The sequence below is a fragment of the Phyllostomus discolor genome, chromosome 7, assembly GCF_004126475.2.
Source record: "Phyllostomus discolor isolate MPI-MPIP mPhyDis1 chromosome 7, mPhyDis1.pri.v3, whole genome shotgun sequence".
Taxonomy (NCBI): domain Eukaryota; kingdom Metazoa; phylum Chordata; class Mammalia; order Chiroptera; family Phyllostomidae; genus Phyllostomus; species Phyllostomus discolor.
Genome location: NC_040909.2, coordinates 134,013,763 through 134,119,888, shown reverse-complemented (window position 1 = coordinate 134,119,888; position 106,126 = coordinate 134,013,763). Strand labels below are relative to the sequence as shown.

At 46.4% G+C, this 106,126-nt stretch overlaps 2 protein-coding genes and 1 long non-coding RNA gene across 9 annotated transcripts; 2 read left to right on the top strand and 1 right to left on the bottom strand.

Annotated features, from left to right (window-relative positions):
* Positions 1-823: 823 nt before the first annotated feature.
* PHF20L1 (PHD finger protein 20 like 1) lies at positions 824-66,819 on the bottom strand. Of its 2 annotated transcripts, XM_028533634.2 has the most exons (21): positions 66,531-66,819; positions 64,349-64,468; positions 46,758-46,929; positions 46,531-46,615; positions 43,030-43,118; positions 42,728-42,805; positions 38,269-38,482; positions 37,577-37,702; positions 32,503-32,585; positions 28,779-29,031; positions 26,648-26,836; positions 26,173-26,379; positions 16,852-16,908; positions 15,613-15,720; positions 13,011-13,175; positions 10,517-10,698; positions 9,427-9,526; positions 7,806-8,001; positions 5,542-5,911; positions 4,128-4,290; positions 824-2,592 (listed from the first exon to the last, which is right to left on the bottom strand). In XM_028533634.2, the coding sequence occupies exons 2-21, from the start codon at positions 64,429-64,431 to the stop codon at positions 2,450-2,452; spliced, it is 3,063 nt and encodes a 1,020-aa protein (XP_028389435.1). In that variant the 5' UTR covers positions 64,432-64,468; positions 66,531-66,819; the 3' UTR covers positions 824-2,449. The 2 variants fall into 2 exon arrangements, with proteins under 2 accessions (XP_028389435.1, XP_035887332.1); XM_036031439.1 differs by lacking the exons at positions 824-2,592; positions 4,128-4,290; positions 5,542-5,911; ... (3 more) ...; positions 13,011-13,175; positions 42,728-42,805 and having other exon boundaries at positions 15,664-15,948.
* LOC118501800 lies at positions 20,938-26,121 on the top strand. Its single transcript, XR_004904456.1, has 3 exons — positions 20,938-20,948; positions 25,833-25,838; positions 25,957-26,121. It is a non-coding gene; the product is annotated as an uncharacterized LOC118501800 (long non-coding RNA).
* A 9,492-nt stretch (positions 66,820-76,311) lies between the features above and the next one.
* TMEM71 (transmembrane protein 71) lies at positions 76,312-98,662 on the top strand. 6 transcript variants are annotated; one of them, XM_036031436.1, is made up of 10 exons: positions 76,312-76,682; positions 77,083-77,171; positions 78,117-78,199; positions 79,443-79,503; positions 81,243-81,455; positions 82,924-83,096; positions 90,372-90,557; positions 94,332-94,407; positions 97,401-97,462; positions 97,553-98,662. In XM_036031436.1, exons 3-10 carry the CDS (start codon positions 78,154-78,156, stop codon positions 97,651-97,653), a joined length of 918 nt encoding a protein of 305 aa, XP_035887329.1. In that variant the 5' UTR covers positions 76,312-76,682; positions 77,083-77,171; positions 78,117-78,153; the 3' UTR covers positions 97,654-98,662. The 6 variants fall into 6 exon arrangements, with proteins under 6 accessions (XP_035887329.1, XP_035887327.1, XP_035887328.1 ...); XM_036031434.1 differs by having other exon boundaries at positions 76,312-76,743; XM_036031435.1 differs by lacking the exon at positions 77,083-77,171.
* The last annotated feature ends 7,464 nt before the right edge of the window (positions 98,663-106,126 follow it).

The window sequence follows — 106,126 nt, the reverse complement described above, 5'->3', positions numbered from 1 at the left end:
GTTACTTTGCAATAAAGGTCTTCAATTCAGGGTGGGGCAGTTTGTTTTTGTTTTTGTTTTTTTCTTTTAGCAAGAGCAAGACTCAAAGCCACCTAGGCACATTGCAGGCCTGATTCCCCACGGGAGAACCTATCCGTGGGTGTGGGTCCTGTGCATCTCTGAGTGGGAACTGGGCCCATGCCATGCAAAATGGTCTCCTACACATTCTGTATTAAATGGATACATACATACAAATCATTTGACTTCGATTTGTTTTTAAAATCGAAATTTAAGAACTCATAGACTTCCAATTCTTATACGTAGCAGAGTAAAATCCTCAGCGATCTAACCCTCTGGAACTCCCAGGGTGCTGCCTGCTACCAAACAGCGTGACCTCACCGGAAGAGCACACGGGCCCTCGCCCGACCTCAGTGGCCGGGGCCTGAGAGGGCGAGGGCTCCCAGGTACAGAGGGGCTTCCTCAGGTGTCCCCAAGAGGCTAGGCACCGCCACTGTCAGGCTATAAAGTCGATGTCTGGATTTAACTGCAAGAGGGAAAGTGTAGAGCTACTATTGTAACACGCGAAAGAGAGAGACAGCATCGACCTTGAAGAGACGTTAGCAAGTCTACGCCACACGCGGGGTACAGGCACTCTTTTTCCTTTAATGTGAAAACTGAAGCAGCCATCCCCAAGTATCACCTCGACTAGAGCTTTCCATCTCTCGGTGAGGTCTTTGGCAAAGGGAACGCGTCACAGGGAAACGCAGGGGACCGTGCTCTGTGTCCGCTGCTCTCTGGCACATCGGTCAGATGAAAGAATCGCAGAAGGCAAGAGAAACTTCTCATGACTAAGTTTTGCACATTCTTTTAATCATGTTTACATCAAAATATAAGGCCGCAAAAAGGCAAGCTGAAATTTCAAGATATGTGGAATAGTTTTAATAAAGAGTTTTACGTACAGTACCTTACATATAGAACAGTGTGTTTGCAAATTTAAATAACATCTGCATGTACAGTGGCATGTGTCCTTATCAAAGACAAATCCGTGTCTACTGCCTGTCAGCTCTCAGGCGCGCTCACACAGACCGCCAGAACCGACGCACAGGGCGAGGCGTGAAATACGCAAGTGGGATGTGCCATCCAACAGCCTCCTCGGAAGTCTCTTCCCCCCTTTTTAAAAGAGTTTCAAAACCTGTACACACGTTATTTTTAAAAACAGTCTGATAAAAGGTAACATTTCATGTTAACCACCAGTTCTCCTAGTCTACAGTAAGAAAACTAGATATGTGTGGATATAAATACGCAGAGGCCAAGCACGTGTGCACGCCGAGCGTGGGTCTCGGGCACGCGCCCGCACGTCCGCACCCCCGCCCCAGGAGGGAGGGCCTGGGCTCCGAGTCCAGCAAGAGCTAACGCAGCAACTTAGTTGCCTTTGGTTTCAGAAATGTGTCCATTTGTGATCAAAGCTAAAAGTTTTGAGTGCGCATGTATTTTTTAAAAATAAAATTCATCTTCAGAAATGAAGCTTTTCCAGTATTCCACCAACAGCAGTTTAGAAACCCACCGCCACGAACCCTTCTGCCGGTGCCGTCCCCCTCATCCCGGCGGGGGCTCTGGGCACTCGCTTCTGAAGGCAAACACTCAGCACACTCAGGGCCCAACGAGCGCCGTGGGCAGCCCCACGCGTCACGCGTGCACCCGTGTCAGAGGGACCGGCAGCACCGTGCGGGACCTGGGGGAGACTCCCCTCCCACCTAAAACCCTCATCCTGGCGCTGTCGTCCCTGTGTGGCACAGTGACCCTCTGCAGCCCATCTTGTTTGCCATGAGCTCAACGCCCGCCGCAAACTCCCATCGTTTGGTGCTTGTTTTTAGAATGTACTCGTGGTGAGGCGAGGACTCCAAGCAGTGCCCCCAGAAGCGAGACTGCCACGGTCAGTTTTCTGACTAAGGACATCGGTCACCTAGGAAACAGCTCATGACCCTGCGGGAGTCTCAGTCTCCTGGAGCAGCCGCAGAGAAGACAGTTCTTGCGCCACCTGTCGACCCCGCCACAATTCCGGTTTCCCCTACAACCGTGTGTCTGGCCACGTGCTGGTGTGTCAGCGAGGGTCTCCCTGCGAGAAACCGCGTAAATGCACCATCTGTCTTCCTGCAGGTGTCTCGAGCTTCACGGAATCACCTACTCAAACCCTGCCAATTCAACCCCCTTCACACAGATTATACTCTACTCTCACCCTGGGCATATAATACAGTAACATTTGTGGCTCGCTCATAAATTCTTTTTCCTATTCACTTCCTCGATAAAGTTGTCCTTCACTTTCTTTCCCAAGGTACCACCCCACTGCTGTCGCAAGTCAGGAAGCGACCGAACACCGCTATGCCCGTCAGCCACCCACCCAGCAGGCACATGGGTCGCAGGAGCGACGTGGCTGCCAAGAGCCAGCCCTCCCCGCGGGTGTCCGCAGCCGTCATACGGAGCAGAGGGTCGCGATCTGCTGCACTTTGCCCATGTCCATTAGAAGCTGCTTGATGTGGCGTTTCAGCTGGGGCAATCTCGTGAGAGGGTCAGGTGGCTCCAGCTCCCCCGTGAAATCCAGCCAGCTTTCCAGAACTGAAAAAGAGAACACACAGATTTAAGTGGACACTAGAAGAATAGTCACAAAATGGTATAATTAGAAGGCTGGGCCCTGGCCGGTGTGGCCCAGTGGACTGAGTGCCGGCCTGCGAACCAAAGGGTCCCTGGTTTGATTCCCGGTCAGGGCACAGGCCTGGGTTGCAGGCCAGGTCCCTGTTGCAGGGCGTGCGAGAGGCAACCACATACTGTTTCTCTCCCTCTCTTTCGTCCTCCCTTCCCCTCTGTAACAAAAATAAATAATTTTTTTTTAAACCTGGAAAAGTGATGGCGACAGAGTTTCCTTCCTATCTTCTAGAAAGCCAGCACGTGCAGCCCTGGAGCTCCCTGCACAGCTTATCCCACGAGGGCACCACTCCCTCTTGGTAACTGCCACCTGCTGTTACTCTAGGTGATTTTCCCCTGTGTAAATATTTGTAAATCAGCCTCATCTCGAATGTCCCCTTTTCCGCTCTTCCAGACTGGAAAGCCACAGCACCCTGAGCCGGCTCGCGCTTGCTGCTGATTTAGGCTTAAACCACCTCTACTGCGCTTTAAATGAACCTTAGCTACTCGAACTATTTTTACTTTAAATCCAGAAGTTCGTTTTAACAGAGGAAAGGAGGTGGCAATTTCTCAGTGTCCTTTTCAACTCTATGATTATCATTACTTTTTTAAAACATGCAAGCATATTAGAAGTCTGCAATGAATTTGCATTCTACACTTTTTATTAATAACAGAGGATGTCAAGTTGCATTTTTTTTCTTTACAAAGCAACTCAAAACATTAAACTAATTCTACGGTTAGCTTGTAACCAAACGGAAGATGCTTCTGAAACGAGTTTCCACTTCTCTTCTCCCAGGAAAAGCAAAGCGGTGGGAGCGCTAACTTCATCTGAGGTGAGGGTGTCACAGCCTCCTGCCAGTGGAAACAAGGGGCTGTGAGATCTGTGCGGTGCGGCGGGGGGAGGGCCGGCAGGCGGAGGGTCGGCAGGCAGCGGGAAAACAGGGCGTCAGGAACCGAGCCGCCGCGCTCCCGGTTACGGCGTGAGGACGCCGTCTTTCCTGTCCACTCCGCAGGCATCCGGGGCAGTGTACTTAAAGATACCGTGTTTTTAAAAAAACTACCTGAAAATCTGTTTGCAGACTTAGGTTGACCTACTCAACCTTGCAGGAATATTTTGTTGTTGTTAGTTTCACCTAACAAATGTAACCAGTGTGAGAACAAAACTTCAAAATGTTTACTCCCAGACTTCACACAGGCCTGAAGACCTTAGTCCAACTACAACAAAAATACCCCGAACGTGCTCTATGTTGAGCCTGGCAGATGGCCAATATTTAATAACTATCTACCTTAAACAACAACAACTAAGACTATCCAGCAGTACGGCCTCGAACTTCAAAGACCCCCACGCCCCGCCAGCCGCTGTGTGTCGAGCACTGGGTCCCCCATGGTCCCCACCCCGCGCCGCCTGAGAATGCATCCAGCGACTGTACACGGCAGAGCAGCCGTGTGCCAGCCCTCCCGTAGATTACCGTCGACTTCCTTCTCTATCAGGTCCATCCTGCTGGTCACTTCGTTCTGCACGTCCTCTATGTGTGTCAGGAGGTTGAGCTGCCACTGGAGGTGCGAGTCCCCCGGGTCTTCAGCGCCCTTGTTGTCATGACACCCGGACACAGCGCTCCTCTCGGCTGGGCTCTTCTCCAGGAGACCGTCGGAGAAAACAGAGCGGGATGAAACGCGCCATCATAAAGAGAAAGATACCCCGAAGTCTCATCACCCGTAAGGATCGGAGAAATCCAACCAAACTCCTAGGATCCTTTTAAAGGAGGTTGAGCCCAGAATCCAACTACATCCGATGGTTCGAGAGCAAACCTTTCCACTATGTCTCTCCACAATGCCAAGCAGCAGAGTGCTACACAGGGCCAAGTGCAATGGCTAAAACAAGGCGAGTACATGAAGTCACCAGCGATGCTCAATAATTAGGACGCCCAGCTAACGCAGACCGAGCCCTCCCTCAGCTCATCTAGACCAGTGACATGCGCAGATGAAAGGGAAAGACAATAATGCAAAAAAATCAGGACAGTTGGCAAAGACCAGTAACAAAGTCCAATCAACTGCAGACCGGCCCACGCTGATGCAGTTACATCAACGAGGCAAGAGGAAGATACAAATCTTTCAAAAACATAAAAAGTGCGAACTGCTTAATGCACACACACCAAATCTTAACTCAAAAATTACTCATTTCATAAAAAGGGTATTGACAACTTAATATGCCACAGTTTTATGAAATGCAAGCTTCCCAAATTCAAATACTTATTTACAGTGATTACTTGATAAAGGAAGCCAGACAAGTAAATAACTAATTTTAAAGTAGCATTGCTAATTGAAACTCGATTTTTAAAAATCGAAGGCACATCTCTAAGGCAAGCCCAGTGAACAGGAAATAAGCTCATACACATTCCTTGTACCCAGAGCTCCGAGAACTCCGCTTGCTGCACGATGATGGGATTGATGTGTGTACACAGACATGCTAACACTGTTTTAGAGGACTGGAGGGCCACCTTTCGTCTAAAGTACGTGGGAAAGGAAGACAGGCTGTATCACAACACAGACGCGCCCGCACGCACGTTCACGTTCTCAGACGTTTTCATCCGCAAGGAAGTGCGGCTCGTGTTTTTACGGGCATCTAGGTACGCTAAGAAAACTGAAACTTCTGTTAGGATCCAAGTTTACTGAGTTACCACAGTTCTGAATCAGGGAACAACTAAATGTCCAAACTGCCAGTGCTTTCTTGTAGAGAAAGCAAAACCCCTCCTTACCCTAACGAGATCCCCGTGAACTCGGACACAGAGGCGAGACCTGGAGACGCAGCAGGTGTTATTTTGCCAGCTTTTCCTCTGCTGGGCTGTCGTGTTTCCCACACACAGACAGACAGACGGGGCATACCTTGATAGGCACTCCGTCGTCTCTCCCCGGGTACTGGAAGCGGCTCTTCTTCCTCACGCAGAACTCGAGCTCCCCTTCAGAGCCACTACCCTCGTCATCGTCCGAGCTCCCGGGGTCCACCGGGGGCCGGCGGTCCAGGCCGCAGCCCTGCGGCTTCTGGTAGCTGTGCTCGCTGGTGATGTAGGTCCCCTCCGCCTTCGGGGGCGCGCGTGGTGCTTCACACTTGTGGTTCTGCACCTGGCACCTCCTCTCTTCCAGACTGACTGCGTCTTGCACAGAGGCTCTCTTCTCCGCCCCAGCAATGACCTCATCTTGTCTTTTCCGCTTCCCAGAACAGGCCCAGAGGTGAAGGTCAGGGTGGTGTTTATTCCTTAAAACAAAGTTGGAGAAACAGCAACTCAAAAAAAATAATAAATCTCGCAACACGTCTACACCGAGGTTCTCAGCGTACAGTTCTGCAGTTGGCCCTCAGCGCCGCCCGCCCTCTGTTCGCAGAGCGTGCCTGCCGCAGGCCCCGGCCCGGCTCCCCAGCGAGGACCTGGCCGGCCGGCCGCCGAGGGAAGCCAGGCCGGCAGGAGAGCGGAGACTCCAGACGAAAGGGAAGACAGCCCTTAGGTTAACGTGCCTCAGAATTCCACCCAAAATTTGAATTCTCACAATTTTATGGAAATAGTTCTCAAGGGAAGAGCAATAATAAATTCTGTTGATATTCTTCATTATTGAACACATGCACTTTTTCTACTGAATTTTCACTATATTTTTAAATTGTACAACGTGAAAACCTTTATGTGAGCAAAATGAGGGAAGCGATACTCAGGCATGACGCAAAGCCCCAACTACAACTCGTACGGAGGGAGAAGCTCCCTGCCGCGGCAACCCTAACGCCTGCGCACCTGAGACCTGAGACCTTCGAGGCTCTCCCACACACGCGGAACTCCCTTCACAACGGCAGGCACACGCTTTCCTCGGCACACAGACAGTGCTCACACGGTCTGCGTTCTCCCCGCGTGACGCGCGTGGGCGTCTCGCCGTGTCAGTGCACACAGCAACGGAAGATCTCCTTCGGGTGCCCCAGTCTGATCACCCTGCCAATCCCCACGGACGGACGTGCGCATCTCTGCACACAAGTGAGGATGAGTCAGACACGTCTCTAAGGTGGGACTGCGGAATCCTGTAGGCAGTTTTATTCTGATAGGTGCCGCCTACGTGACCCCCAGGAAGGCTACTCTGGGGGCGAATGAAGGCCTGGAGCCGCGGGGCTGTGCTCTGGCCGGGCCTTTGGGGCAGGAGAGGAGGGAAGCCGCGGCAGTGGCCTGGCAGATGGCACGGAGCCCTGTCCCGGGAGCCTCGGAAGGCTTGGCGGCATCTCCAGCTGTAGAGAGACAAGCTCCCAGTTGTCCTTTACTGAGACCACCACGGCCACCGTATGGGAACTGGACTGGAGAGGACAGGCCTGGCACTGCGGAGGCTGTGGGAGGAACGGCACCCGGCCCCAGGAGGCGGGCAGCCCGGGCTGAGATGGGGCTGGGGAGCGGGGCCAGGCGGGTACCGCACACACAGTGAGTCCGAGGGACGGGGCACCGCAGGCACCAAGTCCACACAGGGCCCCCGGCTGGCGACGGAAAACGGGACAGGCAAGTGGGCCCAAGTCAAGGAAATCCTGTGGAAGCCAGAGATGCATCCTGTTTTTATACAAATACGTGTTTTTCACTAGGTGCTGAAAGCTGGAAAGGACATGGAGAACATTCTGATATGCTGTTTACGGGGGCAAACGTGTTTTCATGGGAAAATTGTCTGGGACGACTGAAACACGCTTGGTGCACAGCAGTGGGACGGCTCACGTGGCCCATCAGCAACCTTCCAAGTGGACTGACCCTAAGGTGACTCGACAACACACTCCGGAGCCTGTTCACCGGGGCAGCGGCACCCCAGGGGGAGGACCGAGAACACGGGGCTCCCGGCAGCCGGCACTGTGACTCTGGGCCAGCGCGACGCACCACGCGCCCGCGGGGACGGGACTAGCGTCTGCTGAGACCCCAGACACTGCTCCTCCCCCTGGCCTCACGCACCCACTCTGGTGCAGCAGGCGCGAAGCAGCCAGCCGTCCAGAAAGTTATTAATCTTTCCTCTTCTTTAGTTAAAACTTATCCAAGAATGCTTCTGCCTCCCTAGCTGCCAGTCTGGGTCTTGGAAAGGCCAGGTGATCTAGCTCCCACGGGAATCTGGACAAGAGCGGCCGCCGCGCCCGGCCCGGCCCGACTTACTTGAGGATGCCGATCTTCAGCTGCAGGCCGTGCAGGACTTCGGTGACGCCACAGACGTCGGCGAGCAGGTGATGTGTGGAGACGATCTTTTTGGCATTTAAATGAGAATAATTCTCTTTTAAAAACGATAACCCACACATTCTCCCATTATTCAACCAGTCCTTATCATAGCGGTATTTTGCACTCCACCTCTGACCTGGGGAGGAAGTCGACATGAAAGTCACAAAGGAGCCCCTCATCCAGGGTGCCTGTCAGCCCCTCCTAACGTTCCTCGGGAAGCAAGGCGAGCCCCACGCGAAGCCGAACTGAACTCTACGGAAGGGCGGGAGCCGGCGCGGGGGAAGACTTCCTGCCCGCGGGGGACAGGCTCCGTGAAGGAGAGTCTGCTGCAGACGGCACCTGCGAAGGGAACCTCGGGTCGCTGCTCCCATTTTTCATGCAGCTGTCATCTGTCCTCCAAAAAGGCTGAAAGGGCTGGAAAGGAACTAGACAGGGACAGCTGCTTCTCTCACTGACCTCTGTTTTGACCTGGATGACACAGTTCTAGGGAAGTGACAAGGGCCCCTCCCCACGGCTGAGGCCTCTGAGCATCCTAGGTAGCCCTGGAGCTTCCAGGTCAGCAGGAATTACACCCCAGTACGAGGAGCTGTTCATGTGCCTGTGTCCCCTCCTGCACTCTGAGCCACTGGAGGTGTCATTAGATGAACCACCTCACCCGTTACCAGGTTCAGCAAACAGCGGCATCGGTGAATGCTGCTGCACGAACCAACGTCTCCGTGCACAGAGATCTGAGTAACGCCCCCTTCTTAACGTCCCTTCATTTCTTTAATCCTCACCCGAGGACATGCTCCCTGACTTTTTATTTTTATAGAAGAGAAGGGAGGGAGGGGGGAGAGAAACAGGGATCAGTTGCCTCCTGTTCACGACCTGACCAAGGATCAAGCCACAGCCCAGGTATGTGCCCTGACGAGGGATCAGGCCAGAGACCTTCCACTTTGGAGACAGGAGAACAGTTCATGAGCCTTCTAACAGACATCTAGCTGTTTTCTGCCTCCGGGGCTGAAAGTACGCACACCACGCAGAGCCCTGCTACCCCGGGAGCCGGCAGCGAGGGCGGCGCTACGTGCACAGAGCGGTGATGGGGGAGCCCGCCGGGTGGGTGTTCCTCCCACTCCTGCCACGCCCACCACCATCCTAGTCACCGGGTGTTCGGCCAGCTCTGTGCACCCCGGGTGCCTCATCAGTGAAACAAAGGAACCACCGGTGACAATCTGAGACCCCTGGGCTTTAAAATTCGTTGGACACACAGCACTATGAGAAACTTTGTCAGGCCATGCCAGGAACGTAAGTTCAAACCAGAGTTCCACTCGACCAGCTGTGCACGAACCTACTTAGAAATCAGTGTGCAGGAGCACACTAAGGGGCTAATTCGTCTTCAGCAAAAAGCCTGAACTCTGCCCTTCCAGTAAGGTGGTGACCCTGCTGATGGACTCACAGGAATGTTTTTGCCCAAGTTATTAGTAGGAAAAATAAAACTGTCCCAGTGGGAAATACTTGGAAGTTTCAAGGTGGAAGCAGGGCCTCCCCGGCAAGGGCACCATGGGACGTGGGGGAACCTTACCGGGAGGGTCTCGGCAGACGTAGCAGGTGTACTGCTCCGGGATGCTCTCCTCCAGCAGCCCCAGGCACACGCTGTGCTGCCAGCACAGGCACTCGTCACACTGCGGAGACACCAGCCCACGGTCACCATCCCACAGTCACCGTCGAGTCCCCGTGCGCGTGCGCCACCGCGACTCCCTGCACCCACGCCCGTGTGCACGCTCCCTCCCTCCACCTCCCTCCACACAACTAGAGCAAGTGCTGCGAGAGGATGAAGTCTATTTTGGGGAGCGTCCTCTTGTTGCACCTATTAAACTGTGCTCTGATAGGTTATTTGATCCATAAAGTCATGAAACTGCTTCTCTCATTTCCCACTGAGGTTTTTAGGCAATTACATATTTAAAACTTTAAGAAATAGCTTAGCAAAGTGTGCAGAAATTTTCTTTAAAAAGGCAAGTTTGTAGCAGTACCTATAATAACAATCTCTTAAATTTGTAGTTCCCTTATTTGAGAAAACTAGTAAAAAGGGGGAGGAAAAAGGAGATTACTATTTTCATTCCTGTAACACCTCCAAATCTTCCAAATGCCACCACAAAAGTACGTGTTGCACTTCCCCTTTTCTTAAACACACCCTCTCTACAGGAAGGGGCTGTTTGCAGTGAGTGGCTCACCCCTGCGACAAAGCGTCTCTGACCTTTGAGAGCAGTGGGGACTTGCACGTTTCCGCGGCTGCCTGTTGGAGGGGGGCTGCCTGTTGGAGGGGGCTGCACAGCGTGACTAATCACACGGGGACCCAGACCCGGAAGAGGAGGGCTGGGGCCTCCCTGTCAGGGTGGGCGCTGGCCCACCCTGGCGGCTCCTGAAGCGCGCTTCAGCCCGACGCCCTGGAATGGAACAGCCCAGCAGAGGCGGTGTGCCCAGGAACTAGGGAGCGTCTCCCTCTCTGATGCAGAGATGCCCAGCCACCACTGCTGTGCTGTGGGCCTTACGGCCAGTTAGAGGCCTCCACCCCCGACTGGACGACAGGACGGTGGGTGAGAGGAGCCAACGGAAGCCCGGGCGTGCTCGCCGGGGGCCTGCGACCCCGAGCCTGCCCCCGGGGAGGGGCGTACCTGGATCATGAAGCCGTTCTCCTCGTCCATCTCACAAACGCACCGCACGATTTCATTCAGCGCATCGTCCTCATCCTGAGATTCCTCCAAGTTGGTGGAGTCGAAGTCCTGATTGTACTCGTCCCCGCTGAGAAGCAAACTCTCAGTTGAAGAGTCGTCCAGGAACTCCACGTCGGTTAGGTCTGGAACACACATCACAGTCCACTCAGCGCATCTCCCCGCTTCACGGGGAGCGATTACATGCTATTGCATATCTAGCACCAAGGGCAAACAAATGGGAGTAGGCTGTTTATCTCTGGACAGAGAAACAAATGATTTTTAAAGTTTAGGTAATTGCAACTGTTTTACATCTTAATGCACACACTATTACAGGTAACTCAGAAAGCATCCCCTAGTCTTGGAGTTTAGAAGTTATAGCTAAGGTTGATATTGGGTTGGCCAAAAAGTCCATTTGACTTTTTCTGTAAGACGGCTGTAGTAGCACTTCATTAACTTCGTCTGAAACAACTCTGTTAGACTGAATTGTGACAGCTGTCGTATCAACGTGCATTGAAACAACTTGCAAAAATTAGTGAATTCTTGTGCAGCCATTTTAATATTGAATGAAAGAAAATATGCAACATTCCTGGCATATCATGCTTTATCATTTCAGAAAGGGTAAAAACGCAAGTGAAACGCAAAGAGAAGACGTGCGCGGCGTGTGGGGAAGGTGCTGTGACGGACCGAGCGCGTCAGAGGAGGCTTGCGGGCGGTCGTGCCGCAGCTCTCTGCTCGCTGGACGGTGCTCCGCGGCCGGGCCGGCCGGCTGGAGTTGGTGGCAATCAAACAGAGACACTGAGAACCACCAGTGTTCTGCCATGGGGCAGACAGCTGGCACACTCAAAATATGCAAGCAATAGAGTTATTGGTGAAAATGAAAAACGCGTATTTTATTTTACAGAAAAACCCTGTGGACTCACTGGCCAACCCAGCAACAGGAATTTAGATCGGCACAGGTCCCACGTGCACTCGCACGCCATCCCTTTGGCCCTCGTTGTAGAGAACGGGCTCGTTATCTGAGCGCGACAGCACTCGGGGGTGGAGGGGCTCGCCCGCCGGGGGTCTGACAGCAGTATCCTTCTCTCTAGCAGCATCAGCGCCACCCACTACAGCTGCACCTCATGAGCCGCAGGCACGGGGCTCCGCACGGTCAACAGGAGACACACCGCTGCTTGGTGATGGTGACATAGCCGGCTGGTGACGCAGCCAACTGAACGCCAGGCGGGCCTGACGAAAGCCTGAGTTCCTAATGGTCTCCCCAGTATTTCTTAAGCTGGGATCATGGGTTCCCTCAGGAATCTAAAATGTTCACTTTGACAATGATCTTTAAAAAGTGAATACGTATATTCCAGAAATCAGATTACATGGAGGACCACTACATACGACCTGATTTAAATGTCAGGTTTCTTTCAGGTTTGTATTTACAAATGGGAAAAGGGTGGGAAGGGGCATGACTTTTTCCTAATCCGCCTCCTTCCACTTTTTTTTAATTAAGAACCCCCAAAGTGCAGCGTGCTCACTCAGGGTAAAGAACACGCCTCTCCCCCGTGTGCGAGAGGAGCCGTCCTGGGCGGCGGTGGGCAGCGGAGGCAGCGCAGAGGAAGCCACGGCCGGTCTCTGCCCTGGGGCACCCGAAGGGAGAGGGCCGGGAAGCCGGCTCGCCAGGTGTCACGGGAGACGAAGGCCCCTCCCTTGCCCTGCGTCCCTGACTCCGGGTCCTGCTCTGCTGGGACTCTAGTCTCAAGCCGCTGCCTTCAAGGCCTGGACTTGGGGGGTCTCCGCTCCCGCACGGAGAACCTGAAAGGTCAGGGCGCAACAGCACCCACATGAGGACTTGCAGGAAAAGCTGCGAGTCCAACCGCGGGACTCGGTCACCCCCGAGGTGGCCTTTTGCCTACGTAAGGGTGCCCAGCACCCGACTGTGCTCCGGTCACTGCTCTGACCGCAGCCCCGGACCTTCGGTTATGATGGATCTGCGAGCACGAATTCAAAGTCTATCTTTAATACTAGATAAATATTTAGATAAAAAGCATGATCTTTGGAGTTAAGATCGACCTTGGTTTGAGTTTTGCCTCTAAGCAGCCCCCAAAGTTACTTAAATTATAATCCTCTGCTTGTTTATCTTGCACTGTGGAAAAGAACACCTATTGTATAAGCTGGTAGTGAAGAATATGAAACATATGTAAAAACACCTGTGGAAAACCGGAATGTGGTAGAAACCAATAGTGTCTTCCTACCATCTGTCCTATAACTAAGTATACAGCCATTTTACTTAATATAAATTAAAAAGTAACTCAAAGTTCTGATGACGACACTTCACAGTAGTTGATAAAATAACTTTTCAAATGTTTGCGTGCACTGTCGTCAGGCAGGCCCTCAATGAAGTACAATTTACACTCGGTTCTACCTTTAAGAACCTTAAGACTTGTCTTAAACGTTACACGGCCGCACGTACTTTCCCCACTGAGGTCCACCGACAGAATCGCCCGCGGGTACTGATAGGCCGTGTTCTTCTCTGGGAACATGCTCCGCAGGGCCAGCGAGCTCCCGGAGGCCCGCGTCAGGGGAGAGCAGCACCTCTCCAGAAACTCCAAGGAGCTGTCTTCGTAGTCTGAGTAGTCTGCAGTGTGAGACACACACAGGAATGTTAATAAAGCATCAGGGAACCTAGAAGAGTGACCATAAAAACAGTGGAAAAGTCGGTTTTAGGACTCATAAAATAAGCGTGCCACCACTTTCTCTTGCCACCCACGAACAGCTGGCTGACCGTGTATCTGAGCAACCGGGCTGGGCGAGGACAGGCGGGAGACACCGCCCAGACAGCACACAGGCAGCAGAGACCACGGTGCCCTAACGGTCGGTCCCATCGGGTTCTGGCTGAGTGGCCCGGAGCGAGCGATGCTGGCGTCAGCCTGCGCTGTGGCAAGGGGAGATTACCAGGGGTGTAGACGGGATTAAGATTGCTACTCGGCTGACCTTACAGCAGGGAGATGACCCTGGACTATCTGGGTGGGCCCAGTGCAGTCACAAGGGTCCCGAAGTTCAGGAGAGGAGTGTAAGAGTCAGTGCTGGAGTGATGTGAAGAGAGAAGGGCTTGCGGGGCCCCTGAGCTGGCTTGGAAGATGGCAGGGGACACATCCAAGACACGCAGCAGCCTTGGGAAGCCGGACAAGGCAAAATGGATGCCCCCTAGAGCCTCCAGAAAGACACGCTGTCTGACTGACGCCTTGGCTGTAGCCCAGCGAGACCTGTCTCAGGCTGCTGACCGGCACAACTCGAAGGTAACACACCCGTGCGGTCGCAGAAGGCTGGTGTGCAGCAACCTGCGACAGCAAGCAGCCACTGATACAGTGGTCGTCACCACAGAGACCACACGAGAGCCGCACTGCCTGGGCGTGCTGTGCGCCACGCACGGCTCCGAGTGCTTTAAGCGTAGCGACTAGGTGCAGTAACTCCCTCAATCCTCGCGACCAACCAAGAAGGGCGCTGCGACGGCCGGAGCTCTTACACATGAAAGAAGGGAGAAGGAAAGACTAAATAAATTGTCCCCAAATACACAGCTATCAACAGCAGAGCCAACATTCAAACCCAGACAGCCTGGCTACAGAAGCCTTATTCCTAACCAAAAAAGGTGACCGCTGGATTTCCACACTTAGAGCGCACACGAAGTGGAGGGCCTGTCCGAGAGGACTCCCGGGCCCCGCCCTCCTCCCCTGCAGGCCCACAGGTCGGGAATGGGGGTGCTCCCAGAGGATGCTGGTGCTGTCAGACCGCAGGGCAACCTTTGGGCGCCCCACACCAGCCCACCTCCCTCGGCCTCACGGCAACCGCTCAGGCCGCCCCATGCAGTGGGCTCAGGCACAGACTCCGGGAGGGCCCTCGCCGGCCAGGCACTGCGCTACCTAAGGACTTCACCCAGCCACCCTACTGAACGTCAGCGATAAACCTACGGAGTAGAAACTGTCACTCATCGCTTCAGAAGTGAGAAAACCGAGGTTGGCAGAGTTTAAGCATCATGTCCAAGGTCACCCAACTATTAAGTGCCGCAATAGGATCCGAACTCCCACACTGCACTTTCAACGCTGCCTTGGTTAGTTTCGCTCACCGGTTTCTACACTTTTATTTTCAACACTCCTCTGTCCTCTCTATCCTTATGTTTAGACTTGCCTCTTAAAAACAACATATAAGTGGGTTTTTAAAAAATAAAACTATTATGATAATGTCTCTCATACAGTTATAATCACTGATCTATTCAGATTATTTTCAAATATCATTTTGTAATTTCTATTTTTCTTTTCTGTTTTTCTCTTATTGTCTTCTTTTGGATTTTTTTCATTACATGCCCCCCTTGGATATTATACCCCATGTCTCTATTCTCTCGGTGCTCATGTCAGAAACTGTAAAATGCAGATTTAACTTATTTAACAATAAATTTCTTTTACTCTTCCAAAACAACCAAAACACTGGTATCTCCATTCATACACTGTTACTACGGTTACACAGTTGTTCTCCACCCTTTGTTCCTGTCTTCCCCACACAGGACGTGCGCACGTTAACTGACGTTTAGACGCATCCACAGACTCACGCTCTTTGCTCATGGCTTCTTCCGGCTTCCCAGCCCTCCTCTGTCACCGTGTTCCTTAGGCCTTTCAAGTCCATGCGCACAACATCCTTTAGGATACGCTACCCAACAGGCTATCGCTTCCTTTTCTCAAGTTTTTCTGAAAGGTGATTCAAGGCACTGCCAAATTCTAGACTAAGAACAATCCCTCAGTCCGCCGAAGGGTGCTGGGGCGGAGCATCTAGTCCACCATAAGGATGGAAAGGAAAGTCTCCAATTGTCACAAAGACTCATGTACGGACTGCTTGATTTATAGATCTAGTAAAACACAGCCCCGTCCTTTCAAAATTTGCAAGGTGAAGGAAAGCCACAGGAGCTGCTCAGTTCTCATCCACATGGGAACCTCGTCCTACCTCCATTTGCTACAAGATGAGAGGAAAGTTGAAAACATCTTACAATGTGTAATCATTGGGAATCCCCATTCTAACATGCTTACCATGCTGCTTAGATTTCTTTTTCTTCTTCTTCTTCTTCTTCTGTTTTGGTTTGTAGTGGTCTTTGTCTTTCTTCTCTTTTCTTTCCTTATCCTTTTCTTTTCTCTTACCTACACGACAAGAATAAGCCAGTCAGCCGTGTGGCTGACCCCGAGCCGCTCCTCTGTGGTCAACCTAAAAGCAGCATTTACGGTGTAATCAGCTGTTCCAGTCACCTGCCCAGAGCGGACGGATTCAGTTAAACTGTTTCTGTCCGGAGTCTGGAGCTCCTGCTTAGCTTACTGGGCTATAAGAGGGGATCTTCATTAGCAGTGCTGAGAAATCCCAACTCCTGACACCTTGAAGTTAACACAGACAGCAGTTAAAACCTTTACACGAGTAATGTAACTCCGCTTCCTGACATGGCAAGAACTAAGCTGCACAATTTAAGACCTGTCTGAGGAGGCTCAGTATTTCCACATTTAATTTAATAAAAAATATATGAGAAGATTTTGAAAAATCTTGATCTTGTTTCTTTGGAGAAATAAAAGAGATCAAACCAACACATAAATTCATTCAGTCTTTCAATACTTAACCCGTGTGTACAAGAATGAAGACTAAAAACACAAAGAAAAACCTTACTTCATTAAATGTATTCTCCCCCAAATTTTAGAATATTCCTTTTTCCAAATTATAATGCACTTTAAAAAAATAAATGGGTGTTAAAGGAGCACCCTGGAATATTTGACTTTAAGCTGACCCATCACCCACATTCACTGCTGCCCCAGCCCGGGGAGAGTGAGCCTACAACTCATCACCCGCATCTGATCGGCTCTCAGTGACCCAAGCTCCAGTTAGCTGGTCTGCAGAGCAAGACAGACTTGACTCCAAAAGGGTTGGGCATCATAGCACAGAAACTAGGAGACAATAGCAGAAAACTTAGCAACTTTTTTATACGGTAGGTTAAAGGAGATAGTCTGGAAAAAAACCTTTCCGTTTATCATCCCTTCTCGAAGCTTCAACAATATCAAATGGCAGCTTACTCTTAAATAGCTACAATTTTAAAGACGTTTAAAAACACACGGCTCTCAGAGAAAGCCCGAAACTCCACGACAAAAATGCAAACGGCACGCTAGGGTGCGCCTTCCAGGACCCACGGGCCTGCAGGGCGGCGCCGCCAGGGAAACAGGAAGGGGCAGACCACGTCCTCCCACTGCCAAGCCAGCCACCGTCCGTGCTTAAAGAGTACTTTCCGTTCATACCCAATGCCGTCGAGCTTTTGTCTTCCAATTTCACTTTTTTTTCTGTTTTCAAGATTCCTGCAGGTTTAGGGGGAAAATATGTAAGTTTAGTCAGAAGGGTTAAAAGTGCGGAACCACGTCTCACATTGCAATCGATCACGAAAGTCTATAGAAGACTCTCCCCGCCCCCCACGGCCTCCGTTGTTTTATCCCCTGAGCCGGTAACAAAGACGTGGGATTTCTGACTTCAAAAAAGTGGGACGTGAAGGGTGACTTTTGTTCCTTCGGGCCGCCAGCGTGAGACCCACCCCCTATTAGCCGTGCAGCCTCGAGTAATTCCTTCAGCCTCTGAGCGCTGGCTCCCTTGTCTGCCGCACAGGACTGAGACCACCTCCCTGCGTGATCACCACAACCCTGTGTCCCAGTCTGTACGTCTAAGTGCTTTTTGTCACTTCTCTCTGTGGGGGGGGGCAGTCATTTGAGACGACAGCATTTCTAGGATGAATACGGGTCTGAACGTAAGACGAAACATTAAGCTACACGCTCCTGCAGCCATCGAGGATCACCCCCCCCGCCAATTCTCCCTACCCCCGGCACTGCAGCAGCGGCCAGCCCCAAGACGCTGGCGTGCACTGGGCGCAGGCCTGGGCACCACCCCGGCTTCTGTGACGGTCCCCATGCAAAAGCTATTCGGGCCGCACACAGGAAGTACTGAGCCTCCCCTCACAGCACACTGGCCTTCCACCACCTGTACAAATTCCTGAGCCCTGGCTGGCGTAGCTCAGTGGATTGAGCGCGGGCTGCGAACCAAAGTGTCGCAGGTTCAATTCCCAGTCAGGGTACATGCCTGGGTTGCAGTCCATGACCCCCAGCAACCTCACATTGATGTTTCTCTCTCTCTCTCTCTCCCCCCCCAACTTCCCTCTCTAAAAAATAAATAAAATCTTAAAAAAAAAACAAAAAAAACCCACTTCTGAAGTGACATTTAGCCTCTGTTGCCTAAAACAAACGGGTACCTTTGAGGGCCATTATGAATGTGGTGTCATATGATAATGAGCGCCAAACGAGAAATATTTTACACACTTCTGGTCTTTATATAAATGTAAAATACAAAGGCTTATTTACACATGAAAATGTTAAACCTTAATGACATTTGGGTATTACTATCTAATTGTCCAAAACCCATTTTCAAACCAAGAGTGCCCCTCGAGAGCTGTGCAGCTGACCCAAACACATCTGATGAAGCTTCTCAGCTCGCACTCAAATTCTCCCAATGCTAGTGTCTTACTCGCGTCTAGGGTCAGTGTAAGAAAAATACTGTAACCCATTTAAAATACAATTTCAGTCCACTAAATTGTGCTTTAATATCACCATTTACAAGTTCTTTAATTTTTAGGTCATTTCAACACAGTACCAAAAAAGCTACCATTTTATCATCTGCAAATATTGTATCTAATTTTATATAATTTAACTTAAATACAATAAAAATATTAAAATGCAGTTCAACTTGAATGAAGTTATTACCTTCTAATAAGTAGGTTTTATATTAAGTAAGAATAACGAAAAAGGACATCAAAGAGAAACACAATGAAATTTGTTCATCAGGACTGCTGAAGAAACCTAGCACTTCCCTTTACTAGCGTTTACTGACTAGTAGTACGTGTACCATGAAAAGTCTACAACTCGGATGCCATTTTACAGTGCCAGCCATAAGAACTGGGCTTTCTTTTATTTTCTTTTAAGACTGTATATATGTATTTTTACAGAGGGAAAGGGAGAGAGCGTGTGCCTGCCTGGAACCCAGCATGCACCCTGAGTGGGAATTGAACCAGCCAACCCTTTGGTTCACAGACCCTGGCTCAGTCCACTCAGCCACACCAGCCAGGGCCGAACTGGGCTTTCTAAATCCCAAGTGATGTTTGGAAGCTGATCGTGGTGTGCTGGGTAGGCCTCCAATCCCTGAAGCTCTGCCGCTCCAGGAAGAAAGGTGGGGCAGGGCGGGGAAAGCCTGGGGCGATTCTGATGAGGGAGCGGCCTTAGTGGGCTGCCTCCAGAGACTGCGACCCTGGAGTCCCTGGGGTGCTTGGAAGACAAATACGGTGGCCGTGAACCACTGCGCCAACACAGCTCAGCACCGCAGAACAGATACAGCCACTCCCAGAGTGCTTTCACCCCCAGACCTGGTTTTCCCAGACCTTTTTATTTCTCGATAAAATTTCAGAAATAAAATTGGGGGGCTGACAGACAAAGGCTTGTCAACACTGTACACAAATAAGGACCTTAATAAATATTCACATACACAACAACGGCAGGACTTTATAAAACACTCATGCCCAAATACAAAAACAAAAGAGACCCATTCAAGAATTCAACAAAATAAACTTACTTTTATGAGAGTTTCACTACATTGTCCTCATTTCACCATGTGGCAGAATTGAGGAACCAAAGTACTACTTTATAGAAGAGTGATTTTTAAACTAAGTTGTACCAACAAAACATTTTCTTCAAAAGAACAGCACACGGCCCTGGCTGGTGTAGCTCAGTGCATTGAGCACGGGCTGGGAACCAAAGTGTCCCGGGTTCGATTCCCAGCCAGGGCACATGCCTGGGTTGCAGGCCATAACCCCCAGCAACTGCACATTGATGTTTCTCTCTCTTCCTCCCTTCCCTCTCTAAGAAAAATAAATAAATAAAATCTTTAAAAAAATTATCTGTTAAAAAAAAAAAAAAAAGAACAGCACACAACATCCAGTACGTAACACCCCCCCCCACCAAAAAAAACGAACAGACTGAAAAAACCCGAGCTGTTCAGATCAGTGCAGAGCCGCAGATCTCTGGAACGCGCCTGCGTGTACTCAGTTTAAAACCCAGTTACACAGTGAGTCCCACCCCCTTCCTGCTGCCAACACCTGATTCTTCTGGGGAAATGAGGCTATCCCTGAGACTCCAGGGAAACCCCAGGCTCTGCACAAGCCAGAACAGTTGGTGAGGGGGTGGAGGTAGATCACGGAGTCCCCGAGCGCGGTTTGGTTTGGTACGACTCTGGGGGGGGAACTGAGAAACACTCTGACACAAACAGGCTTTGAGAAGGCCGTGGGAAGCGGGGGGGGCTCCATCAGACCGCAAGCCGTGGGTCTGGGGTGCCGGCGCAGCACGGGGCACCCCGGCAGTTCACAGGTCAGAGCCTCTGGGGTTCCCCGCTCGCCCTGCATGCTTGGGCTTCCGTCTCTTTTAAACTCCTTCCAGAGCTTCGAGTAATTCCGTGTTTGTTACACAGACACTCAGCAGAAAACTAAGACGGGGTAGCAGTCCCATGCAGTAACAGGGTTCCTTCCGCGTTAACACTAACAGTAACAGCACGGAGACCGTCTCCTGACCTTAAAACTGGTTGGCTCTGCCAGATAAAGCATTGATAGTGAAATGAACATACAGTCCTCGGTTTTTATGAGGATACCAATGACGTCACGGTAATGCGGGCAGCAATCACATTCCCGGCCTTGGTTAGTCATCATGTGGTATGCAGTGCAAGGCCCTTGTCTCTACTGGAAAAACAACTGAAAGCAAACCTTACCCTCCTAAGAGGTGTGTGGAACTGGGTAATTTGCATAACCTCATCAATCCTTTACCATGACAGCTAAACTCAGCAGTGGGCTCATACCCCTCACATTAAAAAAATAATAATAATCCAACTCTGTTAAACTATTTCACAGGTAATTATAACATCCTCCTAGTTCTAAAACACGAGTTTCAATTTCACGAACAAAATCCACAAAATATCTCTGACACAAGTTCCAGTAAATAACAACTAATGTTTTGTACAGAAGTTTTAAAGCTCAACAGTAACAAAGTTCCCTTTTATCACGAAGGTGGAAAACCAAGGTACCACGCAAGCAAGCGCATTTAGAAAAACAGCAGCGGCAGACACAAACGCCTGGGGCTGTGAGTCGGGCGGAAGACCAGCTGGGAGCCAGGGAAGTGCGATAAGCCTGCAGACCAGCTTGGAGACGGCAAACAAACACGAGGGCGAGGGCAGTGGTGGGGCGAAAAGGGAAACAAAAGTACTTGAACGACAATCAACTAGGGGAAAAAGAACTTGGGGAGGATCTCACAGAGAGAGAGTTTAAGAAACCCACCTAGGCTGAACGCCTCGAGAGCAGAGGCAACTCAGCCCAGTGAAAAGGAAAGACGCGCAGGGACGCCCACTGCCCCAGGGACTCGGGCAGACCGCGCAGACCGGAGGAGTGGACACTGCGTGACAGGTTGAGGATGGAAAGAACTCCCCCCTTGTTCGGGCTGTGAAGGCCGTGGATTTGGTGGGGAGGAGAGGTGGGAAGACAGTCAGGGAGACTGGAGAGAGAGGACCACTAAACAGTGCTTCTGCTAACATGTTTAAAAGTCAAGACAGTTTCAGGACGAGTAAAATTGTGCCAAGTCACGGTGGTGGCGGGCCTATTCTCAGCCATCTCTCTGGCCCTGAGTGCCCCCATCAGGGCTAAATTCCACCCTGTTGCACTTGAAGGGCCAGGGAAGTGATAAGGAAGAGGAGGAGGGAGAGAGGACGGCGGGAAAGGAAAGGTGATAGTAATTACCAGGGGCACACTTTGGAGTCTGCTCAGGAGAGCAGCACGGCCTGGGGTTCCAGGTGCCAGCTCTGCGGTCGGCCCCACAGTCCCAGCGCCGTCTGCATACAGGCTGGGCAACCCTCCCTTTCCGGCTGCGGCTGTGGTGTCCTCTCTGGAATGGGAGCCCCATGAGGGCAGGGACTCAGCCTTATTCACTGTAATGCCCCTATGGCCTCACAGGGCACCTGGCAATACATATTTCCTTAAAACAAACAAACAAACAAACAAACAGAAAAAACCGCCAAAAGAGGAAAGCATGCAGATCATTGGGGTTTCAATGCAAGTCACAGAGGTTCACAAGGTTGTCAATCAAAAGGAGCCCAATCAGAATACAACCTGAATTCTAATACTTCCATCAAAAAATAAAAATGAAAAGAGTAACGGAAATAAATGACCGTTCTTCCCTCCCTGCACGCAAACATTGTGACTGTGCTCAACCCTCTAAAAAATGAACTTTCAATTAATTAACACTTAAAAGCACACATTTCCCTGATCTCAACAATTAAACCGCCAGCCCTCGCCATGCCTACATGACCCCGACTCTATAAATTCGTGTTACAAACCTACGCGCCGGTCGACCTTTCCCTTTTCTAGAAAACTGTCTTACTGCTGTGACTTTCTCAAATGGTCACTTATAATACTTACAAGGCGTTATCATGCCTTTCCTGTACCCTAGTACATTTTAACCATTACGGAAATAAGAACCACATTCCAATGGTAATTAGCCATTATTTCTGTAAATATGCAAGATTCTGGAAAAAAAAAAGACTTCAGTTAATACTCCAGTTGGAAGCAGAACCATCTAAACCAGGCATGTCCGTGCACAGTTGCTACTGTGACATTTTAGGACATAGAAGCTGGTTAACATCACTCTCCAGTTATGATACAGCTACTGATACGGGTATTTCAGTCTTGTCACTAGTATGTACATATATAAAGAAAATAAAAATATTTTCAAGTGCACATCTAAAAATAATCTACCCAATGGACACAGGACAGTTGATCTTTAACACCTTTTTCATATATTCAGTATGGCAACAAATTCCAGATTGGGAAAGACCACTAGGAGACCTTCAACAGGAAAGTATCTCAAAGGGTCAATGTGGTGACTCCAAAATCTCATGGTAAGAGGGGGAAGCAAAATGAACCACCGTAGCATAGGAGGGGCTTAGAGAAAGAGTCCAAAGACAGTGGGGTCAGACTTAGAAAGTGACAAGTAATGCTTCAAAACCTAGGAATCCTCAGATATGGGTACTGACTTTTTAAAAAATAAACTATAGTAACACTACCAATCATTATTAATAATACGGAATTGTAGAAAACTATATGTTTAATATTAATTAGTTTTTACTTTGAAAAAAGGAATAAGAATGTAAAGGCAGTAATTTAAAAAGTGTATGTTTATTTTAATATATACCACCACCAGAAAATAAGTGATTTCAGGGAAGATACTATTAAAGCAATTATCCTCAATATTCTTAGTTGCAAATCTTACTTTTTCTCCATTTCAATCTAGACTTCATTCATCCATCTAATATCAAGTTAGTAATTTACTGGAAAAACACTTGAAATCAGTGTTTACCTTCTTTTTATTATATATACTCTTTAGTTGAGGTTAAAATTCAATAAAATTTCTAAATAAAACAATGTAACCTTATGAAAGTATAAATTAATATTCTATTAGATTGAAATATCAACTTGATAAAACACCCCTGAATGGTTTATTACAATATCATAAAATCATTCCCAAAATGTGCTGGGCGTGGCTGACCTTACATATAAGACTCCCAAAATAACATTATAACAAATTACACTTAAATTTGAGAGACTCTGCCCCAAAACATGGGATTATATTTACGATACAGGTATACAGTTAAATTTAAGGTGTTTTTAAAGTATTAAATCCTATTAAAATCCTTAAACATAGTTGCTGACCCCATGAAGTACTTTCTGGCTCGAACACCAAAAACTTCCGTGACACATTTAGCTCTAATTCCTATTTTGTAAAAACAGGATGTGACAAACAAGCAGGGAGGGACTTCCGGTCGTGATGGCGGGCAGGTCGTGATGGCGGGCAGGAGAAATGCCCCGCTAACCTTCCTCCCAAACCCACAGCGACACTACGGCGGAGCTCCACAACCACCGGCTTCGAGGGCCACCTAGTAGCTGCACAGAGGCCTGCCGTGAGGCAGCAGCGGCCGCCACGCGGAGACCGGTAGGAGGGGCGGGACGCGGCCGCTGCTGGGCCCCACCGTGCGCCGCCGAGCGCGGGAGGAGGGCTATCTGGCCTGCGCAGGCCCCCGCGGGGGAGCCCGGGGTCCCGGGCCCACACCACGCTCCCCGGGCTGGGCAGTCCCCACTGATCGGGTGGTAAGGACCAGCGGGGGTCCCATCCAGCACGAGGCCGAGGGCTGCCGGAGCGCCAGGTGTTGCCCTCCAAGGACCCACGCCAGACTCACTGGCGGCGAAGCCGCACCCGGTGCGAGCCCCAGTGCCGGACAGCGGCCAGGAAAGTGTCCAGGGCTCAAGGGTAGGAACCGAACGTCCCGGCTTCGAGGCAGGGCGGGACGGGCGGCTCCGTCCGCTATTTTGTGCCTTGGCCCGGCCCTCCCCCCCGACTCGGCCGCCGCACCGGGAGCCAAACCTGAGTCTGCGTCGGACTCACCCGCCCACCCGCCTAGTGCAGATGCGGGTACCCCTCTCAGGGGCTGACACAGGCAAGCGGTGGCTTCGGCCCTTGCTGTGGGCTGCTGTTAACCCTCTTAAAGGCCCGCAGATACCAAACAAACGGCAGCGGGCCTCAGCGTACACGGTATTTCTTGCTAACCGGCCCCAAGCCGGACACTCGTAGCCGCTGGCCTCGGTTCACAGCGCAGCCTCTCCCAGGCACCTCCAAGCCCCGAACAGGCAGCTACTGACCTGCGATCGCGTGGCAGCTCCAGCGGGCAGCCTGGCCTGAGCCTGAGCGGCAGCTGATCTGGGCCTACACCGGAACCCCACCCTAGAACCTACACACGCCGTTTCCGGCTTCCGAACACCACCCATGCAGTTCCACAAAGGACACGCCCAAAGGGGAGACTCGGCAGGCACCGGAGGTCTGCTCGAGTGAATCTGCTTCATGGACTCGGCCCTTGCCGGCCCCCACCAGCTACAGTCAGGGATAGTTCTCACAGGCAGCCTGAGGGTCCAGCCCACTCACCGACGTGCCACTAGCAGTCAAGGCTCAATACAACAGGAGGGCACACAAAACCCACACCAGGAACACCCAGGAGCACCTGGCCCAGGTGACCAGGGCGTCTACACTACTGAACCCAAAGGGGCCCATACAAAATACATCACAATTGAAATGCTAAAGGCTAAAGACAAAGCCACAAGAGGAAAGCAGTTAGTTATATAGAAGGGAGTTCTCATAAGACTGTCAACTGATTTCTCAACAGAAACATCACAGGTAGAAGGGATTGGCAATAAATACTCAAAGTGATGAAAAACAAGGACCTACAACCAAAATTACTCTACTCAGCAAAGCTATGTTTTAGAACTTTAAGGGGAAAAAAGTTTCCCAGACAAGAAAAAGCTAATGAAGTTCATTACCACCGAACCAGTATTGTAGGATTTATTTAAGAAGAAAAAAATTAAAAATACTAAACTGAAAAAAAACTACATACCTATCAGTAATTACTTTAAAAGTAAATGTTCGAAATGCTCTAATCAAAACACACGGACTGGGTGGCTGAATGGGTAAGAAAACAAGACCCAAGCCCTGGCTGGCATACCTCAGTGGATTGAGCACAGGCTGGGAACCAAAGTGTCCCAGGTTCGATTCCTAGCCAGGGTACACTCCTGGGTTGCAGGCCACGGCCCCCAGCAACCGCATATTGATGTTTCTCTCTCTATCTCCCTCCCTTCCCTCTCTAAAAAAAAAAAAATAAAATAAAATAGATATAAATAAATAAAATCTTAAAAAAAAATAAAAAAAACAAGACCCAGCGTCCACTGACAACCAGCCATGTAAAGATACAGTGCACACCTAAAAAATAAACTCTTGCTATATGCAGCGACATGAGTAGACCTAATGGTATGCTAAGTAAAATAAATCAAAGATAAATACCATATGGTTTCACTTATATGTGGAAATCGAAAAAAAAAAAGCAAACCCAAAACAAACAAAACAGAAATAAACTCAGATACAGCAAACAAACTGATGGCTGCCCGGCGGCAGGGGGCTTGGCAGCGGGGTGGAAAAAGCGAAGGGATGAGAAGTACAGACGGGCAGCTCCAGGACAGTCCTGCGGCTGTGAGTACAGCGCGGGGAACACAGTCTAACGACACAGTGGTAAGTGTGCGCGGTGCCAGGTGAGTACTGGGCTTATCGGGGGGGAGGGGGGGGTCACTTCCTAAGTAACTACAAATGTCCAACCAGCATTCTGAACACCTGAAACTAATATAATATTGAATGTCAACTGTTACTAAAATTCTTTTCTAACCTAAAAAATGAGAGAGAGAGAAACAATCAGATTCAAGTGAAAAGAGGTATGTCCAGGGCATATGATAGCAAATAATGGCCCAACAGAGCATTACACAGAGAAACCCCATCTCCCACAGATGTCACATAAAAGTATTTCCGAAGAGCAAGCACATACTAAAATAATGTAGTTATACATCAAAATGCTTGAAGCCTATAAATGAAAGCCTAGCTACTTGTAAAATCGAGCTTGTTTACCTGGTGCTGCCGGAGCGCCCCTTCCATCAGCTACTGCTTTGGAAGAAGGGTTTGTAAGCGTCTGTGTATCTTCCTTTTCTGCCCTGGGACACTCATTATGGTAAGAGGGAGCTGGGGGTAGCGGTGCTGTAACTTCCAAACCACGACTTAAGTCAAGAGGGAGACAGGGTCTCAGCTTCTCAAGTGACAAATGTGCAACATCAGGCACTACACAAAATAAAGAATGTAATATAATATTAACATAGATAAACCGGCTCAGTTAATATCCACGTGGATTTAAATGTTGCATAAGCTCAACAGTGCCTGGCACAAAGCAGCAGTCAAGAACTATTTGTAGAACGAATGAGTGATTTTAAGTCTAAAAGATGTAAGATGGAAAAAGCAGAAATTTCTTAATATTTTAATAGTCTTTGTCTCTTAGTATTTTCTTTATCTTCTCTTATGTTTGGTTCTATAGGAAATCAGTATACATTACCCTCTGGTCCTGAAGACTCTTGCAGATTTTGAGAACTGATGGAGAACACTTTCCCATCAGTGGCTGCACAGGGAGGAGGAACCTTTTCTACAGAATCATCAGGCATAGGCAGGGTGGCTAAACGCTGAGATCTTCTTCTCCGCTCACTATGCTTGAAAGGTCTAGGGGGGTTCACAGGCTGTGGAGGACCTAGAAAAAGATCTCCAATGTTCACGAAGCAGACACATTCTGGGGTCATCTTATAATATTTAAGAAGATAAATGGGAAAAATGATTTAAATACTACCCTCTGAATTTGTAAGGTATCCACAAGGAATGGCATGTTCCAAAAGTAATCAAAGGCAAAAACAGTGCCCTCATTCACAAAAAGTTAATCAAAACTTCTAAAATCAAAGCCTACTAGCATCAAAGGAAAGTGTCAGGGAACATTCATTTCAGGTAGTTTCCCCATGTGACACTACAGTTCACTCTCTGACTGCAGCTGGTTGTGTTAGTTGCCATTTTTCCTTTGGGAAAATAGTCTCTGCGTAGCCAAAAATTAAAATATATATAAATATAGTTCCTTTTGCTAATTACAAATATAGAAATTCTAAGGGGGAAAAAGGCAGGGGCACAGGTGACAAAAGCCTGTGACATGCATTGTAGAGTTAGTGCTCTGCTTGCCGAGTTTTATCCCACCCTCATTCCCCAAAATGGACTTCTAGAAGCATATGTTTTGGGCCTGATTCATTAAAAAAAATTGAACACAACTTTAAGTACCTCTTATGGGCAAGTGATCGGGATTTTAGAAGAGAATGACACTGTTCTTGGTGAAGCATTTAAGCATCTTCTAGCTATGTAACACAAAGTTTGAAAATCCCTGTGTTTATTTTCTTTAGGTCATTGGTTTTCTTCTTTCTGCGTGGCATGTACATGTTTGATCATTTAGAACAGGCAGGATTACATGAGGCCAATATAGTCATATTAGCGTAGAAGGAGAGTATTGGTGGTCATTTTACAAAAATCAAAATTCAAAAACATGGTGATAATTTTAAATAATAAAAGAATAAAACTGCTCCAACACTGTGGTTATAATAACAAAATACAAAACAATTTCAAAATAATGTCATATTGACATTGTTGTAAGTCCTGACATCATTTCATGATAAATGCCATGAGGAAACATCCGAGTTTCTCTGTTCTCATCCTTCTATCCGTTTATTGAGAACCAAAACAAAAAAGCATCAAAACCTAATAAAAAATGGATAAATCCGGCTTAGTAGAAAATATGGCAAGTGAATGGAAGAGATTAATACATTTGACTGAAAAAGGCTTGTTGATGCCAACATTTTCGTTTTGTGGAAGGTGTGCTGCCGGCAGGTTCGTAAGGAAACATGTCGTATTTATGACTGATCAGGGTACTGACTCATGTATAAATAGCCAAAGAAAGGTAGCTTTTACCAAGTGATTTTACAGGCTCACTCTTTTTCGTATTTTTCTAATTGAAAAGCACTGAACTAGCATGAGTAACAGGCAATGAAAATCTTGTCATATATATCTAACCCCATGAGGAAAGGCTATTTTTAAAAAGGCTAAATTAACTCTGGAATAATTAGTGGTACTGAAACTAAAATCTTTAAAAACATATCAAGGAATCCTTCTTCTTCTTTCACTAATTAATAAGCTTAACTGAAGTCTGCGTTCTAAACCCTAGAATATGAACAAGTAAGAGGAACTGCAGGGAGGAATAAGAAAGTGGGAACAGTAAGAAGTGCATCTATCCAGAACAGCCTCAGGACCTGAGGGACAATATCCACCACAGGTCATGTATGTATATTTATCATTATTATTTTTTGTAATGAATCAGGCCCCGTGGTGTGCTTGGACCAACGTAGCAGAGAAGCACCCTGCAGCGGGACACGCGGCGCTCAGTAAGGCTTCTCACCAGCCGCCGTCTCTGCACAGTCCACCACCAGACAGGTATAGATAGGGTTTTCGCCCCTGGAGTAGTTGCAAGCCTTCCCTATCAGCACCAAGTACGTTTGAATTCTTAAAAAGCAACTTTATAAAAATACAATATAGCTACAATCAAACTGTTTTTCAAAAATGTATCTTATAGGATAAGTAACTATTTTTTAAAAATCTGTGCTCACTAGTTTTATTTATCACTGAAGAAGAAAGCTGGGACACAAGCGTCAAATCCTCGACTTGTATTAATTCTGGGGGAAGTGGTGATTTAGGGGGCTTTAGACACCCGGAAGAATCTCCAGATTCATGTTTGCATTTCTTGCTGCGAGCCTTCCCTGAAGACAAAGTTGAGGATAACAGTGCAGGTTTCTGAGTGTTGGCAGAACTGCTAATGTCAGCTTCATTTTTTTTCTGACTTTGAGGTTTAGGTGAAATCGCCTGAATAAATAATAAAAAATTGATATTTTTATTTTGGTTTCTTCATTTTTGTTCTTGTATTCTATTTTGACTGTTAAGCAACTTTAGTATCCAAAAACATTGTTAAGCAACATATAACATTTCTATTACAAATGAAAAACCAAAAAGAACCCCACAAATTATTAACTCAAAGTTGAAGAGGCTGTCTTTAAAGGGATGCTGCCAACCATGTCCCAGTTTGGCTTTTAAGAATGTATTATTCATAACATTCTCAGAATATAAAATGTTATCTCACTGAACAAATTTTAGTATTGAATTGAAGTACATTTCTTGTGAAGCCATAATTACCAATGACATTAATAATAATTAGGTAAATAAACAGCACTTTCATGTTTTTGAGCATTAGGGAAATATATTTAAACCTCTGATTTCAGATGTTTTCTCATAAAATAACCTCCTTTATCAAGTCGAATGGAGACGTCTAAGTAGACAGTTCCCCTTTAAAGAAAGATCTTAACAGGAAAACAATGATCAAATTAATGAAACATTATCTTTAACTCGTTTTAGTGCTGAAAGCTAGAGTTTCAGAAGCATAATGCATCATGAAATCAAGCCACCAGCAGTTCAGAGTTAAAAGACTAGAAAAACAATACAAAACAAGCAACAACAACAAAAAAAAAACCAAGGAGTAAAACCAAGTGTAAGTTAAAAACATTGGATTTAAAAACAAAATACGTCGCATTCGTAGATGAGAATTTTTACCTTCTTCTTGCCAACTGATACTTTTAAAAAAAAATTAGAACTTTGTCAGTTCTTCATTTGGCAATAAAATTTCCTACATGTGTAAAAATGTATGTGAACGTGTCCAAAGACAACAGAAAATAGCCACATTGGATGGATTTGTAATCTGTGGTGTTGGAATGCCTATACTGAATTTTTTCTGATATGAGAATATAAGATGCACTTTCTTGTTTTGTATCTACACTAGGTAGGCCTCTGTGAAGGAGCACAGTGCCGGCACTCTGCACGGCACACTCGTCCCTAGGAAACCTTTCAACTCCCGAGGCTTCTGTGAGGGGTGACAGTCGGGCCTGCCACCTGCAGCCCTCCAGAACATGAAGGTCATTGCTGGCGACCAAACAGCGTTCCTTTCCTGCTAACGCACAGGGCGTGCAAATTTGGATAGAAAATGCCGACAGTGTCTACTTGGTATGGACAGCAGGGCAGCTCTGAATGCTCCACAGCGGGCATGCTGGACATGCCACATAAAAGGGCCAGTGTCAGGTGTCCCATTTACTTGTCATCATTTCTACTCTTGAACTTACTCGCCACACACACGTGTTCAGGTGCAGATTAGTCATTTGAAAAAGTACTCCATAAATGGAAAGGACTCCTAAGCTTATCATAAAAGGTGTTGCCAGAAAAGTAATTAGAGCCATTACTTGTAAAGAAACAATTTTATTGTTCATCTTCACATATGTGAGAGACATCACTACAGCATCCATTACTCTCGAGTTACAAAGTTATAAAACAAGATTTTAAAACTTAAATTAATATCTTGATAAGGTGCTTAACTTCTAAACAAGGACAAATTAACATTTTTAAAAACTGAATTATGCATCTAATGCAGGTTTTATCCAAAAGTAAACATAACATAACAATTCCCTAATACATTTAAGTAACTTATAATTAATAATCTGAGGATCAGGGTTCAAGACCACAGAGTCTGAATGTTTTTAATGTAAATAAAATAAATCCATTATTAGCACAGTAAATTTTGGCTGTAGGCCTGTTAGAAGTCTATGTCACGAGTGGCATTATTTTACTCATTAGGACAACAGAGGTTAGTGACAATCAACACCTTTCCTTTGAGTCTACTGTTGATACCAATGAAGATGTTATTAAGAGTTTTATAACTCGGCTTTTTAACTCTGAAGCAGAGCAAACGGCATAAAAATTAAGAATTTGGTTTCAAACCATTTTCACATTGAAATCAACCTGAATGACAAAAAATGAGGAACAGCATAATGTTCCTTAAAAATCTTGAAACAATTTGCATTTTCATTAATGATTATTGGTCTCTTTGTTACAAAACTGGCAAGGACTCTCAAAAATTTCTTAAGTTATGCAAACAGAAACAGCCGAGTTACTCAATTTTTCTTTCTTTTCTTTTTAAACTCAGTTTCAAACTCGCTTCTGTTCGGCTCTCTGAAACGGGCGCTGCCCTCCGCACTAACCTCCACGCCTGACGTGTGAGTCTCACGTTCACCTCAGCGGGGTTGTGCGTAATGAGAGATTGACATTGTAATGAATTTTCCAGAAACATTTTATTACCCATGTCCCTGATTTATTGCATTCTGAGAATACCATAAACAGTGGTGAAAATACAAAATAATGTTATATCTGGGACTTTGAATATAGTAATACACAGTAAAAAAAGTCACTTAAAATTTGGTTGGTATGCTGACAATAACGGCAAAGACTTAACCGTTCGATGATCACAAGAAATCAGAAGGTATGATTTGCTGACATATGAATCAATTTAAAAGACCATTGATTTAATACAACATAATGGAGGCACCAAAGCAATGTACTGTTATCAAATCAGGCCTGAAATAACCCTGAAAAACTCAATACAATATCAATTAAATTTGGAGTATTTTTTAAACGCATATAGGTAAGAGCAAAAGATACTCATTTAGATTCTTCTTTATTAGGCTACTAATAAAGAAAATGAAAATAATACAAAAAGCATATATTAAAACTACATTAAGGCTCAGATTTTAAAACAGGAGAACCAAGGAAATCCAGTTATGGCTATCACTGTGTTCTTAAGAGTCTTACAGCGCCCGAGAAGTTAAGCCCTTAGAGTGTGAAAGCATGCACAGTTCACTATGTACAGGTGTTGTGGACATCTGAAGGCAGCCAAGGCAAAACCTAGCAACTGCAACCTTCACTTTTAAATTCCTCTAGTAGGTGGTTTCAAAGACAGACCCTTAATAGTTTTTTTAAAATTTTTTTGTAGTTATTAAAATATACATCCTAGCAAAAAATGTATGGCTCATTGATCAATTCATAAAACACATAGTCTACCAACACCAATTGTTACAATATAAAAGAAACTTCTTACAAAAGAAGCTTTATTAAGATGTCAAAAACCCTGTTTTAACTCACAAATGGAAAGTATCTGTGTGAGGGTCTTTTGTAAGCTAGTTAAAGGCGATCCAGCTGGAAGCTTATACCCTGGGAGGCCTGTGCGCAGGCCTTCAATGTGGGAGACAAAGGCGGTACTGCCAGTCTATTGAAAACAAACATGAACGAAGTCTGTAGTTCGGATGCCTTCGAGAAGGCAGAATTAAAAATATATCATCAATTACTTAGCTTCCTACCCCCATCTTGGACCAAAGGGCAATTTCAATTACGTGGGTACTACAGCTCCGTGATCGTTCCAGTTGGGAACCTTGGAAAATATCAAACGCTACCATTCCATACCTGCTCCAGCATTGGAGCCGTTTCACTGCGGTCTTCCTTTTTTTCAGCACCGTCCACCCCAACGGCTTTGGATGCCAACAAACCTTGAGAAAGATCGCACAGAAATTGCTTATTAGAAAAAATGTTGACTTTCACCTATGAACTTCACAAAAATTTTAGCAGCTGAAATCCCCCATACTTTTTAATATATAGAAGTAAATATTCTCAAAAGTTGACTTGTCAAAAATACAAACACCCTTAATAATGACTCAAAGAAATGAACCACAATTTGAAAGCTGCTTACATAACTAGTTTTAAATATTACTACTAAAGATACTCTTAAAACACTATACACATATACATTTAATCCGTAAAAATTTAAAATTCTATGGCTTAACATCCGAAACCTGATAGTACTTAGATTATTAATATTCTTAATTATGGGCTTTGTCTACACAACTGAAATAAAATATAAAATTAAGATATGAGAAATCATCCCAAATATCCAGAATGTGAAATTCTTTTGTTATTGTTCTATTATTAGCTACGAAAAACCTTCTGATTCTTACTTCCCCCGGACGCTTTAACCCACTCGTGCCAGGTGGCCCCTGTGCTCACTGTAGTTTGTCATCCCGCAAGGGTGCTGCAAACACCCACGGGCGCATTCTTCGCTGGTGTGAAAAAGGTGTGGCTGCTTCCTACGATGTTTGAAAACTTAATATTAGAGCCTCCACAAACGATGAAATCACTTGGGAGTTCCAGTTTGCTCCCAAGTATACCACTAATTCCCAATTTTAGAAGACAGAGTATTTTATCTGGAGTAAGTATAATTAACTTGACATTAAAACTGCTTTAATTTATAAATTAAAGGCACTTACTTGACAAGTACCTTCAATGAAGCCAAGTTTATAAGGCTTGTATAACAACAAGTATTTGTTTTTGCTTATAGCCATCGGATACACAAAAGGTCACCAAAAATCATTTTCGTGTCACTTCAAAGTTAGCCACATGAAACCTTTGCATCAAAGGATGCTTAACAGTCAAAAGCATAATAGTAACTTACTACAGCAATTATACCAGATGTTACAGAAGCTGCCTACAGCGTATTTAATAGGAGGAAAAAAGTGCCCCCCCAAATGCCACATAACTTGAAGAGCCACAAGGCAATCTCTCTTGACTTTTTCAGATCACTCTCTCTAAATGTTAAGCAATCTAAGCAGGAATTCAAATACTAAAATTGTATTCTTAATGTTTGCAGTCAAATGTTAAACTAAGCAAAAAGCACTCTTCCTTTATTAGAAAGTTGAGTCTGTACCACCTAGAACTGTAATTTAAAATAGAAACGATGAAATGTAAAAAAAAAAATGTCAACACATCAGTGATTGGTATTAAAGCTGACGTTCAATCCAGTTTGAGATAACAGTCTGTACATAGTTGTTCAAGTCTCACACGGTGTCAAGTGTAGATTTAAATGGGGAAAAAGGGAATATATAAATCGTTTAAAACTACATTCGCTAGGTTTTTCTTCTCTAGCTAATGTTTTATTGTTGAGAATCAATACTACTAAAATAAAAAGAATAATTAAAGAATTAAGTTCTTTTGTAGAGAACTGAGAAGGATTCTGCATCTAAGGACTAGTGAAATAGGAAAGATGTTTGCTACTCAATCTATTAAATACATCTTATATTTTGTTTCCTTTCATGTACGACATAGAAATACTTTTTAAAGTCTCATCAATAGATGGACTAGATCCCAAACTCCAAAATTAAAAATAAGGTACTATACATTAAAAAAATAATTTAGTTGTACTTTGTGAATTGAAGTTAAGATATTATAGACCCAATTAATTAGAAGTCATTTTCACTTAATGGTTTGTGAAGGAAAAATAAAGCTTATAATGTTCTCATAAAAAGCAATGGGGCATTTGATAAGAATGACCTAAAATTTAAAAATACAATACTTGGGGCCTAGGGAATTCAAAGGCTCAAATGAGATCAGAAAAAGCGTTCACATTTACATGCACGCCACCTGACAGAGAGCTGAAAACATAAACTGTGAAGAGGCGGTCCACAGTCTGTTCTCTTCACCTGCTGGTGTTCTGGGGAGAAAGGCAGTATACTCCGAAAATGAGAATTAATTAGAAGAAAACAGAGGCAAGTGAAAATAACTCCAGTTATTTGCAAATACACATTATCAGCGTATAACTAACAGGTCTTCCTGCAGAAGAATGTACCTATAGAGTACCTTAACGAAATGTGTCTGTAAGATATTAAATATCGAGTAGAAGCGGAATATCAAATATTCGTGAATCCCACCCACCGAGTTACAATTTCTCAGCGCTCCGCACTCCAGCTATGAAACGCACAGCTGGTCCCTGGGTGCCCCCGGGACCGAGCGGCGCAGAGACCGGAGCCCCGGGGGGACAGCAGAGGGAGGGGAGGCGAGCCCAGTGCCTGCCGACGTCCGTGACCCGCTTCCCATCCGAGGGTTCCCAAACCCAATATTCCTCCTGGGATTCGAGTCCTCTTCTTGATACTATTACCAATAACGTATTACTGGCCAATTCACACTTCTTGGTTTTTAGAAACTACTTTTAAAATTCCTTCAGCCTCACGAACAAACCTCAGCTGGCGGGTCCGGTAGGAACTCCTGGAACTATTAGAAACGAGCCCCGCACCAGCGGCTGCCGTTCCTTCTACTCCCCTGACAATGTGTGCTTCAAAGTTACTCAAATTCGCTTGCGGCTTGCTTGCAACTTTGTCCAAAATACGGACTCCTGATTCTCCCTGTGCAACTGTCTGTTCTAAATCATTATGTGTAAAGTCTCTACCTATCCACATAGTACATTCCATAATGAAAAATAAGGCTCTAGAAGAACATATATATATTGTGCTACTAAAACTTCAATGTCTACTCATTTGGAAACGAAAAAAGCCATCCTACACCACTCTCTATAAAAAAATCAGGTTTCAAATCTCTACGTGTATATGGGGAAGAACAAGAGTGAATACATGAATTTAATTTATCCAACTTATCCGGCGGTTGGTCCACCTAACTGTAGCTTGAACTATTTAAAAACAGAGTGCAGGGCAACCCGCAGAGCAGGCCGGGAAGCTGCTGCGGGCGCAGCCCCGCACCTCTCCGCAGCAAAGGGACGACAGGGCGCGTACAGGCGAGCCTGGTAAATTTCAAGCACACCATACTCCCATAGCAAAAATCCCTCCCTCTGACCTAGTTCTCATCTGTGTTTACGGACTACAAACAAAATTCACTGTGCAGAGGCAGGCTTGAGTTTTACTCATCAAAGACAATCTCATGTCTATTGTCTTCTTGCATGATATAATTGTAACATGAGAACTAGATGCAGAGAGATGAACTAGTAAAAGGATTACCATACATTTAAATCTTCTGAGTAAAGAAAGGGAATTACACTGGTTTCACATTCTAAAATCTTAGCTCTTCTACTGCTGCCAGACTATCCCGTCTTCATCTGGATTCCCAAAGGGAAACGGAGACCAAGTCCCCACAGAAGACGGGTGTGACTATGCAACCAGTATCAGCATTTCCTCGAGGCACACGGTAAACTCGCTCCTCCCCCGCCCCACTGTCTTTTCAAGGCCATGCAGAAATAATGTATCACTGTGGAATGAGCTGTTCTTTTTTCACGTCTTGAAATGTTGAGCTTGAGCTTCTCAGTAAGACACGTGTATGCGTATGCTGGCTGAAATTAACAGCAGGTTATCTCGAGTGCAGGAAACCCGGGTGCTGGCAGCCGGCAGCCACGTCAGGTCGGCGCCCCTTCCATCTTCCTTGACTTGGGCCCCTCCACCGGTGCTGCTTCAGCCTCAGCATCCCAGGAGCCGGGAGGGCCAGTCCGCTTCCGCCACGCTGCGCGCCACTGGCGTCCATCCTTCCAGGCAAAATGGAAGTCTCAAGTCCCCATCGTAACAGTTCCCTGGACAAATTTTGGCTTTCTCCAAAGCTAATAGTTTCTAAGGAAAAGGTGGAATGAATGAGTTGATTTTTAAATATTTCCTGTCCTGGGACCAAATATATCCTTTATCAGAGAAAGGCACAAAATCAATATTGACAAAGGGGAAGACGAAGAAGTCTCACCCGCTGAAACCATACAATCACTAAGTACTACAACAGAACGGTGGTTCTGAAGAACCCTCAGGTCCGGGGTCATCCTTTGGAGGCCTTCCACTCTTCAGGAAAGAAACAAAATGTTTCATTTACGTTTATTCTTGAGGCTGACAAGGAAACCAAGCTTCTTCAAATTACTTAAAAGAATGCCAACAAAGGTTTATATAGCTTTATTAAGCCAAAGGCACTAAAAACCATTCTGTCCTTAGAATAAGAACATACGACTGAGTAATTAAAGTGTTTCAACTGCCCTTTTAACACTGCTCACAAGATTATATACATTCACAACTTCTTTTAAAGACTAGAATCGTTATGTTGAATAGGCACAGGAAGCAATGGGCTTCCATTCTGATACTTGAATCCCTTCTTCCATGAACGCTAACCAGGACAGGATTGTCAGAATTGTTCATCATCCTAGCTTGGTACTTCTTAAAGCACAACAAAGCACAGGGAAATAAGACCCGATTCTAGAGATCAACCTGAAGGTAAGGACAGACATTTTAAAAACGTATAGAAGTACTTTTACATTGGGAATTAATAGCTTCACTGTTCACCTCTCCAACCATCCTTAATGAAATTGATCAGGAGTGATACGGATATACAGTATTCAGAACCTCAGCCATTATGTCACTGCAGGCTGCCAAAAGCAGGTAACTCCGTTGTTACGGAAACTTCCCACCACCATGTGATCTGAAGACTAGGGAACTCCATAACTGTCGATCCCATCAATCCTCACAACACCCCTGTGAGGTAGGTGAAACACGTGTGATACCTCCACATCGCACAGCACAAAACGCTGAGTTTCGAAAGATGTTGACCTTGAAGAACATAAAGAAACTGTCTTTCTGATTAACCAGTTATACAGCCCAAAAGACACTTGACTTTATTGAAGACAAACTACTCTAAAACCAAACCCTCCGTTCCCCCCAAAAGAATCATTGCAGTTTACCAGTAATCTTGTTAAGTCGAGCTCTCTTTGCCTGAAATGAGTTGCCTTGATTATTTTTCCTCTTGTGTGATAGCGTGCTCTCTGGCTGTGGAAAGACCATCTTTGGAACGTTCTCTACATGAAGTCCTACTTTTAATAGAACACACATATGAGAGTTTGTACAGACTCCAAGTTAAAACACATGATTTCTTTAAAACAGTAAGACAGCAACACTGCTTAGTCTAGGGTCTGACACAGAACCCGGAGCACAGGCAAACCCCTCCCGGCCGGGCACCGCAGCAGGGGTGAGAACTGCCGAGCGGCCGGCCCTCGGGACCGCAGAGCAGGAAGACACTGGCCTGCTGCATTCTCTGTGTTACACGTTACACACGGAAATGCGTGCAGGAGCATTTAAAAGGTTTTAGAAAACACAGAACAAAGAAAACCCAAAAACTTACTACCAGTAAGTTACAGATCAAAATCTCTCTCATTGCTATTAAAAAATATTGACAGCATCCATGACCAAGTACCCATATTAGACCGTTAACCTTCAGATCTGTAAAATGCTAAAGGTTAACCATTATTTATACTAGGGAAAAAGCCTAATGATTTAACTCTGTGTTCAAACTACAGGCAGCCAAGGGTTTCGACTTGCTCGCTATTCACTGGGAATTTACCGCCACCATAGGAATGAACGTAAGAACATTCTGTACCAAAGGCATCACTGGACGTGGGCAGATCTTCCTTCTTCTCGACTTCCGGTGTGCTTATAGAAGCTGAAGTTTCTTCCTTCTTTGAAGGTACTTTAAACCATTTCCTCTCATCTTTCTCTTTATCTTTATTGCTGTTAGCACTGGTTCGAGGTTTGCTCCCTGTTTTATTCTTGGCTGCAGCTGCAGCAGCTGCTTTGACTAAAGCTATCCAGTCCTCCAAAGGAAAAACACAAAACATGTGAAACATTAAAAATTAATCAAAATTGAACTACACTAATGAGTAAAAACATGAATCATATTTTCAAAGCTACTTCCACATGCACACAAATTTAAAAATCTAATTAATTATATTTACAAGGTAGATCATCAACATGGTAGATCACCAAATTTAATAATCTAATGGATTAGTTGGATGTATAACCTTACATAAAAGAGAAAAATATTCAGTAACAAATAAATGTTCCTTTGGTGTATTTTCTCAGAAATAACAGGAAACTATGACAAATATGGAGTACTACAGGACATTCTGCTGTAGTACTTTAGGGTTTAAATGCCGAATTGCAATTCTTTTCTGAATACAAAAGACCATAAAAGAAATGAGAGAAATGTTTATGTTGCAATTCTGCAAAGATGAAAAGAAATGTGCTTCAGTGAGTAAGTTACTCTTCCTTGTTTGGGAGAATGTACCACTCAAAGTATGGTCAATTTCATAGAAATCAAGGTGTGATTTTATTAAATTTTAAAGCTTTTAAAGCTCAGGTACCGATCTGTTACAACTGCTTTATATTAACATAGGGTAAAAAAAGAGCGCCTGGACCGCAGTAGGGTCCCACGTCAGGGTCCAGATCCATGTCCCTCCCCCCACAGCTTCCTGGGGCCTGTGGTGGCTGCTGTTCTCCTGTGGTGCAAATACTTATTTTTACTGTGGTATGTGTCTTTGTAGTTTTGCTAAATAATTTTGACTCTTTCATTTTTAACTAAAAATATGGAAAGATGTAAAGAAGTGGTGCCAACATTTAAATTTTCACAACTGAAGATTTAAAAGAAAAACAACTGTCTGTAATATCTCCGGAGAGTAACCCCTTCCTCTCAGGCCACTACGCCGTCAAACAGACCACCAATTTAGGTTCAACCAAAATGAGTGATCCATTAAATTCTCAGCCCGAGCAACTAAAAACAACTTCTCGGCATCAAATGCATTTGATTCATGGCTTACGCTAACAAAATGGGATAGCTGCTCAGTCTTGAAAATATATGGTGAGGACAACAAGCCACGAGAAACGATCTGTGTCCCTCACTCTCCCGCCTGACCGAAATGAACCGAAAACACAGTGCGACTGAACCTAACACCCCACTACGGTGTGCCAGGAAGCAGGCTTTGTGGCCAGCAGCTGGTAGAAGCTGCTTCCTGAGAGCCCCAGGGACACACCGGCCTTGGAGCAACCACATCCTTGCTCGTGCCTGGAAAACACCCAGCATGCATCTCGTTTTCCCAGTATTTTAAACTATGTCCGAATACATGTCTTATCAGAAAGTGAATTCTGACACAGTTGTGAAATAAAGGTTTATATTTCTAGTTTGTAAAGGAACACAAAGACAAATACAAGATGCACCAGTATTGCCCAACCTGTTTTATTTACAACCACCCGCTATTTCGGTCCTGCCCATAAGAAACTAAGAGGCAAAAAAACTAACTGTAAGACAACATGACAGGAAAGACAGTAGTGGGATAAACAAACTATCATGGGAGATCGAAAAAGAAAAGATTGATTTTGACTGAAGAGGAAGGCCAGTGGAAGGCTTCAGGAGAAGTGAGGGGCAAGTTCAACTGGAGGTGGAGCCTGCTGGGGGAGGGGGCACAGGAAGAACACGGGCACGCGGAGCAGAAGGAAAACTGCTAACAAGAGCACTGGCCGCAGCCCGAGTGCACTCGGACGGGAAAGGGGGCGCAGGTGAGCCTGGAGAGTGGAGGTTAAGTAGGAAAGGGAACGCCACCACCAGTGAAAAAGACTGAAAGAGCAATGAGTGCGGCAGAAAGAGAAGCGCAAGGACCATCGGACAAAGGGAACAAAAGTGCCAACCCAGCAGAGATACGTGTTCATAGACTTATTAAGAGCAGAACATTTCATTTTGGGCTGCATACTATGGGGAAAATTTTAAGTTGTTAGAAAAATGCCGAAAAATGCCAGGTATACATTCCGTTTCCAGTGGTTTCCCATCTCCAGTAAAGAGAAAACTAGGAGAAATCAAGATTCCAGCTGTACCTTTGAAAACTGAAAGCCGGTATGAAAAATAGTTTTTGATCACATGACTTGTTAACCATAGGATCACTGTGGTGGTGTGATTAAAGGGTTCTCCCACTATTCTGCTGTTCCACTTTTAAGCAGGAAAGATTCACTATCAAAAGTAACCGGCGTGCTCGCTGCACGAGTCAGAACTGGCGCGAGTTCCGCAGGTCCCTGCAGACGCCGCAGCGCTCTAGGACGGGCGCTGTCTGAAATCAGGCCGGGTCTGGAGCCGCCCCGCACACAACGGCTGAGTGGGGTTTTAAGTCCCTCATTCTCTGAATTCCGAACTGCTCAACTGTGAAATGGAAGTATCAGCCATGCCTGTGTCAAAGCATTTGCTGCAAAAATCCAGTAAAACAATGTATGCAAGATACGTTTTAAAAGTGGTGAAACGACCTTATGAGCCAATCCTTAACATGACTGAATTACAACATAAAGTTTTTTATTGGCACCCACTTAAGAAAAAAAGAGCAGGGGAGAAAAATCCATTGAGAGCTTAGAGGAGGGCATTTGTATAGTGCATTTATTTGCTAGTTTAGTGAAAGAAATTTTATTGTATGTCTTATTAAGAACTTCTCGCCCTGGCTGGCGTGGCTCAGTGGATTGAGCGCAGGCTGTGAACCAAAGTGTCGCAGGTTCGATTCCCAGTCAGGGCACAGGCCTGGGTTGCAGGCCACGGCCCCTAGCAACCGCACATTGATGTTTCTCTCTCTCTCTCTCTCTTTCTCCCTCCCTTCCCTCTCTAAAAATAAATAAATAAAATCTTTAAAAGATAATAAAAAAAGAACTTCTCAAAGCACTAAAGATGTGGAAGAGAACACGCAGAGCTGCACTCTCTCAGCACTGCCCAACCCACATCTGCTTCAGTGTGTTTCCGGATGAAAACAAGCCAACAACTTGTTGGAAAAGAGACTCATAAAATGAGATAATTTTATTAAACAATTCTACAAATGTTTTAATGTGCTTGCAATTTAAAATTATAAAGAAAAATGCAGAATTAAAGAAAATATACTGCCACTAATACTGTATTTCAGTAGTTTGTATTTTGGCATTGATTTTAATTTAACTTACATCATGATGTGACTGAAATACTTACTAAAACTGAAATATCCAATAAGTTAATTTTTACAACTTGTAATTTTACCGCAAACTAAATTGGCTCAATGTCTCAATTTGGAAATTAAATAGTTTTAGGGCTAGAGCCATCTCACAAACATTTGAATCACCAGAATAATAAAATAATAGTTTTAAAGCACCAAAGAGAGAAAGACAGAGATAGGGAGAGAAAGAGAATTTTGTTTAATTAAATGGGTATATTTCAAACCAAATTCACAATGTTTTACTCAATGTTTCTATGCAGTAACCAAGAAATCACACCACTGAGTGCTTAAAAGAACACTTTATTTATACATACAAGTAGAAGAGCACAGAGCAATTTACTGATCAAAAGCATTTCAAATTACATTTCTTATTAATTAGAGGGGAAAAACTCTGCTAGCTGATCATTTCAAAAGTAAATTTTTGAAAATCTGGTGATTTAAAACATTCATACTTCCCTCAAGATATCCAAAATTGGTTTGTTTTTTTTTTAATGAGATGGTCTACATTTCCAGATTTCTAAACATTTACCCTTTTCTGCAGCTGACCAGGTGATTTCAACACATTTCAGCATGATATTTTTAACTTCATGGTATGGAACAGATATGTAGCATATTTCCACACTAGACATTTTCACAGCCTACTTTCAATTTCTTAAAATTAATTGTAGGTCCAGGTGCTGAAAATCCCAAATAACAGCAGAACATAAAAGAAAATATTTTAAATTTCAACTGGCACCTTTCTTTCCAGTATTTCAGGAAGCAGAGTCAACCAATGGAATCAGGGTTCTAACTGCATCCCAGACTCTCTGCAAAGGCGTACCGCTCATTCTCGCTGTGAGCAGCGCCAAGCCACATGACACACTGCTCACGCCACACGGCTCCGAGAGCCCTGCCACACACAGCCTACAGAGTGTCAGGTAAGCGCCTTTTAAAGAAGATTAATGACTATTGATTTATAGAAGGAAAGAAGAGGATAAGCAACTCAATATAAAAGTTTATTATTAAAAATTAACTTTCTAAATGATACTATATACCAGGAATAACAAAACGAAGTTAAAAAAAGGCACTTACCTCACTTCCCATAGACTGGTTACACGATCCAGCTGGGTCGATAGGACAACACCAGCTTAGTGGATGCTGGGATTGCACCTGGAACAGAAACTAGTGACCTATAACTTTAGCAGGTCTAACACCAAAGGAGCAAAAATCAAGTGTATGATTTACATTCTAAGCTTCTGTGTCTTGCTGCTATTTGGGGCTATCAGCACATAATCCTACAATTAGTTCACTTTATGAATACACATGTACATTTTGATCGGTCACCATTCAAGAAGACATCCCTGCGGGGAGCTGGGAATGCTGCACACTCTTACCTGCCCCTTAGCATCCTCGGGCATGGCTTTAATGTGCATTCGTTTTAAACAACGAATGACTCCGTCGTAAAACTGAACTGTGAATGTTCCTGAAAGAGGAGCAAGTCAGAATCGTTAGAAAATAACATCCATCCTTATTACAGCAACACTTGAAATTTGACAAGCAATGCCCTGAGAGATGTAAGCATCTGTGATTACAGTAACTGCAAACATACGACCCTGTTCAGGACTCCATCAAATTTAGTAAGTTTGTTTTCTCTTTCCCTCTAAAAAGTACACAAATTAAGTCCTGATAAGTTAGTTGCATTTCTGATTTTTACTGAAGTATTTCAAAATTTACTTTGTAATAATTTAAGTATGTTTAAATAACATGTCAAGTATGTTATAATACACCTGGACAAAAAGTAAAATCATTATTTACAAAAAATGTGTAATATTTCTATAAAAGTGTACTCCCTTTCTAAGTCTCTCCCTAATTAACAGACAGAAAGATCTGATAAAGGAAAAAACCATCTCCTCAGGAAAGAATCATTTCTTTGACAACAGTGGACTGGCAAATAAGAATTACAGATTCGCAGGCCTTTAAGCCAGGCAATACTTCACGGGTCACCAGACGAAAGTCCCCCAGTGCAGACGACATGGCCAAACCTGGAGCTGTGAACGCTCCCCCGACGCCGGTCAGCCGGTCAGCGAGGCAGCAGCACAGCCGTCACTGACCCCCAACCCCTCGCCTCCCCCTCCCCACCACCACCCCATCCTTCTTCAACGACTGCAGACCCTGTCTGTGTGGCTCGTACAAAAGCATGATGTCTTTCTCGTAACAGGTCACATGCTAGCAGGGCACTACAAGTCAGCACTATTAGAAAATATAAATTATGTGAATTTTATACTTATGGAAATCCCAGTATTTTTCTATCACTTCTACAAATGAGAGCAGAGTGCCACTTTAAGTAAACATTAGACACCTGACCTTTACAAAAAACATATAAACAATAAATGTGATAATTGGCATCACTGGCTTTGAAGTTGGCACACAGGAAATGACATACATGTATAAAAGTTTTCTTTTTTTATAATCTGAATTTCATATTTTCCTATGATGTAATACATGATATGACAGATATAAAAATGTAAACCCAAGTTATGAAAAAACTGATTGGTTGAACAGCCGGGAGACAGAGACACCAGAGGTCTGCGAGCACACTGCGTGCACACCCTCCGCTGCCCTCGCCCCTGCAGCCGCCCCTTCCTTCTCCGACACAGCTCTGGCAGGAGAGAGGCTGCTCGCGGCGCCAACTGTGCGTCCCTGCCCCGCGCACTGGCTGCTCTGTTGTGATGCCTCCCTCCGTCCCTAATCCCGGCCAGCTCCTGCTCCTGCTCCTCACAGGTCCGTCTTCAAACCCCACACGTGGTCTGAAAACTGCCCTGACCGCTGCAGTGACACGCCTCTTCTTCTCAACCTAAGGCATAGTACAAATACCTAAAACGTTCACGTTTCTTTACTTCTGTCAGACTTTTGCAGTGACTAGAGGGCTTCTTTTGCCTTTTTTTCTCTTTGTCCTTTTCTGGGGGGTGAAGGGGCAGGCTCGCCCACCATGTGGGGCATACAGAAATTACAAAATGAGTACCTCTAAGAGGAGATTTTCAAAAAACAAATGTATCTGCTCATGTTCCTCTAAGGGCTCGCTTACCCTGCTCCCGAAATGGCAGCGGCTGCGATCAGTGTCATCCCTCTGCCACTAATGTGACCCTGATGTTCTGCACTGCGTGCCCACGGACATCGGCAGGGACAAAGGGTGCGGGCGGTTCTGTTTCCAAGCTGGACACGCACACTCCCGATGCACTTTAAGCGTGGAAGGAGAGTCGCAAAGCTCACTACACTTAAAGAAAATGCTCTTGATGAGAATGACATTGTTTGGTTTTACTGTGTTTTGTGTTGTTTGGGGTGGATACCATTATCCAACAACGTTGATTCATTACTCCTTCCTTTCCTTCTACAAATGGTTACTGCCGGCCTGCTTGTACTAGGCTCTGGACTTGACCCTGCGGAAGCCCAGGTAGAGGGAACACAGGAATGTGGGCGCCATAACGGAGCTCTCCAGAAGCCCCAGTGCAGCACAGTGAGATCAAGGCCCCCCAGAAAAGGAGAAGTAGCTCACAACACTGCGATGTCCCTCAGTGCTCCCTGCAGTGAAGTGACTCGTGGTGATAAAATCATAGCCATATCTGCTATTTCGATTCACTAAAACAGTAAATGGAATGAGACCTTTGTAAAGTTGTAATCATATTTCTAGCTAGATGACTATGATTTACTTTTTCATACCTAACATTAATATAACTCTTTTTTAAATGTTTTTCTATCTTCTTACCTATTTATCTCGTTTGTTGTTAAGTTTAAAACCTCAGCTTAAATCCCTTCCATGGTTCACCTCCAAATAAAATTCACCTCCAAATAAAATTCAAATTCTTTAGCAAGCTTATAAGACACTTACACCTATTCTTACTTCTCTATGAACCCTCTTCTCCGGCTGTTCTACTTCCTTTAAAGGACCCCTCGCTCCAGTCACATCGGCGACTGAAGTTCCTAACGAGCGGCGTGCCTCTCCTTCTGCACACACCATTTCTTCCACCAGACAGGCACTTTTACTCCCTCCGTAGCTACCTAGCTTGCTTGCCTTTCAGGATCAGTTTAAAGGAAGTGTCCCCTTACTTAAATTAAACGCCCTTCTTGCAAACAAGCTGTCATTCAGTGTGCTTCTTTAATATTACAAAAAATGAGTGGTCAAGTTTGAGAAATAATTTAATAGAAAAACTAATGTATTACCAACTTGAAAGATATTATTTATAATTATTTCACAATTGTTTTAAAGGCTATTTTAAGTAATAAATTTAAAAAAATTAGTGTTATTTTCAATAGTTCAGATATTCTCATACTTTTTCAAAGTAATTGTTCTACAAGTGTTTTGTAAGTTCATTACCTGTACAGTAGATTGACTGACCTTATGCCACACTGACACACCGGAGCTCTGGGTCATTTTCAACAGTTCTAATCAGAGCAGTATCAATATCAGATACCACCAAAGGTTACTAGAGAACAGTGAACCCTCAGTTATCTACAGAAATTAAGAAAAAGCGCCGGGGAAAGATGCAACAAAGGAAACCCTCACACTAACGAAGTTCCATACTCCGTCCTCAGGAAACAGTGCACAGTCCCTCGCTTCCAAGTCGAACTGGTCTGACTTGCCCTCTGCCTTGAACCTGGCCGGCCTCACACTGGCTGAGGCGAGCACCTAAAAGTAGCTCGGACAGCCAACTGGAAGTAGGGAAGTAGAAATAAAAAGCACACAACACAGAACTGTGAACTGAAAACTAAAACGAAATTAACCATCTACCCACCTCTACCAGCTGCAGCAGTGTATTTAGGCATTAATTAACATTAGAAATACATTAAGACTTTGCTGTTAACCCCATCTCAGACCTCCGAGCACCCCAGGCACGCACCTTCCTTGTTAACGGCCTCGATCTTGGCGGGGTAATAGCGGCAGTCCGTCCACCGAGCCAGGACCTCTTCTCCGGCTTTAAAGTCCTAGTTTAAACAACTTTTAACATCAATGCCGTGTACAGTAATAAGAGGTTCCTTAATAAAAACGAGCTTTTGTAAACTTCAACAGAATTCCCTTTAAAATACATCGCTACTATCTAGCAGGCGAGAAAAGCTGGCTACTTACAAAGAAATCGTCCTCGTCCTTCAGACCCTCTTTCCTCAGCGCCGGCCTCTCAAGCGGCCGCAGCCTGTTGCTGTCCCAGTAGATCCACTCGTCGTAGCGGTGACTCCAGCGCTCAAAGTGGACCAGCATCTTGCCTTCCTCATAGTCAATTTTTTCAATTCGTGATGGATACCTCAACAATAAAGAGGAGCTTCATATCAAGAGAAAATTCTTACATTTCTTTACACAGAGTATGAAAAAGTATGAACTATCATTTACAGTGAAAACCACAAACCAAACATGGGTCCATATTTTTAAACTACTCAGTCAACGGAGTTTGCTTTCTTATTTTTGTCTTTTTTTAATGATTATTCTCAATACCTGATAAAATCAACACTCTGATAAACTCCCAATGTAAATAATTATTGCACAAGAGTCCTGAACATTACCCGATTAATTCTAATCCTAGAACTACCTATAAAATACTAATAACAAAGAAAACAGAAACCATCTAAAATATGGTTAGAAAAACTGAAGACTATTTATGGCTATACGAACAACAGTATATCCACTGAATGGAGATTTTTCCTTTATTTTTTAAAATGATTTATGATATTTTTTCTTTTTTTATTGTTGACAATAGTACATACAAATGGCTCCCTTGTCCCTTCCATGAAAGGATTCTAGTATTTAAAAGTGGTGTTTACAAATCATTTTTTCTGTATTTTCCAATATTTTATAATGAGAATCAATGGTGGTAGAGGAAGCACAGTTTAACCTTAAATTTAAAAACATAAAAGTGACAAAAAATGACATGTTGTTCTGTCTTCATGTGTGATGATTCTCCTACAATTTGAAAATGTTAACTCTAAACTTTTAAAAAGGCAAATTGCTTCATCATTCCTTTTTTAAAATCTTATTTTATTGACTATGCTATTACAGTTGTCCCAATTTTTCCCCATCCCCCTCCACCGAGGCCACCCCCACTCCGTCAGGCAGTCCCCACGCTGCTGCCCCTGCCTATGGGTCATGCGTATGTTCTCTGGCCACTCTATGTCCCCCGCCGTGCTGTACAAGCCCGAGACTCCTCTGTAACTACCGATCCGTACTCCCCAATCCCTCCACCGTTTCTGCCCATCCCCCTCACTCCCTCTCATCTGACAGCCATCAGAACGTCCTCTGCATCTGTGATTGCTTGTTCTGCTTATTTCAGATTCGATCATTGATATGTATTTATGCCATTTTATTGTTCATATTTTTGATCTTCTTCTTCTTCAAATAGTTCCTTTAACACTTCATATAATACCAGTTTAGTGGTGATGAACTCCTTTAGCTTTTTCTTGTCTGGGAGCTCTTTATCTGCCCTTCAGTTCAAAAGGGTAGCTTTGCTGGGTAATCTCGGTTGTAGGTCCTTGCTTTTCATCACTTTGAATATTTCTTGTCAATCCCTTCTAACCTGCAAAGTTTGTTTTAAGAAATTAGCTGGCAGTCTTATAGGAACTCCCCTGTGGGTAGCTGCTTTTCTCTTGCGTTCCTTATGTACTATGTTAAATGTTCACAGCCGATTCAATTTTTTTTAAAGAATTAAATAAACTTAAGAATTCAATAGCAGCACATGGTAGATGATTGTGCCGTAATAGTTTATTTCATATTTTTGCTAGTTTTGGAGGAACCTGAAATTTTCGTTGCCTCTGGAAAAGTAGCTTTGAATACATAACATGATAGGCCTTACTTAACTGAAATTCAGAAAATGACTACTGCCTGCTTTACAGATCAGTCATGTGACTCAAGGCTCCTTCCACAGCCCAGGGCCCTGGCTCCTTCTCTGCTGTAGCAGAGCTGCCTCCCTACTTTCGTTCAATAACACTCAACTACGTGGAGTTGGGTCCCGAGACACACACACCATGCTGTCAAGCATTTGTGCTTCCATATATTGTTTTTTCTGCCTCGCCCTAAGCTGCCCTTCCCTTCCTTTGTACGCTCATCATTCCAAACTCGGTTTAACGTGTAATCACTTGTGCAAAGCCTTCGCCGACTCCCCTGCCCGCTGCCGACTACACCCATCTCCTCACAATCAGCTCAGTGCAGCTTCCCAAGCCTCGTGCTGCACAGCCCTTTCAGCCCTTGAGATGTTAATATGTGCACCACAAAAGAAGGGTTCTGTGGTCAATAAGCTCAGAAAATACTGGATTTGAAAAAGTTAAACCACTTTCTTTACTGAAAGACCTCCTGGTCCCATCACAAGATGGAGACAAAGCATCACTATCAAAGGTTACACAGATAAAGGACTGTGTAACCGTTTGCCACAGAGTATTTATTAACATTTCTTGGGATGGGGGAGCTCCAGGGAACACGAGGTAAGCACACTCGGGCCTGTGAGCTTTGGGCAATGAGCCGTGCCCATCCTTGCGTCCCCCAGCATCTAGCGCGGTGACAGACACACCGGCCATGCAGAAAACGCTGGACGCGAATAGGAAAAGATGATGTACACGCTTCTCCGGAACCAAGAAGTCTGTCCACCCACTTAGGTCTTTACGTTAGATCTAACTTTAAGTTAGGTCTTACCCTCAGTCTTTCAGGGAGTGGGAGAGGGTGAGGAAGACTCTGTCTAGAAAAGCATAAGGCCAAGAACACTGAGGTTACCACATCCCTCCGGTGGACACCCTGAGCGCGCCCACCCACTTAGAATCAACGCTGTAATGCTGGTCTTCGGCAGTGTGGCTCGGGTTGGTTTGTTTCTGCTGTTCTGGCTTTCCACAAGGCAGAAATGTCAATAGCATTAAGGGAAACCTAGGGATAAGGCTTTCATTTATTTTTCAACACTCACTAGCCACTTAACTACTGTGAAGAGATTTCGTCAGTTACAAAAATTGGTAAATTTCTCCCAAAACATAAAAGCCTCTAATTTCACACATTTACTTTCACATCTTTTAAATTTTGAATAAAAAATAAGGAGCTTACTCTCAGGTTCCTTCACACTCTAAATATACCCAATCCTATATACTTGAAACACTTCTCAAAGTGAGAACAGTCACGAAGAGAGAGTTAGACATTATCTTTACTGCCACATGATTCAATTCAGTAAGAAATTAGGATCTGCCCTGGCTGGTGTGGCTCGGTGGATTGAGTGCTGGCCTGCCTGCAAACCAAAGGGTCACTGGTTCAATTCCCAGACAGGGCCAGATCCCCAGTAGAGGGTGCGTAAGAGGCAACCACACATCGATGTTTCTCTCCCTCTCTTTCTCCTTCCCTTTCCCTCTCTCTAAAAATAAATAAATGAAATCTTTAAAAGTAATAATAAAACAGAATCTAAGTTCAAATAATTTAAATCTGGATCGAATTTTTAAGTAACTTATACTTTTCCTAAAATATTTCTAATCCTTTTAGCTGAAAGGATACCAGATATAACAAGGCTAAAAATTACATTCTGGGGAACTTCTTCAGGATAACTTACAGCATGTTATACTCTTTACATAAACATCCAGAGATGTGTTAACTTTGGATGATGGTCAAGAACTAACAGGAATACCTAAGATTATCTATTTTAATTTTTATAATGTTTACAAATCCAACTTTGAATCTTAAATAAAAGTGTCATAAATATTGTTATTAGCAAGAATGTCCAAGTTTCTGTTCATTCATTCATTCAACATATATTTGGGCATCTACTAAGATTAAGGCACTTGCTAGGTAGTGCCGGCAGGAAAAAGGAGACGTCATTAACGCCTACCTTCCAGGAGCTAAGCTTAGAGTCAGAGGAGCAGACAGAAGAGAAGGATCAGAGTCAGATGAGCATCCGGCCCTGTGTTCCTTCAGAGCGAGTGTCAACGGCTCTTTACAACCTTCTCTCACTGGATCCCAGTGACCACCCAAGGTATAGTACCACAGTCCCCACTTAACGGATGAAGATAAAGACTGAACCAAAGTATGTGTGAGTAGAGTATTCAAAGCCAAACTAACTGACACAAAAGCCTACAGAAGAAATGGGATAAGGCCTATACCAAAGTGGTTATATCATACACGGTACACTAGTATACACAAAAATTTTACATCAGATGCTATTATTAATAGTTCAGAGAAAATGGAGTTCACCAAAGGTCCTTGGGAGACACTGTTTGCGTGGGTCTCGGGGAGGGGGGACTTGTAGGATTTACACTTAGCGAACACTGCGCCAACAGAGGTAAGGTGTGTATACAGAGCATTCCTCATCTACTCACTCGGTGTTCATTTACCTTAAACCACCGTGTGACTCAAGGCTGGGCAATGAGCCAAGACAATGAGGATTCAGAGACAAGTCCAGACCTCCAGGGCCTCCTGATCAGAGAACGAAGGGCACTTCCAAAAACAGTAAGGTGAATGAAGGGGAACTGTGGGACGCAGACTAGTAACCAGTTAACTAGATTCCAACTAAAGGGCTCTGAAATAGCAAACTAATAAAATGATCCTTTATTCCACAAACAGGGAATTCCGTCAAGTTTATACTTCATTTGATTATTAATTATACCCTAGAAAAAAAAATCCCAACATCAAGATCTTTGCTATTCTCATTAAAATGCACAAAATGGCAGTTTAACATACAGTTTTACACAGTGAAAAGGTTTCTCTGTTCTAGCATATGGCCACAGTAATAATGCTTTGATATACAAAATGAATGAAAAATACTGTTGAAATATATTCACAAATGCCTCTCCATCTTGAATTACAACATTATTTTGATGCACTATTTATGCCTTATAATAATTTTAGTGTTGATGGGACACTGGATTTTTGGTACTGACTTTGGAAGATGTACTGATAATGTTTCCATCTTGTCACTGTTTAAAAGGCTGAATCATGGAAAGCTGTTCGATAACAGTGACTAGGCTGAGTCCAGGCATTTATGAAAGATGGTTCAGGGTTAAGACAATCAGCGATATGAAAAAAGAAAATATCATGGTTAGCATCGCTCGACAGCTCAAAAGAAAGAGATGGAGAGAAGGCAACGTTATTAGCAATATGACTGGCAACTAACATTGCCAAAATCTACATACAGCTCTCTTACCCCTTATCATCCGTTACTGCAGGATGCGCAAAATCCCGCTGCCTTCCCTATCACATGCATGTATCACTTAAATAGTATTCACTTGTGTAGAGGGAACTGCCTCCATTGCTCTGGGTCTACCTCATTCTCACATGCCCTCTGCACTTAATCCTAGAAAACAGAAATGACCCACCCTAAAACTGGGTCTTTCTAGTTTACTGGGCTTAATGGAAACATGGCACTCAGAAATCTGAGCAGCCTTTATAAAAATTCTTGCTGAATTTAATAAAATTTTCATACATGCAATTCTACTACTATAATCTCTCAATGGATTTCTTGAATCACTGCGGTCATTCTTCTCATGAGCGAGAAACACAACATGGAAATGACCATCACAGACGAATCCCGACACTGGCTCACACTGCTGTTTCCGTGGGCAGGTCCTGACTCACCCAACAGACCAGGAGACGGTCATCCCCTGAAGCTGTATGCAAGATGGGTGCCTGGCATGGATGTGCATGAGTGCTCTTTCGAGGTGGGGTTCCGAACTTGAATCAGACTTTCAAAGGGGTTCGTGACCAACAAACAAAAGCCTTCTAGAAGGCAAAATCATCTATTAACGCTCTACCTATGGTGTGCCATTGTTTTTGGCAGGAAGAAAGAAATGATGAGCATGCAGCTCTGCTAGAACTATAACCTGATAGGTTTCTTTGAATCCCTTTATATGCAGTGTAGTGACAGTAAAACAAACTGCCTTTGAATTTAGGGAACTCATCCTGATTTGTCATCTAGTTCGATATATCCAGATTTTTACCTTTATTGCTAAAGAAAATCAACCACGAGAAAATGACCAACAAAATCCTTGGTACACTTAACAACCTAGGTTACCAACCTAGGCTATCCTAGGCCTAAGCCAAAGGACAGAGTTGTGAACTACTCACTGATGGGTTACAATGCACTAGGCAAAGCCAGACAATACTGAATATGCATCATAATTCACTTGGAGATTTAGCTAACCATTTAAATAAACGCCATATTAATCAAAAAGGCAAAGTATTTTTCAAAATTGCCCCTAATTTCAATAAATTATTCATTGAAAATATATACTAAGGTCTGTCTGGAAAAAGTCCATCTACTGTTAATATAACAAGAACAGTTTGCACGACATTGATGTGACCTGGCAGCCAAGGAGAGTAGACTGGAATGCACATGCATGAACAATGATGCCCCCACTGTACTAGCCAGTGGGGGCGGCAGATGCCGCTGAGTGAGCATGTGCACTGTGTGGCCGTCACATTCAAAATGACCGAGCAAGTAGTGCAACGAACCTACATCAAATTTTGAGTTAAGCTGGGAACGTTCCTCCATGGAAACTATTCAGATGATTTAGAAGGCTTTCAAGGATGATGCAATGAGTGCAGTGCAAATAAAAGTGAGGCACAAACACTTCAAAAGATGCCTGAGGATCTGGTGAAACCGACCCACACTCCGGAAGGCCTGCAGCAAGCAGAGCACCTGGGAGTGCTGAACACGCACGGGCTGCAGTCGATGAAGATCGGTGACTGACAGTGCAAGAACTAGACGCTGACCTGGGAACTCCAAAAACTACTGTGTCCAAGATTTTGGCATGAAACGTGTTGTAGCAAATATGTTCTGTGACTTCTGTACCCAGAGCAGAAGCAACATCGTGCTACAGTTGCTAATGACTTGATTCAAACCACCACCAGTGAACCAGACTTCCTCACGGGAGATGAATGGTGGGTCTACGGCTGCCATCCGGAAATGAAGGCCCAGTTGTCCCAATGGAAACCACCAGGTTCTCCATGCCCGAAGAAGGTGCAGCAAAGTCGCAGCAAGATCAAGACCATGTTAATAACACTTTTTGATTGAGAAGGTGTTCTCCATCAGGAGTACACCCCTCCGATTAATAAGGAGCACTGCCTCAGTGTCCTTGGGCAGCCGAGAGATGCAATACGACGAATTCACCGCAGCTATGGGCAACTGGTGATCAGCAGCTTCATTACAACAACAGGCCCGCTCCTGCATCACATCTCAGGCAGAGCTTTTTAGTGAAACACCAAATCGGCAAGGTGACTCAGCCCCCCTTCAGCCCAGATTTGGCACCCTGTGACTTCTGGCTTCTCTCAAAACTAAAATCACCTTTGAAGGGGAAGAGATTTCAGATTCAGGAAAATACACTGAGGCAGCTGATGGTGATTCCAACAAAGGATTTTGCAGACTGTTTTCAACAGTGGAAGAGATGCTGGAAGAACTGTGTGAGCTCCCAAAGTGCCTGCTTTGAAGGAGACTGAGGCATCATTGTTCTATGTACAATGTTTCTTATATCTTGTATCTTTTTCAATAAATGTCTTTATTTTTCATAGTACATGGCTGGATACTTTCTAGACAGACCTCATATTTTCAATAGTAATTTTGTTTATACTGATAAGACAAAAATTTTCTAATTTATGTAAATTTAAGAATTGATACTTTCTCATTCATTTCATGTAACTGAACAAATACTGTCTCTAATTCACTATGGGCTAAAGCTACATATACAAATAAGACACTATTCCAATCAACCAAATTCAGGAAGAAAGGAAGAGAAAAAGGGAATAAAGTAAGTTAATGCAATCACAATATAAAGTAATAGCTAGCTCACACAATAAAGATCTATTACAGCAGAATACAGAAAGAGCACGGAAATTAGATGTTCTGAGTAAGAGAGTTCTTCAATTTTCAAAGAATGAAATACACTTGAAATATGATTTAAACATAATCTAAATGTTTGCAGAATCTTAGGGAGTTAGGATTAACAATTCAAAACCGTTCTGTGGATAACATCTTCATAAGCAAGAAACTAACATGGTGCCATACAAAATAACTAATACGTATTAATTACATATTAAAAGAACTAGAAATAGGGAAGAACTTCCTTACATATGATTGTCATGAGAATTATTTGCTAAATAATAAAAATTAATGTAGAATGTATCCAAAGCAAGCATAATATCCTTATAACCTAGTAACCTAAAACTTTTAGCTTCCTGGGAGCACTTTAAATTTACATTATACTTTGCAATTTGCAAAAGTGTTTTCTCATTCACTCATTGATTAAACTAAAATAATGTCACCTAATAATACTATAATATTTTTAATAAAGTATGTTAATCTGTTTACACTTAAGAACACACTGAAAAGAAAAACTGTTCTGATTAATTCAAAATCTGTATTTCAAAACGAAGTATAAATACAAGTGACTCTGGGCTCTCCAGGGCATTCTGATGACAAGAGGCCCAAACCACGCCCTCTCCCACACTGAGTGCTGAGAGCCCGGTCGCATCACCCCTCGGGTCCTCCTTCCGGCCCACTCACCCCCCCAGCACACAGCCCCAGTGCAGGCGGGCCAGCCCCCGTGCTTCCTGCCTGTCCACGGCCTTTGCAGGAGACAGTGGGTGAGACTGGAGGTGGCTGTGTATTCTCCTAACCAAATCGAAACACCTGGCCACAGCGTTTATCCTCACTACCATCTCCCACAACGAGAATCGGACCATCCAAAATTCCTCTCCTACTCTACCAAAAAACGCCACCAGTATTTTACTCAAAGCTAACATACGACATATAATCTGTTCAGGCTAACACGACCAAACTCCTTATTATTTACTTTTGTCACAAAACACGGAACTCTAGCAGGGTGCGGTCCAACCTGTTCAAGATTCAGCACTTGAAAAATTCCTTTACTACTACAGTGTCATATGTGTTTATATGCCCACTGACTAAAGCTGTAAGAATTACACTGACTTCTTTCCCATTAGGCGCCATTTTCTTAGAATAACCAATGTTTCTGACAGTACCATTACTAGAGCCAACTCACATATTAAGTGCCCACCATGTGGCAGAAGCCATGACAGGCCCCTAATGTGTGCTGTCTTGCTCAGTGCCCAAAGAACCCCATGTTAGGGTCACCAGAGAGGCCACCCAGGGTCTGCAAGGTTAAGGAACTGGATCAAATAAAAACAGGTGGTGGACCCTGAACTTTGAAGGTTTGCCTGTCCTTGAGGACTGTTTTCAACCAATCTACATTCTGCACCGGACAACTGATGACTTCCGGCTCTGCTGCAATGCCCACATACAGGGGCCCTTACCAAGAGCTACTGAAAACAGATAAAAAACTATCAAATTATATTATCTGTTTATTTTTCCTTGAAAATTTAATCTTCTGCTTCTGACACAAGTAAAATTCCTACAGTTGGTTTTTGTGGGCCTAAAGAATACAAAAAACAAATTTTATTATATTGTATAAAATAAACAAGCAAAAGTAGCTTAACTTTTATGATGTTTGAAAATTGTCATAACTTTAAAAATTAAGATAGGAAATCTAGGATGATGTGTTGCAAAACTAAGAAAATCAGTGACTTCAAAAATTAAATTAAACTTGTCAATCTAGTTTGACAAATACGTATAGTTTTCCACCAATAAGTCAGAGCTCATTTACCATAATTTGCTCCAATGGAAACCAAATTTTATGGTATCCCTAAAACTTTTGGAGGATACCAACTCATTTTTCATTCTTTACCAAGTCACCAAAGTTCAATCCATGTTGCTGAGCACCTTATGTGAGTACAAGGGGCCAGACCTTGCCTACATGCCATTTCCTGTAAGAAACTTACCCCTCAGCACCTTACCTAACCACCGTGTGCAATCCTAGAAACATTCATTTGGTATCGAAGAGGATTGGTCATGGGGGGTGAGGGGGGACAGATTTTTAAGACACACTGAATGTTACATAAATATCCACATCCTTTCTTCAATTTTATTGTAACAGTTCTCTCAAAGTTGAGTTAATTATAATTACTAAAATAACACAATATTTGCATATTGATGTCTAATTTAATAAAAAATATTTATGTGTTGACTAATGGTCTGTGGGAGGTATTGGTAGGGATGGTCAATAGTTCTTCAAACATAAAGTCATATAAAAAGACTAAAACGCCAGAACTCATGAAGAACAGCAGAACTAAGCTGCCTTTTCAATACCATATTAACTTTTAAAACTAGACTACTGATATTTAAAACTTAAAACTAGTACAATGTATCCTCCCTCAGTTTAAAAAAATCATTTAAAAACAAAATTAAAAACCTTTAAGCAGTTATTCATAACAATATATATTCAGCAAAACTAGAATTACTAAACATTCTTTTCATAAGGAAGCATTTTACTTCTCATCATTTTTTTAAAGATTTATTTTTAGAGAGAGGTGAAGGGAGGGAGAGAGGAAGAGAAACATGCATCTGCTGCCTCTCCACCCCCCAGTGACCGGAGCGCTGGGCCTGCCACCGGGCGTGCGCCCTGCAGGGGGCAGCGTCCGACTGAGCCACACTGGTCAGGGCACAAAACATTCTTTTTAGTAGAAATGACTTCCATCACAGGTAAATTATTTCCCAACTAGTGGTTTTAACCAATGCCCCACCACAGAATAAAGCATTATGTAATGTGACGTGACATGGGTTAACTCTCACAATTCATAATAATAATATTCAGCAGGAATGATGTAACAAATAGGGAGCTGGATGCCTGTTGATATGTGATGGTTGACCCTCAACCAAAAGTTACATAAATGGCCCTGGCTGGTGTGGCTCAGTGGATTGAGAGCCTGAGAACCTTAAGGTTCCTGGTTCGATTCCTGGTCAGGGCACATTCATGAGTTGCAGGCCAGGTCCCCAGTAGGGGGTGCACAAGAGGCAAAAAACACTGATCTCTCTCTTTCTCCCTCCCTCCCTCTCTCTAAAAATAAATAAATTCTTTAAAAATACTTTCAAAAAAAACTTTTTAAAAAGTCAGAAAAATAAATAGAACTGTCTTATTTGTTGGCCCAGCCTGTGCCATTATATGGACATGCAGAGCCCAGCACAAAAAGCCTGAGGTTCCTGGACCTTACACTACCATCCACTTATGAAGGAGGCCAGGAAACCATCAGCATGGAGGCTGGGTTCGAAGTGAAGTTTGGGAGGAAGACTCTGGGGTGGGCAGACCTGAAACTAACCAGCCTCGCAGACTGCTGCCATTCCCGGGCACAAAAGTGACATGGGCATACTGGACTCCCCAGCCCTTTCAAAGGCCGACACATGCGCATCACTAGAGCAAGTTGGGAGTGGGGATGGCCTGTGGACATGGAGACCGTTTGCTCCTGGAGCTGAGCCTCACAGCTTCGGGGCATCAACATATGAAGCAAAGGGGTGTAGTAAGAGATCATGAGACTTGGAGCCAAAAGACCTGGCCACAGGACTTGACTCTTTTGGCTAGACGAACTGGAATTTAACAGTTAACATCACAGAACGTCAAATCTGTCATTTCTAGACAGGTAAAGATCATCCCTTACCTGATAAGCTTCTTGTAAAATTCAAGTGACTTGATGAATATATTCTAGAAATCCTAAATCATTATAGAGATCATCTCTCTTAAAGGTCAATCCGAGATTAATTAAGACCACGGACAGTGTTTTGTCTTTAGCAGCAAGGACCTGAACCACCCCAACTGCCCAGCCAGGCAGGTACGGCTGGAAATTGCAGAAGGAGGAAGAAAAAAACTGAACCACATCAAAGTAAAAGCAGGTCAACAGAGCCAATCTGTGAAAAAAGAGCAAAAAGTATTTCTGGATAATGCATCACTTTGCATTATCCAGATATACTTACATCTTGTTTCCTCTAACTAACATAAAGAATTAAAAACATAGCATAAATCCTGAATATTTCCACTGCCATTCGCCTCAAAAACTTTATGTTCAGGGTAATAATTCTGTGCAGCATAGACTAGCGGTTCTCACACGTGGTCCGCAGGCCAGCAGCATCGGCGCGACCTGGAGGCTTGTCGGGAACACCAATACGGAACGGGCTCCCTCAGACCTGCCCCGGCAGAGGCGGTGGGTGTTGGGCCCAGCCGTCCGATGCGTCTAACAGGCCCTCCAGGGGAGTCTGATGCAGTTTGAGAACCACCCTTCCAGGCTTCACCTGAATCACTTGAACAACTTGAGTGTCGGTGAACTTTGTGAGAGAATCAATCTGTTAGTGAATTGGCACCACACAGAAAGTTAGGGAACTAAAGTATCCTACCGGACAAATATACTTTTTAAAATCAATAGTTATGAATATAACTTCAAAATTAAACAATTAGTGGAAGAGCATTTACATGATAGGGCAGGTCGGATAAAGGGTAGTAACCTGCCTAATACCGCTAAACTCCAAACAGTTCAAACCTCCGTATTTTTGTTCCAAAATGCATTCACTTTTCTCTACTTCTTTCAGCGTCGCTGTCTTCCAGTGACCAGCAGCCCTGAACAAACTATGTGCGACTTCTCCCCTCTGACCGACCCCTGCCTCCAGTCTGTGATGTGCCCCTATGTAGGGTTTAACAATCTGTCACCACTGCATAGGTGGAAAGTAGATGAAAAAATTTAAGTTTCCAATTTAAGGGAACTGAAAGATCACCCAGTAAGTCACACCCCTTCACTTTTAGGGACATTCAAGCAGAAAAGCAGCTCTCCAAAGTCCCACGGTTAGTTCCTGGCGGAACCGCACAAACAAGTCAGGTCTGAAAGTCTCTGCCATTCGGGTCCTCAATCTGGAATCCGCGGACAAGCTTTCTGTGAATTATTTTCATGTATAAAGGTGATTACACAGGTTTCTGAGTCTACAGCTGAAACTGAGTTTTCAAAGGTAGTGACTCAAATTGCTACAAATTTCAAACTCACCTAATTTAAATATGATTTGTTTTTAAATTTGATTTGCATACTATTTTCAAGAGTGTTCTTCTCCAAGTATAGATAATACAACTTATCCCTACTAATGTTTTCTCTTGAATAGTTAAGTCCAATTAGAAAAAAGCAACCCTTTTTATTCACAAAACATGTACTCTTATTTAAATTACAAGGTATTTGTACTTTCTACAATTTAAATTTCCTCAACTTTCCCACTCTATTAAAATTCTGTTCACGAATATTTTAAAAACGCACATTTGCAAATGTTCCATACAGTTCAAAAACCTCCAAATGTGTGGAAACAGCATTTGCCAATTCAAATTTATACTGTTCTATCAAACTCTGATACTTGGAGACATCTCTGCATTTTTTTAATCTTTCATTTTCCTTTCCTTTAGATCTAGAAGAGATACATTCCCCAAAAGTCAGAAGAGCATAACTTATCTGAATGTTTTAAGCTGGCGCTATATCTCTAATTTCTTTTAGGAGTAACACAGAACACACTGTGTGATTTGTTTTCCTAATTAAATCACATGCTACAGAGTAACTGTTTTAATTTCAGCCACAAGACAGAAGTTACATCAGCAGTCAAAACCAGTCTGATTTTACCACTTTTCTTACTGAACAATATGTAGAATGATTAGATACTTTAATATTGGCAAGAGTGCTTTGTAAACTATAAAACTCTAGATTATAAAACTCTAGATAAAACTCTAGAAACAAAGATTTTATCACCTCAAAAAGAAGGATTATAGTTTGTTGCAATGACATAATTTCCCTCTTACATTCCAGGCCATTCTCATGTTCACACTAAAGCTACATTTAAAAACATACACACTTAAGTCTTCACATCCCCAAAGATTTATTTTTCAGCTTTCCATCTTCACTTGCGTTTACCTCAGTGCTTTATAATTATGAATTATTGTGCAGAACTTGAAGCAGGTTTAAACATTATTTTACCCGGGCCTTAAAACAATCCCGTAAGTAAATGCCAGTAACACTGCTTCCATTTTGCTGGTAAGCCAGCGAAGGTCGGGACTTACCGATGTTCACAAGATCGGAAAGTGACCGTCTGAACTGGAACCCACCCGAGTGTGTCCCCAACACAGCCCCAGCTCTGACCCTTCCTTCCCCCACACACAGTCCTGTGCCAACAACCTGCATCCGTGTCGTCCTCCCGACGCTACCGCACAAAGAGGGTGTGAGACCGACACGTGAGGTTCGGACGTACGGAGCTCACGGTGGGAACACGGCGGCGCCGAGAAGACGGCTGCTTGTGCTCGCTGTCAACGTTCCCGTGTTAAAGGTCTTTTAAAGGACTTGTAAACTAAACAGCTATTAAGAAAGAGATTAAATGCTTTAAGTGAAATTACAAAATTTTTAGAAAGTAGAGCACCCACACTGCTCGGCAGGCGCTAGGTTTAACCGGCGTGGAGAAATCCAGGCCCCGAAAACCACGCGCCGGAACCCAAGACGCCGGCCTCCCGCAGCGGCTTCCCGCACGGGCACTGGCTAGGACCAGCGAAGAGCCAAACCGTCAATGAGTGTTCTAACGCAGCTGTCAGATTGCTTTAAAAGTAAGTAATAAATCACTTTTAAAGTAATTAAAATGTAGAGTGTATTTCCCAAGCTCAAATATCTTTATGAACTTTAAAGACCGTGGAATATAATTCACTCAAGCAGTACCAATGCACTTTTCCTAAGAAAAGTATGAAAAATACATCGAGTCTTCCTATTAAGACAAAGCGACCCCAAATGTAAAAGTGGGAGCTCAACCTTCAGTTTATTTCTATCCACTAAACTGAGAGCTGATCCTTTTAGTTATAGGGCACATAACAAAATTACTGTCCTTTTGCATACAGGACAAACTGTGTACACATAGGACAAATTCGCACTTTAGGGGCTCGACTACTGCAGCTTCCCCTTTGCATTCCTCTTTAAAGGTAACATTCCAGCCTGTGGTGAGCTGCTTCCTTAACACGAGGCGCGGCATGGATCCTACACGGCCTGAGTGCAGTGACAGTAAGCAGTATTTGCATTCCTGCCCCTCTCTCCCTATCCCATTCCTGCAGTAACTCGAGAGACAGGTGTGTCAAACGGGGCCTGAATCCCTTTCCGACTGGGTGAGTGGAAGGGTGTGCGTCCAGTGAGGGTCCAGCAGGAGAGACCAGGAAAGAAAGCAGGGAGAGAGGGTTACGAAGAGAGGGTTTACAAAATAAACACACTTATTTCAGTGTGTTTTCAGGGATTAACTATTTTGGCCTCATAATATCAAAGTTTCTCAGCACTCAAGCTTCTATACTTTTACCTGCTATTAAAGCAAAAAGATATAAAATTTACACAAAATACAGAATGGGACATGTTGCACTCTTGCAAACATTAAAGTATCTAATCATTCTATATATTTTTCAGTAAGAAAAGTGGTAAAATCAGACTGGTTTTGACTGCTGATGTAACTTCTGTCTTGTGGCTGAAATTAAAAAATGGGACAACATGAACAACGTTTATCTCATTTAGAAGTAAAGTCTGTTAAGTCTCACTGAACAACTGTTGTGCCCCACACAAAACTCAGTCCATCTTAGCAACTAATTATCGCCCTACAATAAAGCACTTTAATACTAAGTTATAAGGTCACCCAAGTCTAACTAGTTCTTGAAACTGACATTAATAAATAAACTCACAATATTTCAATTACCTAGGATATGTACATATAACACACTTAATTCCTTTTTAATTAGTTGTAGCAGAGTGCTAAAAATGTTCACGTAAATAAGCACATAAAAAAATCAACCTGATGGCAAATTCCAGTAATTGTCACATGTAATTATTTTGGTTAGTGTTTACTTAAAGAGGCCATTCCTCTCGGGGGGTCACTGAAATTAAATCTAAACTTAGTGAGTATATATGCATGTTATCACCCTACCTAAGCACTTAAGAATTTCTTGGTGAGAAGCATAAGACAATGAAAATTTAAGCTACAACTTTCATTTGTTCTCTGAAATTCCGTATACTCTAAGGGCACACTCAGGCTGAACTTTAAAAGTGGTTCTCTTTTATAATCTTTTTACTTTAACTACTGGATCACCAGTTTAACAACTGTTGAATAAGCACACAGTTCCTCACAAACTGGATTTCTCACTAACACCAAAGTGAACTATGCTAATATCCCTGAAGTCCCCGAGAAAGGTAATAAGGTGTGTGCTTCTCCAAAAGTGGGTGTTAGTTTAACTGCAACTTTGTCAGTTTGAAAGCCTAAGAAAACATATTAATATAAATTAAGTAATAATTCAAAAAGCCGATAATTAAAAAGAATAAAAAGAACCCCAGATTAACACCAAAGTAAGAAGTAACATTTCTCATACTCTTCTATCACACAGAGATTCAGAAAGTGGGCCCTCACAGTAAAGAGCCTCCTGTGGTCAATCAGACCCCCAGACGGCCCATGGCTGACCAAACCGGCATCTTTTGCTGCAGGGGCTAACGCAGTGGCTCTCGGCAGGAGCGTGTCTGATCCCCGGCGAACACCTGGCAGTGCCTGGAGGTGATGTTTTCGAACAGGAGGGATGCTGGAGCCTGGCTCCCAGGTGCTTCCCCAGCCCTTCCTGGGAACTGCCGCGTACACGTTCCACCCGAGTAACAATGATGTCCCCTACAAAGAAGGAACCACTGGGATGGAGCTGGAAAGAATAGGGCCAAACAGTTGTGCCTTCCCACTTCAAACTGCACTTTCAAACTGTCCCAAAGCAGAGGCCCAGAGTCCATGAGCCTGGGGGTCAGGGACTTGTGGAGGGCTCCAGCGCCAGAAGCTAAGAGACAAAAACCCCTGGCTGATCCAAAGTCAGATATCACAACAGAACAAGATTTCTCTACCTGCCACCGACAGCCCAGGGAGTCGACTAAACACACATCAATCAAAGGCAAACCTACAGAACGCCCAGTGTCTCGAAGGGCGTTACAGTGAGAGAAAACGGCAGAAAGCCCGGCAGACAGACAGACAGTCCCCCAGGTGCTGAGCAAATGGGCGTGGACAGGGACCGAGGCAGCCACGCTCCCGGGAGAGATGCCCCGCAGGGCCCCCCTGAGGGTGCAGGGCCGAGGTCCGAGTTTCAGAGAGCAGAACCAGGCGCCAGGGAGGCCAAATGCGGACAGAGGACCCTTGTTATCCCACTGTGGTCCGGTGACGTCTGTGTGTTGTGTCCCCTTCTCTCCTTTCCAGGTGGTGATTTCACCCCACGTAACTGATTTCTCCCACCACTACGAGGGGCAAGGGGGCGTCTGAACTCCCCACCTACCACAGACGGCCCAGCCCGGACAGAAGGAGAAGGAGGGGTCTGAGAGGACTGCCCATTTCGTGCGGAGACAGTGCCCCTCGGCCCGTAGGCCGCTGCTCTCCGGGGCAGGAGGAGGCCAAGGGGTTTCCGGTTGTTGCTGAACTCGTGAGAATGGCTGTGCTAACCATCAGCATACCTGTGTTTTGAAAGTTTTATCCAAAACTTGGGAAGCTGGTTATCTGGACGAATCCCCTCCCTCCCGCCACTATACAGCTCGTGTTAAGTATACAAGGATACAGATACTCTTTATATCCCATTTCCTAGTTAATTATTTGCAGTTCTCAAACACCTAACCTGCTGGTGACCGACATGACTCTGACTAGCCACAGTGTTTAAATGCTAACCCTACAAAGTCTGTGGGAAAGTAGGAAAACTAAAAAATAACGTATGTGCATATACAAAATGTGGACACATTAATGTTCCTGCCACTGTCAGAACAGCAACAAGCCAGCATACGGCAGACTAGAAATAACGGGCTCCAGGTCAAGAGCCCCACGCTCTCCGTACCATTTTTGCAGGTAGTCCAGTGCCTCCAAACGAGCACCAATCTCAAAAGTGATTCCGGGACGATTCGGGGGCTTTTTACTCATCTTGAGATCCTATTCTTCAGTATTCTCTTTTCACTACCTCAAGAAGAAGAAAAAAAGTTAGATTCTGATGCATCAAATGTGTAACAAATTAAACAAAATTTTAAAAACATTACAAGAGAAGTTAAAATAACTGCCAGACGTTTAAGAAATTTTGAATGGTGATTATCAATATCTCTGGGTGAAATACTGTGCAATTTACAGGCATTAAAAAGATTAAGTTCTTAAAAACAATAAATAGATCGGCCCTAAAACTAGCTAATGGCTAGAATGCTTTAAATTTTAACTTGGAAAATACCCAAAAAAACTCTCCACAAAAACAACTGAAAATGTTTTTCCATCTCTGAAATATCAGACGGCTGAGTACCCTAGAATACAAGTACTGAAATTCTTAGGAGAATAAATTAACCAAATATTTCAGCGGATATTTACTGTCTTTTAATACAAAAAACTTCTGGTAAGACACTGAGGCACGCGCGGAGACGGAGAGGCAACAGACACACTCCCCTGCCAGCGAAGACTTGAACAGCTCCTTTGGTGAGCACGGCCTTTCATTACTTAGGATTTTCCACCGTAGTGGCAAAGGACTCAATAATTTTAACCTAACATAAAGTTGCAAAAGGAATTTCTTTCTTACACCTCACATTCAGTAAGCCACAATGATGGGGATTTTTTTTTTTTTAACCTGAGAATTCATTTCTGCAACACCTCGGGGTAGACGGTGACAGTGGCTGCAATGTTCAAACGAGAAAGTGACAAAGCCGTGTCTCTTCCTCTCCGGGGCACCACGTGGAGTACTTGTTATCCCTCTGGCCACACAGGCCACGCGGCCACACAGCACACTTGGGGTAGCCTCTTTCTCCCCACGTCCCTAGTGCCTCAGTAATATGGATGCATGCATTTTGAGACACCTTTACCCAAATGTAACAAGTAATCAGGAGTGCAAAGGGATCCCGAAAACCTTTGATATTTACCACTACTAAAATGGCAATGCTCTCTCCCAGTTTACCAAGAAGAACACGCACATTTAATTTGTTTTTAATGGTCGGGTCAAAATTCAAAAGGGACGAAACCTAGTAACAAACATAAAAACCAACCGTCCCTTACTCTTTGAAAAAACCCCACAGGTAAGGAGAAACATAACACCAATTTTGCCATAAAAATGTGTAAAATCAAACCTAAGTACTCTTGGTTGGGGGAAACCATCCTTCTGCCCAGGCAGCAAGCAAAGCTTAGTGCACTCAAGTTTAACAGCAAACTCGGCCAGAAGGTCATTTGGTGTCAAAGGAACAAAAATATGAATATTTCTAATAGAGGTCTGGTCAGTTTGCAACATATAAGGCAGTTACTTAAATGTCTGGGTAGCAATCTAATCAACCTTTCTGCTGTTCAGCACAGCAAGAACTTACTAAGGGGTTCATTAACGTTTTCTAGGCTCAAACTTAACACCCCTAAGAATTAACACAGTCAGGGCTTATCATTCCCCAGTGATACTTCGGTGTGAGTAAACAGAAAAGGCTCGATTTCCTCGTTCTTGGGTGGAGAGCGGAGGGTGAGGAGGGACTTGAATTAAGGAAAAGGGAAAGTGTGTGCAGCGGGGTGCCTGGGGCAAAAAGAGAAAGGCGGGCAGAGAACGGAGAGGGGTAAAACAGGAAGAAAAGTGAAAACTGGAGGGAGGAAAGGATGGTTAAAGTTGTGAGAGATGACAACTGAGTGGGAAGAGAAAAGGAGCAAGAAGACGCTACCCTGGGAAAGTGAAGCCCTGGTCAGAGAATGGCCGCGGAGCCAAAAAAAAAAAAAAAAAAAAGGTGGGGAGCGACGCGGGGCGGGAGGAGGGCGGCAGGAGACAGGCAGGAAAGGCTGAGACAGGGCCGGCGGGGAGCGGGGGACGCCTCCAGGTTTGACAGCCGTCCGGCCCTCAGCAGGGGGGAAGGAAGGGAGGGGTGAGGGAGCGGCGGCGCCCAGACAATAGGGGCGGCGAGTTCTGGGGAGGGACGCGGGAGGGGAGCGGGCCGGGGAGAGACACCCGGCGTCGGGGAGTCCCGGGCGGGCGGCCAGGTGGGGCCGGGCGGCCGCCAAGCCCGGCTGCCACCGCCTCTTACCGACTCGGCCTCCTGTCCGCACAGCAGTCGGGCCGTCCGAGGCCGAGCCGGGGCGCGAGCAGGGCGGCCAGCCCGGGCCTCCGCCACCGCTTCCAACTCCGCCTCCGCCCAGGCAGCGCCGGGGAGGGAGCAGGAGCGGATCAAACCGGGACCTCCGAGACAGGTCGGGCCACGGGTCGCGCGGGAGGGAGCAGGTCCGAACCCTCACGCCCGCTCCGTTGCTGCTGCCATCGCCGCCGCTGCCGCCGCCGGCCAGCCCAGACGCGACGCCGGTCCCCGGCGACGTCAGCCGCCCGCGACGCGCCGGAAGCGGGCCTGGGAGCGCCCGCGACTCGCGAGGGTTGGGCTCGGGCGGCGCAGCCGATTGGAGGAGCGCCCTGGGAGGCGGGGTTTGGGGCGGTTGGCTGACAGCTAGCGGGCGGGGCCGTAGTTAGCGATTGAAGGGAGGAGGGCTCGGGGAGCCCTTTGGCAGTAGCGAAGTGTTTGACCTTTGATAGATCTGGACGAAGCCTGTTGAATATTATTAGTGTTGATTTGACGGAAACTAGGTTCTCACAACTTTTCAACCCCAGCACCCTCAACAAACTTATGTAAATGCACCGCACGCTTTCTTAGATGCCCGCCCCTTTCCACATTAAAAATAGAGCAAATGGTTACTCTTATAAAGTCAATAAACCTGTATTGAAGGAATACCTTGTGGCAAGCACTGTGCTTGCTGTAAGTACATCACATGACAACCACAATCACACGTTTGTCTAGGAGATCCTTACCAAAGACAGATACAACATTACTAAGATGTGTGTGTGACTTCCCCAATACTACACAGCTAATGATAGCAGAACTACTGTTATTGAATACCTACCATGTCCCAACTGTGCACCAGGCACAAAAGAAAGTGTCCCCACTGTAGATGAAACCAACAAATGAATACATTCAAAGCCCTGTTGGAATGAAGCATCTTTTTTTCTCTCTTCCCAGTGTACTACTCAAGCTCTCAAGCTTTCCAAATGCAACATTGCATACAAATAACACTTATATTTATCATGCTTTGCAGTGTGGAGTTAAAATAGCAAAGCATGTCTCGTTAAGCTTCAATTATAGTGAATTTTGGAAAGTTAAACAACCGTATTCACATCCTTTTATTCAACAGACATTCACTCGTCGCTATGTTACCAATATTACTGAGCTGGACTGAGCACTGCAATATATAGAAAAGATACATAAGACAGCCTCTAGTGGATATTTGTCCTCCTGTATTTTGGTTGCCCAGCATCTAAACTCCCTTTCCATGTTTGGGAAATTTCGCATCATAGTTATACCATGTATTTCCAGAATCTTCTGGAAATGCAACAGGATTATACCTTCCACCCTCAGAATTATGTGTACCCATGTAATGAGCCCAGAACCAACTGCTAATTTACACCTGATATATAGTATAAGGAAGAAATAAATATTTGTTGTTTCAAGCTATTGAGATTTGGGTGGTTGTATGTTACACAACTTAGGCTAAGCCAACTGACAGATACACCCACCTTATGAGTCTGGAAGGCAGAGTCAACCTCACAGTAAATAAGATAAAAGTGTTAGCAACTCCCATGTCCAGTCTCCATCACAGCTAAAGGGCTGTTTTCAGCCAGGCTAATTACTCTCCAGCTGAGGACTGTGTATAAGATGCTGCCAGCGATGTTCAAAGTAAGGAAAGCTTTCTCCCACAGCTGGGCAGTCCAGCGATCAATATCTGACTTTCAACCTCGAGTTAACTAGCTGAACCCTGGCACCATCCCTGCTGACCCACAAGTCAGTCAGGGAGAAAAACAAATAACTATCTGTTGTTGTGCTTCACTGAAAAGTTAAGGTCGTGTGTAATTTAAATAAAATATGTACATAAAGGGTACATAGATTCTATCCACTAGCCACTGTTTTTTTATTTTTGAGAATCCACCAAACTGCCCGGAAAAACAGATTGTTTCATTTAAATTGGAACTTCACAAGGAAGCTCTCCAACAATTCAACTTGGGAAAAAATGGAAATCATTATGTAAATGATTCCTGGCTTGGGTGCTCTGTATAGGTGAGTGTTCTCCATGGAGTCAAAGCCATCCCCTTAGAGGACACTTTGAGAAAAGGGATGCGTGTATTTTTAGTTGTCACAGGACTTGGGGGGAGGCACAGCTGCAAGTAGACGTGCTGGAATGCATACCGCAGTCCTGTATCTTTAAGAATTACCCCAGGCCATACGCCACTTCTGAATGTCCCTCTGGACATTCATGTAGAAAAACCTGTTTATAATGGAGAGATAGGTGGAAAACCCCGTTTATAATGGTCTGAGCCCAGAACTCGGTTTTACACGCAAGAGCAAAGTATCTTTGCAAGATTTTAATATGCACTCAGTTTTCCAGGAAAAGCTTGTGTGGAATATGAGGGAAGATTGTCCTTTTTACGAACATTACCAAGAGTTTATCCCACTTTTAAAAGCATGTCACCAATGGCAAAGCTACTCACAGCCTTTGAGGCACTAACAGGAGGGGCCTGTGTTGCTCTGTTTTTGTAGCTGTTACATTCAGGGTAAACCTCAATGTAGGCCCAAGCACTTGGCCACTTTATTATGTCTCTATGAATCATGACCAGACACTTAGGAATTGAAATATGTTATTTTTATTATGAATTATATCCATAAAGTTTGTTCATATATTAGGTTGTCATTTTATGAATGTTTAAAAAGATGTACATGCACACATTAATTATACTGTGTGTGGATTGAATTTCAGAAAAGTGAAGAGGGTGTTCCATAATATTAACTCCGAAGTGGGGACATCAAGTCTGATGAAACCGGTTAGCTCACCTAGGCTACCATTGCCTCTTTAGATCATGCAGAGACAAAGGTCAGGACCAGGGTCGGGTTACCAGATACAGAGAAGTCTAGGGATGATGGCCCGACCACGCAGTGAAGCTGTGCGCTTCTGTGGCCCCTCCCCTCTCTCCCACCCGCACACCCCCATCCAGATGGCTAATGCTATCCATCAGTCACTCCATCTCTGAATATAGAAAGAAAGAACTTACAGCTGTGTTTGAGCAGAACCAAACAAGCAGTTTGGGCAAATTATCTTGAAACAACAGTCCTTAGGCAGAAATCACTGAACTACAGTCCTCCAACATTAAAATATGAAAATGGAGCCATCATATCTCCTGGAATATTTAACAATAGTATACACCTACTTTAAGGAAGGAAGAAGTCCCTACTAAATACCAGATATCGCCTGAGTACATACAAAACACAAGAAAGCTATTTTTTGTGTGTTGCTTTAATATTTATAATCACCACCAATGAAGGAAATCAAAGCAATTCAAAGTTTTTTTTAATAAACTAGTTTAGTAAAAATTTAAATTGCTGTCATAGACAACTTTGACACATCGCTCGATTCCAGGTGCTTGGAGTCTTTGGAAATGGCTCTTACATCACTTCCTGCACCTGCCGAAGACCTTACTTATCTCTCTGTCACCATATCCCTTTATCTCCTGACCAGAAGTGGTCATTGTTCCAGAATTCACCTCCAGCTGCCCCACCTCTAGGCCAAGCAGGAACCCGACAGGGAGGCGCCGTCTCGCATATCTGTCCACAGGGTGTCCTGCCCACACACTCTATTTCCCATTGGTTTCTGGGTTCTCGCCCTGCATTCCTAGAATGACTAAATTCTAAGGATGATGGGACGGTCTAGACACCTTTATTTTTTTCATTTATTTTTTTACTGGGAGTTCATACTATTCAGAAGCTATTGGGTTTCTGAGATTTTTAAGAATTTTAGAGTTGGCAGGAATGATTTTAAGGTATCAGTCTCTGCTAACAAAAGGCATTAGATATGTATACGGCTCAGCAAAAGCTTGTAAATGGAGCAAGAGGCCTGAATCCTGAATGACGAAAAACTTCTTTTTTTTTGTGCAGATTGCCCCGAAGCAACGAGGTGACCATACAATGTCTCATCCAAGCCTGGACACTTTCAAGGGTGGAAGGAAGTGCTATTAATGATTATACCAGAACAACAGGTGGATTCCCGGGCGGCCCCGGGCGAACCGGGACATACGACCATGCTGCCTAGCCCAGCATGAAACAGGAACGAGAAATCGGGTGAAGATTTCCTGAATGGGAAGACGTTGACTATGGAATCAACTTCTGACTGCTCAGTGGGTTTCCCCCTCTGCATACCAGGACCAAACCTGGGCTCTTTCAGGTGTTGGGCTGATACTTCTTACCTTCTCTGATTTTCATGGTTGACTGTTATATCGCCCATGAACTCTATCAGTGTTTCTCATGTGTCCTTCCACCCATCATCTGTATTAGACCTTCTGGGGCTGTTTGTTAAAATGCGAGTTCCCGGGCCCTAACCTGTATCTTGGGTTTGGAGGCTGGAAATCTGCATTTTAAAAGCATTCCTAAATGATTGGTACGTACAGGAAAGTTTTGAAACATCTGCCAGGAGTCTACTAGTTGCACATGACTGGAATTCAATGCAAATAGACTTGAACATAAACGGAATTTATTTATGGAAGGAAGATGAGAAAGGGGGGAGTCTGACTTCTGGGGCAGGGCTCAAATGATAACACCTTTCACTCTGCTTCGTGTGGTCTGGCTTGATTCTGGGCGTCCTCATCTGGGCCCACAACAGCTTTAGACTTGTCGTTACACAGCCCGATAAAACAAAAGCAAGTCCTAAAAGCCATTCTCTCATTGGCCTACATGAAGTCAGGTGCCCATCTCTGAACCAAGCATGGTGGCCGTGGGAGCAACTTGTACTAATTTTTCCTGGACCCGAGTCCAACCCCCGATTAGGCAGGTAGGAGCCGAGACTGGCCCTCGTGGGCTGACACATGGGAATGAGTGGGTCCTTTAAAGACACTTGGGCTGCTGTTATTTGAAAGAAAGAGAATGGAAGCTGGATGACAAAAACAAGATTCATTACAACTGATTTACACCAACTGTCACTCCAAGCCACCACGCGCAGCCATCCAACAAAGCTGAGAATGCTCTTCCTGGTGTGCAAAGCTAGAAAGGCAAACCAAATGAAAGTCAAATCTAGAGAGAGATTGACTCAACATTTGCATTCCTCATTCCTTCGGTGCTGGCTTTTAGAGGCAGTCCCTACAATGCAGAAACACATGGCAGGGATTGTTAAGCCTGGGAGAGGAGAGGGTAGGCAACAGAACTCAATAGGTGTACAGATTAACAGTGACCAAAGAGTCAACACCTTTAACCTTTTAGTGGTTGTGATTGTCCTTGAGGATGAAGCGAGCTGCAGCTCAGTGGCATCCTCAAAGATGGCAGACAGTGAGCCTGCGTGCATTCTTCCTTCATTTGCTTCTTGATCCATTCAACAGACTTACATCAGCTTCTACCTAACGCTGGAAAATGGGTGATGCAGAAAGAACAGAGAGAAAAATCAAACTGAGCATCCAATTCTAAGGTGACTTGCCATGCTGGGGAGGTGGGTGCAGAAACAACCAAGTACAATAGAAAACTAGATGTTGATCAGCGTGAAATAGAGATAACACACGGTAGGCGTGTGCTCATCCTGACTCAGCAAATCAAGGAAGACCACACAAAGGCAACGGCATTGGAAACACCTTTGGAAGGATGAGTACACTTCAAATAAGAGTTCTATGCAGACTCCAACATTATTGTTGCCCTATAGTTCCTTAGAGTTGTGATTCGAGCTCTGACAAATAAAAAACATCATCCTACTTCTGTTTCTTCCCCACAAGCATTTACTGAACATGTGCCAGGTACAGTGCTTAGGTCTAAGGAGCACAGCAATGAATACACTCAATTCCTGATCATAAGGCACTTAGCATAGTCAAGGAGACCGACACACCAAGGGGTGATTTCGATACAGTGTAAGTATCAAAAATCAAAATGGCAAGTAGCATGCAGGGTGAACGGGGTTGGAGTATGTGCTCTAACTGGTCACTTGCAATTTGTCTAAGTGTCTGTCCTCTTGATCAAGGCCAGAAAACAATACCAGCATCTCCAAGGTAAGTGCCTTACATTCAGATGAAACAATTGCCCCTGTGGGGGAGGGGAGAGGGTTGGCCGGGGGGGCAGAGGCTGTAGTTGCACGGGTGTCGCCACAGCCCTTGGTTTTGCCATAGTAGAAAACACTGAGGCAACACAACTAACTCTGTGGTTGGGGACTGGATTGCTTCCTCTTTTGTATCTTTGCAAAAACATTCAACAGAGCCAGTTTCACCGGACTGAGGGTAAACGCCCTTTGATTTTCATCTTTTCTTTCTTTCTTTGTCTTTTTTTTTTTTTTGAACAATAGGTATCATGAAGATCACAGGAGACCTTAGATTGGAAAGAAATCAAGAGATTAACTTGCTCCTCACTACTGTTTTTAAGTAGCAGCTTAAAATAAGAAAGCGAGTTGGGGCCAGAGGTCTGGACCGGGGCCGGGACCAGGAGTGGTAAATTGGACCTGACGCTGTTGCCAGAGTGGTTGGGGTAGAGACACCTCCCTGGCGCCCCTTTCCTCACAGGTAAGTGGGAACTTCAACCCACTTCACAGAGTTGTTCTGAGGATTAAGTTAAATAGAACAAGCCTTCCATGTTGGGCACATTATAATTGATATGCAAATGCAAGGTGGTCCCCAACCTTCCTTTCCCACTAGTTGCCACGGGGGTCCGTGTGTCTAGTCATTGTCATCTCTGAGGGTCGTCCCGGTTTCTCTCTCTCCTGATTCCATAAAAACACACATTTTCTGGGAACTGACTTTGTGACAAGCCCTGAATTTGCTCCTGAAGATTACAGAGATGAATGAGTCACTGTTCTTGTCACCAAGAATGTAACTTCTATTCCGACTTTATCGCAGGGTTCTCACTAGATAATCAGTTTCTCTCAGCCCTCCTCCACCCCACCCTTCATTTCTCAGTCTGCCTCTCTCCTTCTCTCTCTCCCTCTCCTTCTCTCGCTGTCTTTAAAAAAAATATTCCCACTGCAATTCAAATATGAACCCTGAGCAAACAGTAAGGACATATCTGCAACATTTTTGAGGGACAGCAATTCTTGCAGTTCCAAGAAATACTGTATAAATCCTTAAAAGACACAACAGCGATAAAAAGCTTGAGATCATCAATGATAACAAAATCAAATCTAAAGGCAAATAATAAAAGCACTGCAGTGAATCTGTGTGGAAATTGCAGATTCTAAAAATCAAACTGAAACCTTTAGAGATCTTATTCTTCCCTGGCCATCCGAACGTGAGCGGCTCCAGTACCATTACAGGGAAGCTCAGGTGAGCCAGTTTCAATAAATCCCCATCGATCCTGGCTTACCATTTCTCTGATTTCTTTGTCTTTTCTGAGCATGCCACTTAAAATTAAAATGTTATTTTCTCCAAATATTTATATAGTTATCCCTACTCTCACATCACCTGCAGGCAACATAACCCCAGTGCCATTCTGATCTTACAATCTGGTCACAACCTAATATTGCCCACATCATATACTTGTCATAAAACCAAACAATTTGGAAATTGCTCCAAGGCCGTGCCCATGAATTACTTGCGTGACACGTGACAGATACCCAAGGAATGGGCAGTCGAACTACCAGAGAGAGACATATGTTTCCAAAAATGTAGGTATGAATATTGGCACAGATAACTGATTGGAATCAAATAGACAAAAAGTTGTCGACTGTTTTTGTACAACCAGAGACATGCCGGCTTGGCAGCAAAGAAATGATGACAATTCGAGGCTTCGAAGGACCTCTCCACTTTCCAATGTCTGGGAACAGAAGGTAGACAGTGCCGTGGGCATACGCGGAGTAGTGGGCCTTGAAGAACTCAGAAGGAGTTTCCCCTTCTCCTCTGGACGGCAGTAGCCACCGCCGGAAGGAGGAGGATGAGAAATAAAAGAGTGGGAGGAGCAGGAAGAGGGTGAGCAGGAAGAGAACTGTGAATTACAAGGAGGAGCATCCCAGGCTCCCGGAACAGCTGTAGAGCGGGATGGCTGGCTATCTGGTAAACCCAGGCAGCTGCGACTGGACGCAGTCTTGAATAAATGTGCCCGTGTTCTCATGATGGCACTGTGGCAGCAGAGACACACTGACCATGTAGCCTGGGATAGTGGATGGCTCAGAAGGTCACCTTTATTAGGACTATATGTTATTAGTAATCTATTGTTGTATAGAAGGTTCCCCCAAAACTTGGTGTCTTGAAACACCGTTTATGGTCACACAGTGTCAGTGGATCAGGAATCCGGGCAACGCTAAATGGGCTCCTCTGCTTCTGGGTGTTTCTCCGGCTGCGATCAAAGTGTTAGCTGGGGCTCAGCTGGAGGCGGATCTCCTTCCAGGCTCACTCCCCTGGTGGTCAGCTGTGATGCCAAGGGCCTCAGTTCCTCGGGCGACCATCAGATCTCTGCCGTGTGGGCTTCTCCGACTGTCAGACCATGCAAACTGAGAAGGTAACAGAGGCCCCAGCAAGACAGAAGGTGTTGCCCTGGCTGGTGTAGCTCAGTGGATTGAGCACGGGCTGGGAACCAAAGGGTTGCCAGTTCGATTCCCACTCAGGGCACATGCCTGGGCTGCAGGCCACATCCCCGTAGGGGGCGTGCGAAGAGCAGCCACACACTGATGTTTCTCTCCCTCTCTATCTTCCTCCCTTTCCCTCTCTAAAAATAAATAAAATATTAAAAAAAAAAAAAGACAGAAGGTGCAACGTTTTGTAGCCTAATCGTGGTGGGTTATGACCCAGCACTTTCATCTCATTCTGGATATTAAGGAGCAGTCAGTTTCAGCCCACCCTTAAGGGGGGGCGGGGATTACAGGAGAATCCTTGAGGGGCAGCTTTGAAAAAGCTGCCTACCACAGGCTGAGCAGGCTCTCCTAACAGCTTGTGCTGTCTGGGGTGGGTTTTAGAGAAGATACTGCCTGTGGCATTATCTGAGGGGGAAGGGGACCCCCAAGAAAAAATGGGATAAACTTTTCTACCAGCCTAACCAACAGGGGCCTCCGAAGCTGGTTTATAGGAAAAAAAAAAAAAAAAGAAAGAAAGAAAGAAACACATCTCGCACATGTGAGCTGAGGACTTACTTATTTCTCATTTTTTGCTCTCATTTTATTCTCCAAGCCGTCCTTTGATACATATTAGTATGTCATTATGCTTGTCATTGAGAAAATTGCCACTCAGACAGGTTAGGTCACAAATCTGTGCACACGCCACCGGCATGGAAGAGAGAGTTTGAACCTCAGTCTGTGTGACTCCAAAAGCCACCCTCTTTCTGTGACTCGCTTTGCCTCAGTGTTGCTGGAACTGTGTACATTTCTTTGATCCCTTACAACAGCAGAGATCTGTAGGCACCCACCAGGATCAAGTTCTTTGAGCTCTACTATAATGTAAATCGTACAATGTAAACTGCCACCCACAGGTAGTTTCCTGTAAAGCCCAGCCTTGGGTGGGTCAGCATAGTCCCAGGGCAGACATCTCACAAGAGCAAGCTCCTGGTGTTCGAGAGTATCGCACGCTGAATAGCACCAGTGCATCATCGCTGATTCGAACAAAGCACTGCTATGCACTGTTTATGCTGAAAATGGCCAGAGGATGATCCGAGGGAAGGGGGCTTCTCTGAGTTCCTCTCATGCTCTCGCAGTGAGGGGTGCTGAGTGAGCTCAGAGAAGTGTCTCTCGGTGACCACGGTGTAGCCAGCTGGCCTGACTCAGGGTCTGCGCGCCCCCCCCCCCGCCCCCCCTCCCCCGCTGCTGGTCCAGACGAGGATCTTGAGCCTTCACCAGGCTCCTCGGGGTGAGTGTCACTATGTGAGCCCCACAGGAAGTGTGACCTCATTCCACCGCTCAGCCTCTGGTTTCGCAGGCTGTTTTTGAAAGAAAACAAGCGCGGTTTGAAACGCTGACTTTCCCAAGAGCTGCGTGCTCTTCTATTCTAGGAAACAGCCGAGAGAACAAGAGGTGGCCGAAGACAAAGCTTCTCTGCAAACGCCTGCACGCGGCGGTGTGTGCGGGCGTCTCTCAGGAGGGGAAGATGGGATTTCCCTTCGTGAGGAGACATCTGCACCTGTTGACACTCTGACATTCTTTCCAGCTGAAGAACTGCTAAGTCCTGGATTTCTGCACTGACTGTCAGACCCAGGAAGCTTCGTATTTCAGTAACTATTTCATTATCTACCAGTTGGAAGGAAGACTGGGAACTCCCTTTGGAAAGAACATGTATGGGCAAATTATTTTTCAAAACAGATTTGTTGCTTAGAGAGGATCTGTCTCTTTGAAAAGTTTTAGAGCTGTAACTGAAGTCTTTTTCAGTGTAACTAATAACTCAGTTAACTGCTTGTGTGCCGCCTGTAGCTTGCTACATGTGTTTGTAAGACACAGCCATGAGACCTTGCTTTCTGCCCGGGGACTTGTTAGCTTCAAATTAAACTTAATGCTTGGGGGAAACTAACAGAGGGTCATTTGGGCTGGACATGTTCATATGATATTGATCAAAACTCAAAAGGACAAATGATATGCTATTACATTACAGTGAGACAAAATTATTTTATATTCCAGACAAATGAAATCTATGAATGTGTAAATCAAATGCTTTGATTTGGAGATCAGTCCAGGAATGCCAGAAAGGTCTCCTGACTTACCTAGAGGTGTCTGTAAGTCAGGATCAACATTTTCAAACAGGTTTTATATATAACTTATTGGAAGAATCGATCTAGAGCTATGGAATTAGCCTGGTTTAATTTCATGTATCGCCGTGATAAAAACAATGCATGACTAGTTATCACATTTTAAAAATGTGGAGAGGGGTGGTGAATCAGAAAAGCATCTAGTCCTACCTTAGAAAGCTGTTAGGCTAGTGATAGCTACAAGTTTAACAACAAACAGAAGGTAGACCTCTGTGATGAGTGGTAAATGATCATAGTTTACATAATTTGCATATTCGGATGTGTGTTTAATTTGTAATAGAGAATGTAAATAATATGTGCGTGGGAACTGAGTTTTGAAATCTGCCCAGCGGTGCACCATTTTTTGTGCAATGCTGCTTACGCAGCTCAGACATGTCCAGGCTGATAAGGAGCACTGGACCAAAGACCGCTGGCCCTCTCTCCGACTACCTGTCCATGGTCCGAGGTGCTGGGCAAGAGACAGACACCAGCCCCGAGCGTTATTTGAAACTGGATAATGAAGTGGATGTGTTTCGAATGATGAAAATATAAATGTTTGTTTACAGGGCTCTAGAACGGATCTTTTTTTTTTAAGATTTCTTAATCAACGAACTCATTTTTATTATTTTATTTTGATTATAAGTCAGCCTTTGCAAGTCTAGCTTTCCCGAAGCATATGTTGATCTTATTTACAGCAAAAAAATTCTTCAGGCTCACCGAGCCAGACCGTGGAGAATGCAATACAAAATCGTAGAGGCAGGCCCAGGCTCAGGGGCCCTTCCGTCTGGCCTCCAGCCTCCCATCCCGTGTCTCTGTATTATTGCAGCCCAGGCATCTGACTGGTGCAATTAGTAGATGCCATCTGTTTTGGCATCACTTTTCTATTTTTAATGTGTAATCCACCTTTTTTTTTAACATCTTTTGCAGAAAAATCTGTGAAGTTTGAACCAGCAGCTTTCCCAAAATGTACCGAATATCTCAACTGATGTCAACACCAGTGGCAAGTCAATGTGGGCGAATTGCTCTACGCAATTATCCTCTGAATGATTAGACTCCTTTTAGCAATTTCCTTGCTTTGATTTTGCTGATACTCATACCATTAACCATCTGTCAGCAGCGTGTGCATCTCAAATGCCAGTGTTCACTTTGGCAATGATTTTGGCTTCATTTCTTTCCTTGAGAGAAACGTGATATTTTTCCTTTTCGTAGGAAAAAAAAAAAAGCACGGTTTTTTTTTAGATGCCTGTGCACAAAAGTGAAAGAAGATTGTTTATCAGCTACTATTAAGATGCAAAACTGTTTGTCTATAAAAAAATGCTAAATGATTTTGATAGCTACTTGCAGAAAATAGGGCGTAACTTGTTAAAACGGTAGTGGTTTCCAGCTTCTTCCTTCCTCTTGTCGTTTTCATCCCCAGCCCTGCTTCTGCCCCCCCTCACACACCCCTACTATTTTCTCCGTATAAATCAACCAGCCCAAGCTGAATGTTTAAACTCCTTCCTTTACTTAGATATTAATGGTCCAATATGGAATCAAGTTTCGCTGAGCTTGTCTAGTGGAAGTATGCATACCATTTCTGTATAACATAAAATTCTGCTTCAGAGTTTAGAATATTAATTAACTACAACTTTCCCCATCTGAGATCTGTTGCCGGACTTTGGGTTAAACTGGGATGATGGATTTTTTTTTTCTTAATTAAGAATACTCACGGGCTTCATACACTAGAAAATCATTTATATAAAACAAAACTTTATTTCTTTTCCCTCCACGACTGCCTTTTGCTCATTACTTTGCAATAGAAGTGCCTTAAAACGCACACATCAGAGAGATTCTGAGCAGAAGATTGAATCCCTCAAAGTACCAAGTTAAGCTAAAATAACCTGGGTGGTTGGTTGATTTTGGTTTTCTGTAGCTTCACACAAGATGGTTTTTTCCTCCTTGTCATGAGTCAGTGTGATGCTAATGACTTATTATTGCCTCATCCTGCACTAAGGGACCTTGAAAGGAGTGCTGAGCAGGGGAAGCGACAGAAGACAGAAGCCCCTAGAATATTCCTGGCTCCCCACGGAGGCCTGGTGACAGGTTGGGTAGTGCCAAGTCGCTGGGTGGCCGCACCAGTCCGAGTCTCCGCAGAGGCTGGACGTCCGCGGTCCACACCTTCCTCACAGCCTCCGCCGTTTGCGCCGTGCGTGTGTGTGTGTGTGGGGGGGGGGAGGTGACAAATGTCCAGTTCTCTCTCGTTTGCTTATGCAGGTTCTTCCGGGTCCGACAGAAAATATGCTGGAGAGCTGTCTCCCACGTGCATTTTCCCAAGGTATTCTATGGGGCTTTTCCCGAGAGAAAGCAGTCAAATTCCCTTCCTATGTGCATTATTTTGTTGTCTTCCTGATTTAAAAACATTAATTCTAGGTATTGTCCAGCCGGGGATAGGTGTATATTTTCACTCTCATGCACACACAAAACGAAGGCTTGTCTAAACCTGATAATGGATTTTTGGGGGGAGGAAGGTGTGACTGTGTAGGCAAATGTGAATTGTTTGTTGGTTTAGTGAGTGGAGAAACTACTGAATAATGATGTATGGTTACTTTTTCTCCAATTTACATTCTCTTAAATATGCTTTTTCGGTCTCGCTTTCCAAGAGCAACAGGATTTTATACCCGTGCACAAGCTGGCTGAGTTTCCTGTTCCACTGAAACATGGGGAGTCTACCGTTTCGTTCTGTTTTCTGCACTGAAGTCTCTTTTCCTTCCCCCCCCCCCCCGCCCCCACCCTCCGTGTCTCCATCCATCTCTCCCTCCCTGGGTGGGCGCCAGCTGGACCGGGCACGGGTGTTGGAGCCCGCCCTTTTCGTCAGTTCGCAGCCTCCTGCCTCTATCGGTGAAGCAGCCCGGGAGGCGCAAGCAGGCCGTGTGGAAAGAGCACGTCCTTCAGAGTCGGGTGGACCAGGGTTCAGACCCTCTCCCTGCCGCTTGCCGGCTCTGTAAAGTCCCCGAGTCATTTGCCCTTCTACAGGTCATTCCCCCCGCCCTCCCCGGTGCACAATGAAAATAATACGACTTAGGTTTTAGGGAGGTCTGTCTGAACCAGATAAAGAACGAAGGATGGGCCAGGCCCATAGTAACTTTTCGATACTAAATAATATCCATTTAAAATAGTATTAGTAGATTCAATGCATGTGTTAATTATGAATAGGCTTTTAAATTTAAAAATGTACCAGAAATTCAGTAGCGCATGAGGCTGCCTTCCAGTCGTAGAGACGAGTGATTGTCTTTTTCAAACCTGAGGCACATACAGGTTCACGTAACCAGACAGGAGACGTCCCCGACACTGAGTCAGGGAAGGTGACCGCACAAACATTGGTGCGGCGGACTCTGAGCGGAGCCCGCAAAGGCTGAGGCTAAGGGGATCTCGCTGGCTGCGTGCTCACCCTGTACCTCGTGTGTGTCTGCGGGCTGTGGAGTTATAACCCATCGATTACCATGAACTTCCAACACCCCAGACAGGCAATTTTCCATCAGAAATGGGTCAATGTCAAGGGTGTAGGTGCACGGCAGGGTGAAGGAATGGTGTTTAAAACAGAAAGAAGCCCCAAGTGTTCTGTAGTCCGCGCTCTCACGGGTGAGGGGATGAAACCTGGACATTATGAGGGACATTCTTAGGGCCACCGACATAACCGTAGCCATGAACACAAAGAGGCCTTTTCCCTCCCGGCGACCAGAGGTGTGGATTTTGTGTGACTGGGTGATCTAAATAGAGAATTGAAGGACTTTCCTTCTTAATCGCTCCACCTTTTCCACCGAACCTTCCAGCCCCTGTCTGGCAACCATCAGTCTGAACTCCGTGTCTATCACTCTGTCTCTGTTTTGTTTGTTCATTGACTCTGTTCTCTAAATTCTACATGTAAACGAAACCGTGGCATTTGTCTTTCTCTGACTGTTGGTTTCCTTTATCATTATACCTTCTAAGTCCACCCATGCTGTTGCAAATGGTAAGGTTTCATTCTTTTCACGGCCAAGTAATATTCCACTGTATATATCTTTGTTCCCTCTTTAGTTTTGCCTGTGACTTCCTGGATGGTGACAGTTCCTTTGACTGCTGCTCCACAGACCCCCTGACGGGCTCCTACCTTCCCTGTCGCCGAAGTCCCAGGCTCCTCACCAACGGCTACTACATCTGGACAGAAGACAGTTTCCTCTGTGACAGAGACGGCCACATAACTCTGAGCCCGTCCCAGACCAGTGTGATGTACAAGGAGAACTCGGTTAGGTACGCAGAACAGGATACACAGGAAGAGCAAAAGTCTGATCCATCCAACCGATGTACTCACTCGCTCATTCATTCATGCAACACGAAGCCCAGCGCTGCCCCAGACGGTGAGGACACGCAGGCCAGTGAGGGGCAGGTAGAGCCGACACAGAAACAGACAGAAGGCAGGCACCGACATGGGGCCAGGGCAGGCGTCCGCCCAGGGCGAAGAGAGGGGAGAAGGAAGAGGCCGATGTTACCCAGGCGACAGGCTAAGACAAGCTTCCTAGAGATGATGATGATCGATGTGAGTCTTGAGAGAAGTAGGACGTTAATTAAAGTAGACCTGGGAAAGGAGACTTCAGAGAGAGTTCTGAGCGACCCTGATATAATTCGGGGAACCGCAAGGAGTTTGGTAGAAATGTAACTTAGGGTGAAAAGGGCCAGCTGCCGAAAGACGGGGCTCAGAAGCAGGGGCTAGGCGCAGGGGGTTAAATTCCGGGTTAAGGAGTCTGGGATTGATTTCGTAGATGAAGAGGAACCAGTGACGAAGTGTCAGATTTCTCCTTAGCAAGATAACACTGAGCACGAAGTAGAAGAGAGGATAGATTGTGGGGACTGTGGACGTGTGTGAGTGGTCAAAACCTTTCAGAAAATGCACACAGTCTCTCCCCCACCCCGCCGTCCCGTCCCCTCGACATGCTTCAGGAATATCCCTTTGCTCCAACCTTAAATGCCAACTCCATCACGTAACATTCAAGGTTCTTCACCATCAGCCCTTTTTTTTTCCCTTTACCTTTCTAGCCTCAGTTCCCAGCATGATCCAATGTGGGACCTACTTGTGCCTCAGTGGGCAGCTCAGGTCACCCCGTGTAGCTCAGAGCTCAGCTGCCTCAGGAAGCCTCCTTGGACCCCAGAAGAGCCCCACCTCCCCTGCTCTGACAGCCCCGCCCCTCCCTGCTCTGCCAGCTGGGGCTCCTAACTAGTAGCCCGAGGCAGTCTCCAGCACAGTGACAGAGCAGAGACTGTGGAGCCAGACTGCCCAGGTGTCTTCTCAGCTATGACCTCAGACAAGCTACTCAACCTCTTTGTGCCTCAGTTGCTCTGCTTGAAAAATGGGATAAGAATGGTGCCTTCTTCCCAAGGCCATTCTGGGGAGAACATGAGTTACTATACGTAAAGCACTTAGAAGGCGCCTGGCCCGGAATAAGCTCTATGAAAGCATTAGCTCTATCTGCATTTTTTTTCTTTCATACTAAACTGTTTGTACCCAGGGTTTTGTCTTTCGTCTTGCTGTCCTTGCCATTGTCCCACACAGAAACTTAAGAAACTTCTGTGGACTTAACCGAGAGAACAAACAGCACGAGCTTCATGGACCTCAATTGTAGAGATGTGCTCTGTTCATCAGATCACGTCCACGGGATTCTCCGTTTTGACCTGAGGTGACCGCGGATTCCTTATTCACCATGCGACTTTCCTTTCTCTCCAGGATATTTAGAAAGAAAAAGAGAATTCGCCGTTCGTTCTCTTCTCTCTTCGATCTCAGAGCCTCTAAATCCTGGCTGCATGGAAGTATCTTTGGTGATGTCGACTCTTCCCCTGCTGAGGACATCTGGTTGGAGGGAGTCAGCAGGCTGGACATGCACCATGGCAACGGAAATGGTGAGTTTGCATCCCCTTTTCCGCAGCGAAATAGTTCCAATGGTCCTGGACCAGCGGAAGATCCAGAGACGACAGTCATTTTGATGGACGTGGTGGGCCACGTGCTAACCATTAGTCTAAGTTCTCTCCAGTACTTGCATGATGCAAACACATATGTGTCCGTGCCCTGCAAAAAGCCTAAAATGTAAATGGATACATTAGTAAGCAAAACCTGGGAGATACTTGCATATCTGCCAGGTACCTTTTCTATGCAGTGTGTGGGTGGAGGAAGGACATTGGAATCAGAATGCAAGTCCTAGTTTGGGCCCATTGTGACAGTTCCTTAACTTGGCTAAATCTCAGTTTCTTCATTTTTAAAACAAGATAGGTGTGCATAGTGTGATAATATTGGGGGGGGGGGGGATGAGACTTATTCTCATCCGCCACAGATGAGAATAAGCCTACCAAGACATGATCTGCTTGGGGAGGAAAGGTGGCTGATCTCTCACAGGAGAAGGGCCTAGAGCCTTTTCCTCAATGGCTTTTACTGGGCTCGTTTACACAGGAATTCAGATAAAGCTCATTACTCATTGCCAGGAAGTAAGGATCAAATAACAAAGAACTCTGAGGGCTTATTTTGAGTCAGGGTCAGATAGCTAAAGAGCTGTAAAACACTGTAAGGAACAAACTTACTTCTTCTTTGAACCCTTATCATTCAGTGGAGAGCATTCTAAACAAAGCAGGTTTCACAGGATTTTACATATTCTTTCTTAGGCCTGATCACCTGGGGAACCCGCCCTTCCCAGCACAGGGCTGTACCACCCTCTGTCATTGTTTTAGGCTTAGGTGGAGCAAGGGAAGTAAGGCAGCCAAGAGATAAGGAGATTTTCTCGCAGACAATGAGGACTCAGGCTTTGTCAAAGCCAAGGGGCGAGGGTCCATCACCTCCTTTTGCTGTAGCCCCCAAAGTTCTCCCTTGGGGGCCTCCCACGTGATCGTGCTTATCTTAGATCATTCCCCCCTTGGGGAATCTTACCCGTCATTGGCTAACCAACCAAGCACTGGGGGCCAGGCAGGGTGAAGTGAAAGGAGCAGAAGTGGCGCTCCTGTCAGGGAGATAAGCTTTGACTCCTTGCTGGCTTACAGTCCAAGGCCATTCCCTTAGCCTTAGCCTTGGTGGGGGTTACAGCTTCTGTACCAGGCAGGGCAGTTCCCAACAATAATATATTTATAGATTATAATATATATCAGTATATATGATACTAATATAGGAAATGTCCTATTAAAATATGCTGTATGTATATATTAGATATCAAATATATGTGTATTATGTAATATATATTATATAATATTATTTTATGTAAATGTGTATATATAATATATAGGAATGTAAAACAGAGTAGTGGAAACTCAAAGCATATTTTAATATTAAATGGGACAATAAGTATCAGGGATAGTTCAATGCTTGGTCCTCAGTAAGTTGTAGCTATACTTACTTTTTTACGAGGAATGAAACAATGAATATTTATTGTGCACCTACTATCTGCCAGGCACGGCACTAGGTCTGGGGGTACAGAGTCAATAGAAACAACACAAACCTTGTTTCTAGTTTACTGGGTCAGGGGGTGGGGTTCAGGCCTTTGTTAAATAATTGTACAAATAAATACAAAACAATAATTGTAGAAAGTGCCATGAAGAAAAGTCATACAATGTAACGGGAGATTCACAACAACACAGGGTACATATTATTCTACACCCATTTTACAGAAAGGAAAACTAACGCAGATTAGATATTTTCATGGGGCCTCACACCAGTAAGTGGCATAGGCTGGATTCGAACCCAGGAGTCTTGAGCAGGTGCTCACTGTGCTGCCTCCGGGAAAGACTCTTTGGGGAAAATGTCTCAGGCAGGGAAGCGGAGGAGCATGGCATCGCCAGAGAAGAGAATATAAAGAAATGCCTAGAGTCAGCCCCAAATAAAGGTGAGACGCTGCCATTTGGGACAACGTGGATGGATCTTGAGTTACATGACGAGTGAAATAAGTCACATGGAAAAGGACAAGAACCTTATGATCCCACTCATGTGTGGGTTATAAAGCAGAAGGCAACAAATGAGAAACAAAACAAACACACGAACAAACAATCTCACAGACACAGACGACAGAATGATGGTTACAGGGGGAGGGGAAGGAGGGTGGGGGAGGGTGACGGGGGTCCAAATACACGGTGCGGAAGGGAGACTGGACTGGGCGGTGAGCACACAGTGAAGCACATGGGTGCCGTGTTATAAGGTTGTGCACCTCGAATGTACGTAATGTCGTTGGCCAGTGCTGCCCCAGTAAATTCAATAAAAACAAAAGTAGAATTCCATTTTCAGGCCCAGGAAGCTATTAAAAAAAAAAAAAAAAGAAATGGCCAATGGTGTATGGCTTAATCAAGAGGCTGGGGCCAGTGTCCTGCCGCCTTAAAGACATCGCTGGTAAAGAAGCTGAGTCCGGAGTCTTCAGTCGGAAGGCTGCACGGAGCTGGCTCCTCTCGCTGACCGCCAGCATCCCTGGCCGATAGGCACAAACGCGCACGGAAATAAGGAGCGCTCATGACTTTTTAACTGAGTTATAACTCGCACATCGAAAATCTACCATTTTAACCTGTAGAAGTGGGTGATTTTCTAAAATGTGTTTACAAGGTAGGTTAGGCCGTCAGGACCACTTTCTAAGCCCAGAACATTTTCGTGACCCCAAGAGAAACCCCACTCACAGTGGTCAGGCGCTCCCCACCCTCGAGGGCCCCTCCCCGCCCCTGACAGTCGGGTCTGCTTTCCGTCTCTAGGGCTTTGCCTGGGTCGGACTCGCACGCCTTTTCACGCTGCGTCTTCCTCTCACTGGGAGCCCTGCTGCAGCAGTGGCTGCTTATGCGCAGACCTGTCTTACGGCTTTGAACATGTGCATCCCCCGGTTCTAGGCTGGCTTTCTGCGGCCCAAAGGGCAAGCCTGTTCTCAGCTCTAAAGCCGTACTTCCTGACGTGTGGGGTGGGGGGCGGCCAGTGCCTCTGGAACCCCGGGGTGAGGAACAGCATGTCACACCGAGAGAGCAGCCAGGGCTCCTCTTACAGCAGCGCTGCCAAAACCAAGGAGGGTCGGTTTGGAGCCTCAGTAGCTATAAGACCCTTGAACTCTGTCTTTTGTTTGAACAACATTCTTTTAGCAAAGGACAGGCCCAGAGCTTTCTGCTAGAACAGTAGTTAGTGCAAATTAAATAAAGTCTCATGTTCGTTGCGCTTACTTTTGCATTTATTTTCTCTCAAGGGCAGTTAAAGGGTTGACGTAGAGTTCCCTTTAAAGGAAAGGACTAAAACGGGACAATTAGAGGAAAATGGAAAATGGCCAAGGGCAAGCAGGCTGTGGGATGTGGCAAAAACCGGGAGAAGGATGTTTGAGTGACTCAAGTTTGGGAATTTCTGTTCTAAAGGCCGTGTTTCATGGAGATGGAAATTCACGTCTAGTTTTCCTGTAGCTGCCTCTTCAAAATAAATATGTCCAAACAATTTTAAAGCAGTTGGACCACAGCAGAGCTGCACATGCATGAGGTGTCTTGTTAAGATTCTCCTGGTTTCCAAATATCTTCTAAATATAACAAATCAAACCTCCCCCTCCGAAGTCGGTAATTAGTCAGCCCGGGCGCACGCACGGCTTTGAAGCCGCTCGTCTGGGCTGTCAACTCTAATCAGATCTCCCCAGACTCCTCTGCCGTATCTGCCCCAGGCCCCGTGACTCCTATCGGCAATTTACTTTCCCCTGGAAATGTTGCCTGGTGAGAAGACTCGAGAATTCGAAATTGTTTTGCTGTTTTCTCTCTGGGCAATGGATGCAATCAAAACTCACTTCCCCCGATTTTCTCGTCATTTTTTTTTTTCGGGCTAAAAAGACTGTTTTCGTTGTTGCCTGTTCTGTTTCTCCTCAGTTCACCCCTTTTACAGCTGTGTTGGGACACCGTTCCTCATTAGCGGCAATTCATTCTGTAGCCAGCTTCCTAGACCCCAGGACCGCCACTGGGGACCAGTCCCAGGGCCCTGTGGGGACCAGTCCCAGGGCCCTGTGGGGACCAGTCCAGAGCCCTGTGGGGACCAGTCCCAGGGCCCTATGGGGACCAGTCCAGAGCCCTGTGGGGACCAGTCCCAGGGCCCTGTGGGGACCAGTCCCCAGCCCTGTGAGTCACACAGTGAAGGGACAGAGGACTCGCCCAACGCAAGGAAGACCGGGCAGAGTGTCCCGCTCCATCTCTGCAGTCCTGGGAGAGAAAGACACGATGACCAAGGCATGTCACCCCAGCTCAGGTCTGCGGCGGTCCCTAGAGCTAATGACTGCTGCGCCCACGAACACCTTTGATGGAAGCTTCTGCATGAGGCTTTGTGCTCCCTTCTCTGGCAACAGTAATAATGCCCACTCTCCTCACACGCACGTGGAAATGTGCTCGAAAGAAATAGATCCACCTCTCTGAAACAGACGCAAACTGCCCCAAATCAACCAGGAGACACAGGACGAAGTTAACATCTTCAAACCCAGGACACAGGAGCCAGCTGCTGCAATGTCTCCTGCATCGTGATCCTTTCATTTATGATAAAGGGCAGAGAAAAAAATTAAAGGTCAGTGAGGAAAACCATAAATTGGGGGCAAAAACATGGCTTTTCAGAGACGAAAAATCCTTGATCTTTTTTTTTAATGTTAAGATATTTTTGGGGGGGTCGCCCTCTTGAATGCCATCGCTTCTTTCAGGAAAGGCTGTGTAGTATTTCCCAGACTCCACATAGGATACAGCTTTTCTTTTCTTTTCTCCTTTTTTTAAGATTTTATTTATTTATTTTTAGAGAGGGAAGGGAGGGAGAAAGAGAGAGAGAGAGAGAAACATCAATGTGCAATTGCTGGGGGCTGTGGCCTGCAACCCAGGCATGTACCCTGACTGGGAATCGAACCTGTGATGCTTTGTTTCGCAGCGCGAGCTCAATCCACTGAGCTATGCCAGCCAGGGCAGGATACAGCTTTTCAATTTCATCTGCTCTCAGCAGCCTGGAGCAACGGCATGGGGCTGTTTGTACTGTGGGCACAGCCTCCCCTACTCTCTCCCGCCCGTAAGGAAGTGCCTTCATGAATAATAATTAATCATCTATGGAAGTTCCTGGTTCTTTCTCTCGTCCACCTGGACTGTACCACATAGCCCCTTCTTTGTGTAAAACAGCTGTGTCGAGGTATAAGTGATACGCGAAGAACTACTGTGCGTATTTAATGTGCATACTCGTCCTGCGGTGAGTTTGGGCAGGGCTAACACCCATGATCCCGTCACCACACTGAAGGTGACAGACGTCCAACACCTCCAGGGTTTCCTTGTGTCCCTTCATGGTTTGTTTGGTTTGGTTTCTTTGTTTTTTGTACTGAGGGCATTTATCCTGAGATCTGCCTTGCTGGCACATTTTGAAGTGTATAAAACGCTGGGTTGTTAACTACAGGCACCGTGCTGCCCTGCAGACCGCCGGCACTTACTCATCTAGCATAACTGAAACCCTGTCCCCCATCCCCCGCGGCAACCGCCATGTTGCTCTCTGACGCTGTGAAAATGACGATTTCCGATACGTCCAGTGCTATCGGTCCTTCTCTGACTGGCTCCTTGCACTCAGCATAATGTCCTCCGGGTCCATCGGTGCTGTCACAAAGGACGGAATGGTTTGGACGGCATGGTTCACCTATGGGTGAGCCCTTGGGTTGTCTCCGTATCTGGGTTGTTGTGAACAGCGCTGCAGTGACCGAGGTCCGGGACCTCCCCTGCTGTGTCGTGTGGTCATTTCCTGGACGGTCTGCACGGTTCCCGCGCTGCGGCTTTCTTCTCTATGGCAACCAGAGGGATGCTGCTGCATCGAGAACGGTGGGAGGAGCGCTGGGAGGGAGCCTGCAGGGCCGCAGGGATTCCTGTGTCCGAAAGCACCGGCTAGCTCACTGGCTCGGTCTCCAGGCTGGGCAGGAGGGCTGGGCCTCCGGTGCAGTGAGCCCACCAGCGGGGGCCAGGAGGCCCTGAAGCCTTCAGATCGGTCAGCTTTGGCCTCTGTGAGGGGGACGGCTGACCGCTATCTCCATGGCTACCGTAGCCCTGGCTAGCAGGCCCATGGGCTAGACTCGGGGCATAGCAACTTCAAATGTCTCAGCCTGCCCCCACTGGAACGCTTCAGGGATCCGCATGTCTCACTGAGCGCTCGCTGTAAGCTGGGTGTGACTTGCTGGTGTCTGGGACAGACAGACGAGGTGACGTTTTCTTCATGCAGCTTCTAGTCTCGTGAGAAGGGCAGACTTTAAATAAAAAGTCACACGAATTATGCATTATACACAGTATGTATTTACATAGTAATCGCAAGATCTCCAATTACAATCTGCCCTCCGAATGCAGAAAGCAGGGGGCTCTGACAAGACCGAGATACGAAGACACAGAGCATGCGGGAGGATCTGGTGTCCTCCCCGGGGGCTGGTGTGTCTGTCCCCTCCACGGGGAGCAGGGCACAGCAGGGTCTCTTTGACGCCCCACTCCCAGCCCCTGGCCGTGCAGCGTGTGCTGCCACACAGTAACTCCGCACGGAACAAAGGCGCAGCTCGGCCTGCCCCACGCCCGCAGAGGGGTGCCTTCTTCTGCCCCCTCGCTCCAGCTTCTGGGCTCCTCTGGCATGGGGGTCTTCTCCGGGGGCGTCGCTTGTGGGCGGCCCCAGTCTTTCCTCTCCGCTGTTATTTCCTTAGTCACTTTGCCCACATACCGTGGCAGCAATCAAGGCAGAGAAAGCCTTTCCGACTTTTGCTGATTTTTTTCAGAACCACCTGGATTGTTATCCCGTCTCCAACCGCACTATCTACATAGAAATGTATGGAAGGTTGCCTAGGGCGCCACCCCCGCCCTGAGAGGGTGCATCCCTTCGCTGGCTGCAGCATAAGTTCCAAACTCCTCAGCCGGACGTCCAGGCCTTCGGTGGCCTGCCCTCCATCTGGCTTCCCAGCTCCCTGCTCCACGGGGTCCCCTCGGGCACTTGGTCTCTTTGCTCCAACCGCACTGGCTTCCTTCTCCGAACCCTCGTGCCTCCGGCCTGGGCGGGTCTCGGAACTGCAGATCCTTTTCCTCTCCGGCCTTCCGGGACGATGGCAGGTGGAGATGCCGTCTCCTCGAGAGACTATTGCTAGGACCACTGCTAGGAGACTATTGCTATTGCATGCACTGAGTCGCTGCACACGCACGTGCTCTCTCACACACGGAACCCTTCTGCTTTTCCAGGAGGGGACGGTGACGGTTCTCCGACCGACGACTGGGAGTGGGAGAAGCCGGGAGCAGAGCCTGTGGACGCCTCCTCTTCGGGCCCCGTCGCGCCTGAGACTCCCAGGAAAGGTTCCCACGGCTCGTCCCTGCAGTCCCAGCTGACGGCTTCTGACCATCTCCAAGGGGACGTTTTGGATCATTCGAGTGAGTTTTTTTTTTTTCTTTAATCTTTGCCACACCCAAACCATTCTTCCTTCCAGGGCCCGAGGGTGACGTAGCAATGAGTAATGTGCACTTGGGAACTGGCATCAATCTCTGCCAGGAAGGTAGGGCTTGGGGCGCAGCCAGCACCTGTGTGATGCACTCACAGAGGAAACGACTGTCTTTGGGGTGTCACCTTAGGGGCGTCAGAAGGACTGACCTTGCAGTGTTTTGTTTAAAAAAAAAATAAACCCTGAAGACATTCAGCAGAATGTTAAGCTTTGCTAAAGCTGGGTGGTGAATGCCCAGGTATCTGTTATTTGTCTTCATACTTAGCTGCATATCCGACATTGTCCAGATGAAGAAGAAAAGAAAGGAAGAAAAATATCCTTGAATGCTATGTCCCTGGCAAGGAAAAGTCAAAAGACTTACAGTTAGTGAGATTTCCTTCTAGGAGTCAGTCTGAACTAGATCTGGCAAGCTTGTCCCTTAATCTCCAGTTGGCTGATACCCGACTGACCACGTCGGCACCCAGCGTCACACTGCGTCTCTGTGTGAGGCGGGCAAGGTCTCCACCAAATCCCGTTTTACCTCCTGCACGGGTGGGTTTTGCGTGTGCATTCTGTTCTGGGCACCCCTGCATGTGCCAGGGTTCAAAGCCCCCCTTCCCCACTTGTTAGCCACACCTCAGAAACAATTCGCCTAACCCTCTAAACTTAACGCTTTCCTCTGTGAATGGGGACCATCAGAGCTCCTACCTTCTACGGATGAAAATTATTCAGGTAAAGCGCTTAGCATCCTGTGTCATGCATATTAAATACTCAAAACAAAATGTGAAGCTATGCCTCCATCAGGCTGAGGTTAAACGGAACACTGTCTTCACTTCGTCTGCATTTACAAAGTCATGGTGTTCACCTCAGTGACCACCTTGTCTTCTCCCAAAGACCCCTGTTCCCTGCTTCATACTGTTTTTTCTCAGGGCAGCTATCCGAAACACATGTTAAAAAGGGGCTTCCAGTTTCCTTTCCAGGTTTCGGGATGACCGGGGAGCAGCTTTCACTGTTTAGACAGTTCCCAGGTGATCAGCACCTACTAAGGGTCCATGGGCACCTCCTCCAGGGAGCCCACCATGTGCTCTTGGGGAGGGCATGTTAAGTGACCCCCATGTGCTCCTCTGCTCCCAGCGCTCCCCACTCTCTCATGCTTGTTTCCTGCTCACGTTTACCTCCGCGTCTCGCCCACCAGACTACGAGCTCCTTGAGCATGGGCACTACTACTGTGTCCTAGTCATCTCGGGCTCCACAGTGCCCACATGGTGCCAGGCACACAGCGGGGCCTCCGTGACCGGGGTGGGACAATTAAATGCACTATCTGCATTTTAACCATAAGAACAGTCAAGTTCAGACAGGTCCAGGGAGCCTGCGCCCGCGTTCTTTGCCGAGTCTGGGATGTGTCTCCCGCTGACCACTGCTAAGACCCAACCCCTTCTGTGAGGTTGAAATCGACCCAGGCCTCCCGAGTGTGGCGTTCTCTGGCGAGCGGGGGTAGCGCTTTGCTTCCCTGTGATTCCCAACACTCTGCATCTCTCTCCATCGGAACTATTCTCCTCTTCCTCACCTGCCTAGGAAGCCTCGGGTGGGTGGGCAAGGTCTCCGCCAAATCCCGTTTTACCTCCTGCACGGGTGGGTTTTGCGTGTGCATCCTGTTCCGGGTGCCCCTGCACGTGCCACGGGTGCAGGCACACGTGCCATGTGTTTATCAGCCGGGCACATCTGAGTTCCAGCAGCTGGAAACCCAGCTCCGAACGCACCGTCAGCAACAGGGCTTACTGCTTCATGTTCGTGACAATTCCAGGCGTAGATGTCAGGCGTCTGTCGGGGTCTACTCTCGTGCCCTCTTCTCTCCGGCATCAGCTTCACTCTTATTTAAAAGGCTGCTGGCCCCTGGTGGCCCTCCATGGCCCGCTGCCTGCAGCTTCCCAGGCGCCAGTCCAGCAGGAAAAGATGACAGCCTTCTGGAGCAACGTCATGGGGCCCCATTCCGCTGGTTCTGGAAGGGTCACAGTCACGTGACAAACCCAATCGCCGTCAATAAGTACGCAACCCTCCAGGGGGCTCGGAGCGGGCCGGATGCTGGACAGAACTCAGTCTCTCACAGGAGCTGTGACCAGAGAGAGGCGGGGAGGCAATTCCCATGGAAATTATGGGCACGGCCACCAAAGAACAGCAAGCAGATGTCAACTGTTCTCAGTGAGCTTGCAGTCTAGTGGGGGAAATATAGAGAAATGAAACAGCAATTTCGACTCATCGCGAAAAGAGCACCAGAGGGGACGTGCGTGAGCCACGGATCTTGGCTAAGGGCCAAGGGGGAGTTGAAGGAATCAAGGAAGGCTTCCCGAAGGAGGCCACGCTCCAGCTAAGCCAAAACAGGTACTAAGTAAATGGCCACTGGTGGAATTGAATGAACGAACACCTTGTCCAAAATTGCATAACTCATATCTTTGCAGAACGTGAGTTTAAACCCAGTCATCTGTTTAATATTCAAGTCTAGTGATCTTTGCAGTTTGTCAAACTGGGCTTGTTTCCTCGAGAAAACGTTTTCCACATTCCACATGGCATCGGAGGGGCTCAGAATAGAAACAGACTTCAGAAGGATGATCGAGTGCTCAGCTGAACCCACAGTAACCTATTACATGTGGGTGTCCATGAGAGACGGGCGTTGGCCGTGACGTCATTCATGGCTGCTACATTCTGCAGGGCCGGTCTCCAGGGTCCTGCCCACACCGTGCGTGGACTGAGCGCATCCCGCACACTGACCCCAGTCTTCCTTCACAGCATCAGTAACAACAATAAGTGCATTCGTAGCAAAGTCATTCCGCGTTTTCCACAGCTTGGAAACTTGCTGGAGTGACTTGCAACTGTTGAAAACTTGGGCTTTTGCAGCACTGGCAAAAATGAGTCTCGGGGAGTGTTTATGTGGTAACCCTCAAGCCAGCTCTGATTTCTTTTAGGCGATTCGACTCATCCTCAGGGTTTCCGTGGGTCTAACTCACGCTTATCACTGCTGGAGAATTTGCAGTCAGTCCCCCTGTGGCTCGGCAGCCAGGCTTTGCTGGGAGCAGAGGGTTTTGCTGTCAGCCCATGAGATACGATCCTCTTGTGCCCTTGAGAGACTCCCCACATGCGAAGTTGCAATTCTCTCTCCCCACGCTATCTCAGGCAGAGCATTATGTGCTGGCTGGAGGGAGTTCCTAAACCTTGGCTCCGGCCCCTCAGAGTTGTGTGACCTCGGGCAAATTCGTCATTCCTCTCCGTCCTGGCCCTCTCATTTCCAGAGCTTATGCTGATGGTCCCTGCCTCCTAGGTGTGTCGTGCGGATTAAATGAACTAATGCATGAAAGCTCTGTGAATTACAGGGCACTCTAAAGATTCAGGTGTCATCATCATCATCGTCGTCATTATCATTGTTGCTACATTTCTGACACTTGCATAACTCCCTACAAACCCTTTCCCCAGCAGCAAACTAAAAGGCAAGCCCCAAATTGTTTAGGTAGCAGAATCATTTACTGTTTTAATGGTACAAAAAGTCTAATTATATGCAGTATTTTTCTAGCATTTTGTAATATTATTGTGTTACTTCCAACAAGTAGTTTGGGATGACATCCATCTTAAAACTGTTTTTGGTATGTAGAAGGGAAGTTTTACTGTGATTTTGCTGTTCTGGCATTATTTAACCAGCCATGATTTCTAATTCATTTATTTCTACTTTTCCTATTAGAACCCAGTTTGTTGGGAGAGATCTCTTTTCAGACAGTTCTGCTTGCTGCATGCTTGATCCTGTCTGCATGTGCAAGGTAATTCGGATTTTATTTTCTCGCGGTATGTTTCATAATTAATGAAGCTGTAATTGATTGGTGATTTACTCGCCTTCTTCCACAAAGCATTTGGAGGTAGCTCCGTGGTTAAGATGTGCTCATTTGCCTGTGTGCTCCTTTATCTGTCGCCTCCCTCCTCGCATCGTTTCACAGAGCATACAAAAGCTAGTGCATCTTGCTGGAAATCGGAGTTTACTATGTATCGTCCTTTGTTTAAATCCTCAGAGACTCTGTTACAAATATAGACTAAGTACCTCTGCCTGGAGTTCAAGGGCACTTAAAGTTCCCACTAGGGGACCTGGAGCCCTGCTGGGACTCCTCCACCTTTTCCATTATATTTTTGCATCCTAAAATAAAGTTCCTGTTCCAGGGGTTCCCACTCAGCATCTCAGAGCACGCAATGCTCTCGCCTGATTACGACCATGTTTGTTCTCCCCTCTGCCAAGCACGGCCCTCCTGTCCTTTCCGTGCTCAAGTCTCCAGGCCAGTGATCACGTCCCTTCTGAGCTAAGCCCACCTGTGCTTCCGGGCCTTTGCCCTTGCTGTTTGCTCTGCTGACTCGTGCAGCCGTCTCCAGAAAGCCTTGTGATGCATTCCTCTTCTCTGGAATCTGCTCCAATGTCCCATCATGAGAGAGCCCTCCCTTCACAACCCTGTATAGTAGCATACCAGGGCACTTTACTGTTGTCTAGAGCACTTACTACATGCTCCCTCATATAAATGTTGATGACCTATCTCTCCCTGTAAGAATGTGAGCTCCCTGAGAGCTGAGACACGGTATGTCGCCTTTACTACTGCAGCCCCGGTGCCAGGGGCTGGTCAGTGCGTGTTGAACCAGTGAAACGGGGAGGAGTGGCACAGTCCTGGGGTCTTCGCAAGTGCTGCTTGCTCTCAAGTCCCGCCTCTTGAGGGGCAAATACATCTCTCGGGGGGGGGGGGGGTTGTGTTTTCAGATTCAAAGTCCTGGATCCCATCCCTTGAGATCTACTAAGCTAGATCTAGTGAGACTCAGTATTTGAAAAGTGGGCTTTTCAGATGGTCATGAGGTTTGAGAAGGATTTTTCGATCACAATGGGACCAAAGAACGAAAACGGGGGAGACCCTGGGGTTAAAACTCTGCCTCCTATACCACGTGGGAGGATCACAGGGGCTTCAGCGTGACAGAGCCACAGTGAAAGAATGTGGTGTGGAAACACATTTGGCTTTATGTAACTTGACATTTCCTAGACGGAGTGACCATGGAACCCTTTCCTTTATCTCACAGGGCTGTTAATGTAACATTCCTCTTTGGTTAATTCCTGTAGAGATTCCCCCCTTAACAGGGGAGCTTAACTCCCCACCCCTTGAGTGTGAGCTGCACTTAGAAACTTGCTCCCCAAGGGTAGAGTGTGGGAAGAGGAAACAAAGGTAGCTTTGTAGCCGACAAAGCTTACAAACACGACCTCGCATGGTCAAGGTCAGCATCAACATGGGTACGTTACGCTGACAGCCTGTACTCTTGATACAATGAGATAAGAATGGCACCTCCCCTCGGTGGTTCCAGACCCCAGTCTAAGCACAAGAAGAACCCCAAATGAGGGACGGTCTATATGTGATGTGACCAGCCGCCCTCGAAATTGGCGAGGCCCGAAAAACCAAGGAGCATCTGAGGAATTGTCACAGCCCAGAGGACCCTAAGGAGACATGATGACGAAAGGTGCTGTGGTGTCCTGGGCTGGGCTCCTGGAGCACGGATAAGTCAGGGACCGCTGCAGAGTCCAGAGGACGTGTGGAGCAATCGAGCAGTGAGGCACCCCTGTCGGCTCCGTAATTACAGCCTCGCGTGTGCATCGTGAGGTGCTAGTGGTCGGAGCGGCTGCGTGAGGGTACGTGAGAACCCTCGGCGCTATTTTTTTTGCAACTTCTTTGTATAGCTAAAGTTATTCTAACCTAAGAAGGTTATTTAAGTAAATAATTGGTTAAAAAAGAACTGCTCACACGGGCAGCAGCGGGGATGGACGTCATAGCACCATGTAAGGGAAGTACGATAGGCACAGGTGTCCGTGTGACTGCACACGCATGTAAACTCCAGAGAAGGCACAGGCACCCGTTGGTATTCAGATGTAGGAACGGTGATCATTTCGGGTGGATAGAGTGGGAGGGGCCAACGGAGGAAACTGCACAGGGTGCTGGAAATATTCTGTATCGTGATTGGGGTGGCAATTACAGGGGCTTAAGTAAAAAAAAAACAAACAAAAAAGCATATGCATTTTATATGCTTTAGCGTACCTCTCCTAAAGCATATAAAATGCTTTTCAATGAAAATCCTTTCCAATTTCAACGCATAATTTAAAATTAAATTAAAGAACTTAAGATGAAAAGGCTCCATTTAAAAGTGCATATAGAGAGATGTCTAAATGGAGACGCATCAGATTTGCATAACGGCTGCTTCAGGGCGATGGAATTTTTGATATTTTCCTTTCCCCCTTTGTATTTTTCTGTAATCTTTTTCAGCAAGTTATAATTTGAACACAAAAGCAATAAAAACATTATCCTTTGAAAAAATAAACCCACCCTATGAAAGAGTCATTCATCCGATTGGCAAAACCCCAAACGCTTAGCACACTTTGGGGCGGTAGGCACACACATTTTCTCCCTTGTTTTTTTCTAGAAATTTTGTACCTTTGTGGTACCCTTGCCAGTTCATTCTTTGCCCGTGAATAGACGATTGTTCCAATACCATTCGCTGAAAAGACTCTCCTTTCTCCACTGAACTGCTTTTGCAACTTTGTTAAAAGTCACTTAACTGTCTCCCTTTCTGGGCTGCCTCCCCTCTTCCATTGATCTGTATTTGTATCCCTTTGTCAAGACCACACTCTCTTTGTTACTGTAGTTTTTTACACAATAGCACTGATGAATAAGGGAACGTCCCACATCCCACGTGCTGGGAATGCCCAATGAGCCCGCTGACCCTGAGCGCTTCCTTGTTGCAGGTGGTTTCTGGGCGGGATGCTCGCCAGCGCCATCACCTGCTCCTGCATCGTCACTGTTGCTTGTAAGTAACTGTCTCCCAAACGCCTCCCCTGATTCCCGTGTTCCCTTCCAATGTTGGTCATTTTACTAGAGTTTCTCTTTCTCATCCAAGATGTTGTCAAGTTACTGTTTCTCAGCCTCGCCAGCTTCTTCAGAGCCACCCCCTGCACTAGGAGAATGTCGCCTGTGTTGTCATCATTTAGACAAAGATGACAGTCATCCGAAACCTGGGACTTTGTGCTGAGTGAGCGTGGCATCGACTGCATACAGGAAAGGACCAGATCGTTTGTCCCGAAGATGACTTCCTGTTAGCACAGAAATCTAATAGTCTTGTCTTCCTGTGTCTAAATTCTTACATCAGAATACATAAAATTCACTTTTAAGGCTGTGGGACTTAGGGAATCATGTGAATTTTAAATTTTTAAGTAGTATTAAAGGTCTTTTATAGATTCAGAGCACCGCATTTTAACAAGGGCTCCTACGAAGAAGACTTTTTCCTACAGTTTCTCAAATAACCAGCAAATGGCCCACGGAATGGACTCAGTTACAAACCGCGGTGTCTCCACTGTCTCTCAGGCACTCAGCAATCCCCCTGCAGCCTCACGGCCACGCGTTAGCGTATTTCAAAGGGTGACTGGGGTCTGGGTGAGAGGCTCGCGGAATTCCAAGCAGCCTGCAGAGCAGGATCTGCTGCGAGATGGATTGGGTTAATTACCGTCAACACGGCAGGCAGCTGCTGGAGGCCAACTCCCAGAGCTGGGAGACTGAGGTCTGTGACTCAGATCAGTTCACAGGCCTTTGCTCCTGCACCGGGTCGCCCCTATTTACACACTCGCGGTTAATTCTGAAATCACCGTGATGCCGAGGGGAGGTTTATTTTGTTTAGGACTCCGGCCAGTATTGATTTGCTGACACTTTGAGAGATGCGTCCCTTAGTTTCCTAGCATTCCATCCAGGCTTCTGGGTGCAGGCATTAATGTGGCTAAGTTTTGTTTAATCCGATAGTTAGGAAACTGGGTCCTGAGGCCACCTGCGAGAGAAATCCTTATTCTTTAGCCCCTGTAACCGAATGACATTTGTTTAAGGCTCTTCTAAGGTAGGTGCCCCCTCCCTGGGGCTGCAGGTTGCTCTCCGCCTCACAGGCTGTTAGCTACAGGCCTGCTTTCCTGCTTGGCTTTATGGGTGGGGATGTTGCCCTAGGCAGGGCTGGCCTGACCCGGAGTGTCTGAACAAGAGACTCACCCAGACAGTCCTTTTGTGACCCAACTTCAGATGTGAAAACATCATTTTTTGTCAGATGGGGCAAATTGTACGCATCCGTTCTCTGTGGGTTTGACGATGAACATGTACCATTAATCTGACGGACAATACCATGTGGTAGGAAGCTCTGTAAGGAGGGCAGAGCTTCTGGGAGGGTGCCATGGCAACCACCCCTCTGAAGTCAACTGGGGAGCTTGTTTAAGGAGCAGGTTTGTGTACCCTGAATCCAGACCTTCCCAGCCCCAACTTCTGAGGGGTCTCCACTCTCAACAGCCTCTCCAGGTAATTCGTGGTACACTAACTATGAAAATCTTGGGAAGATGGTTCGTAAAACCCTACAGTGGCCTCGCTTAAGCCACTGAACCTTTCCTGAGGCCGTGTATGCTCTGGGCGGGGCTGGGTGCCCAGCTCTGCTCTGCAGACGTCCATGGTCTCTGCCAAGGGTCAGACACTGTCGCTAGGTGACCGGGTTGCATGCCAAGGCCTTCAGAGTTCAGAGTCTAATTAATGACAAGAGCATGGAAAGGGCAGAGCGAAGGTGACTTTTAATATGAAATGTGGGAAGTGCAGGTAGAGAGGTAGCACAGAGGCTATGGGGACGCCAGGGGGGAGGTTTCTCCAGACCAGGAGTAGGGGGAGGTTGCGGGGGAGTTGGGGGGAGATTCCGGGAAGAGCCAGAACCTAATCTGCTGCTGCTTTGAGGGAGGCTCTGGCTGTCCTGAGCTCCTCGTTTGTTCTCTCCTGAAAGTAATTAGGTCAGGACCGCCATGCCACTTCCTCCAGACCTTGGTCGTCCACAGCCTCAGTTCTGGAACGAGATGGCTTCTCTGATCGTCTGTGTACACATTTCCAGCTTGCTCTCTGGTTCCCTCTCCGTTCTCACCCACTCCCTGCCCACCACGTAAACACGCACTCCTGCGTGTACGACCTCTGTACACACGGACTTTGGGTTTCCTCTTTGTCTCCACCTCCATGCCTTGGAAACAGTACACATGCCATAAATATTCATTACACTGAATGTATCCGCTGCATCATTTCTTATTAAACCCGAGGGCTCTGTGCCTATGTAGGACAGATGTTGCAACCCTCTCCCTCACATAGGGACATGTCCAGAAGCCAATGAGCCAGAGACAGGGTCATGACCATCCGGAGTGCAGAATGACTCATACGTCTGTTTCGGCCCTCAGGGAGGAGGCTCTGAGGGGTGGAGGGCGGGCCGTGAATCCTGTTCCACAAACTGTGATGGAGGGGCCCTCCCCCACCTGCCCTGTGCTCTGCGTGCCTCAGGTTAGGGGCCGACCCTTTAGCACCTTTTGCTTCTCAAGTCACGTCCCTTTTCATCCCATAATGCAGTTCTCACTCAACCGCCTTCTTTGTTAAAGTCCGTGGGTTTGGGACTGTCTTCACTGCTCACCGTTGGCCAGAGCGTCCCTTTCGCACGAAGGTCATCACAGGTGTTCCCACTTGCCAGTAATGTGTTAGCATCAGCAGTCTGCGTTTTGCACACTTACGGTTTTAGGGAAACAAAATGGGTAGCACCTGTTCTCTCTACACTGACGTGCAGGAAAGTAGGTGCATACAGGTGGTGAATGAATGAATGCATGAACCTTAGGGAGTAGAAACACGGGGAAAACCCACCTGTTACCCTACAGGCATTTCCGTTGTAGAGGCGGTGGAGAGAGAAATCAATAGGAAATAGGAAAGGGTACGGAACTGAGTACCAGGCTGGGACTAGGGGCAGAAACTCTGGGGCCTGTCCGAGGACAGGGGGAGAACGGAGACCTGCGGAGGCAAGGAAAAAAACACAGACAAGTTACTCGAAGCTGAAGCTCCACTTTCCTAGTAACGATCACGCAGGCTCGTTTGTCGGTGTGCACGCACGTGTGTGTGTGTGTGTGTGTGCACGCGTGTGTGCAGGGATGAGCACAGACGCCGTACTTCCTGGGCATGCAGATGAATTATGCATTTCCTCTCTCCTTTCTCTGAGCTGGGTTCCCCAAAACTTGACAGCTATGCAGGGGGGCCTCTGATGAATGTCTTCTCGATCGGAGTATCTGGAAACTGTCCGGTGGGCAGCCCGCTTGGGATCAGCCACTTTATTGGAAGGGAGGGAGCAAATGATACTAGAGAAACACCTTTTTAATTTGGTTATGTGATCATTTAGAAAAAATCTCAGTTTTGCCCATGTAATATGTTCCTGAAAATAATATCAATTCATCCTCCCCTTGCCAACACTGGCGGGGGGGAAGGGAAACGGGATGGACGGGATGGAGAACAGACCCCCCGGGGGAAAATACTGCCCCGTTATTCCCTGAGGCCGTGGTGCTCGAACGTTCATTTCCACCTGAGAATTCTCCGGGGAGCGTGTAGCAGGGCAGATCCCTGGGCCCGCCCACACGGACGAGTCTCCGCTCAGCCGCACGGGTCGAGTAAGGAAAGCGGGTTTGCGCAACCGACACCAACTCGGAAGTAAACAAAAGCAGTTCGTGCTTAACAAAGAACACAGACAGAGTCGTTCTCCTTCCTGAAGGGGTGGCTCGCTGTCTGGTGGCGCCAGGGGTCGTGGCTGCTGGAAAACAGGCGGCCCGGAGCCACGTTCGGGAAGGCACGCTCTTCTTCCGAGCCGTTTCCTTCGCCCAGGTTCCAACCTCGCTGGGGCCCCTGAGTGCGTTTCACTGCAACTGTGGTTCAGATTGAACGCAGGAAAACTCCTCGAGGGGAAAACAGAGGAGAAACGCCAGGGTGCTCTGAGACACACGAGGGTGGTGCCGCTGCAAATCTGGCTGTGGGTCACAGACGACACCCCCTCATTGTCCCTCCAGCTTGGGATACATTCCCGAGAGAGAATGTGCTTGCAACTCAGATTTGTTCTCTGTGACCGTCTCTGAGTGGACACTTGTGTACTTGTGTGGGGAAATTTGTCTTCGCTTAAAAGTCATGACATAATATCAGTTCTCGTGTTATTTGTATTTAGAGCATTTTGGGTTGAAAAAAGTGGTGTTCTTCTGATGGATGGAGGCAACGGCAAGCTCTATGTACGTGTTGCAACACGAGCCATCATGGGGCGGGGTGGGGGAGTCGCTCACGGAGCACTGTATCAGTTTCTCATGACTTCCGAAACAGGTGACCGCAAGCCAGGGGCTTGAACAACACGGATTTGCTATTTCACGTTTCCGGAGGCCGGAAGTGGAGATCAAGGCACTGGGAGGCCCTGTTTTCTCTCGGAAGGCTTCAGGGACACAGATTCTCCCTGCCGTGTGTTCCCGGCCGCCTGGCTAGGGTCCTGCTACTCCCGCGGGACTGGGTGGCCCTCCCCTGCCTCTCCCTCCGGGAACCTTGTCATCCTTCTAGAGTCCCCTCAGCCGGCACTGCCACTTGCAAGGCTTTCCCTCGAGTCCCCCAGGATGATTCACAGATTTCCCCCTGCTGCCGTGCCCTTGATCACAGCTCCTTCAGGGCATGTCTAAGGGTCTGTAATTCTCGTTTGTCTCTTCAAAAATAGTTGTTGACTGCGTTTGAAGACCATGTGGTCATCATGGCCTCTGCTCTTCCGTTACTGCTGAATACCTAGAATTTCTACCCAAGTGTTTTCAGGAGCGTCCCAGATGGGCAGGCTGGAGCTTTCGCCCTGGAGGAGGAAGCGCAGGGAAAAACGGCTGGGTGGCTGTTGGCATGCACGCTGGGGCTGTGCCACGGCCCTGGCCGAGTCTCCACGGGTTTCACGTCCACGTTTCCGCTCTCCTGGCTTCTCAAGGAGGCCGGGGTTTCGTTGTCTGCTGACCTTGCTGTCTGGCTTTGTTAAATGTTAGTGCGGAGGCTCCACTAGCCACATTTGACTTCAGGGTTTCCACAAAACTTTCCTGACCTTTCGATGCATCAGGACGTTCTTGCTCCTCACTCGGACTGCTGGGACCTTCGGGAACGCCGTGGCACCCTCTCTGCTCGGGAGACCGTGCACTTTGGAGGAGGACAGGCAGCTCCTCCCTCTCTGCTGGTGGGAAGACCTCCCACGGTGGGGCAGTCCATGGCCTTGGCCTCCCAGCAACTACTACCGGTCGGTCCAGGTCAGCTTCTGAGTGGTCTATGGTCACATGGGCACCTGGGTTCCCTCCTCTCCTCTCCTGGTGCCCTTCTGGACCTGGAGCCTGCCCAGGGGCCGCACTGTGCTTGCAGCCCGGTCAAGGCCGGCCCATGGCCCCTCCAACAGCATCGCTGACTCGGTGTACAAAGGCCGGGGTGGATGGGGGAGCACAAACACAGATGGACCACTTTCACTCTGCTGTTTGAAGTTCCCGCGTGGACAAAGCAACCATGATTTTTAGGTTTCACTTACAGCAATGCGAAGAGGGGAAAAGAGCTTCAGAAGGAGCCCCGAGCTGAAACGGAACCCTGCTCTCCACTCACTTGGTGAGTAAGGTTCCTTGACATTCTCTGAGTTTCAGTTGCTTTACGTATGAAATAGAGATGGTAATCCCTACTTTTCAGCGTTGCTCTGAAGGTTCCTGAGAACGTGTTTTGTGAGGGGATGGCTTTGCCCCTCCCCATGATGCCTGCCTTAGTCACCTGTTTCTGAGTCGCAATGTTAGCACACACGTAGCAGCTCAAAGCAGCCCCCGTGCATTCTCCCGTGGCGTCCATGGGCCAGCAGACCGACACGGCTTAGTTGGGACCCCTGAAGTCTGCGATCGAGCTGCCAGCCAGGGCTGGGGAGGGTTCTCCTTCAAGCTCACGTGGTTGTTAGGACGGCTCAGTTCCTCTGACCCACAGGCCAAGGCCTTCCCCCATTGAGCCTTGGGATGGGAGCCCAGCCCGGATGTGTCTTGTCTGCGGCCTCGCAGAGAACCCAGGGGGACTGTGTCCGGACTCCTGGCCCCTGGGAACTGTGAGGCAATAAATGTGCCTCCCGAGCTGCCGGGTTTGTGCTAACATCGTGACGCAGCGTCAGATAACACAATACCCACGAGTCTCCACCAAGTTACTCTATGAATGTAACGCAAGTAAAAGCCGTGAGTTGCTCTGAGAAGTGACTTCAGAACAAGTCCCCTTGTAGCGGTCTGGAGCCAGGCTGCTGCCCCTGAGCCTGGCCACGGAGAGCAGCTATTCCGACCTTGAACTCCTGAGCTCCTCCCTTGGCGGGGAGTGCCGAGAGTCCGACTGCTGACCCGTGTGTGGCCAGGGAGACTTATTCCTCACGGGCTGCCAGCCTTGCTAACGGCCAGCCCGCTTCCTCTGAGCACCCCCTTCGCCAGCGCAGCCCCGGCAGCGGGCGACGTGGTTTTGCAGACCGGGGTCTGCAGCACGTGACAAATTTGCTGCTCCCAGCCTCTGGGGGACGGCCGCAGTGCCCTGACGGGGGGGGGGGGGGGGGGGGGGCGGGGTTAGCTTCCCTCCGTCCCTCTGAGTAGAGGTGAAAGTCCAGCTTTCCGATCTCCCTCGGGAACAGCTAGTCTGTTAGCCAGGACTAGGGCGAGGGCTGGGGGCAGCGTGGGCAGTGGAAGCCAGGAGGGCGTGGGGGGGAGGTAAGGTCACGGCCCACAGAAGCCAGATGTCGAGGCAGAACTGGGAGGCATGTGCGGCAGGAGCCAGAATGGTAACATAAGGGGGAGGAGTCTGGCCTGGGAAAATCTAGGGGAAAGACCAGATAGGAAAAGGTCACGAGACCCTGGAAGATCCCGGACAGGGGTCGGACTGGGGGAGGCACGAGCACAAGCCCACAGAGAACTGGGAAGAAGATGGGTTAGTTTGGAAGAAAGCTTACCCCTTCCCAAACCCAAGCAGATATAATCAGAGTTAATGGGACTCACTCATCTGAGGGCTCTGGCTGGGCAGCAGCCACGTGGGCCTGGCAGCTGCGCGGGGCAGGGCCCGGGCGCCATCGGGCCTTGGTGCACAGGGTGTACTGGTGGGGACAGGAGGCACAGAGAAGCCTCCCTCCCCGCGTCTTGGCCCTCCCGGGCCTGACAGGCACAGGCGTGGGCCTGAGGCCCTGGAGGCTGGCCTTCCCCCGCAGCCGGGGGAGCTGAGCCACCCAGTCATGGGTGGGACATCGGGCCCTTGGGGGCGGTCCTGTATGGCTTCAGTTGCCATTACTGCTCCCATCCTCCTGTGTACGAGTTCCCGAAATGCTTCTCTCCTGACTCTGCCCGAGAACCCTATTTCCACAGGCAGCAAATCGACACATCGTATTCACCCGAAGTCCATAGCGAATGAACCTGAGAGTTCCTTCTTGGTGGTGTACACTCCATGGGCTTGGATAAACTGATTCTAACATTTGTGTGGAGAGGCACATTTTAATAACAAATAAAAACGAGCATTTAAAAAGTCTGTGTTTAAGTGCCCCCCCCCCCAGCCCAAACTCGCCCCGTTCAAGGGCCCACTGTATTTTGCATCCGTGGTGGGGAACCCACGTATGTGGAGGGCCCGCTGAACTTGGAGGTTATTTTCCTCTCCTGGGGTGGTCAGCGCCCCAAACATTATTCAAGATGCACGTTATGTGCATCTGTGCGTAGCATGCATTGTATTGGCCCTGTTTCTCTGGAGAACCCTAATACGGCTGGTTCTATCGTCGCTATTTTATGGATAACCTTAGGGAGGTTTGGTAAGGTTCCCGTGATGCAGAGGGGAAGTGGGAGGAGCACTTCCGGGCCGTGGACCGGCAGCCCGGCCCTCCCAGGACTGGCAGCTGCTGAGCAGGGTTATGGGAGGTCAGGGGAGGCCTGGCGCCTTGAGGATCCTCTATTGTCCGAGTTGCTCTCTCCGGAAATACTGACTCAGGAAAATGGTTTCCCGGGGGCAAGAGATTCAATGAAACGAGCCATTTATTATTTTTTTTTCAGGGACAACTGTGACCTTTATGCTTTTTCTTGTATTTCAGCTTTCTCAAACCTAGACCCAGAGATCTGATGTGAGCAGGCTGCGTGATAAGAGAGAAATCACCAAACACCGCCCGGTCCGCCCGAGGACCTTTGCTTGCAGAGGCTGCAGTAGCTGCAACTGGCTTGTAGAAAGCGCTGCCATTTGATGAAGCGCCTACTGTGTGCCAGAGGCTTCATCTGCCTTATCTATAATCCATGCCACAGCCCTGCCCGTGATTACCTCCTGTTTCAGCTGCCTCACCAGGCAAAACCAGGTGATGCCCGGGATGTGGGGCAGGCAGCCCGCCTTCATCCTAGGGCAGGGCCATTGGCCACACACGGCCTCCAAGCCCACCTGCCGAACTGCCTCTGACAGGGAGTGGCTTACCCCTTCCCTTAGCGGCCAGGAGGGAGGCTTAGTCGCGGGACTCCACCTGCACCGAGGGCTGGGAAGTGCAGGGAGGCCTGTGGGCCTGTGCTGAGCTCCACAGACTCTGCCGCACCCTCGTTTTAAAGGTGAAGGAGGCGCGTCCGGGAGAGAAAGCGTGGCTGGCTGGCGTGCGCACCTCAGG

What these genes read in the sequence shown, in the direction of transcription:
- TMEM71 (XM_036031435.1), top strand. Translation starts at nt 78,154, where the DNA reads ATGTACCGAATATCTCAACTGATGTCAACACCAGTGGCAAGTCAAT. An exon ending in CCCACGTGCATTTTCCCAAG is followed by an intron (nt 79,504 to 81,242) that starts GTATTCTATGGG and finishes TTCCCTCTTTAG; the next exon opens with TTTTGCCTGTGACTTCCTGG. An exon ending in ATCCTGTCTGCATGTGCAAG is followed by an intron (nt 94,408 to 97,400) that starts GTAATTCGGATT and finishes TCCTTGTTGCAG; the next exon opens with GTGGTTTCTGGGCGGGATGC.
- PHF20L1 (XM_028533634.2), bottom strand. Translation starts at nt 64,431, where the DNA reads ATGAGTAAAAAGCCCCCGAATCGTCCCGGAATCACTTTTGAGATTGGT. An exon ending in CGAGGCCGTTAACAAGGAAG is followed by an intron (nt 43,119 to 46,530) that starts GTGCGTGCCTGG and finishes CTCCTCTTTCAG; the next exon opens with GAACATTCACAGTTCAGTTT. An exon ending in CGTCTGCCGAGACCCTCCCG is followed by an intron (nt 8,002 to 9,426) that starts GTAAGGTTCCCC and finishes CTTCCTCCCCAG; the next exon opens with GTCAGAGGTGGAGTGCAAAA.